The 144179-nt window shown below is 38.6% G+C and overlaps 5 protein-coding genes and 2 long non-coding RNA genes across 10 annotated transcripts in view; 4 read left to right on the top strand and 3 right to left on the bottom strand.

The window, feature by feature from the left end:
• The first annotated feature begins 61434 nt into the window (after window positions 1-61434).
• LOC117280825 (SAGA-associated factor 29 homolog A-like) lies at window positions 61435-68661 on the top strand. The gene is made up of 5 exons (XM_070195605.1): window positions 61435-61688; window positions 65804-65889; window positions 66223-66276; window positions 67698-67866; window positions 68259-68661. The coding sequence occupies exons 1-5, from the start codon at window positions 61572-61574 to the stop codon at window positions 68355-68357; spliced, it is 525 nt and encodes a 174-aa protein (XP_070051706.1). The 5' UTR covers window positions 61435-61571; the 3' UTR covers window positions 68358-68661.
• Window positions 68662-68866: 205 nt separating this feature from the next.
• Window positions 68867-71515, bottom strand: LOC104093945 (GDSL esterase/lipase At5g14450). Its single transcript, XM_070193595.1, is given in 6 exon segments — window positions 68867-69152; window positions 69425-69698; window positions 69871-70043; window positions 70136-70345; window positions 71139-71289; window positions 71291-71515. Coding segments are annotated over 6 exon segments (1290 nt in total). The 3' UTR covers window positions 68867-68895.
• A 663-nt stretch (window positions 71516-72178) lies between these two features.
• On the top strand, window positions 72179-85432 carry LOC138904854 (uncharacterized). Its single transcript, XR_011413481.1, has 2 exons — window positions 72179-72369; window positions 85033-85432. It is a non-coding gene; the product is annotated as an uncharacterized lncRNA (long non-coding RNA).
• A 14269-nt stretch (window positions 85433-99701) lies between these two features.
• Window positions 99702-116642, top strand: LOC104092469 (pre-rRNA-processing protein ESF2-like). 4 transcript variants are annotated; one of them, XM_070195602.1, is made up of 9 exons: window positions 99702-100011; window positions 112944-113086; window positions 114281-114546; window positions 114665-114728; window positions 114875-114942; window positions 115279-115368; window positions 115456-115586; window positions 116097-116249; window positions 116376-116642. In XM_070195602.1, exons 3-9 carry the CDS (start codon window positions 114300-114302, stop codon window positions 116391-116393), a joined length of 771 nt encoding a protein of 256 aa, XP_070051703.1. In that variant the 5' UTR covers window positions 99702-100011; window positions 112944-113086; window positions 114281-114299; the 3' UTR covers window positions 116394-116642. The 4 variants fall into 4 exon arrangements, with proteins under 4 accessions (XP_070051703.1, XP_070051704.1, XP_070051702.1 ...); XM_070195601.1 differs by having other exon boundaries at window positions 99709-100011; window positions 112936-113086; XM_070195603.1 differs by lacking the exon at window positions 112944-113086 and having other exon boundaries at window positions 99703-100011.
• Window positions 116643-118423: 1781 nt separating this feature from the next.
• LOC104092468 (E3 ubiquitin-protein ligase ATL31-like) lies at window positions 118424-120291 on the top strand. Its single transcript, XM_009598078.4, has one exon. The coding sequence runs from the start codon at window positions 118616-118618 to the stop codon at window positions 119852-119854; it is 1239 nt and encodes a 412-aa protein (XP_009596373.1). The 5' UTR covers window positions 118424-118615; the 3' UTR covers window positions 119855-120291.
• A 1684-nt stretch (window positions 120292-121975) lies between these two features.
• On the bottom strand, window positions 121976-123474 carry LOC108944472 (uncharacterized). The gene is made up of 3 exons (XR_011413997.1): window positions 123408-123474; window positions 122909-123091; window positions 121976-122805 (listed from the first exon to the last, which is right to left on the bottom strand). It is a non-coding gene; the product is annotated as an uncharacterized lncRNA (long non-coding RNA).
• A 15286-nt stretch (window positions 123475-138760) lies between these two features.
• LOC104092465 (uncharacterized) overlaps window positions 138761-144179 on the bottom strand; it is a 6210-nt gene continuing 791 nt past the window's right edge. Inside the window, exons 3-11 of the mRNA XM_009598076.4 lie at window positions 144109-144179; window positions 143924-144017; window positions 142855-142925; window positions 142660-142766; window positions 141641-141762; window positions 141315-141403; window positions 140550-140609; window positions 139455-139559; window positions 138761-139359 (exon numbers count right to left, since the gene is read on the bottom strand). The exon at window positions 144109-144179 is cut by the window's right edge and continues 84 nt beyond it. Coding sequence (XP_009596371.1) covers window positions 139240-139359; window positions 139455-139559; window positions 140550-140609; window positions 141315-141403; window positions 141641-141762; window positions 142660-142766; window positions 142855-142925; window positions 143924-144017; window positions 144109-144179 — 839 coding nt within the window. The 3' untranslated portion in view covers window positions 138761-139239. The remainder of the gene's footprint in view (window positions 139360-139454; window positions 139560-140549; window positions 140610-141314; window positions 141404-141640; window positions 141763-142659; window positions 142767-142854; window positions 142926-143923; window positions 144018-144108) is intronic.

Below are 144179 nucleotides of genomic sequence, written 5' to 3'. Positions count from 1 at the left end.
AGTGTCATCACACTCAAAACAAGCCCTCGGAGGACGCGATGGTTGAGACTGACTCAGACCTGGCCTGCTAGACTGGCCGGTAATAGCACCTCGAGTAGGAGGCATACTGGATACTGGCGGTGCATAATAGGTCTCCTGAGGTCCAGGAGGAGCTGGAACACCGCTGGCTGCTGGAAGAGCTGAATGAATAGGGCGACTCACAAAACCCCTACCATAGCGTGCTACTGGTGCACGAGCTCCTGAATAATTACCAGTCTCTCGAGACCTCTTGGCCTCTCTCTCCTCTCTGTCCCGGGCAAACATGCCCTCCACTCTCCTAGCAATGCTCACTGCTTGCTGATAAGTGATGTCCATCTCCAACTCCTTGGCCATACTGGTCCGAATACTGGGGTGGAGTCCCTCAATGAAGCGACGGACTCTCTCTCTCTGACTGTAGCAACCAGAGCCGGTGCATGGCAAGCTAACTCATTGAAATGGACTGCATACTCTGACACAGTCATAGCACCCTTACGCAACTGCTCAAACTCTGCGCGCCAACCATCCCTGAGGCTCTGAGGAACATACTCATGCAAGAACATCTCTGAAAACTGAGTCCAAGTGAGTGAGGTTGCCTCGTCCGGACTACTCAGCTCATAGGCACGCCACCACTGATATGCTGCTCCCTTTAGCTGAAAAGTAGTGAAAGAAACCCCACTCGTCTCTACAATGCCCATAGTACGGAGAATACGATACCAAGTTTGTCACGCCCCAAAACCGAGGAGTGCGACTAGCGCTCAACCGAGTAAACCCGACCGAGCAAGCCTGTTAGATTTCATTCTACCCAAACTCATCCACGAATGGAGATAATACATATTTTCATTAATTAGACAAAATTCGAAATTAAGGGTTAGGATGTAGAATCTTACCTCTTAGGAAGAAGACCTAGGTGCCCCTCTTGATAATCTTCAAGGTTTTAAGTGAGAGTTGAAGAGAAATTTTGATGAATATTCACTTCTCCCTCTAGGACTCTCTCTCTATCACTCTCAAAATATCAGAAATATGTTTAAAATGGTCCAAGGTAGGTGTTTTAACAGAATAGGGTCGGGTTTAAAACATATGAAAATGGATACTCCGAAATTCTGGACTGGGCTACAGACCTAGCCTCGCCAGGCTAAATCCTGGTCTTAGCACGCTACAGGCCTGGCCTCGCCAGGCAAAAGCCTGGTCTTACATCTGGCCTCGCCAGGCTAAAGCCTGATCTTACACCTGGCCTCGCGAGCTCTGTAGCGAGCTATAGGCCAGCCTTTGGGTATTTGATCATAACTTCTTGTAGGAATGTCTGAATGACGAACGGTTTGAAACGTTATAAACTAGACTCAAAGGGATTTAATTTGATAGGTAGATCACCTCATAAGTCATTATACTTTGGTAGCCGCATACGTTTGAAGTAGGATCTTGTGCGAATTGAGTCATCATTTCCACTTAATATGTCCTACTTGTTCCACACGAATTCTTTCCATTCACAAAACTCCTTAGTATGTTTCAACACACCTTAAACATATACTTTTCATTTCGAAATAATGTGGTTCTATCCCATGGGTCTCCTTTAATACTCTAACACGTTATTCCCAAATACCGTTGGCGTACTTTAAAATATTAAATCGTTAGAAAAATTTTCCAGGGCCTTACATTCTCCCTCACTTAAAGATAAATAGCATATTGTGAATAGCCAAGAGTAGTACCACTCGGCATATACAAAATAATTTTCCAAGACCCGAAATATCACTAAGTCACAAGCTGCTATAATCAATGTAGCTCTATACAAAAGTTTGAAGGTAATAAAGAAAGTCTCTAGGCGAGGGAGTAGAAGGGGACTCCGAAGATCTGTGGACGCATGCAGTAGTACCTTGAAGTCTCCTAGAATCAGCAGCATGCACTAACCCCGAGGCTGATAGCTCGCACCTGGATCTGCACACGAAAACATGTGCAGGGAAGGACATGAGTATACCATAATGGTACCTAGGAAGTGCCAAGCCTAACCTCAGTCGAGTAGTGACGAGGTCAGGTCAAGGCCCTACCAGAGTAAATATAATAAATTAAACAGTAAAAGATATAAGCAAAATTTACGGTAACACAATTAAAAATATTCTCAAAAATTTAATAGTTAAGGGAGCCCTCGGCTCAGAATAAGGTAAACACAGTGGGGAATCTCCCGGGATACCGTCCCGTAGTTCCAAATGAATATGCAATACAGGGGGATCTCCAGGAATACGTCTGTAGTCCCAAAGTAAATATACAGTGCTGGGGGATCTCCTGAAATACGTCCGTAGTCCCAAAGTAAATATGCAGTGCTGGGGGATCTCCCGGAATACGTCCGGAGTCCCAAAATAAATATGCAAGACAGGGGGATCTCGCGGAATACGTCCGTAGTCCCAATTTAAATATGCAATGCAAGATGAAATGGCAGGTATGGCATCTAGTTATACAGTTTATACTGAACACAGATAAGGAAAGTAGGGACTTAACTAAGCATGGCGCACAAAATGTGAAATAGGCAGTTAAAACATGTAAGCATGCTTCCCTAGTCTAAGTTTAACAATTAAACGTATTAGTGCAATTTAATAAGGAAAAAAAATAATTTATGATTTAGAAAGGAAAAACGGGATTTTTGCAATAATAGCCCGTGTACGTACTCGTCACCTCACGTACATGGCGCCCCCACATCAATTAATATCAAACATCCTAAGGGAAAGTCCCCAACACAACATTAGGCAAGCCACTTACCTCGAACCGTTCAAATCAACTCGATATCACGTTCTTGCCACGAGTATCCGACTCCAAATGGTCCGAATCTATTCAAATTAATTTCATAATGTAAATATAACTACAAGTAACTAATTTAGCTAATTAATTCGAAGCTAATGCGTGAAATTAGGAAAAATGCCCAAAACATCTCCCCGGGCCCACGTCTCGGAATCAGGTAAAATTTACAAATTTTGAACACCCATTCACTCACGAATTCACTCGAACAAAAATCATCAAAATCCGACGTCAAATTCCCATTCAAATCTCAGATTTTCAATTGGGGAACCTTTTCCCCCATTTCCAAACTTCTACCCTCAAATTCCTTAATTAGACGAGGAAAACAATAATATATTAATGTATTATGATCAAAATAGAGTTAGAATTAGTTACCCAATAGTTATCCTTCAAAATCCCTCGAGAAATCGTCTTCCACCGAGCTCTAAATCGAATTGGTGAAAAATGAGGAATGAACCCTCGAAGCTGCCTCTTCAACCCAGCGATTTCCGCACCTGCGCTCATGGGGCAGCACCTGCGGTCACGCACCTACGGAAAAAATCATTGCAGGTGCGAAGGTCACTTATCCGGGCTGTGGCTGCATCTGCGGGTAATTCCTCGCACCTGCGGATACCGCACCTGCCGTATAAATCGGCGCATCTGCGCATTTCAATAAGGCAGCAAGGCTCCGCACCTGTGCCCACGCTTCGCACCTACGGGCTCGCAGGTGCGGTCAAACTTGTGCACTTACACTCTATCACCAGCCCCACCAGTTCCACATCTACGCACTCCCTCCGCACCTGCAGCTCTCGCACATGCGGCCTCCCTTCCGCAGGTGCGAAACACCAGAACTAGCAAAGGCACCAGATTTTTCTTAAGTCCAAATTCATTCCGTTAAGCATTTGAAACACACCATAGGCCCCCGGGACCTCAACCAAACATACCAACCAATCCTAAAACATCATACGAACTTAGTCGAGCCTTCAAACCACATCGAACAATACCAAAATCATGAATTAAGCACGGATTCAAGCCTAAGAATTTAAAAATTACCAAATTCTACAAACGACGCCGAACCATATCAAATCTAGTCTGAATGACCTCAAAATTTACACACAGGTCACAAATGACACTACGAACCTACAGCCACTTTTGGAATTCCATTCCGAGCTCGATATCAAAATGTCCACTATCGGCCAAAATCACCGAAAAACTAACTTTCGTCAATTCAAGCCTAATTCTACTACAGACCTCCAAAACACATTTTGGATGCGCTCCTAACCCCAAACTCACTCAGCGGAGCTAACAGAGTCGATGAAATTCCATTCCGGATCTGTCTTCATACAATTCCGACTACGGTCCAAACTCTAAGGCTTAAACTCACAACTAGGGACTAAGTGTCCCAAAACCCTCTGAATTCCATAACCAATAACTCTGGCAAGTCTCAATAGCGGAAACAAATGTGGGGAAAATAGTTATTAGGGGATCGGGGCTCTAATTCTCAAAATGACCGGCCGGGTCATTACGGTATTTGTCAAAATAAAGTCTGTGTTCCTTACTTCTTTTTCTTGGTTAAAAACCAGTTATATCCTCCCATCATAATTGGAACACCTTTTATTAACGCTATTTATCTGTTTACTAGCATAGACTCGAAAGGTTGTACAGCTACTTATAAGGATAAAAAAATAAGTTATACTTTTGTTAAGATCCCGTAACTAGAGATATAAATGCTTTAATTGATATGAAGCAAAAACATATTGATTCTTTGCAACTAGAATTATTTAGTATGAATATATTTGATACTTTAAAATCCACTAAAGTATAGGAAAAGATTAATTTGATTTTTGAACAAATTGATATTTGTGCTGATCATCCTAGTGCTTTTTGGAATCGAAAAAAGCATATTGTCACTCTTCCATATGAAGATAATTTTTCTGAAGATGATATCCCTACTAAATCTCGTCCTTGTCAGATGAACGCTGAATTGGTAGAATTCTGCAAAAAAGAAATTGATAATTTTTTACAAAAAGGTTTGATAAAACCTTCAAAATCTCCTTGGTCTTGTACCGCTTTTTATGTTAATAATGCTGCAGAAAAAGAACGTGGCATTCCTAGATTGGTTATAAATTATAAACCTTTGAATAAATATTTAAAATGGATAAGGTATCCTAACCCCAACAAAAAGGATTTGTTATCAAGATTATATGATACCAATATATTTTCAAAGTTTGATTTAAAATCTGGTTATTGGCAGATTCAAATATTTAAAGAGCAAACTTATAGAACTGCTTTTAATGTTCCATAAATGGAATGTTATGCCTTTTGGTTTAAAAAATGCCCCTTCTGAATTTCAGAAAATCATGAATGATATATTTAATCCATATCTAGATTTCATCATTGTTTATATTGATGACATTTTGATATTCTTCAAAACATTTGAAATGCATATTAAGCATCTAGATATTTTTAAAAGAATTGTAATACAAAATGGTTTAGTTATTTCAAAACTAAAAATGAGTTTATTCCAAACTGATGTTCGAGTTTTAGGACATTATATATGTCAAGGAAAATTAACTCCAATACAAAGATCTATTGATTTTGCATCAAAATTTCCTGATAGTATTACTGATAGAACTCAGTTACAAAGGTTTTTGGGAAGTTTAAATTATATATCCCCTTTTTATAAAAATTTGTCTCGTGATTTGGCCCCATTATATGATAGGCTAAAAAAGGATCATAAAAAACCTTGGACTGATAGTCATACCATTTTGGATAAAAATATTAAGCAAAGGGTAAACGCATTACCTTGTTTAACCCTTGCTAATCCTGCATGGCAAAAGATTGTCGAGACGGATGCGTCTAATATTGGTTACGGTGGGATATTGAAACAAATAAATCCCAATGATAATTGTGAATACTTGATAAGATTTCACTCTAGAAAATGGACTGAAGCCCAGAAAAAATATGCTACTGTGGCTCATGAAATGTTAACTATTGTTAAATGTGTTTTAAAATTCCAAGATGATTTATACAATCAAAAGTTTTTGATAAAAACCGATGCTCAATCTGTTAAATATATGTTTAACAAAGATTTTAAACATGATGCCTCAAAATTAATATTTGCAAGATGGCAGACTCAATTAGCCCCTTTTGATTTTGAAATTCAGTATAAAAAGGGAATTGATAACTTTCTGCCAGATTTCTTATCTCAAGAATATTTGCAGGATGGATCCTCCATGGTCAGAGGTAGAGGTAGAGGAAGGGGAAGATCGTCCCCACATTCTCAAGGAAGATCATCTCTGCCATACTCTCAAGGATCATCATGTGGATCCTCATCAAACTCCCCAGTTATACAAATGGGAAATAAGAGTTTAGTAAATGAGAAAATATCTCTCAAAGGCGAATCTTCGGCAGGTCCATCTGTTCATCTTGAAGATATTCCAGAAGATAGTCCGTTATACGCACACTTGCAAGCATATTTGGCTGTTCAAAAGCAAAGTGATACTTTTACTTCAATTACCAAAGAGGACAATGATGATATTAAGTCCTATGAAAAATTACTTAAAAAAGAAATGATATTTCTTTTAGAAAATACTGATATTCAGAGGAAAGAAGAACCATGGAAGATATTCTAAAGGTATTTGATAAATGGATTATATTATCCGGATGAGTCATACAAAATCCGTTCTTACTATGAGACTATTCTCACCAGTACAGGCAGTGCAGAATTTCAGTATTTTTTCCGATTATAGCACGGAAGAAAATGTTTATAACTTCTCAAATATTATTATCAAACATATTATATCAGTTAAAGATTGGGGTATATCTACAATGAAAGAAAGGCATATAAGCCTTAACAAATCTCGTATGAATTTTACTTATTGGGATTATATCCAAGCTTTTGATAAAGTGCTCTATTATAATAATGATAGACATAACCACACTTGGTTCATAAAGGTATGTGCAAAAATATTTACCGAACCAATTCCTAATTGGTTTTTGAATTGGTGGTCATATCACGGTCCGATTATGTTATACAAAGAGTGGACAAAATATTCACCAGATTTAAATGAGTTATACCACACTGATTATATCTGTTATTTAGAAAATATTGACCAAATATATTTCTTTCTAGAATTCTCTATTCCATGGATTCATAAGTGGACTCCGGAGTTGGGATTCACCGAAGAACAAATTCCTTGTTTATAAAAGACTTTTTATAACAATTTCTGAGATAAATTGATGAAAAAGGATCACAAAACAAAGATGTTATATGGTCAAGAACTCTTGGATTCCATTAAAGCAAAAATCCAAGAATGTTCCAACAACCCCCAAAAGGAAAAAATTGATGATAGCTCAGTTCGGCACATTGCCAGAAAGATCTCTTTTCAAGAAGGAGATAAAGAAGAAATGATTAATGATTATCTGGAAGAAGTAAAAAAGAAATTTGCTTTGCTCCATCAACCAATATGAAAAATCTGACACTTCGATGCGGAGTGAGACTAGCAACGATGATATTGCAGATGATTCTCAACCTATTGAATCAGAAAAGATATTATCTGATAATGCAATACAAAATGCGGAAGAATTCCTCCAAAGGATGAAGGAGATAGAAAAATAACCTAGACAGTGATATTTGTGGTCAACTACAGTAATAGCCGCCCGGGACCTACAACACAGTGAAGCCGTCGGGGACCCCGCTCAATAGTAGATACGTTGTTTCAATAGTAGAAACACTATTTGTACAATAGAAATACTGTACAGGGACCCAGAATGTGGGACCCTCTTTTACTATTTTAAGATTCTTTTTCTTTCTTATTTATAGGCGCATTCATTTGAGAGAAGGCACCAGCCTTTAGACTCTCTCTCTCTCTCTCTCTCTCTCTCTCTCTCTCTCTCTCTCTCTCTCTCTCTCTCTTAAAGACTCTCTTGTATCTATTTTCCTGAAGTAAGTAAAATCCCCCGTTCATCGGACTCAGGCCTTGCATCTCGGCCTTACGAGGTATTTATTTTATTCTATTAAGTATTTCAAGTCTCTCCTCTCCAGCCGTAACTATGTCCAGCTAAGATATTTCATATTTATGTTGAATATCTAACTTCTCTCTTATATACACCATGAAAGATCTAGCCTCTATCAAAATATAAAGGAATTTTAATATGGCTTATTGACTTGGTTCCAGAGATGGTGATACAGTCGGATCTAGTACTAGTCTTACTGGCTTTGCCTTAGTGGATAACAGGATCTTGTAGGCGGGCGGTAATCCGCACGGCCATAACAGGATCTAGCTTATTTAGTACCCTTAATTTTAAGGGTTGGCGGTAATCCACACAGCCAGTAAAGATATAAGAACCGAAATATACAAGAATTTTTATAGGGTTGTATGACTGCATGGAAGGATGTATCCTTTTACGCAAGCAAGGGGCCTGTCTGGATATAATACATACTCTTATTGAGCCCATATAGTGATTCTAATCGTGAAAGAAGACGCCCTTTTCAATATCTTTAACGGGCTTAGGTCCACGACTTGCTAGACGGAGCCACTAAGGCAAAGACAGTAAGAGTAGTACTAGATCCGACTGTACCACCATCTCTGAAACCAAGTCAATAAGCCATATTAAAATTCCTTTATATTTTGATAGAGGCTAGATCTTTCATGGTGTATATAAGAGAGAAGTTAGATATTCAACATAGATATGAAATCTCTTAGCCGGACACAGTCACGGCTGGAAAGGAGAGACTTGAAATACTTAACATAATAAAATAAATACCTCGTAAGGCCGGGATGCAAGGCCTGAGTCCGATGAACCGAGGATTTTATTTACTTCAGGAAAATAGATACAAGAGAGTCTATACAAGAGAGAGAGAGAGAGAGAGAGAGAGAGAGAGTCTAAAGGCTAGTGCCTTCTCTCAAATGAATGCGCCTATAAATAAGAAAGAAAAAAATCTTAAAACAGTAAAAGAGGGTCCCACATTCTGGGTCCCTGTACAGTGTTTTCTAATGTACAAACAGTGTTTCTACTGTTAAAACAGTGTATCTATTGTTGAGCGGGGTCCCCGGCGGCTTCACTATGATGTAGGTCTCGGGTGGCTATTACTGTAGTTGACCACAAATAGCAATGTCTAGGTTATTTTTCTATCTTCTTCATCCTTTGGAGGAATTCTTCCGCATTTTGTATGGCATTATCAGATAATATCTTTTCTGAATCAATAGGCTGAGAATCATCTGCAATATCATCGTTGCTAGTCTCACTCCACATCGAAGTGTCATATTTTTCATATTGGTTGATGGAGCGAAGCAAATTTCTTTTTACTTCTTCCAGATAATCATTAATCATTTCTTCTTTATTTCCTTCTTGAAAAGAGATCTTTCTGCCAATATGGCGAACTGAGATATCATCAATTTTTTCCTTTTGGGATCCTTTTTCATCAATTTATCCCAGAAATTATTATAAAAAGTCCTGTATAAACAAGGAATTTGTTCTTCGGTGAATCCCAACTCCAGAGTCCACTTATGAACCCATGGAATAGAGAATTCTAGAAAGAAATATATTTGGTCAATTGTTTTCTAAATAACAGATATGATCTGTGTGGTATAACTCATTTAAATCTGGTGAATGTTTTGTCCATTCTTTGTATAACATAAGAAATGGATCAGGTAATATTTTGACTGTCGGACCGTGATATGACCACCAATTCAAAAACCAATTAGGAATTGGTTCGGTAAATATTTTTGCACATACCTTTATGAACCAAGTGTGATCATGTATATTATTATTATAATAGAGCACTTTATCAAAAGCTTGGATATAATCCCAATAAGTAAAATTCATACGAGATTTGTTAAGGCTTATCTGCCTTTCTTTCATTGTAGATATACCCCAATCTTCAACTGATTTAATCTGTTTGATAATAATTTTTGAGAAATTATAAACATTCTCTTCCGTGCTATTACCAAAAAAATGCTGAAATTCTGCATTGCCTGTACTGGTGAGAATAGTCTCATAGTAAGAACGGATTTTGTATGACTCACCCGGATAATATAATCCATTTATCAAATACCTTTGGAATATCTTCCATGGCTCTTCTTTCCTCTGAATCTCAGTATTTACTAAAAGAAATATCATTTTTTTTTTAAGTAATTTTTCATAGGACTTAATATCATCATTGTCCTCTTTGGTAATTGAAGCAAAAGTATCACTTTGCTTTTGAGCAGCCAAATATGCTTGCAAGTGTGCGTATAACGGACTATCTTCTGGAATATCTTCCAGATGAACAGATGGACCTGCCGAAGATTCGCCTTTGAGAGATATTTTCTTATTTACTAAACTCTTTTTTCCCATTTGTATAACTGGGGAGTTTGATGAGGATCCGTATGATGATCCTTGAGAGTATGGCGGAGATGATCTCCTTTGAGAATGTAGGGACGATCTTCCCCTTCCTCTACCTCTACCTCTGACCCATGGAGGATCCATCCTGCAGATATTCTCGAGATAAGAAATCTGGAAGAGAGTTATTAATTCCCTTTTTATACTGAATTTCAAAATCAAAAGTGGCTAATTGAGCCTGCCATCTTGCAAATATGAACTTTGAGGTATCATGTTTAAAATCTTTGTTAAATATATATTTAACAGATTGAGCGTCAGTTTTTATCAAAAACTTTGGTTGTATAAATCATCTTGGAATTTTAAAACACATTTAACAATAGTTAACATTTCATGAGTCACAGTAGCATATTGTTTCTGGGCTTCAGTCCATTTTCCAGAGTGAAATCTTATCAAGTATTCACAATTATCATTGGGATTTATTTGTTTCAATATCCCACCGTGACCAATATTAGACGCATCCGTCTCGACAATCTTTTGACATGCAGGATTAGCAAGGGTTAAACAAGGTAAAGCTTTTACCCTTTGCTTAATATTTTTAACCAAAATGGTATGCCTATCAGTCCAAGGTTTTTTACGATCCTTTTTTAGCCTATCATATAATGGGGCCAAATCACGAGACAATCTTTTATAAAAAGGGGATATATAATTTAAACTTCCCAAAAACCTTTGTAACTGAGTTCTATCAGTAATACTATCAGGAAATTTTAATGCAAAATCAATAGATCTTTGAATTGGAGTTAATTTTCCTTGACATATATAATGTCCTAAAAATCGAACATCAGTTTGGAATAAACTCATTTTTAGTTTTGAAATAACTAAACCATTTTGTATAATAATTCTTTTAAAAATATCTAGATGTTTAATATGCATTTTAAATGTTTTGGAGAATATCAAAATGTCATCAATATAAACAATGATGAAATCTAGATATGGATTAAATATATCATTCATGATTTTCTGAAATTCAGAAGGGGCATTTTTTAAACCAAAAGGCATAACATTCCCCCGAATGGAACATTAAAAGCAATTCTATAAGTATGCTCTTTAAATATTTGAATCTGCCAATAAACAGATTTTAAATCAAACTTTAAAAAAAATATTGGCATCATATAATCTTGATAACAAATCCTTTTTGTTGGAGATAGTATACCTTATCCACTTTAAATATACCTGTCACTAATACTGAATATTCTCATATTACTCAAAATCCGGATGGTAGGATTTGCATTCAATTTGATGATAATAGTTCCACTTATAATAGGCAGTCATTTTCTAATAATAGACTTTTGCCTGTTATTAATCCTAATTATAATAGGCATTCATTCTCTAATCATAGACTGTTGCCTGCTATTCAACATATTTCTCTTATTGAACCAGTCTATGGACCAGCTCGAAATCGTGCGGCATGTTGAAAGGGTTAAAATTAACCCCCAAACAAATATTGTTCAGGATAATGATAATATTTATGATAAGCATATTCCGAAAATGTGATGACCCAAAATATCATATTTAAATTTAATAATTAATTCTAGGTTCTAAGACCTCGAAAAGTACTATTTATCATTCCTCGACTTGCGTGCGCAGTCCGTAAAATTTTTCGAAAAGTTTTCAGGTGAAAAAAATGGATTAAAATGTGAATTAGAGCTTTAAAACTCAACTGAGTTGACTTTGGTCAACATTTGAGCAAACAGACTCGGATCAGTGTTTTTACAGTTCCGGTAGGTTTGTATTGTGAATTGGGACTTGGGCGTATGCCCGGAATCAAATTCCGAGCTCCCTAGAATTAAAAGTTTAAGTTCAAATAGTGACCAGATATTGAATTATGTGCAAACGACCCCGGAATAGAATTTTGATGATTCCAACAGCTCCGTATGATGATTTTGAACTTAGGAGGGTGATCGGAATTTTATTTGGAAGTCCGTAGTGGAATTAGACTTGAAATGCCGAAAGTTGAATTTTTGGGAAGTTTGACCGGGGGGTTGAATTTATATCAAGGTTGGAATCTGATTCTGTAAATTGGAATAGCTTCATTATATCATTTATGACTTGTGTGCAAAATTTGAAGTCATTCCGGATTGATTTGATGTATTTTGGCACAAGATATAGAATTTGAAAGTTCAAAGTTCATAGATTTTTGTTTGAGATGCGACTCGTCGTTTTGATGTTGTTTGATATGATTTGAGGCCTCGAGTAGGTCCGTGTTATGTTATGGAACTTGTTGGTATGTTCGGACGGGGTCCCGAGGGCCTCGGGTGAGTTTCGGATGCTTAACGGATCGTATTTGGATTTGGAGGAGGACCTGAACCAGCTGGGCTGCTGGTGCGAGCTCGCGGATGCGAGGAATGATTCGCAGAAGCGAAAATGTATGGGCTGTCCAGGCACCACGGGTGCGAAACAAATCATCTCGGGTGCGAAGACCGCGGGTGCGACAACAGTCATCGCGGGTGCAAAGACCGCCGGTGCGAAAACAGTCAACGCGGGTGCGAAAATAGTCATCGCGTGTGCGAAGACTGCAGGTGCGAAGAAATCACCACGGATGCGAAGACCACAGGTGCGAAGAAATCACCGTGGATGCGAAGACCGCAGGTGCGAAGAAATCACCGCGGATGCGAAAATCCTGGACAGAATGTTAAAAACAGAGGGGATTCCGAGTTTTGCCATTTTTGGACATTCAAGCACGGTTTTTGGGGCGATTTTGAGAGAGAATTCAAGGGAAACTTGAGGTAAGTCACATGTGATCATTGTTAGTCAATTATATTGGATTATCATTGAATATTTCGAATAGATTACATGTTTTTGAGGTGAAATTAAAGGATTTGGGCCGAGGAATTTCAAAATGAGAATTAGAGATTTGGAGGTCAAGTTGATGTCGGATATTTGTAAAAAATGGTATGGTTGGACTCGTAGTTGAATGGGCATTCATATTTCGTAACTTTCGCCGGATTCCGAGATGTGGGCCCCACGGGCCATTTTTGAGTTAATTTCGGATTTTGTTGAAAACAAATATAGTATTTTCTTACGGAATTGATTCTATAATTTTTGTTGACTGTATCGAATTAATTATGACTAGATACGAGTCGACCAGAATCGGAAAATCATGGAAAAAGCATACTAATTGGTTAAATTGGAGCAAGTCGAGGTAAGTGACTTGTCTAACTTTGTGTGGGGGGAATTTTCCATAGAATTGATATTAATGTGATTATTGAAATGTGTTGAAAGTCATGTACACGAGGTGACGAGTATGTACAAGGGCTAAATGCGAAAGATTATATTTTTAAATTGTGTAGATCATTGTTGCGCATTTATTAAATTATTTTATCTTGTTATATTCTTCATCATTGATTTTATTTGTATACTTTAAATTTGCTTGACCTTTTTCTGCTAATTGTTTTATCTGTTTGGTTGAAACTTGGTTTCTTTTATTCTGTGTATTATTTGAAATTAATTTTCTTTAAATTAAATATTATTAATATGAAGTATTTGACAGTTTAAATTTGGTATTGAAGCAACGTATTAAAGATTTAAAATATTATTTTACTAAATTATTTATTCCTGGATATTTTTGTAAGATTTTTGTACTCATTGTGATGGAGCCGTGGGCTCTTTATTGTGGAAAAAAAATATTATTGATGATTTATGTTGGCATGAGCCGTGAACTCTTTATTGTGGAAAATATTATTGATGATTTATTTTGGCATGAGCCGTGAGCTCTTTATTGTGAAAAAATATTGTTGTTGAATTATTTTGTCAAGTTAAATTATTTGAGCACTTGAGGTGCAAATATTGATATATTGTGATATTGATACGCATGCGGTGGTATAAGGTCTGGGTATTGAAATTCATGCGGTGAGATAAGGGTGGCTTGATATGCGTGGCTAGTAGGGGGAACTACTAGAAGTCATGCCATGTGATAAGGATGGTTAAAATGCGGGATGCTATTTCGGGAAAAAAATGTTTTCTTTCAAATAAATTGTGATGGCTCCCGCGGTGAGATAATGTCACGACCCGAAATTTCCCACCGACGGGACCGTGATGGCGCCTAACATTTCACTTTCCAGGCAAGCCAACGTTAGAGAATCATTTAACCAATTTCTTATTTCCATTCAGTAAATAACAAAAATTAACTAAAATGAAATATAATAAGTGCGGAATATCATAAAACTGTAATAATTACTACCACCCGGATCTGGAGTCACAATTCATGAGCATTCTAGAATTTACTACAAGTAATAGTCTAAAAGAAATACAACTGTCTGAATGAAAGAAAACAGTAGGACATAAAAAGATAGACGTGGACTTCAAGGTCTGTGAACACCGACAGATCTACCTTGAGTCTCGGGATAGCGGACCAGTAGCAAATCTCGATCAACCTGAGCCGGTAACAAAATCTGCACAGAAAGTGCAGAGTGCAGCATCAGTACAACCGACCCCATGTACTGGTAAGTGTCGAGCCTAACCTCGACGAAGTAGTGATGAGGCTAAGGCAAGGCACCTACAAATAAACCTGTACAATTTAACAGTGTATACGCAAATAACAGGAATGAAGAACTAAACAGGAAATGTCGGGAGGGGGAAACATACTGAGGGGAATACAAGATAAAGAACTACAACAGAATGATCACCAGAGCAGTCAATATACCATGAATCAACAAGAATAGTGAACACAGTAAGGAAAAAATGCACGACATCACCCTTCGTGCTTTTACTCTCAATCTCACCATAAAATTAATAGAAACGGCACGACATCACCCTTCGTGCTTTTACTCTCATATCATGGCACGGCATCACCCTTCGTGCATTAACACTCACAATATGGCACGGCATCACCCTTCATGCATTAACACTCACAATATGGCACGGCATCACCCTTCGTGCATTAACACTCTCCCTTACCATAATGCAATGCATAAATAACAACAGGGAGACAGAATAACAAGAACAACCTTACTTCAATATTTGATTCAATAATATCAATCTCAACTTTGAAATAAAAACTCAATTATCACTAGAAAATCCATAAACATGATAAGAACGATAATTTGAACAATACTAGCATAAGACGTAGCAATTTGACATAGGAAAAGACAATATAAGAAAAATAGAGAAACATGGAAAAACAGGTAAATTTGGCGGCGCATAAGTACTCGGCACCTCACATATAAGCCACTCACATGGATTTCACTTACCAAGTAATCTAAGGTTCCTAATTCCCTCAAGTCAGGGTTAGACACATCACTTACCTCGCTCCGAATGCCACTTAATTCTCACTCACAGCTTTTCCTTTGGAATTCACCTCCAAACCACTCGTATCTATTCAAAAATGACTCAATAATATCAAATATTGCTAAAGGAATCAATTATATTGCATAAATTAAATTTCCTAAATTTTCCTCCAAAAAGCCGAAAAATCGACCTCGGGTCCGCTTGGTCAAAACCCAAGGTTCGGACCAAAATACTTTTACCCATTCACCCCCGAGCCCGAATATATAATTAGTTTTGGAATTCGACCTCAAATTGAGGTCTAAATCCCCAAATTCCCGAAATCCCTATTTTCTACCCTAACCCCTAATTCTACCATGAAAACTCTAGATTTTAGGTTGAAAATTCAAGAAATGTAATGGGTAGCTGAAAGAAAATGGTTTAGAATCACTTACCAACAATTTGGGGAAGGAATGACTCTTGAAAAATCGTCCCTCACCGTTTGATTTTTGAGAAGAATGAGTTTTTTGGCAAAAATCCTGTTTTGAATTCTGTTAAGTGTTGGGCGACAGTGTTCATCGCGTTCGCGACGCGTTCGCGAAGTGTATGGGCTGCCAAGCCTTCGTGTTTGCGAGGCAGTGCTCGCATTCGCATAGGCTACCATTCCCTTATCTTCGCATTCGTGAGACATTGCTCGCGTTTGCGATGAAGGAAAGGCTGACTCCCCCTCCCCAGTGCCTAACGCTACGCGTTCGCGATGGGCTTGTCGCGTTCGCAAAGGGTAACGCCCCCATCGCTTCGCGTTCGCGAAGAAGAAATCCTCAGCTGCCCAATTTACTCTTCGCGTTCGCGAGAGTACCTTCGCGAACACGAAGAAGGACATGCCAGAACACAGATTCTGCAGAAAAAAGTCAGATTTCCAAAGTCCAAAACATCCCGTAGCCTATCCGAAACTCACCCGAGCCCTCGGTGCTCCAAACCAAACATGCACACAAGTCTAAAAATATCATACGAACTTGCTCGCGCGATCAAATTGCCAAAATAACACCTAGAACTCTAAATTTAGCATCAATTCAAATGAAATTATCAAGAACACTTTAAAACTTCTAATTTCTCAACTGGACGTCTGAATTACGTCAAATCAACTCCATTTCTCACCAAATTTCACAGACATGTCTTAAATATCATAATGAACCTATACCGGGCTCTAGAACCAAAATACGAACCCGATACTAACAATGCCAAATATCAATCAATTCTTAAAAACAAATAATTTCCAAACTTTTAATTTTCATCAAAAATTCATAACTTGAGCTAGGGACCTCCGAATTCGATTCCGAGCATACGACCAGGTCTCATAATTCGACACGGACCTACCGGGAATGTCAAAGCATAGATCCGGGCCCGTTTACCAAAAATATTGACCGAAGTCAACTAAAATTAACTTTTAAGGCAAAAATTCTTATTTTCATTAGTTTTCAACATAAAAGCTTTCCGGAAACCTGCCCGGACTGCGCACGCAAATCAAGGAGGGTAAAAATGAGATTTTTAAGGTTAAGAGCGTAGATTCGAGTTCTAAAACATAAGATGATCTTTTGGGTCATCACATTCTCCACCTCTAAAACAATCGTTCGTCCTCGAACGGGCATAGAAAAATACCTGGGCTGGTGAAAAGGTGGGGATATCTACTCCGCATATCGGACTCGGACTCCCAAGTAGCTGCCTCAATAGGCTGACCTCTCCACTGCACTCGAACTGAAGGGTAACACTTTGACCTCAACTGACGAACATGCCGGCCTAGAATAGCCACCGGCTCCTCCTCGTAAGTCAAATCCTTGTCCAACTGGACAGAGCTGAAATATAACACGTGGGACGGATCACCATGATATTTTCGGAGCATAGACACATGGAATACCGGATGAACTGAGGATAACCCTGGAGGCAACGCAAGTTTATAAGCTACCTCCCCCACTCTCTCGAAGATCTCAAATGGCCCGATATACCTAGGGCTCAACTTGCCCTTCTTCCCAAATCTCATAACACCCTTCATGGGCGATACCCGAAGCAATATTATCTCTCCAACCATGAATGCAATATCACGAACTTTACGGTCATCATAACTCTTTTGCCTGGACTGAGCTGTACGAAGTCAATCCTGTATAATCTTGACCTTGTCCAAGGCCTTCTGAACTAAATCTGTACCCAATGACTGAGCCTCCCCTGGCTCGAACCACCCAACTGGCGACCTACACCGTCTACCATATAATGCCTCATATGGAGCCATCTGAATGCTCGACTGGTAGCTGTTATTGTAGGCAAACTGCGCTAAAGGCAAATATTGATCCCAAGAACCTCCAAAGTCAATAACACAGGCTCGAAGCATATCCTCCAAGATCTGAATAGTACGCTCGGACTTCCCGTCAGTCTGAGGATGAAATAATGATGGCAAGATATCATTTACCTGCTGGCAATTTAGGCACCGAGCTACATAGGCAACTATGTCTTTCTTCATTCGCCTCCACCAATAATGCTGCCTCAAGTCCTGATACATCTTGGCGACGCCCGGATGAATAGAATACCGTGAACTGTGGGACTCCTCAAGGATCAACTCACGAAGTCCATCCACATTAGGCACACAAATACGACCCTGCATCCTCAAAACTCCGTCATCTCCAATAGTAACCTGCTTGGCACCACCGTGCCACACTGTGTCTCTAAGGACAAGTAAATGTGGATCGTCATCCTGCCGATATCTGATGTGCTCAAACAAGGAAGACCGAGCGACTGTACAAGCTAGAACACGGCTGGGCTCAGAAACATCTAACCTCATGAACTGGTTGTCCAAGGCCTGAACATCCAATGCAAGCGGTCTCTCACCAATTGGAATATATGCAAGGCTACCCATACTGACTGACTTTCTACTCAAAGCATCGGCCACCACATTGGCCTTCCCGGGATGATACAATATGGTTATATCGTAGTCTTTCAACAGCTTCCGCCACCTCTTCTACCTCAAATTGAGTTCCTTCTGCTTGAACAAATACTGCAAGCTTCGATGATCAGTGAATACCTCACATGGCATGCAGTAAAGATAGTGCCTCCAAATCTTCAGCGCGTGAACAATGGCTGCCAACTCTAGATCATGAACAGGGTAATTCTTCTCGTGAACCTTCAGCTGTTGTAAAGCATATGCAATAACCTTGCCACCCTGCATCAATACCGCACCCAGGATAATACGAGATGCATCACAATATATTGTATAAGATCCTAAACTTATGGGTAACACCAATACCGGTGCCGTAGTCAAAGCAGTTTTGAGCTTCTGAAAGCTCGCTTCACACTCGTCTGACCACCTAAACGGGGCACCCTTCTGGTTCAATCTGTTCAACGGGGCTGCTATGAATGAAAACCCCTCCACAAATTGACGATAATAGCCTGCCAAACCTAGGAAACTACGGATCTCTGTAGCTGATGTAGGTCTAGGCCAATTCTGGACTGCCTCAATCTTCTTAGGATCCACCTGAATACCCTCTGCTGATACAACGTGACCCAAGAAAGCAACTGAACTCAACCAAAACTCGCATTTTGAGAACTTAGCATATAACTGGCTGTCTTTCAGAGTCTGAAGAACGATCCGAAGGTGCTGCTCATGCTCCTCTCGACTGTGGGAGTAGATCAAGATATCCTTAATAAACACAACCACAAAGGAATCCATGTAGGGTTTGAACACCCGGTTCATCAAATCTATGAATGTTGCTGGGGCATTTGTCAGCCCAAATGACATCACTAGAAACTCATAATACCTATACCGAGTCCGAAAAGCTGTATTAGGAACATCGGATGCCCTAATCCTCAACTGATGGTAGCCAGATCTCAAATCAATCTTTGAAAACACCTTGGCACCCTGAAGCTGATCAAATAAATCACCAATCCTCGGCAATGGATATTTGTTCTTAATGGTGACTTTGTTCAACTATAGATAATCTATACACATCCTCATCAATCCATCTTTCTTCTTCGCAAACAACACAGATGCACCCCAGGGCGAGACACTAGGTCCAATGAAGCCATTATCCAGCAAATCTTGCAACTGCTCCTTCAATTCTTTCAACTCTGGCGGGGCCATGTGATATGGAGGAATGGAAATAGGCTGAGTGCCCAAAGCCAAATCAATGCAGAAATCAATATCCTTATCGGGTGGCATCCCCGATAGGTCTGCAGGAAACACCTCTGGAAACTCACGAACAACCGACACCAAATCTACGGAAGGAACCTTCGCACTAGAATCGCGGACATATGCCAAATAAGCTAGATACCCCTTCTCGACCATATGCCGAGCCTTCACATAAGAGATAAACCTGTTGGCAGAATGGCCAAGATTCCCTCTCCACTCTAATCGAGGCAACCCCTGCAAGGCTAAGGTCACCGTCTTGGCATGATAATCGAATATAGCATGATAAGGTGACAGCTAATCTATACCCAGTATGACATCAAAATCAACCATGTCGAGAAGTAGAAGATTTACACGAGTCTCAAGACTCCCAATGGTGACCACACACGAACGATAAACACGATCTACAACAATAGCATCTCCCACTGGTGTGGACACATACACAGGAGCACTCAAAGAATCACGGGGCACAACCAAATAGGAAGCAAAATAGGATGACACATAGGAGTAAGTAGATCCCGGATCAAATAGAACTAAAGCATCTCTACTGTAAAGCCTGGCTGGGAAAGCATAACACCGGGGCTAGGCCCCACCACCCTGAACTACATCCCTGGGACCGCCTCTAGCTGGCTGGTCTCCACCTCTAACGGCCTGACTTCTACCTCTAACTGTCTGGCCCCTACCTGTGGCTGCCTGAGCAGGTGGTGCAGCAATTGGTGCCAGAACATGGCACGAGAACTCTGATGCTGTGAGCTGCCCGTTGCCCGAGGGCAAAATCTAGCAATGTGCCTCGGATCACCACAAGTATAACATAACCTCGGCTGTTGTGACTGCTGACCCTGAAACTGACCCTGTCGACCTGAGTAACCACCCTGATAACTCTGGAGTGGAGGTGCACTAATAGGAACTGGTGGTGCACTGTAGGCTAGCTGGTCGGAATAATGCATCTGAGGGCCACGACCACCTGAGGCACCGTGGGATGCCTGAAGCGCTGAATGAAACGGCCTGGGAAGATGGCCTCTACCAAAAGTACTCCTATCTCTAGATGAGGCACCGCTGAACTCACCGGAATGACGAGGCCTCTTGTCAGACCCCTGACCTCCCTGAGTAAGAACCATATCGACTCGTCTGGCGACATTAGCAGCCGCATGAAAAGAAATCTCACTCGCAGTCTCCTTAGCCATCTGCAATCTGATAAGCTGGGCAATTCTATCAATAAATCTCCTCACCCTCTCTCTCTCTCGGTGGGAAGCAGAAGAATGGCATGACGGGCCAAATCCACAAAATGGGTCTCATACTGAGTAACAGTCATACTGCCCTGCTGGAGACGCTCAAACTGACGGTGATGCTCCTCTCTCAATGTGATAGGCAGAAACTTCTCTATAAAGAGCAGAGAGAACTGGTCCCAAGTAAGAGCAGGCGACCCAGACGGTCTGTTTAACAAGTAATCTCTCCACTATTTCTTGGCGGAACCACTGAAATGCAGTAAAATCGACCCCATTGGTCTCCACTATACCCATGTTCTGTAGAACCTCGTGACAGCTGTCAAGATACTCCTGGGGATCCTCTGAAGGAGCACCACTGAAGTGAACATGAAAGAACTTGGTAAACCTGTCCAATCTCCATAAAGCCTCAGAAGGCATAGTTGGCCCATCTCCGACCTATGCCGCAATAACCGGCTAAACTAATCCGATTGGCTAAGCTGCTGGAGCTTGATACTGGGGAGCGATCTAATCTAAAGTGGGAGTTGTAGGAGTCTGGGCTCCTCCTCCAGCCTGAGAGACTGCTGGTGCCATGGGAAATGCGCCAGTCTGGGCCACACTCTCCATAAGGCCCACCAAACGGACCAAAGCGTCTTGAAGTACTGGGGTGGCAATGAACCCCTCCGGAACCTAAGCTGGCCTGGCAGGAACAGTCTGGGCTGGAACCTCCTCGTCAAGCTCTATCTGAGGCTCCACAGCCGGGGTTGTTGCTAGGGCTCTGGGCTGAGCCCTGCCCCTACCTCGGCCTCCGGCACGGCCTCGGCCTCGACCTCTGCCCGCGTAGAAGCTGCCACAGGAGGCTCTGGCTGCTGCTCAACTGAGGAAGCGGTACGTGTTCTTGCCATCTGCGAGAGAATAAGAGTAGAAGAGTTCAATCAGTATTGAGAAAACAACATCGCACGACAGAGAAAAATAGAAGTGAAATTTGTTCCTAAACTTCATAGCCTCTATAAGATAAGCACAGACGTTTCCATACCAATCCTCCACACTCTACTAAGCTTGCTCATGAATCGTGAGACCTAGGCAACCTAGTGCTCTGATACCAACTTGTCACGACCCGAAATTTCCCACCGACGGGACCGTGATGGCGCCTAACATTTCACTTGCCAGGCAAGCCAACGTTAGAGAATCATTTAACCAATTCCTTATTTCCATTTAGTAAATAACAAAAATTAACTAAAAGGAAATATAATAAGTGCGTAATATCATAAAACTGTATTAATTACTACCACCCAGATCTGGAGTCACAATTCACGAGCATTCTAGAATTTACTACAAGTAATAGTCTGAAAGAAATACAACTGTCTGAATGAAAGAAAATAGTAGGACATAAAAATATAGACGGGGACTTCAAGGTCTGTGAACGCCGACAGATCTACCTTGAGTCTCCGCATATCGGACCAGTAGCAAATCTCGATCAACCTGAGCCGGTATCAAAATCCGCACAGAAAGTGCAAAGTGCAGCATCAGTACAACCGGCCCCATGTACTGGTAAGTGTCGAGTCTAACATCGACGAAGTAGTGATGAGGCTAAGGCAAGGCACCTACAAATCAACCTGTACAATTTAACAGTGTATACGCAAATAACAGGAATGAAGAACTAAACAGGAAATGTCGGGATGGGGAAACATACTGAGGGGAATACAAGATAAAGAACTACAACAGAATGATCACCGGAGCAGTCAATATATCATGAATCAACAGGAATAGTGAACACAATAAGGAAAAATGCACGGCATCACCCTTCGTGCTTTTACTCTCAGTCTCACCATAAAATTAATAGAAATGGCACGACATCACCCTTCGTGCTTTTACTCTCATATCATGGCACGACATCACCCTTCGTGCATTAACACTCACAATATGGCATGGCATCACCCTTCGTGCATTAACACTCTCCCTTACCCTAATGCAATGCATAAATAACAACAGGGAGACAGAATAACAAGTACAACCTTACTTCAATATTTGGTTCCATGAACCTAATTATCACTAGAAAATTCGTAAACATGATAAGAACGATTTAGTCGTGCAATGTGATAACACGTAGCAATTTGACATAGGAAAAGACAATATAAGAAAAACAGAGAAACAAGAAAAATAGGTAAATTTAGCGGTGCATAAGTACTTGTCACCTCACATATACGCCGCTCACATGGATTTCACTTAGCAAGTAATCTAAGGTTCCCAATTCCCTCAAGTCAGGGTTAGACACAACACTTACCTCGCTCCGGATGCCACTTAATTCTCAAATCACAGCTTTTTCTTTGAAATTCACCTCCAAACCACTCGTATCTATTCAAAAATGACTCAATAATATCAAATATTGCTAAAGGAATCAATTATATTGCATAAATTAAATTTCCTAAATTTTCCTCCAAAAAGCCAAAAAATCGACCTCGGGTCCGCTTGGTCAAAACCCGAGGTTCGGACCAAAATACTTTTACACATTCACCCCCGAGCCCGAATATATAATTAGTTTTGGAATTCGACCTCAAATTGAGGTCTAAATCCCCAAATTCCCGAAATCCCTATTTTCTACCCTAACCCCTAATTCTACCATGAAAACTCTAGATTTTAGGTTGAAAATTCAAGAAATGTAATGGGTAACTGAAAGAAAATGGTTTAGAATCACTTACCAACAATTTGGGGAAGGAATGACTCTTGAAAAATCGCCTCTCACCGTTTGGGTTTTGAGAAAAATGAGTTTTTTGGCAAAAATCCTGTTTTGGATTCTGTTAAGTGCTGGGCGATAGTGTTCATCGCGTTCGCGAGAGCACTGTCGCGTTCGCGAAGTGTATGGGCTGCCAAGCCTTCGCGTTTGCGAGGCAGTGCTCGCGTTCGTGTAGGCTACCATTCCCTTGTCTTCGCGTTCGCGAGACATTGCTCGCGTTTGCGATGAAGAAAAGGCTGACTCCCCCTCCCCAGTGCCTAATGCTACGCATTCGCGATGGGCTTGTTGCGTTCGCGAAGGGTAACGCCCCCATCGCTTTGCGTTCGCGATCAAGCCTTCGCGTTCGCGAAGAAGAAATCCTCAGATGCCCAGTTTACTCTTCGCGTTCGCGAGAGTACCTTCGCGAACGCGAAGAAGGACATGCCAGAACACAGATTCTACAGAAAAACCAGATTTCCAAAGTCCAAAACATCCCGTAACCTATCCGAAACTCACCCGAGCCCTCGGGGCTCCAAACCAAACATGCACACAAGTCTAAAAATATCATACGAATTTGCTCGCGCGATCAAGTTGCCAAAATAACACCTAGAACTCTAAATTTAGCATCAATTCAAATGAAATTCTCAAGAACACTTTAAAACTTCTAATATCTCAACTGGACGTCCGAATCACGTCAAATCAACTCCATTTCTCACCAAATTTCACAGACATGTCTTAAATATCATAATGAACCTGTACCGAGCTCCGAAACCAAAATACGGACCCAATACTAACAATGCCAAATATCAATCAATTCTTAAAAACAAATAATATCCAAACTTTTAATTTTCATCAAAAATTCATAACTTGAGCGAGGGACCTCTGAATTCGATTCCGGGCATACGCCCAGGTCCCATAATTTGACACGGACCTACCGAGACCGTCAAAGCACAGATCCGGGCATGTTTAGCAAAAATGTTGACCGAAGTCAACTAAAATCAACTTTTAAGGTAAAAAGTCTTATTTTCATTAGTTTTCAACATAAAAGCTTTCTGAAAACCTGCCCGTACTGCGCACGCAAATTGAGGAGGGTAAAAATGAGATTTGTAAGGTTAAGAGCGTAGATTCGAGTTCTAAAACATAAGATGACCTTTTGGGTCATCACAGATAAGGAAATGAGAATTTGTGAATTTGTTTATGATTTGGGACTACGAGGCGGTACCTCGGGAGTGCCCTTGTTAATATTGATTTATGGCCGCAGTTGCCTTTGATTATTGTTGTGATTTTCTTAAAGCTGAATATCATTAATATCACTCAACAATTAATAAGCACAATTACACCCAATTAAATCAAGCCCTTCAAATAAATGTCTTCCACACAGTTCTTCCAGATAACTCTCTTTCAAATATAATTTTCTCAAATAATTATTTTTCAAATATAATTCTTTCAATAAATCTTTTCAAATACAATTTCCTCAAATAAATATCTTTCAAAAATACAATCCTTTTATATAATACTTTCTAAGTAAAAATCCTCCCAAATAAATGTTTTGAATATATATCTTTCAATTAAAAAGTCATCATGTGACACCTCATTTCAAAATTATCAAAATACGGATCTCAGCCCATTTTCATATTTTCACGGCACCTCGTGCCCATAATTAAATCATCATATTTGCCCGGCACCTCGTGCCCTCATTTCATATCGCAACTGCACGGACAATTCACGTGCTAAATATCATTAACATTTCATCACAGCACCTCGTGCCCACATTTTATATCACAACTGCACGGATAATTCACGTGCCAAATATCATTAACATTTCATCACAGCACCTCGTGCCCACATTTTCACAACTGCACGGACAATTCACGTGCCAATATCCCCATTTCATATCACAATTCACGGCACCTCGTGCCCACATTTCATTTTATAAAACGCCTGGCAATAGCCACAGGCTCCCAATTTCAAAATAAATCAGATTATTATCAATTTACTAATAACAAGACAAGTTGCACAAGGTATAAAAATAAACACAATAAAATCACAACATCACATAAAAATTGTCAACACCACAACCCCGCATCATCACATATCGTCCCTGACAATAGCCACCCTTATCGCTCCTATTGCCACCCTTATCGCTCCTATAGCCACCATTATCGCTCCTATTGCCACCCTTATCGCTCCTTTAGCCACCCTTATCGCTCCGCCCAGACAATATCAATAGCCAACAAACACAACAGTGAAATGCCACCCTTATAACCACATAATATCAATGGTTAAATACCACCCTTATAACCACATAATATCAACAGTGAAATGACACCCTTATCTCCCCAAATAACAACTCACACAACACAACAAGTTACACGGGAAATTATCACAACAACATAACAAAAATCAATTCATATCACAATTTGCCCAATGGCCACACCCAAATTTCAAAGCTACAACCAAGTCAAATAATTTCACAACAAATAATCATAAACTCCACACAATGTGTACAACACCCAAAAACAATCAATAGAGATAGAAATTACTCAACATAAAGCAAAGACTTCGTTTAAATTCAATTTTTCAATAATTATATAAACACCTCTTCTTAAACTCATTTAATTAATTATTTGCAGAAGGAAAATCCATAATGAAATTTAATTACAATAATTATCAAACCCGAAAATTCACGAAATTTCATAAATAATCAAACAACGATCACATCACATTGTCATATAACAACAGAGTCGACAACAAGGATTTAGGCACGACAAGTAGATGATTAAATGTATGTCAACAATTATCCAATTTACTATACAATATGCTCAAGACTTTAACTCAATAAACTTTGCACATATAAACCAAGTACGTACTCGTCACCTCGCGTACATGATTTTCAATTACACAAATGACACATAAGACTCAATGCCTAAAGGGTAATTCCCCCACTCGAGGTTAAGCAAGATACTTACCTCTTTGAAGTTATGCCGATATTCCAGAATCGCCTTCTTGCTTGAATTGACCTCTGGGCCGTTCAAATCTATATAAATTAATTGTATAACTTCATTAAAATTTATCGGAAACAATTCCGGATAATAATACGTCGACTTAAAAATTTATTCCAAAAAGTCAACAAAAGTCAACGCGGGACCCGCCTCTCGGAACCCGACATACTTTTCATGAAATCCGAACACCCATTCCGATACGAGTTCAACCATATCAATTTTATCGACTTCCAAATCTTAAATTTTCGTTTTTGGAAGATTTTACAAAAATCTTGATTTTTCCTCCATTAAATCCGAATTATATGATGGATTCAAAGACATAATCATGGAAATTAATCAAAACTGGATAAGAATCACTTACCCCAAACACCCATGCAAGAATCTCTCCAAAAATTGCCTTCTACCGAGCTCCAAATTTGATTTTGAGTTATGAACTCAAACCCCCATTTTTGGAACTTTTAATTCTGCCCAGATAGGCCTTCTTCGCGTTCGCGACCATTGCTTTGTGTTCGTGAAGGCCGAAACCCAACTGCCTCAAATCCTTCATCACGTTCACGACCTCCTCGTCGCATTGGCGAAGGCCAATTTTTTCTGACCCTCCTCATTTCCTCTTCGCGTTCGCGATGACCAGCTGACCAACTCCTTCATGTTCGCGTTCACGTTCCACTCTATGCGTTCGTGAAGGCCAAATGACCCCAGGCCCCAATCTTGCTTTCTTCTTCGCGTTCGCGTTGCCTGGGCCGCATTCCCAAAGGCTTGCCCTGCTCCTTCTTCGCGTTCGCGTCCACAGCTTCGCGTTCGCGAAGGGTAAACCATCAGTCCCTCAAATTCCTCTATGCGAACGCAGGAATCCCTTCGCGATCGCGAAGAAGGAAACCAGATGACAGAAAACAACAGTTCAAAAATAGAAGAAAATGGCCCGTAGCCCATTCGAAACACACCTGAGGCCCCCCGAACCCCGTCAAAATATACCAACATGTTCCATAACCTATCACAGACTCGCTCGAGGTTTCAAATCACATCAAATAACGCCGAAAATACAAATCACACCATGAATCGAACTTATGAACTTCCAAAACATCCAAATTCTAAAACTCGTGCCGAAACCTATCAAACTAACCCGGAATGACGTCAAATTTTGCAGGCAAGTCTCAAATAACATAACGGAGCTGTTCCAACGCTCAGAATCACATTCCGACCCCGGTATCAAAACGTCAACCCCCCAGTCAAAATTTCCAAAAATTTGACTTTCGCCATTTCAAGCCTAAATTGGCTACAGACCTCAGATTCACAGTCCGGACACGCTCCTAAGTCCAAAATCACCCAACGGAGCTAACGAAACTGACAGAACTCTATTCCGTAGTCGTCTTCACACAGTTCCGACTACGGTAAAAATCCTAAGACTTAAGCTTCCATCACAGAGACTAAGTATCCCAAATCTCTCCGAATCATCCGTAAATCAAACTCGACCTTACAAGCGGGTCATAATACATATTGCGAGGCTTCTCGAGACCTTAAGTCACTGAAAGGGTCGTTAATTCTTAAAATGACAAGTCGGGTCGTTACATTGTCCAACGGAGCTAACGGAACCGACAGAACTCTATTCCGGTGTCGTCTTCACACAATTCCGACTACGATAAAAATCCTAAGACTTAAGCTTCCATCACAGGGACTAAGTGTCCCAAATCTCTCTGAATCATCCGTAAATCAAACTCGACCACACACGCGGCTCATAATACATATTGCGAGGCTTCTCGAGACCTTAAGTCACTGAACGGGGCGTTAATTCTTAAAACGACAAGTCGGGTCGCGTTCGCGAAGAAGGAAACCGGATGACAGAAAACAGTAGTTCAAAAATAGAAGGAAATGGCCCGTAGCCCATCCGAAACACACCCGAGGCCCCCGGGACCCCGTCTAAACATACCAACAAGTTCCATAACCTATCACGGACTCGCTCGAGGTTTCAAATCACATCAAATAACACCGAAAATACAAATCACACCACGATTCGAACTTATGAACTTCCAAAACTTCCAACTTCTAAAACTCATGCTGAAACCTATCAAACCAACCCGGAATGATGTCAAATTTTGCAGGCAAGTCCCAAATAACATAATGGAGATGTTCCAACTCTCAGAATCACATTCCGACCCCGATATCAAAAAGTTAACCCCCCCGTTCAAACTTCCCAAAAATTTGACTTTCGCTATTTCAAGCCTAAATTGGCTACAGACCTTAGATTCACAGTCTGGACACGCTCCTAAGTCCAAAATCACCCAACGGAGCTAACGGAACAGACATAACTCTATTCCGGAGTCGTCTTCACATAGTTTTGACTATGGTAAAAATCCTAAGACTTAAGCTTCAATCACAGGGACTAAGTGTCCCAAATATCTCCGAATCATCCGTAAATCAAACTCGACCACACACGCGGGTCATAATACATATTGCGAGGCTTCTCGAGACCTTAAGTCACTGAACGGGGCGTTAATTCTTAAAATGACAAGTTGGGTCGTTACATTCTCCAACGGAGCTAACGGAACCGACAGAACTCTATTCCAGAGTCGTCTTCACACAGTTCCGACTACGGTAAAAATCCTAAGACTTGAGCTTCCATCACAGGGACTAAGTGTCCCAAATCTCTCTGAATCATCCGTAAATCAAACTCGACCATACACGCGGGTCATAATACATATTGCGAGGCTTCTCGAGACCTTAAGTCACTGAACGGGGCATTAATTCTTAAAACGACAAGTCGGGTCGCGTTCGCAAAGAAGGAAACTAGATGACAGAAAATAGCAATTCAAAAATAGAAGGAAATGGCCCGTAGCCCATCCGAAACACACCCGAGGCCCCCGGGACCCCGTCTAAACATACCAACAAGGTCCATAACCTATCACGGACTCGCTCGAGGTTTCAAATCACATCAAATAACACCGAAAATACAAATCACACCACGAATCGAACTTATGAACTTCCAAAACTTCCAACTTCTAAAACTCGTGCCGAAACCTATCAAACCAACACGGAATGATGTTAAATTTTGCAGGCAAGTCCCAAATAACATAACGGAGATGTTCCAACTCTCAGAATCACATTCCGACCCTGATATCAAAAAGTCGACCCCCCGTTCAAACTTCCCAAAAATTCAACTTTCGCCATTTCAAGCCTAAATTGGTTATAGACCTCAGATTCACAGTCCGGACACGCTCCTAAGTCCAAAATCACCCAACGGAGCTAACGGAACCGACAGAACTCTATTCCGGGGTCATCTTCACACAGTTCTGACTACGGTAAAAATCCTAAGACTTAAGCTTCCATCATAGGGACTAAGTGTCCCAAATCTCTCTGAATTATCCGTAAATCAAACTCGACCACACACGCGGGTCATAATACATTTTGCGAAGCTTCTCGAGACCTTACGGCGCATTAATTCTTTAAACAACAAGTCGGGTCGTTACATTCTCCACCTCTTAAACAAACGTTCGCCCTCGAATGTTCTAAGAATTATGCTGAGGTTACCGAATTGATAATTTTATTTTTACACATAAACTCACAGTTGATTACACGTTGCCGCATTTGAGATAAGCCCGACAACATCATCTCACTTGAGATTATTTCTTTTATCCATACTTGAAAACTTTAAGTCCATTTTCTTACACTCCAATATTTTCAAAACGCATGATTTCTCACAACAACACACATTATTAGTCTCAACTGGCTATAGCAACTTGTGCCTATGCACACATCAATTTTGTCGATAGTGTTGAAATAATTCAAAACTTTCTCTGGGGTGCTGCATTATTCCATGCTTAGGATCATTCGCCCTTAAACACATAACATAATTTATCTCTTCTTTTGCAAATATCAATCCCCCAAATTTTACTAGCTCCCGAATTTTTCAGAAATTTCGGCAGAGTCTCCCCTGTAATTGGGCCTATCCACTTGCCAGAGTAACACCCAAACATCTCCTAATAACATATCCACAACCCAACAAAATACTACAGGGTATATATCAATAACATTAATCTTAACGTTGCTTTATCATAATGATATCAGGACATGAAGCACATCATATGTATGCTCATCACCACATCTCTTGTCTTAAAAGCTGTTCATAATAAATTCCAGCATCATCAATTAATCCCATATTAACCATCACCTCGTTTCGAATTTTCACAATACTGACAACAGAACGTGAGACATGAAGACCTCATGATTACTTACTCGGATTAATGAGTCATATTTAATGCCACCTGGGCATTCACCTCATAGGCTAAAACTCAATATTTACAGCACGAAAATGGCTGAATATGAACAGAAAATATACAAGCATTATCAAATAAGCCTAACAGGCATGAGTCCCTATTAATATTATTGCACAAATTAAATTTCACAAGGGAGAATTTTAAACTCATAAACATTTCACCACAAGGACCTCGTCCTTATATAACTTCCATTGTGGCTTGCAGCCCGGTTTAAATATTTCACATCATGTAAAAATGCGAGGATCTCGTCCTCAAATCCGAATCACAATTATGTTGCACATTATGCCAACTGAAATTTTCAATTTCCTTTATTTCTTCTTTTCAATACATTTCATAAACAATTTTCACAACATATAATGAACCCTCATACCGGTAGGGCGTATAATTCATAAAAATTGGAATCAATTATTTCAAAACACATTAAACCCACTGTAATGAATAATAAAAATTACTTTTTGACTTATAACCCTCAATGGTGTACAAAAATAAAATAACACACACAGGCTCACATCTTTAAATCTCCCAACAGGGATACACATATAAGTGGGTGGAAATTTTACGAAGCTCACCCATGAGTAGAGCATAATAGGAGGATTCACCTCAATATTCAGAACCGAATCAAATTAAGGAAAATATCCTTTTATAATAAAAATCAGGATCGTACCTGTAATGACACCATATGGTGTATTGGCCTCAGCCAAATCATAGGGATTAAATCAACGGGTCGGGCCTCCACCTCTTAGGCACCCACTACCCGCCTGTCCTCCACCTCTAGCTGACTGTGCACGTGGAGTATCGACTGGAATAAAGCTTGTAGCTGGAGTGTTCTGATGAAATCCACCCCTCCCAAGTCTGGGACAATCTCTCATGATATGCCTAGTATCACCACACTCATAACAATCCCTTTGAGGTCGCGGCTGCTCGTACTGAGTCGGTGCCAGATAACTGGAATAACCACTATAAGAATCTCGTGTCAGTGGTGCTCTATAAACTGGAGCACCCCGAATAATCTGATGTGCGAACTCAGCTGACCGGCTACTCGAGCCTCCGCTTTAATGGCTTCTAGCTGAAGAGTAAAATCCACTAAACCCTCCAGATCTTCGAGACCTTTTGGCCTCCTTAGACTCCCTTTCCTCGCCTAAAACACCCTCAATCTTCTTTGCAATCTCCACTACTTGTTGAAATGGAGCATCAATTTGCAACTCTTGAGCCATACATATTTTAATATCATAATCGAGCCCCTCAATGAATCTGCGGACTCGTTCTCTGATTGTAGGAACAAAGATAGGTGCCTGATGGGCTAACTCACTGAACCTAATAGCATATTCTGACACTGTCATAGTGCCCTGACACAACTGTTCAAACTCTGTGAGCCACGCATCTCTGAGAGTCAGGGGAACAAACTCTTTCAAGAACATTTTCGAAAATTGAGCCCAAGTTAGTGGTGTGGCATCGGCTGGTCTGCCTTCTTCATAGATTTTCCACCACCGATATGATGCGCCTGACAGTTGAAATATAGTATAGGAAACTTCGCTCACTTCCACAATACCCATGGTGCGGAGAATACGGTGACAATTTTCTAGAAATTCTTGGGCATCCTCTGTAGCAGTGCCACTAAAAGTTGGCAGATTGTAGTTCTTAAACCTTTCAAGTCTCCTTTGTTCTTCTTCTGATGCCTCGGGCCTGACCTCAGGCCGAACCGGAATAATAGGTTGTACCGGTACTACACCTAGAATCTTACCAACGTGAACCTGCTGCTCTGAAGTTATGATAAGAGTCTGAGCTACTTCTCTAATCTGCGAAATGTTTGGTGCAACAGAGATCAATCCCGCCTGAGTTAATGTACCAAACATACTCAGGAACTGTCTCCTGAAGTCCGGGGATAACAGCAGGTGCTTCTTGTACATGTCCCCCAACTGGAACTACTAGTGGCTCCTCAACTGTTGTTCTGACAGGTGCTCTAGTCGCAGCATGTGCCCTTCCTCGACCTCTACCTCGGCCATTATCTCGGCCCCGGCCTCTTGCAGCCCTAGCAGTATGTGCGGATGTTTGCTCAGCTAACCCAGTAGCACGTGTCCTCACCATCTGTGAGAGAATGGAGATACAAAGGTAAAAATTCCAAATCAACAAATTCTGCACGACAGGAATGAAAGAAATGGAAATTTCCTAACAGTTCTGTAGCCTCTCGAAGATAAGTACAGACATCTCTGTACCGATCCGCAAGACTCTACTAGACTCGTTCGTGACTCGTAGAACCTATGAACCTAGAGCTTTGATACCAACTTGTCACGACCCAAAATCCCACCACAGGCGTCGTGATGGCACAGGCTTTCGCGAAGAAGGAAACCAGATGACAGAAAACAGCAGTTCAAAAATAGAAGGAAATGGCCTATAGCATATCCAAAACACACCCGAGGCCCCTGGGACCCCATCTAAACATACCAACAAGTTCCATAACGTATCAAGGACTCGCTCTAGGTTTCAAATCACATCAAATAACGTCAAAAATACAAATCACACCACGAATCAAACTTATGAACTTCCAAAACTTCCAATTTCTAAAACTCATGCCGAAACCTATCAAACCAACCCGGAATGACGTCAAATTTTGCAGGCAAGTCCCAAATAACATAACGGAGCTGTTCCAACTCTCAGAATCACATTCTGACCCCAATACCAAAAAGTCAACCCCCCGGTCAAACTTCCCAAAAATTCGACTTTCGCCATTTCAAGCCTAAATTGGCTACAGACCTCAGATTCACAGTCCGGATACGCTCCTAAGTCCAAAATTACCCAACGGAGCTAACGAAACCAACAGAACTCTATTTCGAATTTGTCGTTACATAGTTTTGACTACAGTAAAAATCCTAAGACTTAAGCTTCCATCACAGGGACTAAGTGTCCCAAATCTCTCCGAATCATCTGTAAATCAAACTCAACCACACACGCGGGTCATAATGCATATTGCGAGGCTTCTCGATACCTTAAGTCACTAAACGGGGCATTAATTCTTAAAATGATAAGTCGGGTCGTTACAATATCTGCCAGCGTCCGCAGACTCCGGGGTCCCCTTCTACCTTACTATGTTGTCTTCCTTATTTGCTTTAGACTCTGATGTATAGAGACATAGAGAATAAATTCTTAGAAGCTTGTAACTTATTTCTACTGGGTTTTGGGAGTTGAAATTGTTTGAATTGTAGTTTATTTATTTCAGATATTTATTATTATTCCGCATTGATAGGCTTACCTAGTGTTAGAGACTATGTGTCATCACGACCTTCTACGGAGGGAATTTGGGATCGTGACAAGTTGGTATCAGAGCCCATAGGTTCATAGATGTTATGAGTCACAAGCAGGTTTAGTAGAGTCTTGCGGATCGGTACGGAGACGTCTGTACCTATCTTCGAGAGGCTATGGGACTGTTAGGAAATATTCACTTCTTTGATTCTTTATCGTGTGCCTTTGTTGATTTCAAAGTTCTAAACAATTGTCTTTCTATTCTCTCACAGATGGTGAGGACACGCACAACTGGATCGGATGATCAGACACCCGTGCCAGAGCTCGAGGAAGACCACGTGGTATAGCTAGAGTGCCTGCACAAGCTGCTGCACCAGAGCCACCAGTAGCTCCAGTTGGAGAGCAGGCACCTGAGACGCCTGTTACTACTCCTACACTCCAGGAGACTCTTGCCTAGTGTTTTAGCATGTTTGGCACTTTAGCTCAGGCAGGGTTAATTCCACTTGCTCTTGCCACGTAACAGGCCGAGGGAGGAGCACAGACTCCCACCGCCCGTACACCAAAGCCACGTGTCCAAGTTGATCATGCCCTAGAGGTTATACCAGTGCAGCCAGTTGTCCCAGTTCGGCCTGAGATTAGGACAACAGTTTCAGAGGGGGAGCAGCTCAGGATCGAGAGGTATAAGAAGTACCACACTCCCACTTTTAGCGGTTTAGCTTCAGAGGATGCTCAGGATTTTCTGGAGGAATGTCACTGTATCCTTCGTACTATGGGTATTGTGGATTCCAGTGGGGTTTCTTTCACGACATTCCAGTTTAGAGGAGCATCCTACTAGTGGTGGCGGGCATATGAGTTGGATAATCTCGTTGAGGCATCTTCACTCACTTGGACTCAATTTTCGGATATGTTCTTAAGGGAGTATGTTCCTCAGAGTCTTAGGGATGCTTGGAGCGCAGAGTGTGAGCAGTTGCGCCAGGGTTCTATGACCATGTCATAGTATGCGATCCGATTCAGTGATTTGGCTAGGCATGCACCAGCCTTAGTTGCTACTGTTCGAGAGAGGGTTTGTAGATTTATTGAAGGTCTTCACCCTAGTATCAGATACAGTATGGCCTGAGAGCTAGAGATGGACATCACATACCAACAAGTGGTGTTAATTGCTAGGAGATTGGAAGGTATGCGGACACGGGAGAGGGAAGCTAAGAGACCCCGAGATTCTGGCACATATAATACTTCTCGTGCCCCAGTTGCAGCCCGTCATGGTAAAGGTTATGTGAGCCGTCCTATTCATTCAGCGCTTCCAGTGGTATTCCGACTAATCCCAGACCTCGGGTTCCATATTATGCACCACCAGTGTCTTCTGTACCTCCTATACAGGGTACTTTCAGCGGACAGTCTAGTCGATCAGGCCCGAGCCAGTCCCAGCAGCCACGTCCTCCGAGGGCTTGTTTTGAGTATGGTGACACTCGTCATATCATGAGGGATTGCCCCATACTTATGAGGGGTGCACCTCCACGGATTTCTCAGGCCCCACATATTCTACAGGGTCCTCAGACTTCTCAGGCTATGATTACTGCACCAGTTGCCACTCCATATGCACATCCAGCTAGAGGTGGAGGTCGGGCAGGTAGAAGTCGCCCTAGAGGGGGAGGCCAGGCCAGATATTATGCCCTTCCTACTAGGACAGATGATGTTGCATCTGATTTTGTTATCACAGGTATTATTCTGGTCTGTCATAGAGAAGTGTCGTCTTATTTGATCCAGGATCCACTTATTCTTATGTGTCATCTTATTTTGCCCCATATTTGGGCGTATCACGTGATTCCTTGAGTTCTTTTGTTTATGTATCTGCACCCGTGGGTGAATCTATTATTGTGGATCGTATATATCAGTCGTGTTTAATTGTTATCAGTGGTTTTGAGACCAGAGCTGATTTATTATTGCTCAGTATGGTGGATTTCGATATTATTTTGGGCATGGACTGGTTGTCGCCCTATCACACTATTCTTGATTATTATGCCAAGACGGTGATGTTGTCTATGCCAGGTCTACCATGGCTAGGGTGGAGAGGTACCTCAGATCATGTTCCTAGCAGGGTTATTTCATTTCTTAAAGCTCAACGAATGGTTGAGAAGGGGTGTGATGCGTATCTAGCCTATGTGAGAGATGTTAGTATTGATACTCCTACTGTAGAGTCAGTTCCTGTAGTAAGGGATTTTCCCGATGTATTTCCAGCGGATCTTCCGGGTATGCCACCCGATAGGGATATTGATTTTGGCATTGATTTGTTACCGGGCACTCAGCCCATTTCTATTCCACCAAACCGTATGGCCCCAGCAGAGTTGAAAGAATTAAAAGAAAAGTTACAGGAATTACTTGATAAGGGTTTCATTCGGCCTAGTGTATCGCCTTAGGGTGTTCCTGTCTTATTTGTAAAGAAGAAGGATGGTTTTATGCGGATGTGTATTGATTACCATCGACTGAACAAGGTTACCGTGAAGAACAGGTATCCATTGCCACATATTGATGACCTATTTGATCAGCTTCAAGGTGTCAGAGTATTCTCTAAGAACGACTTACATTCAGGTTATCATCAATTGAAGATTCGGGAGCCAGATATCCCAAAGACTACTTTCAGGACTCGGTACAGTCATTACGAGTTCCTTGTGATTTCTTTTGGGCTGACCAACGCCCCAGCAGCATTTATGCACTTAATGAATAGTGTATTTTATCCCTATCTTGATTCCTTCACCATTGTATTTATTGACAACATTCTAGTGTATTCCTGGAGTCAGGAAGATCATGAACAACACCTGAGGACTGTGCTTCAGATTTTGAGAGAAAGGAAGTTATATGCAAAATTTTCAAAGTGTGAATTCTGGCTTGATTCAGTGGGATTTTTGTGTCATATAGTTTCGTGCAAGGGGATCAAGGTAGATCCAAAGAATATTGAAGCAGTGCAGAGTTGGTCCAGACCGTTCTCAGTTACGGAAATCCGGAGTTTCCTTGGTTTGGCAGGGTATTATCGCCGATTTGTGAAGGGTTTCTCTTCTATTGCTGCATCTATGACCAAATTGACCCAGAAGGGTGCTCCGTTCAGGTGGACCGAGGAATGTAAGGAGAGCTTCCAAAATCTCAAGACAGCTTTGACTACAGGCCCAGTATTGGTATTACCTATAGGTACAGGATCTTATATTGTGTATTGTGATGCGTCGCATATTGGTCTCGGTGCAGTGTTGATGCAAGACGGTAGGGTGATTGCCTACGCGTCCAGACAACTAAAGGTTCATGAGAAGAATTATCCTGTACATGACCTGGAGTTAGCAGCTATTGTTCATGCCTTAAACATTTGGCGGCATTATTTGTACGATGTCCATTGTGAGATCTACACCGATCACCGGAGTCTACAGCATCTGTTTAAACAGAAGGATCTTAATTTGCGGCAGCGGACATGGTTGGAGTTGCTTAAGGATTATGATATCACCATTCTCTATCATCCTGGGAAGGCCAATGTGGTGGCCGATGCCTTGAGTCATAAGGCGGAGAGTTTGGGCACCTTAGCATATTTACCGGTAGTAGAGAGGCCTTTAGCCTTGGATGTTCAGGCCTTGGCCAGCCAGTTTGTTAGACTGGATGTTTCTGAGCCGAGTTGAGTTTTGGCTTGCGTGGTTTCTTAGTCTTCTCTTTATGATCTTATCAGTGAACGTCAGTATGATGACCCTCACTTGCTGGTCCTTAAGGATACAATTCAGCACGGTGATGCCAAGGAAGTCATTATTGGAGATGACGGTGTACTACGGATGCAGGGCGGGTTATGTGGACCCAATATAGATGGCTTGCATGAGTTGATTCTCTAGGAGGCTCACAGTTCGCGGTACTCCATTCATCCAGGTGCTGCAAAGATGTATCAGGACTTGAGACAGCACTATTGGTGGAGGCGGATGAAGAAAGACATAGTGGAGTATGTATCTTAGTGTCTAAATTGTCAACAGGTGAAATATGAGCATCAGCAACCAGGTGGATTACTTCAGAAGTTGGAGATTCCAGAATAGAAATGAGAGCGGATCACTATGGACTTTGTTGTTAGGCTCCCACAGACTCATAGGAAGTTCGATGCAGCTTGGGTGATTGTGGATCAATTGACCAAGTAAGCTCATTTCATTCTATAGTTACTCCTTACTCTTCGGAGCAGCTGGCTCAGGTCTATATTCGCGAGATTGTCAAACTCCACGGCGTACCAGTATCTATCATCTCTGACCGGGGTACGCATTTTACATCACGGTTCTGGAGGGCAGTACAACATGAGTTGGGTACTCGGGTAGAGTTGAGTACAGCATTTCACCCTCAAATGGACGGGCAGTCTGAATGCACTATTCAGATACTGGAGGATATGCTTCGTGCATGTGTGATTGATTTTGGGGGTGCTTGGGATTAGTTCTTACCACTTGCGGAGTTTGCTTACAACAACAGTTACCAGTCAAGCATTCAAATAGCTCTGTATGAGGCCTTATATGGTAGGCGGTGCCGGTCTCCAGTGGGTTGGTTCGAACCGGGCGAGGCTAGACTATTGGGTACAGACTTGGTTTAGGACGCCTTGGAAAAGGTTAAGTTGATTTAGGATCGACTTCGTACAGCCCAATCCAAACAGAAGAGTTATGCAGATCGAAAGGTTCGTGATGTTGCATTCATGGTTGGAGCTGGTATTGCTCCGTGTTTTGCCTATGAAGGGCATGATGAGGTTCGGGAAGAAGGTCAAGTCGAGCCCTAGGTATATTGGGCCTTTTGAGATTCTTGAAAGAGTTGGAGAGGTGGCCTACAGACTTGCGCTACCACCTAGTCTCTCTGCAGTTCATCCGGTATTCCATGTTTCTATGCTTCGGAAATATCACGGCGATCCGTCTCATGTGTTAGACTTCAGTTCGGTTCAGTTGGACAAGGATCTATCTTATGTTGAGGAAACAATGGCTATTTTAGATAGGCAGGTTCGAAAGCTGAGGTCAAAGAACATTGCTTCCGTGAAGGTTCAGTAGAGGGGTCATCTGGTCGAGGAGGCGACTTGGGAGACCAAGCATGATATGTCCAGCCGTTATCCATACTTATTCACCAGCTCAGGTACTTTTTCTAACTCCGTTCGAGGACGAACATTTATTTTAGAGGTGGAGAATGTGATGACCCAAAATATCATCTTTAAATTTAATAATTAATTCTATGTTCTAAGACCTCGAAAAGCACTATTTATCATTCTTTGACTTGCGTGCGCAGTCCGTAAAATTTTTCGAAAAGTTTTCAGGTGAAAAAAATGGATTAAAATGTGAATTAGAGCTTTAAAACTCAATAGAGTTGACTTTGGTCAACATTTTGAGCAAACAGACTCGGATCAGTGTTTTAACAGTTCCGGTAGGTCCGTATTGTGAATTGGGACTTGGGCGTATGCCCGGAATCAAATTTCGAGGTCCCTAGCCCGATATATGAATTTTAATGAAAAATTAAAAGTTTAAGTTCAAATAGTGACCGGATATCGAATTATGTGCAAACGACCCCGGTATAGAATTTTGATGATTCCAATAGCTCTGTATGGTGATTTTGGACTTAGGAGCGTGATCGGAATTTTATTTGGAAGTCTGTAGTGGAATTAGACTTGAAATGCCGAAAGTTTAATTTTTGGGAAGTTTGACCGAGGGTTGACTTTTTGATATCGAGGTCGGAATCTGATTCTGTAAATTGGAATAGCTTTGTTATATCATTTATGACTTTTTTGCAAAATTTGAAGTCATTCCGGATTGATTTGATGTATTTCGGCACAAGATATAGAATTTGAAAGTTCAAAGTTCATAGATTTTTGTTTGAGGTGCAACTCATCGTTTTGATGTTGTTTGATATGATTTGAGGCCTCGCGTAGGTCTGTGTTATGTTATGTTACTTGTTGGTATACTCGGACGGGGTCCCGAGGACCTCGGGTGAGTTTCGGATGCTTAACGGATCGAATTTGGATTTGGAGGAGGAGCTGAAGCAGTTGGGCTGCTGGTGTGATCGCACCTGCGCGAAAAAGGGTCGCAGGTGCGAGCTCGCAGATTCAAGGAATGATTCGCAGAAGCGAAAATGCATGGGCTGTCCGGGCACCGCGGGTGCGAAAAAAATCACCGCGGGTGCGAAAACAGTCATCACGGGTGCGAAGACCGCGGGTGCGAAAACAGTCATCGCGGGTGCGAAGACCGCGGGTGAGAAAACAGTCATCGCGGGTGCGAAGACTGCAGGTGCGAAGAAATCACCATGGATGCGAAGACCGCAGGTGCGAAGAAATCACCGCGGATGCAAAAATCCTGGATAGAATGTTAAAAACAGAGGGGGTTCCGAGTTTTGCCATTTTTGGACCTTCAAGCACGGTTTTGGGGGCGATTTTGAGAGAGAATTCAAGGGAAACTTGAGGTAAGTCACATGTGATCATTGTTAGTCAATTATATTGGATTATCATTGAATATTTCGAATAGATTACATGTTTTTGAGGTGAAATTAGAGGATTTGGGCCTAGGGATTTCAAAGTGAGAATTTGAGATTTGGAGGTCAAGTTGATGTCGGATTTTTGTAAAAATAGTATGGTTGGACTCGTAGTTGAATGGGCGTTCATATTTCGTAATTTTCGCTGGATTCCGAGATGTGGACCCCACGGGCCATTTTTGAGTTAATTTCAGATTTTGTTGAAAAACAATATAGTATTTTCTTATGGAATTGATTCTATAATTTTTGTTGACTGTATCGAATTAATTATGACTAGATACGAGTCGACCGGAATCGGAAAATCGAGGAAAAAGCATACTAATTGGTTAAATTGGAGCAAGTCGAGGTATGTGACTTGTCTAACTTTGTGTGGGGGAAATTTCCCCTAGAATTGATATTAATGTGATTATTGAAATGTGTTGAAAGTTGTGTACACGAGGTGACGAGTATGTACACGGGCTAAATGCGAAAGATTATATTTTTAAATTGTGTAGATCATTGTTGCGCATTTATTAAATTATTTTATCTTGTTATATTCTTCATCATTGATTTGATTTGTATACTTTAAATTTGCTTGACGTTTTCCTGCTAATTGTTTTATCTATTTGGTTGAAACTTGATTTCTTTTATTCTGTGCATTATTTGAAATTGTTTTTCTTTAAATTAAATATTATTAATATGAAGTATTTGACATTTTAAATTTGGTATTGAAGCAACGTATTAAAGATTTGAAATATTATTTTGCTAAATTATTTATTCCTGAATATTTTTGTAAGATTTTTGTACTCATTGTGATGGAGCCGTGGGCACTTTATTGTGGAAAAAAAATATTATTGATGATTTATGTTGGCAAGAGCCGTGAGCTCTTTATTGTGGAAAAATATTATTGATGATTTATTTTGGCTTGAGCCGTGAGCTCTTTATTGTGGAAAAATATTATTGTTGAATTATTTTATCAAGTTAAATTATTTGAGCACTTGAGGTGCAAATTGTGATATATTGTGATATTGATACGCATGCGGTGGTATAAGGTCTGGGTATTGAAACGCATGCGGTGAGATAAGGGTGGCTTGATACGCGTGGCTAGTAGGGGGAACTACTAGAAGTCTTGCGGTGTGATAAGGATGGCTAAAATGCGGGATGCTATTTCGGGAAAAAAATATTTTCTTTCAAATAAATTGTGAAGGCTCCCGCGGTGAGATAAGAAAATGAGATATTGTGAATTTGTTTATGATTTGGGACTACGAGGCGGTACCTCGGGAGTTCCCTTGTTGATATTGATTTATGGCCACAGTTGCCTTTGATTATTGTTGTGATTTTCTTAAAGTTGAAAAGAATTCTGTTTTGTTTCCACGAGGTATTTATTTACCATTATTTGGTGTAATTAAATGTGACATACTACTTGATTCATTTCTATTATCATTTTATCTTATAATATTGTTTAAACATTTTACCATGCCATTATTTATTCTCCAGTAGGGCCTAACCTGACCTCGTCACTACTCTACCGAGGTTAGGCTTGGCACTTACTGGGTACCACTGTGGTGTACTCATACTACGCTTCTGCACATTATTTTGTGCAGATCCAGGTACATCTTATCAAATCAGGCATCAGTAAACTAGCTGTACGAGGAGACTTCGAGGTATATCTGCCAGCGTCCGCAGACTCCGGGGTCCCCTTCTATCTTACTATGTTGTTTTCCTTAAAATGTACAGAAGTGTAGTATGAGTACACCACGGTCGGTACCCAGTAAGTATCAAGACTAACCTCAATGGAGTAGAGACGAGGTCCAGTCAAGACACTCACTAGTCTAATAACTTGTGCAATATAATATACAAAATACTAGGAAACATATAGAAATACGGGCAGGATAAAACAGTCAGTGGTATGCGCAGCAAGACAACAAAAATACTATAAATATCACTCAACAATTAATAAATACATGTATGCCCAATTAATTCAAGTTTTTCAAATAAATATCCTTCACATATAATTCTTCCAATTAACTCTCTTTTAAATGTAGTTTTCTCAAATAATTATTTTTCAAATATAATTCTTTCAATAAATCTTTTAAAATATAATTTTCTCAAATAAATATCTTTCAAATACAATTCTTTCATATAATTCTTTTTGAATAAAAATCCTTCCAAATAAATATTTTGAATATAATTCTTTCAATTAAAAAGTCACTATGTGACACCTCATTTCATAATCATAAAAATACGGGTCTCAGCCCATTTTCATATTTCCACGGCACCTTGTGCCCTCATTTCATATCACAACTCCATGGACAATTCACGTGCCAATTATCATTATCATTTCATCACAGCACCTCGTGCCCATATTTTATATCAATACTGCACAGACAATTCACGTGCCAAATATCATTATTATTTACTCACGGCACCTCGTGCCCACATTTCATTTTATAATCCGCCTAGCAATAGCCACAGGCTCTCAATTTCAACATAAATCAGATTGTTATCAATTTACCAACAACAAGACAAATTGCACAAGGCATAGAAGTAAACACAAGAAACTCACAATATCACATGAAAATTATCAACACCACCACCCCACATCATCACATATCGTCCACGACAATAGCCACCCTTATCGCTCCTATTGCCACCTTTATCACTCCTATAGCCACCCTTATCGTTCCTATTGCCACCCTTATCGCTCCTATAGCCATCCTTATCGCTCCGCCCAGACAATATTCCAACAAACACAATAGTGCAATGCCACCCTTATAACCACATAATATCAATGGTGAAACGCCACCCTTATCGCCCCAAAATAACAACTCACACAACACAACAATTTACATGGAAAATCATCACAGCAACATAATAAAATCAATTCATATCACAATTTGCCCAATGGCCACAACCAAATTTTAAAGATATAACAAAATCAATTAATTTCACAACAAATAGCCCAAGGCTCCACACAATGTATATAACACCCAAAAACAATCAATAGAGATGAAAATTACTCAACATAAAGCAAAGTCTTCATTAAATTCAAATTTTCAATAATTATATAAACACCTCTTCTTAAGCTCATTTAATTAATTATTTGCAGAGGAAAATTCATATTGGAATTAATTTCCAAGAAATATTAAACCAACAATACTCACGAAATTTCATAAATATTTCAAGTAATAATCACATCAAATTATTATATAATAACAAATTCAACAATAAGGATTTAGGCATGGCAAACAGATGATTTAATAATTTTTCACAACTTCCCAATTTAGTACACAATAATGCCTAAGACTTTAATTCAATGAATATTTGCACGTATAATCTCGAGTACGTACTCGTCACCTCGCGTGCACGGCTTTTCACATTTCACAAATGTCATATAAGACTCAATGCCTAAGGGGTAATTCCTTCACTAGAGGTTAAGCAAGACACTTACCTTTTTGAAGTTAGGCCGATATTCCAAAATAACCTTCTTGCTTGAATTGACCTCCGGACAGCTCAAATCTATCAAAATTAATTGTATAACTTCATTATTGGTTCGAGTATTACAACTTTCTTTCCCCATTTACTTCTCAAATTGTACTTTACAGTTGTTGTGTGAATTGCCGGGGTAATTGGTTCGGGTCTAGTGAGATTTTGGAATGAATTGGAACACTTAGTTCCAAGGTTTAAAGCTTAAGTTAAAATAGTGACCGGATATCAACTTATGTGTAAACGACCCCGGAATAGAGTTTTGATGATTCTAATAGCTCCGTATGGTGATTTTGGACTTAGGAGCGTGTCCGAAAAGTTTTTTTGGAGGTTCGTAGTGGAATTTGACTTGAATTACCGAAAGTTAAATTTTTGGGAAGTTTGACCGGGGGTTTGACTTTTTGATATCGAGGTCGGAATCATATTTTGGAAATTGGAATAGCTTTGTTATGCCATTTATGACTTGTACGCAAAATTTGAGTTCATTCCGGATTGATTTGCTATGTTTCGGCATCGAACCAGAATGTTCGATATCGATTCTTCAAAAATATGTGGTATCACATTAAGAAAATGAGCTCCAAATTCAGTTTTGATTGAAGTATTAGATCCGTATTGAAATTATGGAGCCATAGCAAAAAGTATCATTAAATTCGGAAATCGTATGAGAGAGTAATGCCTATTTCCGTGTCGGGAACGATTTTCCGTCGCCGCGAGCGCCCAGGGTAGCGTGGGGCGCTAGCCCTGGCGCTGGGAATTTTGGGATGCTGGAAACTGCGCCACAGGCAGTGCCCCATGCTACCTGTGATGCCCAAAACAGCTGAGGGAGCCCTGGCGCTGGGAATTTTGGGATGCTGGAAACTGCGCCACAGGCAGTGCCCCATGCTACCTGTGACGCCCAAAACAGCTGAGGGTCTATAAAACGGGGTTCTTGCCATTTTTACTCATTTTTTAGCTTATGGAGCTCGGTGTAGGCGACTTTTGGGCGATTTTTACTGGAAAGCATTGGGGTAAGTGTTCCTTATCCTATATTGATTATATTTCATGATTCCATATTCATTTACATCATGAATCCGTGAATTTATGGAAGAAAAATCAGATTTTTATAAAATCTTCCAAAAATGTAAAATGAAGATTTTAAGGTCAATCCAATATCGGAATTTGATAATTTTTGTATGATTGGAGTCGTATCAATACGTGGGGCCCATGGGCAATATTTGAGCTAAATTTTGAATTTTTATGGAAAATTAGCATTTTTTATATGGAATTGATTCCTATACCTCGTGTTGATTGTATCGAATTATTTTGACTAAGATTCCAGGCGTTCGGAGGCCGAATCACGAGGAAAAGGTTTATTGGAATAAAGAATTTGCTTGGATTGAGGTAAGTAACTCTTCTAATCTTGGAGTTGAGGGTATGAACCCTGAATATATGTATTTTGTGAATTGTTGGGAGGTGACGCACATGCTAGGTGACGGGCGTGTGGGCGTGCACTATAGAAATTGTGACATAATTATTTCTGTGGAATTTTATAGTTAAATAATCTTGGCATTTTCCATGCGGTTTTATGTGTTAAAGAAATTGAGCTGAAAAGCATATTAAAAATCATGTTGAGACTATGTGCCAGTATTATTGGGACCTACAGAGGTCATATTGCTGTGAATTATTGAGTTAAATTAAAAATTCATACTCAGTCATATTCATTTCATTGCATATCATATATCAGTATCTGTTGTTATTTATTGATACATCATATCATCATTTTGGGCTATTTTTCATGACATTGTGAGCCCGAGAGACTGGAGAGATTGATGACTGAGTGAGGCCGAGGGCATGATTTGTGAGGATATTTATGGGATCGGGCTGCAAGTCGCAGCATGTTGCATATTTATGGGATCGGGCTGCACGCCGCAGCATATTTGATATCGGCCGAGGGCCTAATTGTGAGTATGAGTGTGGATCGGGGTTGCCCACCTGCAGCATACTTTATTATTAAAGCACGTGAGCTATCCGTGCAAATTATAGCGCTTAAGCTGAAGGAGCCCCTCCGGAGTCTGTACACACCCCCAGTGAGCGCAGGTACCTACTGAGTGTGAGTGCCGAGTGCCGAGTGTTGAGTGACTGGGAGGCATGAGTGATTGTGAGGTATGCCCGAGTGGCAAGAGTGATTGTGAGGTATGCCCGAGTGGCAAGAGTGATTGTGAGGTATGCCCAAGTGGCACGAGTGACTGTGAGGTTTGCCCGAGGAGCTGTATATGAGTGATGTTCTGCCCGAGGAGCTGTTTATGATTTTATCATTGAGTTGCATCGCATTGGCATGCACACATGACATACAGGCATAGAGATGTATTTCCTCGTGTTGTACTGCATCACATCATTCATGATTTTTCACACATTTTTGACAGATGGGCATAGTGATGCATTTGTTGTTTTTTTTACATGGGTTATCCGGAAAGAAAATGAAACATCTTATTTATTATTGACAAGTTTATTTAACTATAAAATTCCACAGAAACATTTATGTCACAATTTCTATAGTGCACGCCCACATGCCCGTCACCTAACATGTGCGTCACCTCCCAACAATTCACAAAATACATATATTCAGGGTTCATACCCTTAACTCCAAGATTAGAAGAGTTACTTACCTCAATCCAAGCAAATTCTTTATTCCAATGAACCTTTTCCTCGTGATTCGGCCTCCGAACACCTCGAATCTTAGTCAAAATAATTTGACACAATCAAAACGAGGTATAGGAATCAATTGCATATGAAAATGCTAATTTTTCATAAAAATCTGAAATTTAGCTCAAAAATTGCCCATGGGGCCCACGTATCAGAATCCGACAAAAATTATAAAATTCGAACACTCGTTCCAATACGAGTCCAACCACACAAAAATTATCAAATTCTGACATCGGATTGACCTTCAAATCTTCATTTTACATTTTTGGAAGATTTTATAAAAATCTAATTTTTCTTCCATAAATTCACGGATTCATGATGTAAATGAATATGGAATCATGAAATATAATCAATATAGGATAAGGAACACTTACCCTAATGCTTTCCCGTGAAAATTGCCCAAACTTCGCCTACACCGAGCTCCATAAACTCAAAAATGAGTAAAAATGGCAAGAAACCCGTTTTATAGACCCTCAGCTGTTTCGGGCGTCACAGGTAGCATGGGGCACTGCCTGTGTCGCAGTTTACAGCATCCCAAAATTCCCAGCGCCAGGGCTAGCGCCCCATGCTAGCGTGGGCGCTCGCGGCGACGGAAAATCGTTCCCGACACGGAAATAGGCATAACTCTCTCATACGATGTCTGAATTCAACGATTCTTTTTGCTATGGCTCCATAATTTCAATATAGATCTAATACTTCAATCAAAACTAAATTTGAAGCTCATTTGCTTAATGTGATACCATATATTCTTGAAGAATCGACATCTAACATTCTAGGTTCGATGCCGAAACATAGCAAATCAATCCGGAATGAACTCAAATTTTGCGTATAAGTCATAAATGGCATAACAAAGCTATTCCAATTTCCAAAATATGATTCCGACCTCGATATCAAAAAGTCAAACCCCCGGTCAAACTTTCCAAAAATTCAACTTTCGGCAATTCAAGCCAAATTCCACTACGAACCTCCAAAAAAACATTCCGGACACGCTCCTAAGTCCAAAATCACCATACGGAGCTATTGGAATCATCGAAACTCCATTCCGGAGTCGTTTACACATAAGTCGACATCCGGTCACTATTTTAACTTAAGCTTTAAACCTTGGAACTAAGTGTTCCAATTCATTCCAAAATCTCACTAGACCCAAACCAATTACCCCGGCAATTCACACAACAACTGTAAAGTACAATTTGAGAAGTAAATGGGAAAACGGGGTTGTAATACTCAAAACGACCGGCTGGGTCATTACATATATATACATCTTATATACTATATATAATATGTATATATAGTATAGTATAGTGTATATACTAAATGTATAATATATATATATATATATATAGAGAGAGAGAGAGAGAGAGTAACGACCCGGCCGGTCGTTTCGAGAGTTATAACCCTGTTTTCCCCATTCCTACTTCTTTTTGTATTATTCAGCTATATTATGTTATATCGGGTTAGTTGGTTCAAGTCCGGAAGGAACTCGGAGTGAAATGAGACACTTAGTCTCATAATTGAAAATTTTAAGTTAGAAAAGTGTATCGGATATAGACTAATGTGTAAACGACCTTGGATTTAAATTTTGATGATTCCAATAGCTCTGTATGGTGATTTTGGGCTTAGGAGTGTGTCCAGAATATTATTTGGAAGTCCGTAGATGAATCAGGCTTAAATGCCAAAAGTTTTATTTTTGAGAATTTTGACCGGGGGATTGACTTTTTGATATCAGGGTCGGAATCCGATTCTGAAAATTGAAATACCTCTATTATGTCATTTAGGACTTGTGTGCAAAATTTGAGGTCAATCGGACGTGATTTGATAGGTTCCGGAGTTGTTTCTAGAAATTAAAAATTTCAGAGTTCATTAGGCTTAAATTGGGGTGTAATTCATGGTTTTAGTGTTGTTTGAGGTGATTTGAGGGTTCGACTAAGTCCGTATGATGTTTTAGAACTTGTTGGTATATTTGGTTGAGGTCTCGAGGGGCCCGGGTGAGTTTCGGATGGTTAACGGGTTGGATTTTGGACTTGGAACTCTGCTAGAATTTTTCTGATACACCATCTGGTTTCCTTTATCGCGTTCGCGAGTGGAGCCTCGCGTTCGCGAAGAGGAACTAAGAGGCTGGCAATATTTTCTCTTCGCATTCGCAAAGAGAAGCTCGCGTTCGTGAAGGGTGGACTGGGTGTGCATAGCGGACGCGGGAGGTGTTATGCGTTCACGAAGAAGAGAGGAAGCAGCCAAAGACCCCAGGCAATTGGTCTATGCGTTCGCGTAGGGGGTGTCGTGTTCGCGTAGTGAAGGGGAAAGAAGCATCACGCTCGCGATGGATCGAACGCGTTTGCGTAGAAGGCATTGAGGCAGAGGCATTTTGTGCTTCGCGAACGCGAGGGTGATGTCACATTCGCAAAGGAGGAATTTGGACGGGAGCTATTTTGTGCTTCGCAAACGCGAGGCACTGACCGCGTTCGCGAAGAAGAAAAGTCTGGGCAGTGAGTTTAAGTTCTGAAAATGGGACTTCGTCCCATTTTTAGTTTTTGGCGATTTGGAGCTCGAAAGTGAGGTGATTTTGGGTGATTTTCAGAGGAAACAATGGGGTAAGTGTTCTTAACTCAATATTGGTTAAATTGCCTGAATCCATGGTTGTTTTTATCATTTAATTGGTGAATTGAGTTGGGAAAATTTTAAAACCCTCTTTGTTTAAATCGAAGATTTGAGGGTCGAGTTTGGGTCGGATTTTAGTAAAATTAGTATGGTTAGACTCATGGTTGAATGGGTTTCCGGATTTTGTAACTTTTGTCGAGTTCCGAGACATGGGCCCCACGGGCAATTTTTGAGCTAATTTTCAGATTTTTATGGAAAATCATTATTATCTTGTGGAATTAATTCCAATGAATTTTATTGACTGAAACAAATTATTTATGACCAGATTCGAGGCGTTTGGAGACCAATTCACGAGGAAAGGGCATTGCAGAATAAGAATTTCGCAGTTTGAGGTAAGTAACGATTGTAAATCTAGTACTGAGGGTATGATACCCCGGATTTCGTATCATTCTACTATTTTGAAGTGACGCACATTCTTAGGTGACGGGCGTGGCGTGCACTGTTGGGGTTTTGTGACTTGGTCCGCCCCGTAGCAACTGTAAAGTTGCATACTTTGTTGAAACCATATGATACTTATATGTTTTAGAAAGAATTTCTGTAAATTGGGCTGAATGCCATGTTTGGGCCTTGCGCCAAAGCTGTTTGGACCCTTAGGGGCTGTTTCTTACCATCCTCTCACTGTTTTTGATTAAAAATCTATACTCAGTCATGTTTATACTTGTTTACCGCATAACTCAGTTGTATGACTCTATTTTGATGCATATAAATGTTTTGGGCCGAATGCCCTATTTTACTGAAATGACCGAGTGGCTTGAAAGGTTTATGACTGAGTGAGGCCGAGGGCCTGATTTGTGAGGATGAGTGTGGATCGCGGCTGCCCGCCTGCAACATATTTATGACTGAGTGAGGCCGAGGGACTGATTTGTGAGGATGAGTGTGGATCGGGGCTGCACGCCTGCAGCATACTTTATTATTATAGCACGTGAGTTGTCCGTGCAGCACGTGAGTTGTCCGTGTAGATTATAGCGCTTGGGCTGAAGGGGCCCTCCGAAGTCTGTACACACCCCCAGTGAGCGCGCATGTACCTATTGAGTGCGAGTGCCGAGTGCTGAGTGACTGGGAGGCATGAGTGATTGTGAGGTATGCCCGAGTGGCAAGAGTGATTGTGAAGTATGCCCGAGTGGCAAGAGTGATTATGAGGTATGCCCGAGTGGCACGAGTGACTGTGAGGTTTGCCCGAGGGGCTGTTTATGATTTCATCATTTTTGCTCACCTTTGCATTGAGCCTTTGTTTGAAAAACAAACTGTTGGAAAAATATCTTTAAGTGATTTTTACTGGAACCTGGTTTAAACGAGATGATTTGATTCAAACACTGATTATAAAGCATGTTGTACTTTACTGAGATTTCATGATATGAATGTTATATGCTTTATTGCTCGTCACTACTGCTCAGTCTTTATTTATTGTTGTTACTTATTGAGTTGGCGTACTCACGTTACTCCCTGCACCTTGTGTGCAGATTCAGGTGTAGCTGGACACGGTAGCGATTATTGAGTGTTCTGGTGGCTGATTTTCTTGGAGATAGCAAGGTAGTTGTTTGGCGATCGCAGCCCCTGCTCTTCTCCCTCTTATCTTCCTTTAGTTATATTTAGCTATTTTCCAGGCTGAGTTAGCCTTGATATTGTTAGACAGATTGTAGTAGATTCTCATGACTAGTGACACCCCGATGTCGGGATTTTCTTTTCCGCACTTCTGTTTTTCTTTGATTTGAACTCTTTAAATGGAGGTTTTATGTTAAATAACCTTGGAATTATATTTAAAATGAAAATATCGGTTTGTTTTGGAAATTAGTCGGCTTGCCTAGTTCCACGAGAGGCGCAACAATGACAGGGGTTAGTTTTGGGTCGTAACAGATTGGTATCAGAGCCTAGGTTACATAGGTCTCACGAGTCATGAGCGAGTTTAGTAGAGTCTTGCGGATCGGTACGGAGACGTCTATACTTATCTTCGAGAGGCTACAGAACCTTTAGGAAACTTCACATTCTTGAATTCTTGTCGTGCGAATTTGTTGATTCGAGTAATTAAACATCTGTTGTTTCATTCTCTCACAGATGGTGAGGACTCGTACTATTGGCCAGGAGGGCCAGCCACCAGTACCACCAGCCAGGGCCGCGAGAGGCCGAGGCCATGGTAGGGGCAGAGGTGTAGCCCGTACAATAGTTGGGGCAGTACCTGCAGATCCACCGGTTATCCCAGATCAGGACCAGGTTCCAATTGTCGATGCACCAGCTCAGGCACCACCTATGCCTATTGTGATTCCATGCCTTCAGGAGGCCCTAGCTCAGATTTTGACAACGTGTACTGGCCTTGCTCAGGCAGTCTCTATTTCGACAGCCGCAGCCACTTCTCAGGCTAGGGGAGGCACTCAGACTCCTATCGCTCGCACACCCGAGCAGGTTATTCAGGGACTTCAGACACCGGAGGCACCACCAGCCCAGCTGTTTGTTGTTGCTCAGGATTATGTGGTTCCCGCTATGCCTGAGGATGATCAGTGTAGGTTGGAGAGGTTTGGGAGACTCCAGCCACCACCTTTCAGTGGCACAAAGAGAGAGGATGCTCAGGACTTTTTGGACAGGTATCAGAGGATACTCCGTACTGCTGGTATTTTGGAGAAAGGAAAAGAAACATGCAAATCAATTTTAAATCAATTTAAGAGAGAAAATCCAGTAAACTCTAATTTTTAGGGAAAGTAAAAATCAGCAAAATACAAACAAAATCGGACTCATACAGTATAGAATAGAATGCGTGTAGACAAAATATGGTCCAGATTCAAGAGATAGAAATCAATCGGACAGAATAGGAGAAGTAGTACTTGCCATGTTTAGGCAAGTACTAGGTGATACCATAGAGAATCAACCAGTAGCGGAAACACACAAATATGGTAAGTAAATGAGAGGAGAATCCCATTAGAAAAGGGATTAGGAGAGGGGTTTAGAGAGGAGGCGATTAGGGTTCTTCAGAGAGGGGGAGAGTTTTAGGGCGGCGGATTTAGAGGGAATAGGATTAGGGTTTGGGGTTGGGTGATTTAAAAGGGGGGATTAAATTTGGGCCGTCGATATTAGAGATCAACAGCCAGGATTTTAAAGAGGGGTTGGGTCGGGTTGTCTAGGCGGGTCGCGACCGATTTGGGCTGGGGTTATTGGGTTACTGTATTGGGCTGGTTTGGTCCGAAAATTTGACTCAAAATTGGGCCAGCTTTAAAAAATAGAAATTAAAAGATAAAGAATTTAAATAAATAGCTAAATAAATATATAAAAATGCTACTTATGCAAATTAATACTTTACAATAATAGAAGACTATAAAAAATGTAAGATATTATTTTGACCCTAAATGAAATATCAATTGCAATAAGAATGCAAAAGGTAGGTTATTATTGCAAATTTATGCAAATAGCCTAAAAATACCATTGTAATTATATAACAAATGGGGTAAAAATATTTCAAAAATGTATTAGGGATGCAAAGAATAATTATAGGTGATTAAGTCATCACAAATAATTTAAAAGAGTGATTACGGAATTTTTATGTAAATTAATGCAAGAAAAATTAATTTAAAAACTCTGAAATTATGAAAAATTATAGGAAATGCTTGTGTAAATCCTATAAATTAATAATAATGCAAAAATGATATTTTGAAACTATGCATATTATTTGAAAAATATATGAGGGCAAAATTGGGTATCAACAGCTGCCCCTCTCTACCTAGGAATGATGAAAGAGTTGTCAGGTAAAGAAAATGATGACCAATTTTGACCGAATGAGGTGATTGTTTTTTAAAAAAAATGGAGGCCGAACCCTGGTTCCTGAGTTGCCTACATATCCCTGGTGTTACGGGAATCAAGCCGTGTGTAGTTCTAGATCGAACGAAACCGATGGAGTTGTTATAGGAATGATCGTATGCTTTGGAAAGGGTTCTTTTGGGTAGGACGGTATCAGATAGTTTATACGTTACCTGAAACATTACGGATGTATCTCAGGACGAGTATCTGAACGGTTATCAAGTAGAAGTGGGTAACTGATAGTGATTGGGTTATGCTTGAAATAATTGCAGGATGTGAACGCTATGAACGGAAATCGGAGCGAAGATTACTCCCGTTAGGAGAACGGTTACTTCCTGGATTACCTGCAAAACTTAAAACACGATGCATGCAAGTATATATGGATTATTGCGAGAATTTAAACATGATGCAAATTCCCTTCGGACCATGAAGATTGTCTTTGGACGGTGAGGATGATGTCCTTAGACCATGACGTCCTAGGCCATGAATCATGTGATAAGGGATTCGCAGGCCATGAAATAATGTCCTCGGGCTATGAGAATGGTGCCTCTGAAAAATGACGCCTTTGAATAATGATGTACACTTTTGAGAGATCCTCGGGCCATGGAATGGTGTCTTCCGGCTATAAGGATGATGCCTTCAGACTATGACGCCTTTGGACAAAATGGCAATGTTTCAGCCTATGAAATGCAAAGACATCACGGTCAGGAGAGGGTTGAGAGGGAGGCCAAGAGGCCTCATGGGTAGCGTGGATTCAGCGGTGCTCCTATTAGGGGTCTGGAGACCCGAGTGGATCTATTTTTGCTCAATATTGTTGACTTTGATGTGACATTAGGTATGGATTGGTTATCTCCATGTCATGTTGTTCTAGATTGTCACGCTAAGACGGTGACGTTGGCTATGCCGGGAATTCCGAGGGTTGAGTGGAGCGGTTCTATAGATTATGTACCTAGTAGGGTGATTTCATATTTGAAGGCTCAACACATGGTTGAGAAGGGTTGCCTATCTTATTTGGCTTTTGTGAGGGATGTTAGTGCAGAGACCCCCGTCATTGATTATGTTCTGGTGGTACGTGATTTTTCGGATGTATTTCTTGCAGACCTACTGGGCATGCCGCCTGACAGGGATATTGACTTTGGTATTTATTTGGTGTCGGGCACTCAACCCATTTCTATTCCACCGTATCGTATGGCACCGGCGGATTTGAAGGAATTGAAAGAACATCTTTAGGAACTCCTTGATAAGGGGTTTATTCGGCCTAGTGTGTCACCTTGGGGTGCATCGGTTATATTTGTGAAGAAAAAGGATGGTTCCATGAGAATGTGTATTGATTACAGGCAGTTGAACAAGGTCACAGTCAAGAATAAGTATCCTTTGCCTCGCATTGATGATTTATTCGACCAGCTTCAGGGAGCGAGGGTGTTCTCCAAGATTGATTCTGGATTCAGATATTCTTAAAACAACTTTCAGAACCCGATATGGCCATTATGAGTTCTTGGTGATGTCCTTTGGGCTGACCAATGCCCCAGCAGCGTTCATGCATTTGATGAACAGTGTATTTCAGCCCTATTTGGACTCATTCATTGTTGTATTCATTGATGACATCTTGATGTACTCTCGTAGCCAGGAGGAGCACGCTCAACATTTGAAGATTGTATTACAGAGATTGAGGGAGGAGAAGCTTTATGTAAAGTTCTCCAAATGCGAGTTTTGGCTCAGTTCAGTAGCATTCTTGGGGCATGTGGTGTCCAGTGAGGGTATTCAGGTGGATCCGAAGAAGATAGAGGCAGTGCAGAGTTGGCCCAGACCGTCCTCAGCCACGGAGATTAGGAGCTTTCTTGGTTTGGCGGGTTACTACCATCGCTTTGTGGAGGGATTTTCATCTATTGCATCGCCCTTGACAAAATTGACCCAAAAGGGTGATCCATTCAGGTGGTCGGATGAGTGTGAGGAGAGCTTTCAGAAGCTCAAGACTGCTTTGACCACAGCTCCAGCGTTAGTTCTGCCATCAGCTTCAGGTTCTTACACTGTGTATTGTGATGCCTCGAGGATAGGCATTGGTTGTGTTTTGATGCAGGAGGGTAGGGTGATCGTCTATGCCTCGCGCCAGTTGAAGACCCATGAGAATAACTATCCTGTCCATGATCTTGAGTTAGCAGCCATTGTTCATGCCTTGAAGATTTGGTGTCATTATTTGTATGGGGTTCATTGTGAGATCTATACTGATCACCGGAGTCTGCAGTATCTGTTAAAGCAGAAGGATCTTAATTTATGTCAGCGGAGATGGTTGGAGCTTCTTAAGGACTATGATATCACTATTTTGTACCATCCGGGGAAGGCCAATATGGTGGTCGATGCTTTGAGTCGCCGGGCAGAGAGTTTAGGGAGTTTAGCATATCTTCCAGCAGCAGAGAGGCCTTTGGCATTGGATGTTCAGGCCTTAGCGGGCCAGCTTTTCAGATTGGATATTTTGGAGCCTAGTCGGGTATTGGCTTGTGTGGTCTCTAGGTCTTCTCTTTATGACCGTATCAGGGAGCGTCAGTATGCTGACCCTCACTTGCTCGTTCTTCAGGACAGGGTTCGGAGAGATGATGCTAGGGATGTGACTATTGGTGATGACGGGGTGCTGAGAATACAGGGCCGTACATGTGTGCCTAATGTAGATGGGCTTCGAGAGTTGATTCTTGAGGAGGCCCACAGCTCGCGGTATTCCATCCATCCGGGTGCCGCGAAGATGTACCTGGATTTGAGGTAGCACTATTGGTGGAGGCGGATGAAGAAGGATATAGTTGGGTTTGTGGCTCGGTGTCTAAACTGTCAGCAGGTTAAGTATGAGAATCAGAGACCGGGTGGCTTACTTCAGAGGTTAGAGATCCCAGAGTGAAAGTGGGAGCGGATCACTATGAACTTGTAGTTGGGCTCCCACGGACTTCGAGGAATTTTGACGCTATTTGGGTTATTGTGGATCGGCTGACCAAGTCTGCGCACTTCATTCCAGTTGGTACTACTTACTCTTCAGAGCGGTTGGCTGAGATTTACATCCGAGAGATCGTTCGCCTGCATGGTGTCCCAGTTTCCATCATTTCAGATAGGGGTACTCAATTCACATCGCAGTTTTGGAGGGTCATGCAGCGAGAGATGGGTACTCAAGTTGAGTTGAGCACAGCTTTTCACCCTCAGACGGACGGGCAGTCCGAGCGCACTATTCAGTTATTGGAGGACATGTTGCGTGCTTGTGTCATTAACTTTGGGGGTTCATGGGACCAGTTTCTGCCACTCGCGGAGTTTGCATATAACACAATTATCATTCGAGTATTCAAATGGCTCCGTACGAGGCTTTGTATGAAAGGAGGTGTAGATCTCTAGTTGGATGGTTTGAGCCGGGTGAGGCTAGGCTCTTAGGTACAGACTTGGTCCAGGACGCATTAGATAAGGTGAAATTGATTCAGGAGCGGTTTCGCACGGCACAGTCTAGGCAGAAGAGCTACGCGGATAGGAAGGTCCGTGATGTGTCTTTTATGGTTGGGGAGAAGGTTTTGCTGAAGGTATCACCCATGAAGGGCGTTATGAGGTTTGGGAAGAGAGGCAAGTTGAGCCCCCGGTTCATTGGGCCTTTTGAGGTGCTTCAGAGAATAGGGGAGGTGGCTTATAAGCTTGCCTTGCCACCCAGCTTGTCGAGTGTGCATCCAGTGTTTCATGTTTCCATGTTCCGGAAGTATATTGGAGATCTGTCCCATGTTTTGGATTTCAGCACGGTTCAGTTGGAGGGTGATATGACTTATGATGTGGAGCCGGTGGCTATTTTGGATCGGCAGGTTCGAAAGTTGAGGTCAAAGGATATAGCTTCAGTGAAGGTGCAATGGAGAGGTCAGCCTGTGGAGGAAGCCACCTGGGAGACCGAGCGGGAGATGTGGAGTAGATATCCACGCCTATTCGAGACTCCAGGTATGCTTCTAGACCCGTTCGAGGACGAACGGATGTTTAAGAGGGGGAGGATGTAACGACCCGACCGGTCGTTTCTAGAGTTATAACCTCGTTTACCCCATTCCTACTTCTTTTTATGTTATTCGGCTATATTATGTTATATCGGGTTAGTTGGTTCGAGTCCGGAAGGAACTCGGAGTGAAATGAGACACTTAGTCTCATAATTGAAAATTTTAAGTTAGAAAAGTGGACCGGATATGGACCTATGTGTAAACGACCTCGGATTTAAATTTTGATGATTCCAATAGCTCCGTATGGTGATTTTGGGCTTAGGAGCATATCCGGAATATTATTTGGAAGTCCGTAGATATCAGGCTTGAAATGCCGAAAGTTTTATTTTTGAGAAGTTTGACCGGGGGGTTGACTTTTTTATATCGGGGTCGGAATCCGATTCTGAAAATTGGAATACCTCTGTTATGTCATTTAGGACTTTTGTGCAAAATTTAAGGTCAATCGGACGTGATTTGATAGGTTCCGGAGTTGTTTGTAGAAATTAGAAATTTCAGAGTTCATTAGGCTTGAATTGGGGTGTAATTCATGATTTTTGTGTTGTTTGAGGTGATTTGAGGGTTCAACTAAGCCCTTATGATGTTGTAGGACTTGTTGGTATATGTGGTTAAGGTCCCGAGGGGCTCGGGTGAGTTTCGGATGGTTAACGGGTTGGATTTTGGACTTGGAACTTTGCTAGAATTTTTCTGATGCACCCTCTAGTTTCCTTCATTGCGTTTACGAGTGGAGCCTCGCGTTCGCGAAGAGGAACTGAGAGGCTGGCAATATTTTCTCTTCGCGTTCACAAAGAGAAGCTCGTGTTCGCGAAGAGTGGACTGGGTGTGCATCGCGGACGCGGGATATGTTATGCGTTCGCGAAGAAGAGAGGAAGCAACCAAAGACCACATGCAATTGGTCTACGCGTTCGCATAGGGGGTGTCGCGTTCGCGTAGTGAGGGGGAAAGAAGCATCTCGTCTGCGATGGCTCGAACGCATTCGCGTAGAAGGCATTGAGGCAGAGGCATTTTGTGCTTCGCAAACACGAGGGTGATGTCGCGTTCGTGAAGGAGGAATTTAGACGGGAGCTATTTTGTGCTTCGCGAACGCGAGGCACTGACCGCGTTCGCGAAGAAGAAAAGTCTGGGCAGTGAGTTTAAGTTCTGAAAATAGGACTTCGTCCCATTTTTAGTTTTTGGCGATTTGGTGCTCGGAAGTGAGGCGATTTTGGGTGATTTTCAGAGGAAACAACGGGGTAAGTGTTCTTAACTCAATATTGGTTAAATTACCTGAATCTATGGTTGTTTTATCATTTAATTGGTGAATTGAGTTGTGAAAATTTGAAAACCCTCTTGGTTTAAATCGAAGATTTGAGGGTCGAGTTGGGGTCAGATTTTTATAAAATTAGTATGGTTAGACTCCTGGTTGAATAGGTTTCCGGATTTTGTTACTTTTGTCGAGTTCCTATACATGGGCCCCACGGGCGATTTTGAGCTAATTTTTGGATTTTTATGGAAAATCATTATTATCTTGTGGAATTAATTCCAATGAATTTTATTGACTGAAACGAATTATTTATGACCAGATTCGAGGCGTTTGGAGACCAATTCACGAGGAAAGGGCATCACAGAATAAGAATTTCACAGTTTGAGGTAAGTAACGATTGTAAATCTAGTACTGAGGGTATGAAACCCCGGATTTCGTATCATTCTACTATTTTGAAGTGACGCACATGCTAGGTGACGGCCGTGTGGGCATGCACTGTCGGGGTTTTGTGACTTGGTCTGCCCCGTAGCAACTGTAAAGTTGCATACTTTGTTGAAACCATATGATACTTATATGTTTTAGAAAGAATTTCTGTAAATTTGGCTGAATGCCATGTTTGGGCCTTACGCCAAAGCTGTTTGGACCCTTAGGGGTTGTTTCTTACCATCCTCTCACTGTTTTTGATTGAAAATCTATACTCAGTCATGTTTATACTTGTTTACCACATAACTCAGTTGTATGACTCTATTTTGATGCATATAAATATTTTGGGCCGAATGCCATGTTTTACTGAAATGCCCGAGTGGCTTGAGAGGTTTATGACTGAGTGAGGCCGAGGGCCTGATTTGTGAGGATGAGTGTGTATCGGGGCTGCCCGCCTACAACATATTTATGACTAAGTGAGGCCGAGGGCCTGATTTGTGAGGATGGGTGTGGATCGGGGTTGCCCGCCTGCAGCATACTTTATTATTATAGCACGTGAGTTGTCCGTGCAGATTATAGCGCTTGGGCTGAAGGAGCCCTTCCGGAGTCTGTACACACCCCCAGTGAGCGCAGGTACCTACTGAGTGCGAGTGCCGAGTGCCGAGTGCTGAGTGACTGGGAGGCATGAGTGATTGTGAGGTATGCCCGAGTGGCAAGCATGATTGTGAGGTATGCCCTAGTGGCAAGAGTGATTGTGAGGTATGCCCGAGTGGCACGAGTGACTGTGAGGTTTGCCCGAGAGGCTGCTTATGATTTCATCATATTTGCTCACTTTTGCATTGAGCCTTTGCTTGAAAAAAAACTGTTGGAAAAATATCTTTAAATGATTTTTACTGGAACCGGGTTTAAACGAGATGATTTGATTCAAACACTGATTTTAAAGCATGTTGTACTTTACTGAGATTTCATGATATGAATGTTATATGCTTTATTGCTCGTAACTACTGCTCAGTCTTTATTTATTGTTGTTACTTACTGAGTTGGCGTACTCACGTTACTCCCTGCACCTTGTGTGCAGATTCAGGTGTAGCTGGACACGGTAGTGATTATTGAGTGTTCTGGTTGCAAATTCTTTTGGAGATAGCAAGGCAGCTGTTTGGCGATCGCAGCCCCTGCTCTTCTCCCTCTTATCTTCCTTTAGTTATATTTAGCTATTTTCCAGGCTGAGTTAGCCTTGATATTGTTAGACAGATTGTAGTAGATGCTCATGACTAGTGACACCCTGATGTCGGGCTTTTCTTTTCTGCACTTCTGTTTTTTTTTATTTGAATTCTTTAAATGGAGGTTTTATGTTAAATAACCTTGGAATTATCTTTAAAATAAAAATATCGGTTTGTTTTGGAAATGAGTCGGCTTGCCTAGTTCCACAATAGGCGCCATAAAAGAATTAATACTAAACATCTGTGACATATATATATATATATATATATATATATATATATATATATATATATATATATATATATATATATATATATATAAGTTATATTCGATATAAGATGTATAGATGACTTATATACTATGTATATATAGTATAGTGTGTGTGTATATATATATATATATATATATATATATATATATATATATATATATATATATATAAGTTATATTCGATATTAAATATTGAATATTAAAATTTAGGATGTTAAATAAAATTTAGGTCACAATTCTATAATAAAATTTACAAAGCATTGCCTTAGATATTTCTTTTAACATCCTTTTGTCTCTAATATCTATTTAATTTTTTTATTAAAAAAAAAATTCGTTCAGCCCATTTAGCCCGCGGGCCGAGACCGTTTAGTCCGGGACCATACGGTCCCGGGCCGGTCCTTACAAAAAGACCATTTGGCCTGATACCGTTTGACCCGTTTAATTTGAGACCGGACCGGGACCGTTTGGACCGGCCCACTTGCCGGCCTTAATCCAACCATTTGTTAGGCCAGCTGGATGCGTTAATCCCTGCTGGAGGTGCTGGGCAACAGAGAAGAAAGATAGGTGTGTGTACTATGATTGATAGAACATAGCAATCATTGAATCTCTAGCGTTACGCTCTTTAAAGTTAAGACTTGGCTTACAACATCTTCAATTTTTGGATGTTGATTGTTCTTGTGGGACACACACAATACCTCACCAAAGTTCTCTTTGAAGTATTTTTATCTTTGCCTGTCTCCTCTAAAGAACTTGAATGGCAATTATAGCCTAAACTTGAGATCCACGATAAATCAATCTTTAGTAGGACAATAGTGGCAGAATACTTAGGGATATTGAAGAAAATACGAGATTGGTCATAAATTAGCAGTCAAGATTTATTTATTTTTTCCTTATCAAGAAAATAAAATAAAATCTTGACTGCTAATTAGATGACAGTGTTTTTTTGTCTTGTGGTATTACTAATTTGTTTAGGATTTAGATTCGGGTATTCCGCAGAAGTACAAGGCAGCATAACATCCAGTGACGTTTCTGGAAAACTTATGGTTCCAAAATTCTCTAACTTCCCATATCTGCCTATATTAAGTTGATCAATTGGTAAAAAAATGAGATGTACCAAAAGGAGTGTAAAGCGAGTCGAATATCAACTTGGTGGATAGCGACACCGTTGACAAAATAATAAGCACACCCCCACATATAATGCTTTAGCTGTAGCCCTTATGCAAAGGAATACCTTAAAGCAAGTTATTATTGAGCCTAACGAATCAAACATCTATTTTATGAATTTAAAAAATATTTTCTTGTTTAAATCTAAATTAATAGACTCAACTCTATTTCTGATCATCAACTTCAATTGTTTTCACCTTGATTAATGCATTTGGATCTACATGGATGACAGAAGGCAACGAGCAGAAAAAGAAGAGGATGAAAGGTGACTCTGACATTCCCAGGCTCTCTCCTTCAATGCGAAATCAGCAGGAGTTCTTTGCTAGCCTGAAGGGTGAACAAGTATGGATTTATTTTCATGGAAGTGAATAAGTTCTTTCGATATTTTATAGGAAAAAGGTCCAAAATTACTCCTCTACTATGGTATATTGTTTACTTCTGTCACCCGTTATACTTTTTGTCTAATCTAGCCCCTACCGTTAATCAAGTTTTAAAAATTACCCCTAACCCTAACGTTTTGACATTGTGGCAGCTGACCCCCTCAATTTCATCCATGCCAGCTGCCATGTCATCGACCCCACCAAATTAAAACCCCACATACCCATTACATTTCCGTCTCCAAAGAATTAGGGTTCACACGACCCCAATCCTATTTTCCTCCGCCTTCAATGTCGCAAGGAAGTTGTTCTTCCCAAATTAGGTGTCGTTGTGGCATCATTGCAAACCACTTCACTTCAACAACTCCATTAAACTCTGGAAGGCGATTTTATAAATGTCTGAAGCCTAAGGTTAGTGATTCTCTAACAAAAGATCTAAATTATTATCAGTTTGCTCTAAATTATAGTCTAATAATAAAGATCTTAGTTTCTTCTCTGGTTTTTTTGTCTTCGACAGAATCGTTTTTGTGGTTATTTTGAATGGGAAGATGAAATCTCGTTGAACAATAATTTGGTTACAACTAAAGATCTAACATCGTCTTAGGAGGCGATTAAAAATGATAGGGATAAATTGAAAGAAGAATTAATTGCCATGGAGGCTCTACACTAAGCTGAAGCTGCAAAAGTAATGAAATTGGAAGATAAGGTTTTGAAGACGAGGATGATGCTTATGATTTTATGGGAACTTTTTGTTGGATTTGTTGCAGCGTCGATGATAAAGTGAATGTTGGTGAATCTTGTTGATGTCTATTGTTGTGATCTTTTTTTAGTGAATATGTTTTGTTTTCAGTTTTCTTCTCGTTTGAAATTGGAAGAGAAGGTGTTATGTATGTTGTTTTGAACCGTTTACATTAGTTAATGTAATTTTAGTTAATGTAATTCCAATATTTATGTATTTTGTGTATATATTCGAGCGCACCAATTGTGATGAACCTGATATATTATTAGTTGATGTTATGGGCTGATGAACATAGCAGTTACAAAAGCACACAAATTGTATGTGTTGAAGGCATTGTCTCTGTCAAAATCTGAACAATTTTTAATGGTGATGAACCTGCAGATTCCTAAATCTTGGACAATGAAGGGGTTGGACAACATCTATAACAATGAAACGAACACTTAAACCATTCATAAACTAATAGTTGGACAATGAATAGCAATGAAACGAACACTTAAATTCATAAATTAATAGTTGCTTCATCACAAGGGGATGTCACATTAACACCCCAAAACAATATCACAACCAAGTGACAACATGACATCCAAGTTTTTCCAACTAAACAGTCAAACAACATTAAACCCCAAACAAGGGGATGTCACATTATCACCCCAAAAACTTACGCAACCAAGTGAAAATATGACATCCGAGTGAACAGGTTACTAACTAAACAGTCACACACAACTGAAAATAACAATACAAAGAAACAGTACATACCTTCTGCATATCTGATATAAATGTGATCCCTTCACCCATTTTGAGGTCTAGTGAAGTCTACAGGTGACCTAAGAACCACTTCCAAGTAAGTTTTGTTTCTTTATCAATAATAGCCCAAGCCAATGGATAAAAATGATTGGCAGAATCTTGACCAACAGCCACCAAGAGCTGACCTTTAGTTTTCCCTTTCAAAAATGTTCCATCCAATTCAATGAAAGATCTCAAACCACTCTTAAACCCAGACTTCATTGCTTAAAAACAAATATACATCCTTAAAAACCTCCTTTTGCCTTCTTCAAGAGCATCTTTTGATAAGTTAATTATCACATCACTCCCAGGATTGCTAAGTTTCAGTTCATTGGCATAGTCAACAAGCTTATTATATTCATCTGAAAAACCACCTTCAAGTTTCTCCAAAATCATTTTCTTTGCTCTTTTGTACTTAGATTCACTAACATTTACATTAAATGCAGCTTTCAAGCTTGCCCTCATCTCTTTATCTTAATTTTGGGATTATCTTGCAAGCCTTTTAAGTAAGCAGCTATTGTATTTGCATCAACTCTTTGATTTTCAAATGCAGGTTCACATGTGTGCTCAGGCTCTAAAGTCTTGAATTTAACCCCACCCCCTGAAGAATTTTTAGATATATGACAAACAAAGGGGCAGTCACCAACACAGATGTACCTAAGCCTTGATGGGTCACTTTTAACTTGCTGCAAGTCATATCCATTTGCAAGAGAATACATGTTGATCATTTTCCTAGCTTCAGATATATCTTTAAATGTCATTGACCTATCTAACTCTTTATAGTAAGTTAACTTATTATTGATGTCCCTCTTCTTTTGTAAAAAAAGTTGCTCCAATCTATCATAACTTAATTCAGGAGAATCAGGAGAATCATAATCATTTTTCTCACTTTCATTATCTCTACAATCAGTAGCAGCTTCAACTTCTACTGTGTGTGACTCACTGTGAGTGACTATATTAGGTACATCAATTGTTGGTTCATACTCTTCTACAGCAAACAAATTAATAACATTACATTGTTCACTAACAAAGTCCAATAAAGTCCTAATCCCAATATCCTCATATATTTTATAGTATCTACCAGCAGGACCCTTTACTATTAGTTGATGCACCCCTATATACCTAAACTTGGTATCATATTCATCAGCTAAATCAGCATAAGAGAGCAAGTCAGAGTCATATCCTTTAGTGATATGCACATACTTCTCTTTATACAGCAGACGTGGCTCACTAGTCCATTCCTCAGTCAACTAGCACCATCTATAAAAGGTTGCATAGTAACCATGAATAAATTTATTACATCCTACCATAGTAAATGCATAAAGAAGTAACAAAGACAAAAGGTATAGAAATAATAAAAAAACATAGCCTGAATAAACAAAAGAGAGGATAAAGAAAGGGAATAAGGAAAAGGTACAGAGGTAGATGAATAAAGAAACAAAATTGAATGAGGTACTATGATAAAGAAATGGATACAAGCATGCATATGGGGGACCACATAATAAAGTATCAAACTTAGAGTCTCACCTCAATAAAATAAGCACAAAACATATATGTAAGAGACCCATATGAGCATCATCTTCAAAGTAAATATAGGTGAAACAGGGGACCAAATAACAACAAGTCAGCTATTAATAAATACTTCAAATCCTTTTTCAGTTAAAAAACTAACCATATGCGACCCTTCTTTAAAAAACAAAAGGGACCACACATACATGAAATCCTAAACCAAAGAAAGTTCTTCTAAAACAAAGTAATAATAAACCAAATATCATCAATTCCACCAATATACCCTAACCAACCAACAGAAACAGACAAATAATTAGGGTATAAAGTTGAAAGTCACATGCAAACACAGAAAAACAACGACAAAAACACAGACAAAGTAAAACCCTAAATGACAAATCATATATCTGAGCACATAACAGTGAAATCCCTAAACCACGAAGCATAATCTAAAAACCCTAACTTTAACAGAAAAGAAATGCGAACCCTAAGATAAAAATGTTTCATTTATAAACAACAAGCATATGAAACTAGCAGAAAAGTTCAGATTTTGGGGGAAAATCTTACCTTGGACAGCATTAAACACTGAAAATAGAGAATTTTCTTTTGAACCTTCCATACTCTTCTCTCTCGTTTCTATCGAACGTATGCAGACCAAATGATCCTCTTTGTCAATTTAAACGGGTCTAACTTATTTATTTAGTGGGCAAACGGGTCACAGATCACGGGTGGGTGACGAGGAATGTAATGGGTCTGTGGGGTTTTAATTTGGTGGGTTCGATGACATGGCAGCTGACATGGATGAAATTGAGGGGGTTAGCTGCCACAGTGTCAAAACGTTAGGGTAAGGGGAAATTTTTAAAACTTGATTAACGGTAGGGGCTAGATTGGACAAAAAATTATAACGGATAGCAGAAGTAAATAATATACCATAGTAGAGGGGTAATTTTGGACATTTTCCCTATTTTATAATATCATTCATGCACCTTTAATATGTGAATGAGCTTTTACTTTTGTGGTGGCAATAACATAGTTAAACCTTTTACCACCAGGTGACTGCTAGGGTCGCGCAAGAGGATGGTGAAAAGGATGAGTGGGTCATTGTTAAAGTTACTCATTATGACAAAGAAACAAAAGAGTAAGTTTTGCAATAAAGCTTTATAGTGAATGATTAATCTAGAGGACTTGATTTTAATGGATTAGAGGGAGCATACTTTTAATTATTTAATTATGTCTTCACCATGCTCCATCACGTGTGCGGCCTGATTTTTTATTTAATGGGTTAAGTACGTGAATATTCTTTTTTGACTATGGATGGCGGTGAGATTCTAACCCCAGACGTTTACCTGCTATTTACATCTCATTTGAAAGCTTAATTGTTAGAGAGAGCACATTTTTATTTATTTAATTATGTCTTCAACTGGATCGTTTACATCTATAATTTGAGTTAACCTTGTATCTCTCCGTGCAGATTTGAAGTTCTAGACGAGGAGCCAGGTGAAGATGAGGAAGGTGGTGCCCACAGGTAGCCTTACTATTGATCTTTGGATATTTGTTGATAGTTTTTGCCCATTTTCATTTGCTTGTGTGCTTCCTTTTGATTGTTTATGCGTATCTTGGTTGTAAGTCCCTACTAGTTTGCTCATTGTTCCCTCAACCGTCAATATCCATGGATGCAAGCCTGAAACTTGTCTCTCAAATTGGCACTTGGAGTTTAGGGTCTATGATGCCTGATATTATTCTCTAAACATAATATTGTCTGAATTTGACCATGTGTGGTTTAGGACTAGGACCAAAAAGGTGTTGCAGGATGACTACTTATCAAATTGATGCAGGGAGACCTCTATGAAAGTTTATCTTGGTAGTTTGTGGAGCATTTAGCAGCCAACAATTGGGGAAGGGTGTGTGTGTGTGTGTGGGGGGGGGGGGGGGGGGTATGCGTGTGAGTGTGTGTGCGTGGGATATATATATATGAAGTGACTTATCAGGTACATCCTAGGATCTAAGTGACAACTCCTACTTTATGTTATAGATGGAACTTCTCAAATTTACATAATGTAAGGCATTATCCCGTTACCTGATCTCAACTTCACAGACTCACTTTATTTATTAGATTTCCTACTTCTATCCAGCTATGGAATGATTAAATCTACTCCCTCCTTGATCGTTGTAGAAAGCATTGCATTCATGCGATGCTTAAGTGTCAAAAAACCCCTTTTTGTCCATTGGATTATTGAATGCTTTCTATACTAAGAATGCACAAGAAGCACAGAGACTGGGGAATAGTAGGTAGAAGAATGAGGGAGATTAAGAGATTTTCTGACTCCTTCTGGGACCTCGATACAAGTCAGTTTTAGTTGCCCACGAGACTAACAAATCACATTCATCAATTGGAGGAAAGAGCAAACTACAAAAGGAACAAAAAGGTATATTTTGTCCCATGGTGTGACCTCACGCAGAAAAAACTTACCTCACTTTTTGAGCTGCCAACTTCGAAGGAACAGCTCATTGAGGAATTTTAGTCACTTATATTTTCCCCCTTCTAGTACGTTGATGGATGATAGAGATCAATGAGATTTTGTCCTTTTCTGCTATTTGTTGGTGATTAGTTGCTGCCTGGTACACACTAGTAAGTAAGTCCGTAAGTTACTCCTAGCTGTCCGGCAAGTTGCTGAAACTGCTTCCTAAGAATCTGTCCACAACACCTTCTTGTAGGTATTTGTGATTAAGATTCTGCGACATCTCATATAGTCTAGACCTAATGCTACCGAAGAATTTGATGACTGATAACTATTACCGCATAACTGTGGCTTTTCACTCTTTGTACTTTGAAAGGCTGCTATTCAGCTAGTTATTTGATATCTAAGCGGCTTACAGCTTTTGCTTACTAAATGATTATTCGCCTTCTTACCGGAATTACTGGTTCTATTCTTTTGCCAATTACAGAAAGTACAAGCTACCCTGGTCACATATTATACCTTTCCCCAAGATAAGTGATCTTGCAACCACTCAAGAATTCCCTCCTGGAAAACAAGTTTTGGCAGTTTACCCAGGAACCACAGCCCTGTACAAAGCCACAGTAGTCCAGGCTGGCAAGGTACCACTATTTAGTTTTCTTTTGTCGTAATTTATCGGGATTTTCTTTATTGAGCTATTCAGAATATCATTACTCGGGAATTGATTGGGTTTTTACTTACATTTGCATGTGATGGTCCCAATGCTATATCAATTTCCAGAGGAAGACCGACGAGTAAGTGATGCTCTTACCTGGCTTCTTAGAAATCAGCGATGAACTTAAGATTCTTTAGTACTCAATAATTGAGCAATGACTTCTGATTAAACAGAAAGTGGAATCAATTATCCCAATCTGTTTTGCAGTCATCGAGCTCAATATTTCTTTTTTCTTCTTTCTTGAAATTGACTGTTGCATTACCAAAAACAAATTGACCAATGAATCATGATCCTGTTTCATGGGCTTACTGCATTATGTTTCCCTTTTGCAGTTACACATTGGAGTTTGATGATGATGAGGAAGATGGGTCTCTACCTCAACGCTTGGTGCCCTTTAACCAGGCTGTTGCTCTTCCAGATGGTCATCGCCAGTGAAATATAGTTATTTATGACTCTTTAACACGTCCAGAGTTGCTAGATTTGGACCATCTTGCTGTATGTATCTAGTCTTATAAGGGTGAGCTATGGACCTATTCGCTTTTAGTTCGTGGCATTGCTACTTATCCAAAAAAACAACTTTTATCTTTGTCGTACAATGTATTTATCCAAAAAAAATTGTTGTACGATTGTCTAATTGTAGTGTTCTTGCTGTACAGTAGTTGGACATGAAAATAAAATCCTAGTATTTTGAGCTGTAAATTTGTACTCTGTTTATTAAGGTCCCTGAGCTTATCTGGAATTGACTCTAAGGAGGAATGTCTGTCCCTTGTTACCCAATTCCTTAACAAGGGATCTTGTCATCGGCTTTATATTAGAAACTTGATAGTTTCTTCTTATGAATGATGCGAAAAATAAAGGAAAAAAACTTGTTCTTTTCTTTTTTAAACTAAAAAGAACAAGTGATTTCACTTGATAGAAGTTAAACATAGATATAAAAACCACTAATTAAGATGCAGATTATAATACGACAGTCCTAATAATGAAGACGTTTATGACAAGCATGGGTAATGGGAATGGGAGGATCAGAGAAACTGCCGTTTAGTATCTGATTTGCAGTCCATTGATTAGCAGCTTGAGAGTAATGTACTCCATCCCAGCTTATGTAAATTGAAGGGTTGGCACAAGCCCCTCCAAACACTTCTGCCCCTCTCACTATTGCTTTCTGTCCACACCATACATGCGTGTTCCCCTCATGCAATCCACAGCATATTTTGTGGGGTTCCATGAAACCTGTTCAAAATTTTAAAGCCTAAAGCCCTTGATCAAAAGATAAAGAAATGAATTGGGAATGTAATATGTACTAATAGCACCCCAAGGGTGTCAGCCGAGCTGTCAGATTAGGGTTCAAATCCCAACATGGACAAAAAGATGCTAGTTGATTTCTTCCCACCTGCCTAAGTCTTGGTAGGCAGAGTTATTCAGTACCAGTACCGGTGCTGATGAGAAATAGCAATTACTTAGTGTAGTAGTCTCGTTAAAAAATATATAGCTCTAACATATACCTTGGCTGTTGGCATTGCTGATCAATTCATACTTGGCAGCATAGACATCTACATATGTTATAGCAGCATGCCCGAGCTCTGCCCTCAGTGTTCTTATCCTGGTTTCCAGCTGTCTATTAAACTCTAAGGCCATCTTATTCTGGCTCTTTAAGCATCCATAATTATCAAGAACACCTGGTTTTGGATTCCTGAGGTATAATGTGGCTGTTGGCAAGCAGCCAATTGGACCTGTGTTATGTATCCAAAATGCCCTTGCCCCTTGTTGATACAGACGCTGTCAAAAATTATGAAACAAAGATAGCATTTTTCTTCATAATTAGTGCCTACAACACTACCTATGTTACAAGAATTTAACTTATGTACACTGACAGTGTAAATATTATTTACACTAACAATGTGGTTTTACACGATTAGTGTATAGATAAAATTGATAAAGTTGCATATACTGTAACTGCTGCAGAGAACTGGTTTATTATGTCTGGTATGGCTGCCCGAAGTTGTATATTACTCATCTGGCGGAAACCAACAGCTAGGTCAGTTTGGCCTATGTCAAGTGTGTAGAGAGCCTTCGAAAATTCGCGAGGACGAGGGAATTTGTTCTTCTCTGACAAGTCTGTCGCTGAGACATAGTTATAGTTGTATCAAATTAGCTTAAATGATGTAACTTGCTAGTAACAGGTCAATGATTGATTAGCATTAGTTTCCTTTTACCTTGTCTATAGAGCTCTTCAGTTCTGCCTTCGAAGCGATGGAACTGCATAATTTGAACGTCCAGTGAAAAGGGGCTAATACCACTTTGGAATATAGTCTGGTTTTGCCTACGAATGGTGGATCCTCCTGTTGCAAAATTGGCTCCGTGCCTGAAATTTGAGCCAATGGAATCTAGATAGACACTCAAGTAGGGTAGTCTCATGTGCTCAGCTGCATAAAAAAACATTTATAATCAATTAACTACCTTGATTTTGTAAGTTTCAATATGAAATAATGATATTAATCGAGAAATCATTCAATTAGAGATTCTTTGCTCTAGTATGTTTGTGTTACTCAAGTCGACATTTTTTGTACCCAGTTTGTCCACCACTCCTCGTGCGGAGACTTCTCTAAGGTTGCATGCTCCCTTACTGATGTATTTTACTTCCCACAGTTTCTGCATACATACTTAGGCCGTTCATCCCAACGCAAGAGTGTTCGATTAGTGAGCTATTATGCACTCTTTCATAGGTAGCTCCTAAGCAAACTTCCTACTTGTCTCTGCATCCCTACCTCCTTTATCGCTGAGCGGTCGTTTAGGAATTTGAGCTGTTGATCCAAGCTATTCGCTCTTGACGATGAAGCTTATCCCCTAATCTTGGGGCCGGTTATTTAAATTCTTTGTATCTGTGTTGCGTCTTTTAAAGAACATCCACGCTTACCAAATTCCTTGCACCTTCTAACTGCCTAGCTAGTAGAATATATAGCATTTTATGTCATTGCATCAAAAAGCATCACTAGCAGCTCAGGGGCAGAGCCAACTCTTCGGCTACGGGTTCGGCCGGACCAAGTAGCTCTGGTCCAAATCTTATATTTGTCTTAAGAAATTCATTGAATACGCACAAATTATTAAGTTAGAACCAAGTAACTTAAAAGAACTAGAATTATAAGCTTCAAATTCTGGTTCCGCCTCTATAGCAGCTAGTAGGGGGGGTTATTTTACATACTAAGAGAAGTCGATTACCAATAAAGTCAATGAGAAGACGACCATCTGAAAGCCTTCCAGCTGGTTTGTGGAAGAAGCTCTCACCATAAGGTGCTTGTATTGGTTGAAATGCTGCTGAGATACCGCCGGTGTCCGAATTCGAGTCCCCGAAATTGTATATTGCCCCGAAAATTACATGGCGGCAAATTAGAACTACTGATGTTCTTATCAGCTTCAGTTGCTACACTCTTCAAAGGGACAAGTAGTAGTGAAACTAACAGTATTCCTGCACATTCCATTGCTCTGCTCCTCATTTGTTCCAAGCACACTGAATTCCAACTGAAGGGAAAAGAAACAGAAAGAATACTGAATGTTAGAAGCTGGCAGAAACAACTGAAAATGGTCATGCCAACCATGTTTTAAATTTTAGAAGCATTTGAGGGGAATGAAAAAGTAAGCTGTGGCAATATTCTCGTTTCTTCTGCTTTTTTCTTTTTGTATTATCTTTTTTCTATTGCAGCTTTGCTCTAAACAGTTATTGAATATTCTGACTGTCGTCTTCTTAAGATTCTTGTAAATTGCAGTAACAAATATAAACTAGAAAGCCGTAATGAAATACTTTTCGAACTATATGTCAAGACAACCATTACTTTTCATATTACTCTTAAATTAGTAGAACGATATTTGCAAGTAATTTGTTCAATAACTTTCGTGAGAAGAAAAGGAAGTTCAACAGAAATGTTACTTGCAAACATTTACAATAAAGCTAATGTAAGAAACTACTACAAAAAGAATTGAGTTTCATCCGATAACATTAATAATTACTCCCTTCTTTTCATTTTACATGATTGTATTTTATTATGCATGAAATTTGAGAATGAAAGAAAATAGGTAGTAAGACTTTTGACACACAAGTACTCTCTATATTACTACATAACATACCAAATGTATCATTAAAATAATCTTATAATCTTAATTATTTTTATAAAACTATGTCTTTAAGGGTAAAATTGAGAAGTTATGAACTTAAATATGGCACGTCATTGCGGGTGAAAAGGTGGGAAAGCAGAAAAAGAAAAACTTTTAGCCCTTTCCTCTCTCCTACATTTCTCTTTTCTCATCACAGTATCACATATGTCGAGTTATTCAATTTCTTAACTGTTTGCAGACCGGTGGATATACTACTGCCAATCTGATATGGGACATGATGCAAGCTCGTAAAATTATACCAACATTTCCTGCTGTTCAAGCATATTACGACGGCTTGAAGGTGAGTTTTCGTGACTTGATGACAAATCCATTGGTTCTTCCGTCACGTTTAGATTGTTAGTGATATATTAGATATGCCCCAGATCCAATCTCATATTTGATGATTTGAACATATTTTTGTGAATGTTATTTGATATAAAAATATATGGCATTTGATATTCGTTTATCATAGTTATTATTAATTGCTTGATTAATTTAATAAGGTCATTGATTAAATTTTGAGACTTGTCATCATGATTGAGATCATGATAATGAGAGTAAAGTCTCTTACAATTTAATTTAAATTTTGTTCTTGATCGTAGGATTATTAATTTGGACATTAGTAATCCGGTTAGATCAATATTTATGTGATCGTCTTTATGGGATAGAGATTAGTTGATCTCATTAACTAAATAACATAAATAGATGATGCATATAGAGATATGATCATTAAACCGATTCATTGGATAATTCCTAATGGTTAGAATTACCATAAACTGTCAATAGAATATTCTCTTGAAGAATGTGATGTAAGAGTTTCCTTTGACCTGATATCATCATAGTAATTGATAAGTTATTTATTGTACTTTGATACTAGACACCTATGGCCCTAGGGCGATAGTTGAAAGGATATTGGGTACGATTAAATACTTGTATAATTAGTGATTGATCAATATGGAATCTGTGAACTCTTGGTAATGAGTTTAAGCTCCATGTTGTCATAAATTATAACCGACCAAATTAAGACCTTGGCCAGGGCGATTGAATGAAAGAAGAAAAGAGTTTCTTAGGTCATTCAATGGTCGATTATTTTTTATATGAACACATAGTCGGCTGCCTATAGGATTTGACATTTGAACCATATCCTAGGGTGACCTAGAGCTATAAGGACAGAAGGAATTAATACATTATTCTTCTACAGGTTCTTGAGAGTAAATTATATACTTCATGATATCCGGCCGTTAAGGAGTGTTGCTAGACGACACCCTTAATTAGTATATTGATGTGATCAATTTACTACCGGTTTAATATTGAACCTATGGGGTCGCACACTAACGAGTGTCCTGATCTTTGCTAAAGGATTAATTACTTTATTATTTGATAATTAAATTAAAAAATTTAATTAGTCAAATAAATTTAGTTATTAGTCCAAATAAAATATTATTATATTCTTTGCTAGCACAGAGGATATAATTAATATTGTGGACAAGTTGAAGTTTTCTATTTTAAATAAAAAAAATTAAATTACATCTCTTTCTCTCTCTCTCTCTCTCTCTCTCTCTCTCTCTCTCTCTCTCTCTCTCTCTCTCTCTCTCTCTCTCTCTCTCTCTATATATATATATATATATATATATATATATATATATATATATATATATATATATATATATATATATATATATATATATATATACTTGGTAATTATAATTAATATTTGTAGAATTCAATTTAGAATTAAATTCCATAAATGAGTAACATGTTTTTATTTTAAAAGTATGACTAAGTTGTAGAATTCAATTTAGAATTGAATTCCATAAATGAGTTACATGTTTTTATTTTAAAATATTGACTAATTTGTAGAATTCAATTTAGAATTGAATTCCATAAATGAGTTACATGTTTTTATTTTAAAAGTATGACTAAGTTGTAGAATTCAATTTAGAATTAAATTCCATAAATTAGTTACATTTTTTTTTAAATATTTACCATAAAGCATATGATTTTTATTTTCCAATGAAAATTATGTATGTATGTATATATATATATATATATATATATATATATATATATATATATATATATATATATATGTGTGTGTGTGTGTGTGTGTGTGTGTGTGTGTGTGTGTGTGTGTGCGCGCGCGCGCGTATGTGGATCAGGGTGTGTGTGAGTGTGTGTGTGTGTGTGTGTGTGTGTGAGTCCTAATTAAGAATTAGTGTGATATAGATCTTATACATATTGTAAAAACCAAGAGAGTTATTCTTGAGAAGAAAATTACTTTGAGAAAGTAATAGTGCAATACAAAGCCAAGATAGAAAATATTAGTACAAGAAAATTGTAACGACCTGACCTGTCGTTTTGAGTATTACAACCTTGCTTCCCCCTTTACTGCTCAAATTATACTTTACAGCTGTTGTGTGAATTGTCGGGGTAATTGGTTCGGGTCCGGTGAGGTTTTGGAATGAATTGGAACACTTAGTTCCAAGGTTTAAAGCTTAAGTTAAAATAGTGATCGGATGTAGACTTATGTGTAAACGACCTCAGAATTTAATTCTGATGATTCCAATAGCTCTGTATGGTGATTTTGGACTTAGGAGCGTGTCCGAAAAATTATTTGGAGGTCCGTAGTGGAATTTGGCGTGAATTGCCGAAAGTTAAATTTTTGGGAAATTTGACCGGGGAGTTGAGTTTTTGATATCGGGGTCGGAATCCGATTCTGGAAATTAAAATAGGTCCGTAATGTGAAATGTGACTTGTGTGTAAAATTTGAGGTCAATCGGACGTGATTTGATGTGTTTTGACGTAAGTTATAGAACTTGAAGTTTCAAGGTTCAATGATTTCGGATTGAGGTGTAATTCGTCGTTTCGATGTCTTTAGGTGTGATTTGAGGCATCGAGTAGGTCCGTGTTATGTTATGAGACTTATTGATACAATTAGTTGAGATCCCGGGGGCCTCGGGTGAATTTCGGACGGTTAACAGATCAAATTTGGACTTAAGGAAATGCTGGAACTGCTGCCTAATGGTGTGATCGCACCTGCGAAGATTTTGATCGCAGGTGCGAAGCCGCATGTGCGTGAAATAAGCCGCAGAAGCGGCCAAGAGTGGACTGGACAGTGCTCGCAGGTGCGAGGAATTTGCTGCATCTGCGAGGCCGCAGGTGCGAAGGGAAATGTGCATCTGCGAAGCCCGCAGAGGCGAGAATATCGCCGCAGATGCGAGTTTTTAGAGGGCCGGCTGTTTTCCGCAGGCACGCATTTTTGTCCACAAATGCGGATGCGCAGGTGCGAGCCTAGGTACCGCAGGTGCGGAAATGCCTGGGCAGTGTTTAAAAACGAGGGTTCCGAGAATTTTTCTCATTTTGGACATTTTGGAGCTTGGTTTGGGCGATTTTGGAGAGAAAATTTTTCACACAACTTGGGGTAAGTGTTCTTAACTCCCTTGTGATTATATTCCATGAATTCATCTTCATTTTGGGTATAAGATTATTGAATCTTCAAGAGAAATAGAAGAAAATTTCTATAATGTCACAAAACGAACTTTTCAAGTTTGAATACCGATTTGGAGTCGGATTTTGTGAAAATATTAGTATTTTGATATGGAATTAATTCCTATAAATTTTGTGGGCTGAATCAAATTAATTATGACTAGATTCGAGCCATTTGGAAGTTGATACGCACATAATGGGATTTCTAGAGCATTGTTTAGCTTGCTCGACATTGGATTCAGCTTGTTCGAGGTAAGTAACTCTTCTAATCTTGGAGTTGAGGGTATGAACCCTGAATATATGTATTTTGTGAATTGTTGGGAGGTGACGCACATGCTAGGTGACGGGCGTGTGGGCGTGCACTATAAAAATTGTGACATAATTGTTTCTACGGAATTTTATAGTTAAATAATCTTGGCATTTTCCATGCGGTTTTGTGTGTCAAAGAAATTGAGCTGAAAAGCATATTAAAAATCATGTTGAGACTATGTGCCAGTATTATTGGAACCCACAGATGTCATATTGCTGTGAATTATTGTGTTAGATTGAAAATTCATACTCAGTCATATTGATTTTATTGCATATCATAACTCAGTTTTATGACTTTATTTTGATGCATATAAATATTTTGGGCCGAATGCCATGTTTTACTGAAATGCCCGAGTGGCTTGATTTGTGAGGATGAGTGTGGATCGGGACTGCTCGCCTGCAGCATACTTTATGACTGAGTGAGACCGAGGGCTTGATTTGTGAGGATGAGTGTGGATCGGGGCTGCCCGCCTGCAGCATACTTTATTATTATCGCACGTGAGTTGTCCGTGCAGATTATAGCGCTTGGGCTGAAGGAGCCCCTCCGGAGTCTGTACACACCCCCAGTGAGCGCAGGTACCTACTGAGTGCGAGTGCCGAGTGCTGAGTGACTGGGAGGCATGAGTGATTGTGAGGTATGCCCGAGTGGCAAGAGTGATTGTGAGGTATGCTCGAGTGGCAAGAGTGATTGTGAGGTATGCCCGAGTGGCACGAGTGACTGTGAGGTTGCCCGAGGGGCTGTATATGAGTGATGTTCTGCCCGAGGGGCTGTTTATGATTTTATCACTGAATTGCATCGCATTGGCATGCACACATGACATACAGGCATAGAGATGTATTTTTTCTCATGTTGTACAACATCACATCATTCATGATTTCTCACATATTTTTGACACATGGGCATTGTGATGCATTTGTTTTACATGGGTTATCCGGAAGGAAAAATAAAACATCTTATTTATTATTGACAGGATTTTGGGAGAAATTTATTGTTTTCAAACTATTTATATTATTGGAAATTTCGGCAAACGATTTGGGTTTTTCACTGAGATATTTGAAAGGAAGAACTATAATTTTTGAAATTATTATTTGGCTGAATATTTTATCCCTGAGTTATTTCTGGTATTATTTGCTTTATGTTGTTATGGATTGTTGTGGACTATTGGTTTTGGACTCGACTTGGTGAAAACTCGTCACTACTTTCAACCTACGGCTAGGTTTGTTACTTACTCAGTACATGGGGTCGGTTGTACTGATACTACACTTCTGCACATTGCGTGCAGATGTTGGCTGTTGTTGTTGCTGTGCTCGATGGTTGTGGTACTTGAAGATGTACCTGCATTCCTGTTGTAGCTTCCTTTTGTTTAGGGTAGCCTTAGATTTATAAAAGCTCTGTTTATGTATTATTCAAACAGACTATGTATTTATTTCATTTCTGCTTTGTATACTCTATTCTTATAAGCTCATGATTTGTACTACCAGTTCTTGGGGGATGTATAAGATTAAGATATTTATTCACTTAAATTACTTTAAATAATTGTTATTGGAATTGGATAGTTGAAAGTTGGCTTACCTAGCGGGTTGAGTTAGGTGTCATCACGACTAGTTGGATTTTGGGTCGTGACAAGGTGGTATCAGAGCACTAGGTTCATAGGCTCTACAAATCATGAGCAAGTGTCTAGTAGAGTCTTGCAGATCGGTATGATGACGTCCATACTTATCTTCGAGAGGCTATAGGCATTTAGGATATATACTTCCCATCTTTCTTTCCTTATCGTACGAGATTGATTCAGCTTGAGACATAACTCTTTGAATTCCTTTCACGTATTCGTATGCGTATATGAGCGCTCGGTATCAGCTGTGCATCGACGGCTTGTGATTTTATGAACGAGGTTCAAGAGGTGTATTCTGTGTTTTGGTAATGGGCAAGTCTGGAGGACTTGAGGCCAAGTTTAGACCGCAACTTAGGCTCTGTAGCTTCAGTTGTAACCTGTACATTTGGACTCATATGTCCGGTAATATCCCTACGAGTGGAAGTTGTCGCTCGATGAGCGGCGGAATGGCTTTGTGATGAGTATGATCTAAATGCGGGATGTATTAAGACGATTTGAATATGACGAGAAGTGTTCCCTTGAAATGTAAAGAAATGGCCACTGTGTGCTTGATTTTCGTTTTAATGTAACGTACAGTCTTAAGTATGAATGTTTGAAGGATCTTTCATATTGTTAAACTTTTGGGGTAAATTAAATTCTCATGTTTGGGTAATGAGTTTGGACACAGATTGACTAAGTGATTGCATAGTAATTGTGACTGCGAAAAGATATAACAAGATACCAGATTGAGGCTAAGCAGGTGGATTATCCCCTGCGGGATAATCTATGTAGGAGTATTTCTTATGATGTGAGTGGAGGGTTTCTTTTCTGCCGACGGGGTGTATGGGTGGAGATTTGAATCTGAATCTGGTTGAGAAAGTTGACTTGTGTGTTAAGGGATGAATACGAGCTTAGCGGATGATTGAGGTATTTTTATGGTTGGCATTGTATGAACTTGGGAAGAAGTTTCGTTGGACTGACTGTGGCATTATGGCAGTAAGAGAGTATTGGTATTGTGAGTTATGGAATGTTTTAATCTATGGCTTTGAGCCAAGTTGGGGAGTCTGCTATTGACCATTTGATTTCATGGTTACGTGTTAAATTTTAATTTTGGTCGGAGGCATACTTATAGGTTAGCTATGACTTGCAGAAGTTGAGATAAAGGATGACTCGAATAAGGAAATTCCTGGTTAAGGATTATATTTCACGTATGAGTAAATGAAATTTGCAGGATGAGTGAGTTGTTATTGGTGAATAATGTAGTGCGCACGAAGTATGAATTTGATATGTGGTGTTAAAGTAGAGTTACTTCTTTGAGTGTTGTGGTGCTAATGGGGCACATGTGTTTTGGCCCATTTGGGCGGTGCAATTAGATTTGAGCAAAGTGGGTGACTCCCGAGAAAATTTCAGTGGGTTTGAGAATTATATATAGCAATTGAGAATGTTTCCGGACTTATGTAAATCCGAGATTTGCGTTTGATGGTGCCTGGACTTGCGGAAATTCTATATGACTATGGATTCTATATTTTTTTGTGTAAGGAAGGTAAGAAGAGAAATTTCAAATTCACATAATGCATTCTCAGAGTGAGTGTTATAGTTGTGGTATTTTTGGAGGTGCTTAAGAAGAATACAGTTGCTTATGGGCCGTAGGGCATTGTAGTTCTATGCTAAGGTTTGTAGGGTAAGTTATGGTTAAAGATCATGGTATTTTAGCAAGAAGAAGTATCAATCTGAAGACAAATTCGGAAGGGACTTGGAGAAATAGGACAACTGGGTAGTAGGTTGGATCAGTATGGTAATGGATAAGATCGGTTCTTTGGGTGCTTATGAGGTGGGGGTTTTCTATAGGTGCTTTGTGGCAATACACCTGAACTTGGCGACCTGCGTGGCTTGGTCGAGTTAGAGGAATTTAGTTTTAAGGACTTGATTATGTGCAAATGGATTCCAAAGTATTCTTGATGGTTTCTACCGGTGTGGAGAACGTTTGTGTATTGTGATTTTCTCCTGGAAAGAAGCAAGAGAAAGGTTTCTGACTAAAATGGTATGTAAATTATTGGTGACTCAAAGTTGATAATAAGATTCTTGTGCTCTTCACATGATGGAAATATAGATGTTATGTGTTGTACGAAAGCTAGATTTTCATGTACAAGGTGGCAGTACAATCTTGAAGAGAAGGTAACGAATGTTGGACAACATGGACGATTTCAAATAACTAGATGAATACTATTACTTCTTGGTGTTGTATGAGAAAGGGGCGGACTTCATAAGGCGCATTGTATTTTTACTGACGGATGTATAAATTAGTATTGCGGTACTCACATGGTTGATAGACTGTTGATATTCAAATTTTTGTCAAGTGACACGGAAGAACTTTTAAAGTATTTCTCGTGGGATGATCATGTATAAGAGAGGTGTTAGGCATTCGGGCGATGGAGATGGAATCAAATATGGTGATTCGCGTGTTCTACGGATTCGGAGATTGGGAGTTCCCAGGAGCAGATTGTTTCATGGTTGTGGACTGTGAAGTTGTGGCCGGAGCTAGCCATATGATAGAATATGTTATGATTCAGTCATTATGGATTTTCGAAAGAAGTTTTATCTATTTGTGGGTAACTCGATTTGATTTGGGGGTCCATAGGTAGGCCCAATTAAGATGTGTATTCTACACCGAGCCGGAACGGTTGGCTCCATACTACTATTATTGAGGGATGTGTCATTTGGTTGATGTTGAACTTATTCGTGTTCTCAAGTGATCTGTGAGTTATTACTTTATGCAACGAGGAGTTGTGATTCATTGGTTATGTGCACAGATAGTGCGGTTCTAATTGAGCTTTATAGCAGAATTTGAGTGTGATGAGTAATTGGGTATTGCATGATCAATAGCGTAATAGTTATGTCCTTTCAGGTTTTTGTGTGGTATTTTTGTCATTTGCCTCTCCGTCGTTATTAAATTGGAGCAGGGTGGCTCGGAGTATATAATATGAACCTTGTGTTAGAATCGGGTGATGGTTCTACGGTGTATGATGAATTTTCAGCGTTTCTTTGTGGAAGTACTTGTTAATCTGGCGGGGCAATTCTCTCATTTGAGTCATTTTCCATGACTGGGTACATTTGAATTGTTGCGTATTAGTGCACGGATGGCACGAGTTGTGGCTCCGAATTATATTGGTGCGGTATGTCTGTGGAGCAGTTATGTTTAGTAATATAAGGTCATTGGACCTGGAATGGGTACTATCAGGTTTAATTTTGGTATATTCAGGAGTATAATATTGAAAGTCAGCTCAGAAAGTGATTATGGTTCCGGTTGGGGCGAGAGACCTCCATGACTGTTGGTCTGATAAAGGGTTATGAGATTCTGCGTGTTTCTTTTATTATCAACAGTGTACGAAGGCTTTGGGATGAGGTTTGGTTCAATATGGGTTTGATACTAGTATGCAGTTGGTTTTGGAGTAGTCACTGCGATTAGGAATGGTGCTAAGAGCATGCGAGTTGTGTAATATGCTGGGTGATTATATCCGTGGTTATAATTATAGCACGATGCAGCTTATTCGAACTTATACAGTGTGTAAATGTAAGATTCATGTCTTGAAAGAAATTTTAAGGGTTGGAAATTAAACTCCAAGATTTATGGGCTAAGGTTAAATTAATGATTTTCAGTTGCATTGTGTAGTCAAGCCTATGTGGGATAGGGTGACGTGGGTTCACCCCCGAGTACGTGTGTGGTAAGATGGAACGGTGCTTTGATGGCTTGGAAACAACTCTTGGCACGTTCGAGGACGAACGTATATTTAAGTGGGGGAGAATGTAACGACCCGACCGGTCGTTTTGAGTATTACAACCTTGCTTCCCCCTTTACTGCTCAAATTATACTTTACAGTTATTGTGTGAATTGCCGGGGTAATTGATTCGGGTCCGGTGAGGTTTTGGAATGAATTGGAACACTTAATTCCAAGGTTTAAAGCTTAAGTTAAAATAGTGATCGGATGTCGACTTATGTACAAACGACCTCAGAATTTAATTCTGATGATTCCAATAGCTCCGTATGGTGATTTTGGACTTAGAAGCGTGTTCGGAAAATTATTTGGAGGTTCGTAGTGGAATTTGGCGTGAATTGCCGAAAGTTGAATTTTTGGGAAGTTTGACTGGGGAGTTGACTTTTTGATATCGGGGTCAGAATCCGATTCTGAAAATTGGAATAGGTCCTTAATGTGAAATGTGACTTGTGTGCAAAATTTGAGGTCAATCGGACGTGATTTGATGTGTTTTGACGTAAGTTATAGAACTTGAAGTTTCAAGGTTCAATGATTTCGGATTGATGTGTAATTCGTCGTTTCGATATCGTTAGGTGTGATTTGAGGCCTTGAGTAGGTCCGTGTTATATTATGGAACTTGTTGATACAATTGATTGAGGTCCTAGGGGCCTCGGGTGAGTTTCGGACGGTTAATGGATCAAATTTGGACTTAAGGAAATGCTGGAACTGCTGCCTACTAGTATGATCGAACCTGCGAAGATTTTGATCGCAGGTGCAAAGCCGCATGTGCGCGAAATAAGCCTCAGAAGCGGCCAAGAGTGGGACTGGACAGTGCTCGTAGGTGCGAGGAATTTGCCGCATCAACAAGACCATATATGCGAAGGGGAATGCGCATCTGCGAAGCCCGCAGAGGCGAGAATATCGCCGCATATGCGAGTTTTTAGAGGGCCGGCTGTTTTCCGCAGGCGCGCATTTTTGTCCGCAAATGCGGATGCGCAGGTGCGAGCCCAGGTACCGTAGGTGCGAAAATGCCTGGGCAGTGTTTAAAAACGAGGGTTCCGAGAATTTTTCTCATTTTGGACATTTTGGAGCTCGGTTTGGGCAATTTTGGAGAGAAAATTTCCACACAACTTGGGGTAAGTGTTCTTAACTCCCTTGTGATTATATTCCATGAATTCATCTTCATTTTGGGTGTAAGATTATTGAATCTTCAAGAGAAATAGAAGAAAATTTCTATAATGTCACAAAACAAACTTTTCAAGTTTGAATACCGATTTGGAGTCGGATTTTGTGAAAATATTAGTATTTTGATATGGAATTAATTCCTATAAATTTTGTGGGCTGAATCAAATTAATTGTGACTAGATTCGAGCCGTTTGGAAGTTGATACGCACATAATGGGATTTCTATAGCATTGTTTAGCTTGCTCGACATTGGATTCAGCTTGTTCGAGGTAAGTAACTCTTCTAATCTTGGAGTTGAGGGTATGAACCCTGAATATATGTATTTTGTGAATTGTTGGGAGGTGACGCACATGCTAGGTGACGGGCGTGTGGGCATGCACTATAGAAATTGTGACATAATTGTTTCTGCGGAATTTTATAGTTAAACAATCTTGGCATTTTTCATGCGGTTTTATGTGTCAAAGAAATTGAGCTGAAAAGCATATTAAAAATCATGTTGAGGCTATGTGCCAGTATTATTGGGACCCACAGAGGTCATATTGCTGTGAATTATTGTGCTAGATTGAAAATTCATACTCAGTCATATTGATTTTATTGCATATCATAACTCAGTTTTATGACTTTATTTTGATGCATATAAATATTTTGGGCCGAATGCCATGTTTTACTGAAATGCCCGAGTGGCTTGATTTGTGAGGATGAGTGTGGATCGGGGCTGCTCGCCTGCAGCATACTTTATGACTGAGTGAGGCTGAGGGCCTGATTTGTGAGGATGAGTGTGGATCGGGGCTGCCCGCCTGCAGCATACTTTATTATTATCGCACGTGAGTTGTCCGTGCAGATTATAGCGCTTGGGCTGAAGGAGCCCCTCCGGAGTCTGTACACACCCCCAGTGAGCGCAGGTACCTACTGAGTGCGAGTGCCGAGTGCTGAGTGACTGGGAGGCATGAGTGATTGTGAGGTATGCCCGAGTGGCAAGAGTGATTGTGAGGTATGCCCGAGTGGCAAGAGTGATTGCGAGGTATGCCCGAGTGGCAAGAGTGATTGTGAGGTATGCCTGAGTGGCACGAGTGATTGTGAGGTTGCCCGAGGGGCTGTATATGAGTGATGTTCTGCCCGAGGGGCTGTTTATGATTTTATCACTGAATTGCATCGCATTGGCATGCACACATGACATACAGGCATAGAGATGTATTTTTCCTCATGATGTACAACATCACATCATTCATGATTTCTCACATATTTTTGACATATGGGCATAGTGATGCATTTGTTTTACACGGGTTATCCGGAAGGAAAAATTAAACATCTTATTTATTATTGACAGGATTTTGGGAGAAATTAATTGTTTTCAAACTATTTATATTATTGGAAACTTCGGCAAACGATTTTGGGTTTTTCACTGAGATATTTGAAAGGAAGAACTATAATTTTTGAAATCATTATTTGGCTGAGTATTTTATCCCTGAGTTATTTTTGGTATTATTTACTTTATGTTGTTATGGATTGTTATGGACTATTGGTTTTGGACCCGACTTGGTGGAAACTCGTCACTACTTTCAACCTACGGCTAGGTTTGTTACTTACTCAGTACATGGGATCGGTTGTACTTATACTACACTTCTGCACATTGCGTGCAGATGTTGGCTGTTGTTGTTGCTGTGCTCGATGGTTGCGGGACTTGAAGATGTACCTGTGTTCCTGTTGTAGCCGCCTTTTGTTCAAGGTTGCCTTAGATTTATAAAAGCTTTGTTTATGTATTATTCAAACATACTATGTATTTATTTCATTTCCGCTTTGTATACTCTATTCTTAGAAGCTCATGATTTGTACTACCAGTTCTTGGGGGATGTATAAGATTAAGATGTTTATTCACTTAAATTACTTTAAATAATTGTTATTGGAATTGGATAGTTGAAAGTTGGCTTACCTAGCGTGTTGGGTTAGGTACCATCACGACTAGTTGGATTTTGGGTCGTGACAAAAATTATTTCTTGTTCTTCTTCCTTTGAGTTAAGATTTTTGAGAAAAATTTTAACACAATATTTTCATTCAATTTGTTCGCAGGATTTCATTGATCAAAGAGTTGATAGCAAAAATCAGTCTCGGTGTGGATACGCATAGAGTCTTCGCACTATTGAAGAAATTTAAAACGAGACTCTTTTCACCAGGTACGTCTTAGATCCGATCTTTGACATGCAAAATAATTTTTAAACACGAAAAGATCTGCCTAGGATTGTTATTGTCTTCCGCTGCGTGTTATGAACACTTCTATGCAATCCTACATAGATTGCAAGCAGCTCTTAGATGTTGTAGACAAAGTCCTTTGCTGCTCTTACTATTGACAACCAAAAATTCCAAGTATTTTTTTTTACAAGTCTACCAGATAACCGATTTTGGGATATATTCATATCCTATGGTTTGTCTGGATCAGTAGTAAACTGCATGTACTTGCATTCTTTCAATTTGCATTTTGTTGAAAGGTTGAAATAGAATGATGCAAAACCAGTGAGCTATAGTCCACCATTATTTTGTGATTATTCAAAATTAATAACTTCTCCAGCCGAGATGCATCTGGAAATAGGGCACTTCCATTCTGATATATGTGGTCATAATTTTTGGTAATTTCTGTGCATTTCAGGTTCGGGAGATACCAGCTGATAATTCAAGACTGCAACTAGTTTCTCGAACCTACAATAATCTGAGAAAGAGGTTTGGTAGGGGAGGTGGTGGGGGAGCTGGACGACCGTAGACAGAAGATTGAGGTCGTACAGCAGCTACCTTACCCTCAATCATTGGGTTCTTTTTGTACCCTAGAATGTCTGCCTTTTCCTGTTATTCCATAATTTAGGCCATTTGCTCATGTACCCGGCTCGACCAGATATATCGATTAATTGACATTGTTATGGAGGTAATGGTATTTATTTGCAACCTGCTAGTCATACTTTTTCTTGACTACGTAATGCTTAGAGAATGTATAAACACCAAGCTGTGGGATATGGTCTGTGTAGTGCCAATGTCTTAGGAGTGAGTTTGGTTTATTATACAAGAAAAATGAGTAGATAATATTGACTAAGAACAAGAAGAAAAGAAGAACAACTTATTAAAAATACTGTATCGTGGCAAGTCACTGCCTTGAAAGCGATTTCGACCTGACTAGGTGCAAATAGTTAAGACCGGTCGCTCCCCAAGGTTCCACAACACCTCCAAACACGTGCACTCGTGGCTGGAAGTTTAGAATTTGTACAAAATAGTTGCCCAGAAAGAAGAGAAGATGAAGGTATTTTCTGTGTTGGATAATTCACAAAGAAGACTGCCTTTTTATAGGCAAAGTTGTTGGACAGTTACAGATGAAGGAATTAATCTGTAGATGTTACAGAAATTAAAAATGTTATAGGAAGAAAGTAATGATTAGCAAGATGAATTCTTGGTTAAGAATTGAGTTAGTTATGATGGCTAATCCACAACCTATTTATAGGTAATTAGGGAGGTTGCATGTATGACAAGTGTGGAGACCCTTTTAACACTTGTCCAAATATATTAGTCCACTTGGCTTCAATATTAACAAGTGTACCTAGTCTTCCATGCATGAACACACATGGTAGATTTACATAGCCACTTGTCAAAGCCCCTCAACACTTAACTTTAAGGTTTCATGCAAGAAGCCACTTGAAAATTGAAAGGACACTTGTAAAATAAAAAGACCCATGGCTATTGGTGGTAAATAGATTTTTAAAAAGAAATCTTTGACTTTGCATTATAAATAATACCAACAATCCCCCACTAATGCAAAGACAAAAATAGAACAATTTTGGGCAAAAGAAGGAACATGTACTTAAGTGTCAATATCTTTCGATTTGAATTGACATGTAGTGAAATGAGGCAACAACTAACATCCACAAAGTGAAGTACTCTTGAACTAAATGGACATTAGTTGAGAACCCCACAATACATACTATATCCTTAATTTTATGCAAACTCCGCGATACTAACAAAGTGCTTTTATAGTCATGCACATACCTTGGGTCTCATGAGTGCTCTAGAAAGACATTCCAAGTCTTTCATAAAAGGCGACCGCACCTCTACACTCACGTAAGTGATTCCATCATGTCCATCTACACATAGACTACCTTAAGGCTATGGAATCATTAAGAGCAAAATAAGCTCAATCTTATAAAGCACTACCACACGCCATAGGGATAGGAAATGTAGTGCATATTGAGGTCTCATATGGCTTCGTTTGCCACAAACGAGTATCCACCATACTTCCTCAATCCATGGGCTTTAGCCCCATCCCCCTCGACGTTTCAAGGATAACTCTCCTTGCCAAACCCTTGGTTAAAGGATCCGCCAAATTTCTTTCGGATCTTACATATTCCAAGGAAATAACACCATGTTTCAATAATTATTTTTACCGCACCATGCCTAATGCGGATATGTCTCCTTTTTTCATTGTACACATTATTTTTGGCAATTCCAATTGCCGCCTGTGAGTCACAATGTAGAGAAACTGGCGAAGCTTGTCTTCCCTACAAAATCACGTCTGCCAATAAGTTTCTCAACCATTCGGCTTCTTGCCCTGCCAACTCAAGAGCAATGAATTCAGACTCCATAGTAGATCGTGCTATACAAGTCTATTTTGAAGACTTTCATGAAATAGCACCTGCACCCAAAGTAAACACATAGCCACTAATGGAGCTAACTTCATCATTGTCAGTAACCCAGTTTGCATCACAAAATCCTTCTAAAATAGCAGGAAATTTATTAAAATGCAAACACCAATCCATAGTACCTCTCAAATACCTTAGTAAACGATGAAGAGCATTCCAGTGTTCACCACTAGGGTTGTGAGTATATCTACTCAATCTACTAACAGCATAAGCAATATCATGTCATGTATAATTCATGAGAAACATTACACTACCGATTATCTTATCATACTCAGTTTGAGAAATACTAGATTCCTTATTCCTTTTCAAGTGTATGCTAGGATCATAAGGAGTTCTCACAGGTGCTACATCAAAACAATTAAACCTTTTCAATATTTTCTCAATATAATGAGACTGAGACAATGAAAAACCATTAGAAGTTCTTTTGATTTTAACCCCTAAAATCACATCTGCTTCTCCGAGATCTTTCATTTCAAATTTAGAAGACAAAAAATTCTTAGTCTCATTAACGACATTCACATTAGGGTCAAAGATTAACATGTCATCCACATACAAACATATAATAACACAATCTGATCCTATCATCTTGGAATAAACACAAGTGTCAGATGCATTAACAACAAAACTATTACCCACTAATGTGCTATTAAATTTTTCGTACCATTGCTTAGGTGCCTGGTTTAGACCATACAAAGACTTTCTCAATTTGCATGATTTATTCTCCTGTCCTTGGATCACAAATCCCTCAGGTTGAGACATATAGATCTCTTCCTTTAAATCACCATTTAGGAAAGCCGTTTTAACATCCATTTGATGTATCACTAAATTATGAATAGCCGCTAAAGCAATAAGAGTTCTAATAGTCGCTATCTTAGTCACAGGAGAATAAGTGTCAAAGCAATCAATGTCTTTCTTTTGGTTAAAACTCCTAATAACAAGTCTAGCCTTATATTTCTCAATTGTACTATCAGGTCTCAATTTCTTCTTAAATATCCACTTGCTACTTATGGGTTTACAACCTTTAGGCAAATCAGACAAGTCCCGAGTGTGATTAGAAACTATAGAGTCTAATTCACTTTTAATGGACTCTTTCCAAAAAATAGCATCTATTGACCTCATCGCTTCATTATAAGTCTTAAGGTCTTCTTCTATTAAATAGATAGACACTAATTCATCATTCAAAACATCAAGATTAACATTTTCAGTCAAGAAAGTAGTGATAAAGTCAACACCAAAGCTAGCTTCAATTCTACGCCTCTTACTTCTTCTAAGTTTATTTTCATGCTCATTAGCAGTAACGCTAGAAGAAGGCACAATATGAGAATTAACAGATATAGACATAGAAGCATTATTAGGCACATCACTAGGCACATTATTTTTCAATGGAAAAACATGCTCAAAAAATTCTACATCTCTAGATTCACAAATAGAACTATCATTCAAAGACATAAATCTATATGTAGCACTATTTTGAGCATAACCAATGAAAATAACATCAAAAGTCTTGGGTCCAACAGTTACTTGTTTAAAATCAGGTAGACCAACCTTAGCCAAACACCCCCACACTTTCAGAATTTTCAAGTTAGGGGCAAACCTTTTCCATAACTCATACAGGTTTTATCTAACTTCTTATGAGGGACTTTATTAAGAACATAACATGCAGATAAAACAGATCCCCCCCCCTCCCACATATTATTAAAAAAACCCAAACTCAAAAGCATAGAGTTCATCATTTCCTTAAGCGTTTTATTTTTTGTTCGGCTACATCATTTTGTTGGGGAGTGTAGGGAGAACTAACCTCATGTATAATACCATTTTCTCTCACAAAAGGCTTCTAGAGTATTAGTATTATATTCACCACCCCGGTCAGACCTAAGCCTCTTGATTTTTCTGTCTAATTTATTTTCTACTTCTGCCTTGTATTTCAAAAATATGCTTTCAATCTCATCTTTTGACTTAAGAAGATATACCTTAGTGTATCTAGAAAAGTCATCTACAAAGGTGATGTAGTATTTCTTTCCACCTTTACTAATAGTGTTCTTGAAATCTGCTAAGTCTGAATATACTAGTTCAAGCAATTATGTAGTTCTACTGATTACATTCTTAAAAGGCTTTTTAGTATGTTTTGCTTCTACACAAACATGACACTTAGAAAAATTATCAACATTAACTGCAAGAATTAATTCCATTTTTCTAAGTCTTTTAATAGAAGCAATATTAACATGACCTAGTCTACCATGACACAAATCAATAGACTCAGCAATATAAGCAGAATTGAAAGTGCTGGCACTATTAATAATCTCTTGAGCGATGTTGTAACGACCTGATCGGTCGTTTCGAGAGTTATAACCATGTTTTCCCCATTCCTACTTCTTTTTGTGTTATTCAGCTATATTATGTTATATCGGGTTAGTTGGTTCGAGTCCGGAAGGAACTCGGGGTGAAATGAGACACTTAGTCTCATAATTAAAAATTTTAAGTTAGAAAAGTGGACCGGATATGGACCTATATGTAAATGACCTCAGATTTGAATTTTGATGATTCCAATAGCTTCGTATGGTGATTTTGGGCTTAAGAGCGTGTCCGAAATATTATTTGGAAGTCCGTAGAGGAATTAGGCTTGAAATGCCGAAAGTTTTATTTTTGAGAAGTTTGACCGGGGGTTGACTTTTTGATATCGGGGTCGGAATCTGATTCTAAAAATTGGAATACCTCTGTTATGTCATTTAGGACTTGTGTGCAAAATTTGAGGTCAATCGGACGTGATTTGATAGGTTCCGGAGTTGTTTGTAGAAATTAGAAATTTCAAAGTTCATTAGGCTTGAATTGGGGTGTAATTCATGGTTTTAGCGCTGTTTGGGGTGATTTGAGGATTCGACTAAGTTCGTATGATGTTTTAGGACTTGTTGGTATATTTGGTTGAGGTCCCGAGGGCCTCGGGTGAGTTTCGGATGGTTAACGGATCAAAAATTGAACTAGAACAGCTGTTGCAATTTCCTTCTGTTGGAAATTGCTTCTGCCCAGAAATCGAGCCCAGATTGAGCTCAGGGTCGAGGTCCACGATCGAAGACCAGATCGAGCTCAAGGTCGAGGGCCACGATCGAAGCCTTGATCGAGCTCAAGGTCAAGGGCCACGATCGAAGCCATGATCGAGCACAGAGTCGAGGGCCACGATCGAATCCCAGATCGAACTCAAGGATCGAGAACAGAATCGAGGGGTAGGACCGAGGACCAGGATCGAGGACCTCGATCGAAGGCCAAGATCGAGGCAGAACCGAGGATGTCTGGGCAGAATTATTAAAAATAGGGACTTCATCCCATTTGCCATTTTTGACAAATTGGAGTTTGGGGAGAGGCGATTTTTGATATATTTTCAAGGAAAACTTGAGGTAAGTCCCTTGTGATCATTTCTACTCCATAATATTGAATTATCATCGAGTAATCCGACTAGATTACATGATTTTGAGGCGTAAATCAGAGATTGAAACTTAGAAATTTGGAAATTAGATTTGTAGATTTGAGGGTCGAGTTGAGGTCGGATTTTGGTAAAATTAGTATGGGTAGACTCGTGGTTGAATGGGATTTCGGATTTTGTAACTTTTATCGGGTTCCGAGACGTGGGCCCCACAGGCAAATTTTGAGCCAATTTCGGATTTTGGTCTAATTTTGAAGCTTTTCTTATGGAATTCATTCCATTAGCGTATATTGATGGTATTATACTGATTTTGAATAGATTTAGAGCATTTGGAGGCCGAGTCCAGAGGCAAGAGCATTGCGGGGTAGAGATTTGACCGGTTTGAGGTAATTAACGATTGTAAATCTAGTCCTGAGGGTATGAAACCCAGGATTTTGTATCATTCTACTATTTTTAGTGACGCACATGCTAGGTGACGGGCATGTGGGCGTGCACTATTGGGGATTTGTGACTTGGTCCGCCCCGTAGCAACTGTAAAGTTGCATACTTTGTTGAAACCATTGATACTTATATGATTTAGAAAGATTTTATGTAAATTGAGCTGAATGCCATGTTTGGGCCTTGCGCCAATGCTGTTTGGACCCTTAGGGGCTGTTTTGTATCATCCTCTCACTGTTTTCGATTGAAAAATCTATACTCAGTCATGTTTATACTTGTTTACTGCATAACTCAGTTTTATGACTCTATTTTGATGCATATAAATGTTTTGGGCCGAATGCCCTGTTTTACTGAAATGCCCGAGTGGCTTGATTTGTGAGGATGAGTGTAGATCGGGGCTGCCCGCCTACAACATACTTGTGACTGAGTGAGGCTGAGGGCCTGATTGGTGAGGATGAGTGTGGATCGGGGCTGCCCGCCTGCAGTATACTTTATTATTATCGCACGTGAGTTGTCCGTGCAGATTATAGCGCTTGGGCTGAAGGAGCCCCTCTGGAGTCTATACACACACCCAGTGAGTGCAGGTACCTACTGAGTGCGAGTGCCGAGTGCTGAGTGACTGGGAGACAAGAGTGATTGTGAGGTATGCCCGAGTGGCAAGAGTGATTGTGAGGTATGCCCGAGTGGCACGAGTGATTGTGAGGTCTGCCTGAGTGGTTGCTTATGATTTCACACCTTTGCATTGAGCCTTTGTTTGAAAAACTATTGGAAAATAAAAATAATTTTTATTGGAACTGGGTTTAAACGAGATGTTTGATTCAAATCCTAATTTTTAAGAGCATGTGATATTTTACTGAGATTTTCTGATATGAACGTTATATGCTTTATTGCTCGTCACTACTGCTCAGTCTTTATTTACTGTTGTTACTTACTGAATTGGCGTACTCACGTTACTCCCTGCACCCTGTGTGCAGATCCAGGTGTGGCTGGATACGGTAGCGGTTATTGAGTGTTCTGGTTGCAGATTTTCTTGGAGATAGCAAGGTAGTTGTTTGGCGATCGCAGCCCCTGCTCTTCTCCCTCTTATCTTCCTCTAGTAGTATTTAGCTATTTTTCCAGGCTGAGTTAGCCTTGATATTGTTAGACAGATTATAATAGATGATCATGACTAGTGATACCCCGATGTCGGACTTTTTTTTTCTGCACTTCTGTTTTTCTTTTATTTGAACTCTTTAAATGGAGGTTTTTATGTTAAATAACCTTGAAATTATCTTTGAAATGAAAATATCGTTTTGTTTTGGAAATGAATCGGCTTGCCTAGTTCCACGATAGGCGCCATCATGACAGGGGGTTAGTTTTGGGTCGTGACAGATGTTCAGTACAAATAAACCCCCCACTAAGGTAACCCTTCCCAACAAAGTCTCCCCCACGAGAAATAATAATTTTATCAGATTCAAAAATAAGTTTAAGACCTGCTTTGTTGAGAAACGCACCAGAAACTAAGTTTCTACGAAGGGAGGGTACATACAGAACATCGTTAAAGGCTAAGGTTTTTCCAGAAGTTAACTAAAGGAGAATTTTTCCTTTACCTATAACTCCAACTATGGTGGAGTTACCCATATAGACGCACTCGCCATTAGCAGATTCCTCAAAGTCATGAAACAACTCCTTGTTGGCGCAAAGGTGCCTTGAAATGCCTGTGTCCAGTATCTAGTCAGTCTTGTTAGCCACCATGTTTGCCTCAACAACCACAACAGCAATTAGGGTTATTCATTTGGATCGGATATCCGAAATCTGAACCGATCCGTTCAATTTCGGATTGGATCGGATTTCGTATTGTGTTTATTAAAAATTTCGGATTTCGGTTCGGATTCGGATTGGTATAATTTTAATACGATCCGATCCGATCCGATCCGAAATCTGAAATTATTAGGGCATGTATAAATTCTAAACTTTAATTCGGATAATTAGTACTTTCTTTACATTTTTCTCCAAGTTATTACCTTTACAATTGATGGATTTAGCTCTATTGGCACCATAGTACTCTTATAATTGTGTATAAATGTGAATTTTTCTTACTGTACTGCCTCTTTTACAAAGAAAATATACATATGAGTTTGCAACTTTGAGGCATAATAATCCGATCCGAAGTCCAAAAATTCGATCCGATCCAAACTTTAAAATCCGATCTGATCCAAACTTTAAAATTCGATCCGATCCAATATTAATTCGGATCGGATTCGGATTGTATTTTCTAGAATCCGAAATTCAAAAATTCGATCCGAAATGCGCTAAATCTGATCTGATCCATGCACAGCCCTATCAACAATGACATCACCACCCTCAGTAAGGTTAGCTTAGACTTGAGCTTTTCCTTCATTCTTTGAGCTTTGTCCTTGTCTCTAGTTGCACTGAAAAGCCTTGTGACCAATTTTGCCGCAGACATAGCAAGGTCCTTTAGACTTTTGAATATGTCCCTCCGGCTTACTGAAGTAATTCTGCTTCTTTACATGTCTTTTCTTCTGGCCTTTCTTCTGTTTTCCTTTAAATATGTCTTTCACAAAAGTACTAGAATATTCCACAAGGTTAGCTTTAGAAGAATTAAGAGAGAGAGAGAGAGAGAGAGATTTCATCTTATCCTTAAGCCGTTCAGACTCCTCATCTTTGAAACAGTTTGCTTCCTCAGTCCTCATGTGACTGATCAGTTCTTGAAGAGTTAAGTTTTTCTTCTTGTGTTTCAGTTGATTCCTGTAATCACTCCAGGAAGGTGGAAACTTTTCAAGCAGAACATTAGCCTGAAGAATCTCACACATTTTCATGCCTTCGTTCAAAACATCACCAGTCAAGTTCTCATACTCGTAAACCTACTCCATGACTGGCTTATCATTAACTATCTGAAACTTAATCCACTTTCCAACCACATACTTCTTTTTTCCCGCATCATTTGCTCCATATTTCTTCTCCAAACTGTCCCATATGACTTTAGCAGATTTATAATTTATAAACAAATCAAAGAGAGGGTTAGTCATATGGTTAAGCAGATGCCCTCTTACTGTTTTATTATCCTTTTTAAATTTCTTCTTAGCAGCAGCATCAACAACAACAATATTAGCAGTATTAGAACTTTCAGCAACAATATCAGCATGGGGATCGTTAAACAAAACATAATCAACTTCTAATTGTTCAAAGAAAATTAAAAAATTTTGGGACCAACGCTTATAATTGTTTCCATCTAAAGGCTCAAGCTTTGAGAGATCAGGAAGTGTTTTGTTCAAAGTGGTGGCCATTAGTCAATATTATATGCGAAATCACTTTCAAATTGTAAGAAAAATGAGTAGATAATATTGACTAAGAACAAGAAGGAAAGAAGAACAACTTATCAAAAATACTATGTCGTGGCAAGCCACTGCCTTGAAAGCGATTTCGGCCCGACTGGGTGCAAATCGTTAAGACCGGTCGCTCCCCAAGGTTCCATAACACCTCCAAACACATGCACTCGTGGCTGGAAGTTTAGAATTTGCACAAAATAGTTGCCCAAAAAAAAGAGAAGATGAAGGTATTTTCTGTGTTGGAAAATTCACAAAGAAGACTGCCTTTTTATAGGCAAAGTTGTTGGACAGTTATAGACGAAGGAATTATTCTGTAGCTGTTACAGAAATTAAAAATGTTGTAGGAAGAAAGTAATGATTAGCAAGATGAATTCTTGGTTAAGAATTGAGTTAGTTATGATGGCTAATCCACAACCTATTTATATGTAATTAGGGAGGTTGCATGTATGACAAGTGTGGAGACCCTTTTAATACTTGTCCAAATATATTAGTCCACTTGGCTTCAATATTAACAAGTGTACCTAGTCTTCCATGCATGAAGACACATGGTAGATTTGCATAGCCACTTGTCAAAACTCTTCAACACTTGGCTTTAAGGTTTCATGCAAGAAGCCACTTGAAAATTGATAGGACACTTGTAAAATAAAAAGACCCGTGGCTATTGATGGTAAATAGATTTTCAAAAAAAAATCTTTGATTTTACATTATAAATAATACCAACATATTATACGTCTAGTTTCGCATAAGGTTTGTAAATACGTACTGCAAGAGTATTTATATTAAGAAGATAAATAGTTTTTGTTCTTAATTGATTTGCAGAACTGTTAATCTCATTGACATCTATCAAAACTTACTTCTTAAAATGATTACATTAAATTCATTTAACTTTTCTCTTAAGTCCTTCAAGGTTCATGTTGCAACATAAAATCTATTTCTATGTACGTTCCCAATAAAAGGATAAATTAAAGAGAAGTTTCAACTGTTCGAGTTTCTCTTATAATAGAAGCAACAGTTGAGGTTCTTCAACTGTCTGTGTCATCAACATGCTTGCCTAGCATATAACATGGGTCATTTTAGTAAATTTAACTAAGCTGGTTATTTTGATTGGCCCATATTTATAATTACTGTAGCTACTTCAATGTTTTATGTTTGTCAAGACAGTTTTGCCCATGGATGATGCATTTTACACGTCATTCATAACAGTATGACGCATTTTCACTTTTCTTTTACAATCCCGCAAGTGGCGCTGAGTTGTAAGCTTTCAAAGCATTTCTTCATGGTTATATAGCCACGTGGCTTTTGTAGTCTTAAAAAGCTACTGGCTTCTCCGTATGACTACCATTATCTAGCTTACAAAAAAGTAAAATTCACAAAAGCAAAGAAAATTAAAATAAATAAAGAAGAAATTTTAGAAACAAAACTAAAAAATTGAAGATAAAGGAATACAAAGGAAAGCACTTGGACGCTCCATTAATACAGGTAATGCAAACTACAAATGTAAAATTAATTTTTTGCAAGCCTATCGTTAACTTCAAAATCTCACATTCTAACTTGAATTTTTTTAATGTTGCATCATAATTTTAGACGTAAAGCTTTACGAACTATATAAAGGTCAAATTGTAGATAAACTATTATTGGCATATATTTAGGTTAAATTGACTGGATAATCATACAAGTATTATGAAACTTTGTTTGGTTAAAAGTGGCCTTCAACAGCGTTTCTTTTATATAATTACATCACAAGTTTATGAATAAGTTGGATGTACCCTTTTGTCACCTTTTAGTGGCATATCAACTTTGCCATGACACGGAAGCAAAGGAAAGAGATATTTAGTTGGTAAACATTACATGTACTAGGTTTTTACTTAAATCATGCTAATTTACTATAGTTAAAAAATAAACTAAAGTAAAAATATGTATTATTTAATTATATTTTAATAATAATATTGTATGTTGAGACATGTATCACATATTCGTTGAATTAGTATTAAAAAAAACTCATGCCATAATTTTGTTAAAAATATAAACGAGGTGGAATCCGAGCAATAATGCCGCCACCATTTGCTACAATTATCCTAAAGATATTGATTGCAAATGCACATTCACAATATTAAGTTAAAATGGATATAGTAAAGAAAGAACTTCTCAATTTAACCGTAATTATCGGGAGACATGGGCCCACTCAAATTTTCCTTTCTCTCGAGAGTATCATAGCCCAATCCTAAAATTTCACACAACTCTTTAACTGCATTTGCAGCGTTTTACAAATGCATTATAGTTATGTTTTTCCTTCAATTTTATTGTGGCTATTGGCTTTAATAGCTTCTACCAAGTTTTTGACTTTGGAAGCAAAGACTTGCAATTTTGTTAGTAATAATTATTTTTCTTACGTGATTGATTATTTATTATTATCCATAAATAATAAACTTACAAGATCCCATATTTATTATCCGTCAATAACAAATTCAAAAGACCACAATAATTCGACGATGTCAAAACACAATATCATTATCTTCTTCTAAATAATTTTCATCTAATACTTGAACTAAAATTGGTTTTTATCTATACGCATTTTAATTTCCAGCATGAAGAAAGATGTTTAGCCAACTAAAGAGGAGAAGAACGGATGCCCCAGTCACGAAGTGTGAGAGGTTGGCCTTGGGGGGTAAGAGGAAGGGTAAAGGTAGGCCAAAGAAGTCTTGGGGAGAGGTAATCAGGAGGGACATGGCACAGCTTAAGCTAATCGAGGACATGACCCTGAATAGGAGGGTGTGGCGGTTAAGGATTAGGGTAGAAGGTTAGTAGGTAGTCGTGCGTTTCCCTTTTATCTTCAGTAGTTCATTAGTGTTAGTGTTAGTATGGTACCCTTTTATCCTGAGTTTGCTATTTTCGCATATCTTGTTATGTTATTACCTGTCACCAGTACTTCCTTAGTTTGCTATCGGTGCTCCTTTCATATTCTATATTGCTATCAGACCTCGGGTTTAATTTCTCTAAATAAATTGTCTTACTATTACTTGCTATAGGTACTTCTTTCATATTCTTTATTATTGCTATCTTCAATTTATTTTCCTAATATATTGTCTTGCTATGAATTGCTATCAACGCTTCTTCCATCTTCTTTAGCCGAGGGTCTACCGGAAATAGTCTCCCTACCCTCCCAGGATAGGGGTAAGGCTGCGTACATCATATCCTCCCCATGCATCACTTGTGAAATTTCACTGGGCGGTTGTTCTTCTTGTTGTTGTTGTAAAACAAAAGATGTACCAAATAGCCCGGGCCCAACATAGATCTTAGTTAAAATTGTGAAAGATAAGTTATTTTAATTATATTTCAAATATTTTTAAAAAGAAAAAATGGCATTGTATAGCCGCTCTCAAAATAATAGCTAAAAAAATATATTTTTTGTATATATATATTTTTTGTATGTTATATACAAAATTTATATACATTTTCGGCCAGCGAGTGTAAATAGTTTCTGGCGCTGGCTAAAAGTGAAAAAAGCCCTTTTAATAATTTATAAAACAAAAACTACTCTTCTTAGAATTGCAGAGAAACTACCTTACCAATAAAATTAATCTGCTTGAAAAGAAATTTGTGAGAATATTACACGTAAAACTGTGGTGTGTCAAAGGAATTTGCACACTAAATTTGCAAAAATTACTATGCTGTTATAAATAATATTAAGAGTGAATGTCCATTTATTATAAAATTACTTGGGAGCAAGTAAATAAACTAGTCTAGTTACTTGGTCATTAAGATTAGTTACTTGGTCACCAAGCAACTCTTTTATAAATAGGAGACTTCTCTCCTATTTATATTATCTCTCTCTAAATTCCTCTTATTTTACTTTATTTCATATTATTTCATAACACATTATCAATACGAAGTTCTAGCAAACTGAGTTGTTATGATGCTGTCAGTGCCAATAACGTCATTTAATGTTAATAATGTGGTAAGAACGATGACCTCGTACAAGGTGTCCAATGTCGGCATATATTCGGCCATCACAGTTAGCCTTTTCTAATCAAATTTCAAGTTTCTTTACACTTTGCTATCTATGTTATCGTACATGAACAAAATTGCTTTACGGAAAAGTTTTTCTTGAAACTTCACCCAAGTCATGTAAGCATTTTTGGCGTAAAGAACAATAAATATTTTTTCCTATAACAAGTATTATGTTCCTATGTATTAATATTAAGAAATATAAAGTGAAGATTTTTGAGAGAGCACGTATTTTTCCTTTCTATTTTTGTCACATATTTCTTCCATCTTAAAGTGGGTTAATTGTCGCAAAGGACACACAGTTTTAATTGATTATGTATTTTTCTATATTTGTTTGATACTTTTTATTTGATTGAGTTCAGTTAATGAAAATTTGTATATGTAAATTAAATTTAATCGCCACCAATAGTGAAAACCCGTCCCATAAGTCTAAAATAAGACATGATGTTATTGTGGATGTATGAATGGATGTGGACGTAGTAATTGACAAAATTATAATCGTCATCATTGTGGTAATGAGAACAATAATGGTTCTCAAAATAATTCTTCACTTTGTGAAAGTAATGTTTGCCATTGATTTGGCAGAGAGATTTTATAAAGCACGTATGAATTATTATGTTCCATTCCTGAAGTGAATGTGAAAACAATGTGATAATTATTATGAATAAATATTCATTCTTGGAAAAATATGAACGTGCTAGTGGTAGTGATTACACACACTCATCTCTAGAAAAAAGTTTGAGATAAAATAAGAATATAATGTTATTATTATGGCATTAATGATCATTGGTCACGTACGTATTATACGCAAAAATATTTTGGCAATGTTGTGAGCACGTAATTTTTGTCCTATGTTTAAAATACTCATAAAATAGTCCACATTAATTTTAACTGCTTTTATGGAATTTTAGGAGTCCGTTCTCTGATATATTTTAGTTTGTTTGGCATTAGGTTGCAATTTTCATAATTAAAAATCTCTTTAAATCATGAAAAAGTCAAAAAAAATAAATTATTATCTTGCATTCATAGCATTTTTAGACTTTAATTACATTATTAAAATACATAAAAATAATAAAAAAATGCATTTGTTAATTTGTCTTGTTTTTACATCGTTAGGTATAATTAATTGGCTAATTGGTTAATCAATAAAGTATTAGGTAAAATAGATTGATTGTTTGATTTTATAATATAGTTTTAATTAGGGTGATTAAATGAAAGTGTTTTAATTTAGAAATTTAAAGAAAGAAAGAAAGAAAGAAAGGGCTGCTTTTGTGTCTCAATTAAGCACCTGGGCCGATTTTTCTAGGCCCAATTTCAACACACACACGCCCCAATCCATTTTCTACCCGGTCCAAATGCCTTTAAGGCCTGAACAACAAAACGACGTAGTATGGTGGGAAAACGACTTCCTTCCCCATTTCCCTTAAACGCCCCTAATTCCCATTTTTCTCTAAGAGAGACAGAACCCTACCTCCCTACCTCCCCCTTTTAGAACCCTTGCAGCCGTTCCCTAGTTCCCCTCTCTCTGAAGAAGACCCAACCTTTAGCCGCCACCTCTGCTTCTTCACTCTTCTTTCCCCACTCACATTTTTAAACACACACACATTTAGAGAACGGAGAAGCACATTTCGCTAGCATTTGGTGTCGATTTTTCTGGTTTTGCTGAAGAAACCGTGTTGCTGTTGTCCTCTGCTGGAAGCTTGAATTTCGGCTTCTATTTCCAGACCTTGCTTGGTCGTTTAGTGCAGTTTTACCGCTTTTAGGTATGTAAATTCTCACCTATTTTTCTCTACTTGAGTCTATGGATTAAATTCTGGATTACTCATATTGAGTTTGTGATTGTTTACTCAGATTTTGGTTGTGTTGATTAGTTATGGACTGAACATATTTGAATATTTGATATTCCTATTCAATTTGTTACGGATTGTGTAGTTAGTAGGATAATACCTCCTATTTCACTGTTTTACATGTGTGATTTAAGTTTTGTGGGAACAATCATGTAATTAGATCAATTCTTCTTTGATTTATGTTCAAATAGTGTTGAAATACAGATATTGATGAGGTCTTTGGTCTGTAATTAATGCAAGCTTCTTTGAGTACTTTGGACATGAGTTTGAGAACTAAAAATTTGTGAGTAGGGATAAAGTGGCTATTTGATTAGGGAGTATGTAATTTTTCTCTGTTCTGTCATCATTGGCTATAAAATCAGGAAGTTGAAATAAGATTTGTGGTTGTAGTACTTCAAAATTTGAATTTCATTTGTGTGCTAATGGACCTCAGCTTTCATGGAAGGCCAGGACGTAGTGTTTGGTTCAACTAGGTATGAGTTTAGGCTAATAGATGATGAATGTTGAGCTGCCAGCACTTTTTCCAACCCAATACATGGCTCCATAACTCTCAACTTTAACACACGATCTTGAACTTAGAAAAGTAATCAATTGATGAATATCGTAGCTTGCTTTAGGCGCGATTAAATAAATCATCGTGACTATGAGTATGGTTCCCGTGGCATAGTAATGATACGTAAACCCCAGTTCGAGTGTGCGTTTCACTTCACTCGACCATAACATCAAATAATAATAAAATAAACATGTTGTAAATCGCGGGTGCGTTTCACATGACGCGATTCGCAACAATAAGTGCACGACATCGCGCCTTATTTAAATAAATTTCATAAATATTAAAAGCGGTTAAAAAGTTAAAAAATGCACAATAGATTTTTAAACATGTATTAAATCAGATAATTAGGCCAATTATTAATAGTTGAGCGACCGCGCTAAAATCACAGAATTCGGGAGAGCCTCAAACCTTCTCCCGGGTTAACAGAATTCCTTACCCGATCTTCTGTGTTCGCAGACCATAAATAAGAGTCAATTTTCTCGATTTGGGATTTTAAAATAAATTGGTGACTTGGAACACCATAATCATTATCCCAAGTGGCGACTCTAATTTAAATAAATAATTCCATTTCGAATAATGTCACTTTTTTTGAGCCGAGGGTCTTTCGGAAACAGCCTCTCTACTCCTTCGGGGTAGGGTTAAGGTCTGCGTACACACTACTCTTCCCAGACCCCATTAATGAGATTTTACTGGGTTGTTGTTGTTCTTGTTGTTGTCCTCGGGGAAAAAGAGGTGTGACAAATGTGATTATTAAAGGACAACAGTAATGCAAGAAACAGATCTTGCATATAATTTTGACCATGACCATAATGGTATAACTTTCTCTTTAAAAGAGATATTCACCATATAGATGTTGATGAATATATGGTATTACAAAATTAGTTGAGAGCTCTGGAAGAGCCAATTATTACTATTTTTGAGGAATAAAATTGATTATCAATAAGGCATTATGTTGCAGTAAGTCTCAAAGAGACTTATTGAGTCTCTAAAGTATTCGCGAAAGCGGTTGGTTATATTGAGACTATAAATAATGAGAAGATTTAATATCTTTTTATTACTACAACTGTAGCATGGTAATATGTATATGAAAATTACTTGCTTTATTGCTTGATTTATATTACATAAATAAAAATATGGTGAAATTACATGACACAGTAAAATGGATGTTTATTTATATAAAAACCCATGTCATAGTAAACTAAGAGTTTAATTAACAATTGCACATGTCATGATGTAAATCTGAAGTTTACTGGCACAGACAGTTTTATCAGGCATGGCCTATTGAGCAATCTTGATTAAGTGTGATGTGCAAAATAAATGAGTATTCACATGGATAAGTGTTAAAGAAGTTTCTTCATGAATTCTCTTGTGTTCCTTGTTCTCGCGATTATTATATCAACTAAAATTGGGATTGAATCCCTTGAATTCTGGAATTTATCAAAGTTGAATATGGGCCCATTCACTTGCCATGTAAACCTTATAAAGAATCATCTATGAGATGGTTACATGTGCGTTTTTTATCATCCAGCAACTTGAATGCCAAGTTTCTTGCTCAATAATTTAATTTAGAGCATAATTTTTAGATTTTCTATTCAAGACAGTTCATTTTGATAAGTTGGTTTACATCACAGTTGATTAAGCAAAATAATTTATTGAGTGACTCCACTTAGTAGCTAAATTATTGCTTATGAGAACATAGTTATCTATATCAGTGTGATATATGTTATATACGAAAGTATATTACATTCTCTCCTCACAAGTGGTTCAGGGTCAGGAAACAAATAATTCTATCTTATTATTATTGATGTGCGTTGTATATTTTGATTAAATTGTAACGCACAAAGGTTGGGATTGAGTCCCCTGCATTTTTGGAACATATATGTGGACCTATTCACCCACCTAATGGGTCGTTTAGATATTTTAGTCTTAATAAATGCATCTTCTAGATGGTTTCATGTGGCTATTGTCATCTCGCAACCTGGCATTTACAAAATTAATAGCACAAATAATCAGATTACAGGCACAATTTTCCGATAATCCAATTAAGTTTATTAGACTTGATAATGCCGCTGAGTTTTCATCCCAAGCATTTAATGATTATTGCTTATCAATTGGGATTAAAGTGAAACATACTATAGCTCATGTTCACACTCAAAATGGCCTTGCAGAGTCTTTGATTAAACGTCTGCAATCGAAAGCAAGACCGTTACTCATGAAGACGAGGCTACTCACTTTGGTTTGGGGTCATGCCATTTTGCATGCAGTAATGCTAGTTCGTCTCAGATCGATAAATTATCATAAATATTTCCTGTTGCAATTAGTTTCGGGTCATGAACCTAATACCATTTGAGAATTTTTGGGTGCACAGTATATGTGCCTGTAGCACAACCATATCGCACCAAGATGGGTCCCCAAAGAAGGTTAGGAATATGTACCAAGATGCCGTTGGGTTTGAATCGCCCTCCATCATTGTCTCATCTTGATCCACGTGCCTTTATTTGTGAAAAAGAGGTGCAAAAGATTATCCATTTGCAGAAAATGGCAAATCAAATGCCAAATGCATTTACGGATCTGAAAGGATAACAAAATCACATATACATGCAGAGAATGTTCCAATCCGTATTGATGTCCCTGTTGGACAATCTTTTAGTGTCATAACTAATGAGTTAAAACACGCCTAAAGCGTGGCAGACCATTGGGTTCTAAGGATCAAAATCCTAGAAAAAGAAAAACAAATGATCAAGATGACATTACGAAAGAGTCTCATGAAGAAATCCACGATTTAACCAATCCTGAGATTCATGAGGAAATCACTGGGCCTGAGACTCAAGAAAATAAGGAACTACCAATAAATCCAATCGATATTGAGACAAATTTGAATTGATTGGATATAGTGGTGGATTGTGTCTTTGCATATAATGTTGCATCTAGAATTATGCAAGATAGCGAGGATCTTGAACCTCAATCTGTTGGTGAATGTCGACAAAGACGCGATTGGTCAAAATGGCAAGAAGCAATCCAATCAGAGTTGGATTCACTTGCGAAACGTGAAGTTTTCTGACATGTAGTCCAAACACATAATGGTGTTAAGCTTGTTGGCTATAAATGAGTCTCTGTACGTAAGAGAAATGAGAAAAATGAGGTACAAAGATATAAGGCACGCTTTGTTGCACAAGGATTTTCACAAAGGTCTGGTGTCGATTATGAAGAGACATATTCACCCGTTATGGATGCAATAACATTTCGTTATATCATTAGTTTTGTTGTCCATGAAAAGTTTGACATGCATTTAATGGATGTGGTTACAACCTACCTTTATGGCTCACTTGATAATACATGAAAATTTCGGAAGGATTTAAAATGTCTGACGCACATAATTCAAAGTCCCGAAAAAATTTTTCAATCAAATTGCAAAGATCATTGTATGGTCTAAAGCAATCAGGACGAATGTGGTATAACTGCGTTAGTGGGTATTTATTAAAGGAATATTATATAAATGATGCCATTTGTCCATGTGTTTTTATAAAGAAAACAACATCGGAATTTGTTGTACTTGCCGTATATGTTGATGACATAAACCTTATAGGAACTTCTATAGAACTCCAAAAGGCAATTAATTATTTAAAAAAGAAATTCGAGATGAAAGATCTCGGAAAGACAAAATTATGTCTCGGTTTGCAAATTGAACATTTGGCAAACTGGATTTTTACTCATCAATTTGCCTACACAAAAAAGGTATTGAAATGGTTTTACATGGATGGAGCACATCCATTAAGTACTTCGATGGTTGTTCGATCACTTGATGTGAATAAGGATCCGTTCCGACCTCAAAAAAATAATGAAGAGCTTCTTGGTCCTGAAGTACCATATCTTAGTGCAATTGGTGCAGTAATGTATCTTGCTAACACTACAAGGCCTGGCATGACTTTTTCAGTTAATGTCTTAGCAAGATATAGCTCTGCTTCTACAAGGAGACATTGGAATGGAATAAAACACATTGCGGTATCTAAAAGGGACAATCGATATAGGCTTATTTTATGGCAATAATTGCAGTCCCAATCTTGTTGGTTATGCCGATGCTGGGTATTTATCTGACTCACATAAGACTCGATCTCAAATATGCTATGTACATGTGGAGGCACTGATCTCTTGGCCATCGACTAAGCAATCAATCGTGGCTACTTCATCTAATCATGCTGAGATAATTGCTATTCATGAAGTAAGTCGAGAATGTGTATGGTTGAGGTCTATAATACATCTTATTAGAGATAAATGTTGTTTGAAATGTCATGGGCGGCTTTCTAATCATGCCCCATGACCCTTTGGACGCGCCCCGTGGCGTCTGGCCAGCTTCCCAACGCTCGTCGCCACGATCGGCCCCGTGGTCTTGGCAACTCCAAGTGACAAGCGCGCATGTGCCTCTGTCGCCCCACCGATAGTCATTGCCAGCGCCCAGCCATAGGCAGATGCCAACAGCGCTGCACGTGTAGACAATGCCGCGCGTGCAGACCCTGATGCTAAAGACAAAGTTGCTGCCAACAGACTTGTTTCTGCTTTGTAGAAGACTAAGTCCTTTTCATTGTAAATATAGAGTAGTTTTGCTGCATTTTCTTTAAGTGTGATTTTCCGGCTTTCATAGGTTTTGTTATGTAATTTTGGTTTATTTTTTTTAAGCATTATTAAGGGGGACCAAGCAATCAAACTTTCAAGCAAGCAAACAATTCTCTGTACTGGTGTCTCTCCCCCCGACACCATGTTGTTTTTCTGTAATAGCTTTCATTCAATGCAATCAAGCTTTCTTTCATTCTCAATTCTCTTTTCTGCTCTCTTTCAATTGATCACGACATTGGTTTTCCCGTACGGCACTGATAATCTAGTCTAGCGTACGGAGGGGACCTCAGTTGGCGGACAACAATCGCATCGACATCGGTTGCTTAGCCTTACGTCGCCCTTCCAAGGAACTTCAGGAAGGCGCCGCGTAACAGTTGGTATCGGAGCTCTAGGCTCGATATCGGACGCAGAATTACATTGCAATTACCACCATTTCTGACCATGGTAAATTATGGGGATCGTATCGCGACCCTTGAGGGAACGGTTGACGCATTACTACCTATCGTGGAAATGGTGCATGACCTAAAGACCAGCCTAGTGCAAGGGTTTGACGACCTGGACCGCAGACTGATCCGGGCCGAAGTTGACATAGAAAACATCAGTGGCGACTCTGAAGGAGACCGGCAAACGGCAACCCCAGAGGCAGCCGAAATTTTTGGTAAATTTGAGGTCCTCCAACAGGAGCGCGCCGAGGATTTAGCCAACAGGGCACAAGAGGCAGACGGGGTGACTGTCATGCAACAAACTATAGACAACTTGACAGGCTAGCTCAACGTTGTCAATGTTGCTTTACAAGGCCTGCTTCGAGGAGGTGGAAACCAAATCGGGGGTATCGTGAACCTCCCCCTGTGACCCAAAAACTGAAAATTCCTGAGCCAAAGCCATACAGTGGTGCTCGGAATGCCAAAGAAGTGGAAAACTTCATCTTTGACATCGAACAATACTTCGATGTCGTGGGGGCCTAGAAGAAGCTAAGAAGGTAGCAACTGCTGCCATGTATCTTCAGGGTGATGCCAAACTCTGGTGGCGGGTGAAATACGAAGCCATCAAGGCCTCGAGACATGGGCAGAACTGAAGGCAGCTATACGCTTACAGTTCTTCCCCGAAAATGTTGAGTATAATGCTAGGAGAAAGCTACTGGAGCTCCGCCAGACCAAATCGGTGCAGGATTACGTGCGGGAATTCTCTGCGCTCATGCTGAACATCCGCGACATAGGGGACAAAGACAAACTCTTCACCTTATTAGAAGGGTTGAAACCTTATGCCCGCATGGAGTTGCAAAGACAAAGGGTAGACACGTTACCTAAGGCAATCCAAGCAACAAAGTGCCTTGGGGATTATCAAGTGGAAGCCCGGAAGGACATGCCTCAACAACCTGTCCGAGGAGGATACAAAGGAGGCCAGCCGAACACTGGTGGCCCTAGTAGAAGTGGAGGAGACCGGAGTGCACCCAAATCCAAGACTCCCTCTTCCGGCAGTACTAGTGCTGCATCTAACAACAATGATCGGGGGAGGAAGCCCCCCTCAGGATGTCGCCATTGCGGCGGACCACATTGGAATAATGAATGTCCACATGCACAGATGAATGCCCATCAAGCTTTTGAGGATGGGACGGATGACGACGCCGATGATGCGGACCAGACCGAGCCAGTAGGTGCATTCAATGCAATTGTTGGCTCCATTTCTGAGCCCTTAGCGGGTACCAGTGCCGGTATCCGCAAGAAGAAGGACCCCTGTCCAATTGCCAGGAAAGGAAATAAGAAGGCGAATTTGAGGACTCCTCCTCATCAAGAGAGGACCCTAATGTTCGTTGACATGAAGGTAAATGGCAAGCCCATTCGGGCAATGATAGACACAGGTGCCACCCACAACTACTTAGCCTCGACTCAGGTGGAGCGTCTTGGACTAGTCGTAGGAAAGGGCAAAGGTCGTGTGAAGGCTATCAACTCACCACCTCAACCAGTGGGTGGAATAGCCAAAGAAGTACCAGTGAAGCTTGGCCCTTATGAAGGAAAGTTCAACCTGCGCGTAGTGATCATAGATGACTTTGAGTTAATCGTGGGGTTGGAATTCCTGAGACAGACCAATACCATGCCCGCACCGTATGCAGACATGCTGCTGATGATGGGGGCAAATGGGGCCAAGCCCTGCATTATTCCGTGCATTCCCATGAAGATGGCAGCCGAGAACATCTCGGCCTTGCAGTTGAAGAAGGGGGTAAAAAGACATGAACCCACGTTCCTGGCTACCCTCTGCATGGAAGATATAGAACGCTCCTCGGGTCCCATTCCTGCACCCGTGAAGGAGTTACTTCTGGAATTTGAAGACATCATGCCACAAGACATGCCAAAGCGTCTTCCGCCTAGGCGAACTGTGGACCATGAGATTGAGTTGGTGCCGGGTGCGAAGCCACCTGCCCGGGCGCCATACAGAATGTCACAACCCGAACTCGCCGAGCTTCGGAGACAATTGACGGAAATGCTAGACACAGGGATCATTGTGCCCTCTAAGTCCCCATACGGGTCCCCTGTGCTATTCCAAAAGAAACATGATGGTAGTTTGCGACTCTGCGTGGATTACCGGGCTCTAAACAAAATCACCGTGAAAAACAAGTACCCTATTCCGCTAATGGCAGACTTGTTTGATAGACTGGGTGGTGCGACGGTATTCACCAAAATAGACCTGAGGACAGGTTATTGGCAAGTTCGGATTGCCGATGGTGATGAGCACAAGACGACCTGTGTGACAAGATATGGGTCGTACGACTTCCTGGTTATGCCCTTTGGCCTGACTAACGCGCCAGCCACATTTTGCACCTTGATGAACCAAGTCTTCCGAGAATACATTGACGAATTCGTCGTGGTTTATTTGGATGACATTGTGGTATATAGCCAGACACTAGAAGAACACCTGGAGCATTTGCGGAAGGTCCTAGCCCGATTGCGGGAGCACGAACTATATGCGAAGCTATCCAAGTGCTCCTTTGCTCAGAAACAAATTGACTTCCTCGGACATGTCATCGAGGAAGGGAGGATCAAGATGGACCAGCAGAAGATTCAGGCCATTACAGAATGGCCGCCTCCTAAGGATATACATGCCTTGAGGTCGTTCCTTGGCCTATGCAACTTCTATCGGCGGTTTGTGAAAAGTTACTCCCTCATTGCAGTGCCGCTGACAGAACTTCTCAAGAAGGCCACCCCGTGGGATTGGGGCCCCAAGCGGGCAAAGGCCTTCGACGCATTGAAGATGGCTATGTCCAGTAGCCCAGTCTTGGCCCTCCCTGACTTGGCCAAGCCATTCGAAGTGCAAACGGATGCCTCCGACTATGCACTTGGTGGAGTATTGCTACAAGAAGGGCATCCCGTAGCGTACGAGAGCCGGAAACTGAAGGATGCAGAGCGACGCTATGCCGCCCATGAGAAAGAATTATTGGCTGTCGTTCATTGCTTACGCCTTTGGAGGCATTATCTACTGGGAGCCCCATTCGTGGTCAAGACAGACAATACAGCCGTTAGCCATTTCATGACCCAGCCAAAGCTGAATGGACGACAGGCTAGGTGGCAGGAACTCCTAGCGGAATTTCACTTCAACCTGGAGTACCGAAGTGGAAAGACCAATCATGTTGCTGATGCACTCAGTCGGAGAGCTGATCTAGCATCGATGTGTGTTCTCGCCGCCCTAAAGGGAAGCGAAGTAACCACCACCATAAAAGACCAGATACAGGATCTACTCATCAAGGATCCTGCTGCACAGTATTTGGTTGATTTGGTAGGACAGGGCAAGACTCGCCAGTTCTACACCGAAGATGGGTTCCTGAAGGTGAAAGGGAACCGACTTTATGTTCCTAAAGGAGGAGATCTGCGACGGACTCTTCTTGCAGAATGCCACGATACTTTGTGGGCCGGTCATCCCGGCGAGGAACGCACCATGGCATTACTTCGCCGTGCATATTATTGGCCTCAAATGGTCGATGACGTCGCTCAGTATGTGAAGACTTGTCTAGTATGCCAAAAAGATAAGTCAGACCGCTTGACGCAGGCAGGGCTCTTGGAACCACTAGCTGTACCAAAAAGACCTTGGGAAAGCGTTTCCCTGGACTTCATCACCGGATTGCCCAAGGTCGGAGATCTCACAACTATCTTGGTTGTGGTGGATCGGTTTTCCAAGTATGCTACCTTTATAGCAGCCCCACAATATATATCAGCAGAAGATACAGCTCGACTATTCTTCTCTCATGTTGTCAAATATTGGGGCCTACCTAAAGACATTGTTAGTGATCGCGACTCACGCTTCACTAGCAATTTTTGGACCCAACTCTTTAAGTGTCTCGGGTCAAAATTGAGTCATAGCTCAAGTTTTCATCCGCAATCTGATGGCCAGACGAAGCGATTCAATGGCATGCTAGAGAAATATCTCCGGCACTTTGTGACTGGATCGCAGAAGAACTGGGTGAAGCTTCTGGATGCTGCTCAACTGTGTTTCAATTCACAAAAGAGCTCAAGTACCAACAAAAGCGCTTTTGAAATTGTTACCGGACAACAATCGCTACTCCCACACAGTGAACGCACCAAACGTCAAAATCTCCTCGGGCTGCTAGCTTCTCAAAAGAATGGAAGCAAAATTTGGAGATAGTGCGAAGCTATCTTGTCAAAGCCCAAAAGCGGATGAAGAGGCATGTTGATCAGAATCGCCGCTTTGTTGAATACCAAGTGGGAGACAAAGTGATGGTCAAAATCCCAAAGCGGTACTTGTTTGCAGGGGTCCATGACCCTCGCCTATTGCAAAAATATATTGGACCCTTGTCCATTGAAAGACGCATTTTGGAAAGTTGCATATCGGGTGGATACCCAAGCTTGGTGGAAAATCCATCTTGTTTTCCATGTCAGTCTCCTGAAACCTTTTCGGGAAGACATGAAGGATCCTTCACGAAGCCAACTCACAATACTAAGTATTCGAGGTCCCAATTCAACCGGGAAAAGGCGTGCTGAAGCTATTCTTGATGATTGAGTGATTCACGCCTCAAGAAAAGATCAACAAGAGTTCTTGGTGAAATGGCAGGGATGTGATGCAGAGGAGAATACTTGGGAGAGGGGAACAAACCTCAAAGCCTACAAGAGCCTGATTGATGATTACCTTATTAAGGGGGACCAAGCCCTTGGTGAAGAGCCTTATTAAGGGGGACCAAGCAATCAAACTTTCAAGCAAGCAAACAATTCTCTGTACTGGTGTCTCTCCCCCCGACACCGTGTTGTTTTTCTGTAATAGCTTTCATTCAATGCAATCAAGCTTTCTTTCATTCTCAATTCTCTTTTCTGCTCTCTCTTTCAATTGATCACGATATTGGTTTTCCCGTACGGCACTGACAATCTAGTCTAGCGTACGGAGGGGACCTCAGTTGGCGGACATCAATCGCACTGACATCGGTTGCTTAGCCTTACGTCGCCCTTCCAAGGAACTTCAGGAAGGCGCCGCGTAACACTTAGTGCAATTGGTGCAGTAATGTATCTTACTAACACTACAAGGCCTGACTTTACTTTTTCAGTTAATGTCTTAGCAAGATATAGCTCTGCTTCTACAAGGAGACATTGGAATGGAATAAAACACATATTGCAGTATCTAAAAGGGACAATCGATAGGCTTATTTTATGGCAATAATTGCAGTCCCAATCTTGTTGGTTATGCCGATGCTGGGTATTTATCTGACTCACACAAGGCTCGATCTCAAACATGCTATGTACATGTGGAGGCACTGATCTCTTGGCGATCGACTAAGCAATCAATCGTGGCTACTTCATTTAATCATGCTTAGATAATTGCTATTCATGAAGTAAGTCGAGAATGTGTATGGTTGAGGTCTATAATACATCTTATTAGAGATAAATGTTGTTTGAAGTGTGACAAAATATCTACGATTTTGTATGAAGCCAATGCATCATGCATAGCCCAATTGAAAGGAGGATTCATAAAATGAGATAGGACAAATCACATTTTACCAAAGTTATTTTTCACACATGATCTTCAAAAGAATGGTGATATCAATGTGCAACAGATTCGTTCAAGTGATAATATGGCTAATATGTTCACCAAATCCCTACTGGCGTCAACCTTTAAGAAACTAGTGTACAAAATTGGGATGCACAGGCTCAAGGATGTGAATTGATACTCTCATCAGGGGGAGTTAATACGTGTTGTACTCTTTTTCCCTTACAAGGTTTTGTCCCATTGGGTTTTCCTTGTAAGGTTTTTAACGAGGCAACCAAAAATCATATTATTAAACATGTGTACTCTTTTTCCTTCACTATAATTTTTTCCCATTGAATTTTTTCCTAGTAAGGTTTTAACGAGTCACATTATCTAATAATGGACATTCAAGGGGAGTGTTGTAAATAATATTAAGAGTGAATGTCCATGTATTATGAAATTACTTGGGAGCAAGTTAGTTAGTCATAAACCAGTCTAGTTACTTGGTCACTAAGATTAGATACTTGCTCACCAAGATTTGTTACTTGGCCACCAAAACTAGTTACTTGGTTACCAAGCAACTTTCTTATAAATAGGAGATTCTCTACTCGTTTGGATAACACCATCAAGAAAATATCTAGTATTATCTCTCTAAATTCCTCTTATTTTACTTTATTTCATATTACCATAACATATGCTTGGATTTAAGCGGTATTCTTCACTGTTTTTTTCGCGTTTTGTTTCTAACTGTCCTGAAATTTCATTCTTGTGTCCACTAAATAGAGATTTGTTAATGTGACATTTTCTTTTCCCTTTAAATGAGAATACACGACTCAAATTCAAATACCAAATTTCGTGTTTCTTTGTCACTTTAGTTGCTTGTTAGTTTATTATTAAGGGAAGCATATAATCAAGCTTATATGTTGATCGGTTTTGAGAGGAGATTTCTACAGGATTATCCAGGTCGGGTAAAAAAATTAGAAGAATTAACCCAAATAGCCGCTCATCCTACCACTTAAACTAAAAATAGCCGGTGAATGTATAATTTATGTATTATATATGTATAATTGTGTATAATCAATGTATAATTTATGTATATGGCTAGAAAAAGTAAACAATTAATCTGGCCTGCTATATGTGTAAAAATCCCAAAAAATTATCCGCCTCTACCCATTTACAAAATTCGTCTATTAAAAATTACACAACATAGTTTTGTACGCTATATATAATAATATGAATTGTATACCCCGAAAGACGAAAATATAATAGTTGAATCTTACTGTTATATAGTGGTGATGTATACAACATATGAATGGGAAAGTATACAACGTACATACCTAAATATATATGAATTGTTGTAACTTTTTCAAATAAGTATTTTTGGGTAATTATCTTTTGCCACATGAGTATTCCCGTTACGTTTCCTTTTAAGAAGTTAGAAGAAATAAAATGGGAAGAATTAATCCAAATAACCGCTCGCCCAATCACTTCAATTAAAATAGCCGATGAAAGTATAATATATGTATAATTTATGTATTATATATGTATAATTATGTATATTCAATGTATAATCCATGTTCATAGCTAGAAAAGTAAACAATGAATATGGCCAGCTATTTGTGTAAAGATCCCAAGAAATAGGGATTTAATATTGGACCTCTTAGACTTAAAGTCTTGTTCCTGATTTAAAACTCACAAGCCCAAATTACTGCTAGTCTTTCAGGTGAAATAAATATAAGGGATTGGCCCATGATATTCCAGAAACTTTCTCATCCCGCCAGTCTGAGTGTCGTCCCCGAAGGTGCGCCTCCATCATCTTCCTCTCCGATGGCGAAAGTTGCTCTTCCTCATCGGCGGAATCTACTTGTACGTTCCCGTTGTCTTAATCTTTCTATCTTTCCTGATTTTAATGCTTTTTGTGTAAAAAAGCACAGCTCGCTACAAGCTTCTTCACTACAGCTCTTTTGCTGTACAATTTCGGTTTCTCCATCTAGGTCTTTTCCAATATACCTTTTCGCTGTAAGCAGGCTTTAATTATTGGTTGCGAGTACGATCAGTTAATCTGCTCTTTTTTTTTTCTTTTCAATTTGCGTGTTCTCTATTATTTCTGAAATTAAGATTGAAATCCCAAGATGTCTCGATTTTCGGTTGAACTAAATAAAGCTTCTCGACATAGACCTATTGTAGATTGGCTTCAGTTAGGGGTGAGCATAAATCGGTGAAAACTGAAAACTCAATCGAACTGAAATTTTCGGTTTTTTGGTTCTCGTCTTGATATATTATTTTTTAAGTTAATCAGTTCGTTTTCAGTTTTTGGAATTAGAAATTTTTGGTTAACTGAAAACCGAAATTAAGAATTTACACAATGAACCTTAGCTTTAGCGCATTCATGACCTAATTACATGTTAACCCAATTATCCTTAGCCCGTTGGTCATAGTCACTGTTCAGCCTACAAAATCAAAAGTACCAAAATCCATAATAACAAGGCTAGGCTGTCTTCCACCATTTGCTGCTGAGTTGCTGACAGTTTGGATTTCGATTTTGGGCTTTTCAAATTGTGTTGCCGAGTGGAGTCTTCAGGGAAACCATGGATATTTCCCTACCATGAAAAAGAAAAGAACCCTTGCTTTCTCTTTGATTTCTATCTATCACATTTATAAGTTACAAATCCTGAACTGATATCATCCATTCACCCAATCACATTGCCACAGAAGAGGTAATAATCGCTGGTCTAACAATATACATGTTTATGTAAAAGTCTCACCTGGCTCATTCTAAAAAATATCTTATCTGCCCTTAGTTTCTTTTGCTAGAAAGATCACAAGGCCCGTTTCTTTGTTTGGGTCATTTTCCTTGTGTCACATTTTGGAACTTCATTGTCCAGCTCATTGGTTGTCAATCTCTTCTAGCTGTCCTTAAGGTAGAGAGAGAGGGGGGGGGGGGTAGGGTAATCTACTAACCTGCTGGTATGCCTCTTGAATACATTGGAATTATACTTGTAGCTTTGTCGATGTAGCAGAAGTTTATCTGTTACTCAAACCATATTTCCCCCCCTGCAGTGGTGTCATTTGTCAGTAAATGGGTGAAGAGGAATTGGAGGTTGAAAAGACAAGTCCAGCATGTGCAGACGATCAGAGGGAAGATGAAGCTAAAACAGAAGTACGAAAAGTTAAAAAGAAGAAAAAGTCACTTAAAGAAGCTGTGAAGGGTGAAAAGCGTGGAGTTTGTCACGTGCGTAGAGTACCGCCTCGTATGGACCACGTGAAACTTCGTCAGGTTCTTTCTCAGTTTGGAGAAATTCAGAGGATTTATCTTGTACCTGAAGGTTGGTTGAGTTCCTTGTTTATGCTCTAATATCTTCATTATTGGTTAAATGCTTCATTATGCAGCAGTTTTCCCCTTCCCTCTGCTTAGTTGTCCATATTAATTTACCTTGCTTCCAGCTGCTGCTGCTCAAATGAATCGGAAACGGGCAGGTGGATTCCGAGGGCAAGCATTTTCAGAAGGGTATGCTCCATATTGAGGTTTCTTTGATTAAGATATCAGCTTATCTCTTATTTATCCTTCATTAAAATGATGAATACTGCATCTTGCATCTGCAAGATTATGATATTTGTTACCGAAAGTCATTAAACTATCATCTATATATGTAGGTGGGTTGAATTTATGAAAAAGAGTGTTGCCAAGAGGGTTGCAAATATGTTAAATGGCCAACAAATAGGTACGATAACGCGATATCTTGATTCTTTTCGTTTGGTCCATAGGGTAACATCGTGAATGTTGGAGGAAGTTTGGCATTATTTCTTTCCGAGTATTGACTCGTTACATGAGCTTGTTTTTTACACATTTCTGAGGGGAAGCACCAATTAATCATACGTTGGCCAAAAGATTGCCTTCTATTACAAGTAAACTAATGTGGATTTGCTGCTTTTTCCATTTGTGTCTCAACATTATCCTTGTTTATGTTCTTCAGATCAGCTTTCAACTTATGCTTTTCTTGTATTTTCAGTGGCCATAAATGTTATTTTCTTTACTGCCAAATTTTCTGCTCCTATAGGTGGAAGGAAGAGATCAGCATTCTATTATGACATTTGGAATATCAAGTACTTGTCTAAAATCAAATGGGATGATATTACTGATGAAATTGGTATGATGCTGTTTTTAATTTATCTGGTAATGCTGCATCCTTTAATCTCTTTTCACAACTTAGCTGATGTTTCAAATATTTTTGCAGCAAAAAGGCATGCAGTTCATGAGCAGAAACTAGCTTTGGAGCATTCTGCTGCTACAAGGGAGCGTGATTTCTACCTTACACAAGTTGATAAGTCCCGTGCTCTAAGTTCTATTGAAGATCGAATAAAGAAGGTCAGTGAGTCATTTTAATGAATTCATTTGGAGTGGGGTTTTGAACTCCCTTGATTGAATTTCGTATTTATCATCTCAGTCTGCCTTCCTCTTGAGTTTCATTCTTAAGTTTTCATTGTATGTTTAACTTTAAAGTTAAAATAGTTGCTAGAATTTGAGGCAATCACGCTGTGGGCCCATTTTTCTAAACCTTTATCGGTCCTTTTGTTCTGTAAGGTTTTCATCAACAGCTTATAGTGTAGATTGCTAAGATATCAATAGGTCTTTAGAAGTTTCTTTTGTCAAAACAAAAGGTAGTAAGGATATGTATTAGTGGGCGGAAAAGAGAGGGAATGGAGAAGCAACTGTTACCATCTTCTCCACGCTCCGAATAGTATTCACTAATTTACTTATAGGCTTGTGCTCTGTTTTAGCATTGGTATTCGACCACTCAGTTTTATGTACCTTATGCTATTTGTCTTTCATGGTTGAGTAATATGATCCTATACTTTCAACTGTGCATCTTTTCAGAGGCAAAAGGTCCAACAAGAATCTGGGGAAATTTCTAATCTCCCAAGTGAACAGTTTGAGTCAAAGGTGATACGGCAATTTCCACAGAAAAAACCTGTGGCAAATGAAGCTGGGAAAATCAAGCCAAGGCTGTCTAAGGACATTTTGGCCGGAGTAAGTCCCCTTCCCACCTTTCTACCCCGATCACCTCTTGCTACCTTAACCTCAAAAAAAACCCGAATCACCTCTTGCTGAAAACTTGCTTACTTTTTGATGGAATTTGCTCTTCACCTTTTACAGGTATTTGGTGGTCAATGATTAGAGCGATTGTGCGTGCAAACAGATTCAGAAAGTTTCGCGTGTTAATTTTTTCGAGGGCACATTAATCTTCCAGGTTTTCTAAGAATTTCACCTAGGCTGTTATTAGATGTTGGAAGGATAGTTGAACCTTGAACAAAATTTTGTCTTTATGTGCGGTTAATTTTAGATGTCATATTAAATATATTTGTTGTTTATATATGTAGAACCACTCATCTAATTAAAATCAATTATTGTATTTCTCATGGATCATTACAGTTAGCTCTAACTGGTAACAACTGATTCGATGTGTTGTCAGAGAGAAGTTTTTGGTTCATCTATGCTTTTCTTTTACCTGGTCAACAACTATTGTTCTTATTCATGGTATTACATAGCAGCTGTTCGGAATCTTTCAGTAGTGGTGCATGCTCATAATCAAGACGTAGTAGATTATTCACTTGGCTGAGAAATGAACAATGATGTCAAAATTCGGTGGAAATCTATCCAAAAGTATTAAACAGCCATCATATTCTTCCTAATTCTATAGCAAAATGTTGCCCCTGGGACTTTGACTTTACCTAATTTGGTGCCTTGTGCCATTCCTCTTTTTTGGTCAGGAAGAATGCTAAAATTTCTTTTTCTACTTGTAAATCTCCTAATTTTCTCTGCATTATTGGTCCACTCATACAGTTTTATATTTTGACGTTATTCTAATTGTAAGTAATAGCAGAGTGATACATTTTTTTTACCCAGTAGTTTATCACAAGTGGGGTATGGGGAGGGTAAGATGTACGTAGCCTTACCCTTACTCCTGGAAGGATAGAGAGACTGTTCTCGATAACCCTCGGCTAGTTGATTGTATATATACAATCAAGTAATATTCTTGTGTTAAAAGGACTCATAAGTTGGAATTACATGCAACTATAATTTATACATATAAATTGAATTTTTTGATGTTAGTAACTATTAAGTATCTTGCAACTACTACTTTTTTGTAGGCATATATCATGAAATCGACATGATCTATTAGCCATCCTAGTGAAGGCATGTTGATATTCCTCATATTCAAATTGAAACTATATGTTTTTAAATATCAAACTGTTAAGTTGAATATTTGATATATTCAGTTTGAGCCTGTCCTTTCTCCTATGTAATTTTGTAGAACTCATCGCACACTTATTTTAAGATTATTTATATAATTTTAAGAAAGTTATAGTTATAGCATGGAATACACGTGTGACACACAGTAAAGAAAACTAACATCTCATAATTAATGTGGACAATGTTAAACATTGAGTCAATTAAGTTAATGTGGACAATGTTAAACATAGAGTCAATTAAAACTTAACGAAAAATATAGGGAACGTACATAAATCCTTTTCTTCTTCTGAAAATAAAATACTTATAAATAATCGAATCACACTTAGAATTAATACTGATCAAACAATTGGAATAATTTGGAAAAGATTAATTTTTCATTATATATCCCATGAATAATCAAAAATTAGTTTGGTACAACATTTTCGAAAAGTAAACTATCGAATAGAACCTCACCCCTAATGTTAAGTCACTATAAAGCAAATATATTTCTTCCAAACAATGAATTAAAAAATAAACTACTTTACTAACCTTATTAAAATTCTCCAAGTCCACGTGGAAGCCACCCATTATGACCAAAAGTGTGTAAGTTCTAGAACATCTTAATTCTCAGCAGCCAGTCTTCTCTTCTACCTATAGTTTAATTTATAGCGTGTTCGGCCAATTTTTTTCCGCAAGTATATTTTTTTGGCCAAAAATTGAATTGTTTTGTCAAGTTTTTAGAAGTAAAAAAAAAGTATTTTTGAGGAGAAATAAAAATATTTTTTGAGAAGCAGAGAAATGTAGCTTTCCAAAAATACTTTTCTGAAAAGTTTTTAAAAATTTAACTAAATACTAATTATTGTTAAAAAATATTTTTTAAATTAATTAATTAAACACAAACAAACGAAAAATTGTGATTAATTAAGATCAACCGAATAGAAGCTGCCTTGTAATCCCCTCCGTAAAAGTCAAACTTTCTTTTCCTTGTTCAAATAATACAACTGACTTTTCCACATCAATTAAAAGTCTTTATTCCATCTCTCTCTGTCGATTTATATATAAACCCAAAATAATTAACTCCCTAAAGTTCATTACATCGCCTTCTCCACCCGACTAAAAAACAGAGGGAACGAAATTTTACATTGAATTGCATTATATGAGCCATGTTTAGCTTTAAAAGTCAAGATGGGCTCGTCTCTCTTCCCAATATTCATCTCCTGATCCTCCTGTTCGTATTATCATGTCCAATGATTCCAAATGCGGCGGCGCAGCCATCAGATTCTTCTTCTGGACCGGACAATCGGTTCCGGTATCCAACTGTCAGCCCAGCAATGGCCGTTATTATAGTGGTTCTCATAGCTGCACTGTTTTTCATTGCATTTTTCTCAATTTACATCCGCAACCGCAGCGCCGCTAACGGTAACACCATCCGTCAAACACTTTCCATGCGCCGCCGTAGTGCTGCTGCTGCCACACGTGGACTCGATAATTTGGTCATAGAGACTTTCCCCACTTTTACCTACGCCGAAGTAAAGGATCATCATATCGGTAAAGGAGCTTTGGAATGTGCTGTGTGTTTGAACGAGTTTGAAGACGACGAAACGCTGCGTTTGATCCCAAAGTGTGATCACGTTTTCCACCCTGAATGTATCGATGCTTGGCTCAAGTCTCATGTTACTTGCCCGGTTTGCCGAGCTGACCTTAGTACTCCTCAACCTGATGAACCGCCGGTTCAAGCCGCTGAGGTACCAAACCCTGATCAAGTAGGGACAGAGAATTTGCAGCAAAATAACGAGGTTTCAATACAAGTAGAGAGTGATGAAAATTGTATGCTACAGCAAGAGGAGACCTCTACTGTAAAACCGAAAGCTAATCGAACTTTAAGTTTCAACGTGCCGAACCGGCCGCTGAGGTCTTTTTCTATAAAGAGCCCAAGGATGTTAAACAGGTTCAGGTCACATTCGACCGGCCACGCGTTAGTGGTACCGGGGGAGAATTTGGACCGGTACACTCTCAGATTACCGGAGAATGTTAGAAAAGAGGTGATGAGCAGGGCACTACTGAACCGGACAAAGAGTTGTGCAGTCACAATACCAAGATATGGTAGCACTAGAACAGGGAACAGAACCGGAGAGGGAAGCAATATTGGTGCGAGGTCTTTCAGGAGAATTGACCGGTTCGACCAGGAAGCAAAGTCGGACCGGTGGGTTTTCAAGATTGCACCACCGTTCTTTACTAGAGGTCCATCGATTAAGTCGCCAAAAGTAGGGCTTGATATTGAAGAGGGCTCCACATCACGCAGTGTGAAAATGGCAGTCAAAATGCCGTCGTTCAAATGCTTAGAGCCAAAAGGTGATGAACCCGGTTTGCTGACAGATGACTCGGCTCGGCCTCCGGTTTAAAGAATTCAAGCCTGTTTACTTTTCGAGTTAAAGAAATCCATATCTTAGATCCTTTAATCGGCACCTGTTTAATGCTTGACTTCAATAGCGTGGCGGAAAGGACAATCTTTTTGTGCGCTGGCTGCTGAGGAGAAAGAGTGCTTTGAAACTTTTGGCATAGACTTTATTGCAAAGTATAATGCCAAAAGTTGAAATTCAAGAATATCACTTTCTAGAAATTCATTGAAATGTTGATTAATTTATTATTTTATAAGCAACTAATGTTCAACTTGAGGGGGTTTTCAGGGTTAGAAGGGGCTCAGGTGTGTTTATCTAGTAGGTGGTTTTAGTAATTAAGACACCTTCATGATGTAATTATGTTTTGATTTCATTCTCCGATGCAGTTTTGAGAATAGAAAATCTGAAAGGAAATAAACTTGTTTTATTTCCTTGGTCAAGATGATGGTGCTGATTTTGATTTTCGCATTGTCTGCAAATGGTAAGGTCAGACTAGATAGGGTGATAGTACAAGGTTAGGCAACTGGTTCCTAAAATATTTGGCAACTGGGTTCGCTATCCTTTATCTTCTAAACAGTAGCGTCAACCTATCCCAAAGGTCATGTTCATGTACATGTGCTTTTTAAAATACAAAGTTTAGACATGGAAGAAGAATTCTGCAGCCTTGAAATAACACAAGGATGAAGTTAATTCCATTGCTCTTAGTTTGTAATTGGAAATCAACCCTTCTCAAGTTAACCAAGCTCTGCAAGACTGTAACCACCAGTTTTAAAGGCTCGGAAGAAGAGTATGTCTCCTCTCACAAGTGATAAACAGCAAGATTGTTAGATGGTAACATTAATTTAAGCACTACAAATAATAAATTCGTAGATGACGAGATGCTCTACTCAAAACCAAAGGAGCTGTATGTAACAGTATAACACAATTCAACACGCGTAAATTGAGTCATAGAGATGAGGAACTGAATTTGAGCTGTACAAGTGTTGTGAGGACAAAAGCAAGTTTATCAGTATCATTACAACTTAGACCGCAGCATCCACCTCTTTGAGCAACCCGTGGACCAGTTGTACGTCCATACCCAACCTTGATTCCAGATGACTGCAAGAGTAGGAAGTGAGATATGTTAGACAATGCACCAATGATAAAGTTCATCCCAGAGAAAGGAAAAAAAAAAAAAAAAGGATAACTGTGTCAAGATCGGAAACAACTGACACATGACTACCAAAACTTACCCTTCCATTTATAGGAAGTCATCATTTTAGCTGGCAATATCCAAGCTTGCAAAGTGCAAACAAAAGATGTTATCCTATTTTAATACTCGCAAAGAGATGCCCATGAAATCAGTAACCATGAAAATGACATCAAAAACACCTTCTTGGATCTTCTGAAGAATCAGCAGCAGTCTGTATAATTATAAAGGCCTGGCAATTCATTGCATTAGTTTATAAACAAGCTTCAATGGAATTTGAGCTTGTAGATCAGTCATCAGAGATGCCATAGGCTCTGGCTAATATGTATTATTCTGAGCTGTTCTAGCAGATGCCTCAAGAAACAAAAGCCCATTTTCTTTTGCAAATTGTTCTCCCTCTGACAGCTCTACGGTGTGACATATCACTCTTATTTCCTACTAGCATTATGGTCATATTTGGATTTATCTTCAAGCCAGCTGGCTAGATGATTAAAAGTCTCTCTCCTAGACAACAGAACGATTACTAGCTTTAACAAAATGCTAATGAAAAATCATACTCCTACTAGAAATGAATATCACAAGGAAATACTAGAACCATTGGAGACAATCATTGCGTAAATGTGATCATAAAGGAACTGATATATTGAGTGCTCTGAATCATCACATTGACGTTATCAATAAACCTCATTATTTGATTAGAATACATCATTTTAATTTGATGGAAAATTTCCCTGTCCAGTTATCCAACTTGTTAATTATACTCCAACAATCCAATATTGAGTATGAGGAAAATCTCAAACAAACTTCTCTTATTACAATCTGCTAAGTCTGCACAGAATACACCAATAACACACATCATGGTTTTCATGTACAACTCAAAAATTCTTAAGTTGCTTGTGTCACTTTCAGGTAAACAACAGCCAATTGGGGGATGATTTGCCTTAACAAGAACCAATGTTGCAACAGCAAATTATAAGATATTCCAGGTTTACTCCATGAGATGTACTAGAATACGATAAGCTTTTACATGTCATCTGATTTCTGCATATTTATTACTTGAAGGGAAGTGGAATCGTCAATTAGTAGTATTTAATATGATCACCCCTGCTTGACATGTCAGACTACGTTTGCCTCTACAATAAACTGAAGAGGACTTGACATAAAAAGGCAGAAAATCTTCTCTTACATCAAGTTTCTCCAAAGATAAATGACTAGATTGTTCAAAGAATGTGTGGTGATGTCATAAACCAGAAGCGCGCCAGCACCTCCCCTGTAATATGACCTGGTGATGGATCTGAAAGATTCCTGTCCAGCCTAGAGAAAGAAAGACGCGTGGAGGGAAAGAGAGTTTTAGATCACTCTAACTGAAGTACCAGACCATATCCCTAAATATAATGCTCAATGACGAAGAAATGAATTTGAAATGAAAAAGATACACATTTTTCCAATGTATTAATAGGCAATGGCTTTCGTAAGCGGTGTCACAATTAATCGGTAGACACTCATAGAAGTTAGGGGAGATGACAAGAGGGATGAAAAGTGTAGAGTAGCAGCAAGCCAACACATTCAAAAATTGCAAATCATAAAGGAACAACTCATGCAGAAGTTGCCATTGGATTTAATGTACTCAAAGGCTTGTGATGGGAGTCCCCCATTGCAGTCAAAGTTATTAAAAGCTCCAGCACAGTCCACAAGCTGCTGCTCAGATAGAGAGATTCCCTTCCCAAATGCTTGGCTATATGCTGCTTCTAGTGCACCAGTAGTGCTGTCAAATCGACATATTCCTTTTCCATTATTTCAGCTTAAGAGTGCAATTTCAGGACTTACAATTTTAAAAGTCCAATGATGTGATTCTAACTAATTCTCACCTGAATGTCCAGCAAGATCCACACTTGCCCTGATTCTTGACTGGGCTGACAACATTAGCAGGGCTTGGGATGATTTTAGGCGCGGCCTATTCCCTTTGGCTATATAATCGTGCGGTTTCTGGGAATTTAAAACCCGATTTCCTCCGTAAATTCTCCGATTATCCCAGCTTCCCTCCAGTCTTTCTATAATTATGAGATTGGAAATTTGGAGTTAGGAAAGAAAAACTTCTTTTTGCAACCAATTGTACATTAACTCAGTACATGCTCGCTAGTCTACTGGAGCTACAAATTTCGATCAATTAGCCAAGATTTTTACCAGACATGAAATTGCTTGTACTCGATCTTGTAGTATTTTTTATGAGGATTCTATTTATTGTTGTAGGACCCCTATTTATTAGTATTTCTATGTTTATAACATAATGAAACACAAAGTAGTTCTCTAATGATCAGTAACTCCAGAAATAGTTATAGAGGAGTTCTGAGTGCATATATGATATACCCTCTCCGGCAGAACGGCGTAAGTGAGCTTGAGATTGCCCTTTGTGGTGGCAGAACAGTTTTGAGCAATATATAGTAGAACTTACAAGCATAAAATGCATACTTATTTATTTACTTTTTGATGTTGAATCTATGCACAACTAGATTAAGTTGCAAAAACTTTTTCATTTGGGCAGTTCAATGCTTATATATTTTCCATGTACTCTGATTTTGGTTTTATGTCCATATATGAATGAATACAGAAGAAATAAGAATTCAATTTAGATTTCTTTTCAAGTCTTTAAGAAAGATTAGTTTTAATGAGAAAAGCTTTTGAATTGTGCTAAAAGAAAAGCCTTTTTGATTGGAAACCCACTAGCCACACATAGGGGTGTTCATAAAAACCCGAAAAATCGAACCAAATCGACCAAAAATACCAATACTTTTTAGGTTTGGTTTTGTTTTGGTTTTAATAAAAACATAACCGAACCAAACCGACTATAGAAGTAACTATTTAAATTATTATTACACCTATATATATGTATATTCTTATATAAAGTTTCTAAAATGTTATGGTACATATTAGTCGTTTATATTTTTAGTCTAGTTCTTTGCTATTACAATAATCTAATTTTTTGTCTTTACATTCTAGTTTGATTGGTAATTTTCTTTTGCTAAGTACAAGACTTTATTTCATGTTAAAAATAATTGATTTTTAATTGAGTACTTAAATTATTCATCACTATTTGATTCAATTATCATTAATATATCTTGGTAAATAATAGATTTCTCAAAGAGCAATTGGTTTGATAATGTTACGTGAAAAATGTAGTCGCCGGATTATATATTTAGTAGTGTATGTCTCATATTTAAGAAAAAAAATGATAAATTATACCATTGACACCGAGTTTGTATGATAGTCCTTTCTTATTATGCGATCGAATCATCTTCAAATTGTCCAAGAATACCTTGAACCTTTGCTTTATCTCCTCAACTGACTCGTACCTCTTCCCATACCTTAAATAACATCGCAAAAATAAAAGGATTTATGTTATATATATTACAGTATATATCTTTATTTACACTATGAGTACAACTAATCCTTATTAAGAGATTTATTTTGTAATTATTTGGCTAGGTAAAAACATTATGCTCACTGCATATATAGAACTCAAACTCAAAATAAAACAATTACTACTAATAAGCAAATTAAAAAATAAAAATAAAAATTCATTTCCATTCGGAGATCATTGTACCTGTGAGCAAAGCGAGCAAAGCAGAGAAAATGGCGAGTTTTGCATCAACACCAGCCCAATCTCACACAAGTAGCTATTGGGTTAACTAGAGTTATTGGGCCAAGAACAAGCAACAGGGCCAGGTTAATTTGGGATCCTGGTTGAGTAGTAGGTGTAAGAATAGTTCAATTTAGAGCTGTCAAAACGGGCCAGCCTAGCCCAGCCCAGCCCAAGTCTCATGGGCTTTTAAATTTGGTGGGCTAGGACAGGCCGACACGCCATATGAATGGGCCTTAAAATGGCTAGCCTTACCCAGCCCTAAGAGGGCCGCGGGCAGGGCGGGCCGGCCCTTCAATTTTTTTTTAGAAAAAAGAATTTTTTTTAAATCCTTAAATATTATTTCGTAACATAGTCGATTAATCATGTAAACAACTTCTGTTTGCTTAGGGCGTACAAAAAGCTTGATATTTGACGAGGTATAGAGAATTTGCATTTCAATTACGAGATTCCTCGTCAAATATCAAGCTTTTTGTACGCCCTAAGCAAATAGAAGTTGTTTACATGATTAATCGACTATGTCACGAAATAATATTTAAGGATTTAAAAAAAATTCTTTTTATAGAGAAATCGACATGATTAATATCTCTAGTTGGTCATTGACGAGGAACAGAGGGAGTAATAATATATTAAAGTAATCCAAACTGATCATTGGTCATTTGAAGTAATATTTTTTTTTTGAAAAAAGATTATTATTGGCCACTTAAAACTTTTCGAGTACGTTATTAATTAAGGAAAAGAAAAACTAATTTTGTCATATTACATGCATGTCAAAAATTATAATTCTAGTTGATATGAAAGGGCAAATGAGCAATCTAGGATTGAGGAATGAAGATTATAGTTAATAGTTTTTTTAGTTTTTACTTTTTTAAATATTAATTATTTAATAGATAATTAATTTGAATTTAATTAATTTTTGGCCCACCGGCCGGCCCAGGCCCAGCTTCGGTCAAGCCTCAAGGGCCAGCGGGTTGACTTGGGCCGGGCTTATAAGTCTAAGTTTTAAATGGGCTCAAAAAATACTAACTCAACCCTACCCAAGTAGCGGGCTGGGTTGGGTTGGCCTCACGGGCCAAGCCCATTTTAACGACTCTAGTTCTATTATAAGGGTCGATGGTCTGTGATTTGGGGTTATGCATATTGTTAGAGTAAAATGTCTGTTTCTCCTCATCTTCCTTCTCGAGTTTTCGAGTTTTCTCTATCCTCTCATACCCATTCTTAGTCTGAGCTTCTCATCCCTTCTTCTCTATTATTTGTATTTCTGTTTAGCATATCTAATTCCTGTAATAGTTTTGAGTTGAGTTGTAATCCCCTTTCGCGGTTGAAGTAATAGAAGTGTTGAATAACTGGTTTGTTACATTGATTCTTTCATCTACCGGACTCTAACGACGGCTATGTTTCTTCCTAGATTCAGTGGCAACAACAACCCGGGGAGCTGGATTTTTTGAGCCGAGTTATACTTCACATTCCTTGGCTTCTCCAAGAAAGATTGACTGCCTCTTCCTTCCTTCTACCTAGAAGGCGTTGCCCTCGCGTGGTTCAATTGGTTATTTTGCAATAACAAGTTCTATGATTGGAACCATTTCAAGGAGAAATTTCTTCTGCATTTTCAGACATCGACCTTTACTGATTCAGTGAGAAAGGCAGATATTTCACTAGCTTGTGTTAACTACATGAGCTGTGCTACAGTGGTTCCACCGGCGACTTATGTGTCTCCTTTCGCTGCTTAGAGTCGTATTCCCAACTTTTATGAGCCTTCATCTACTCATATTCCTGAAACTCATGAACCCAAGGCTCGTCTAGTTGATGGAGACAAGTATGTGACTGTCATAGACGAGATGTTTGATGAAAACCCCCAAGTAATGAAACTGCTATGCATTCTCAATTTTCAAATGATGAAACTCAATTAGTTCCTCATGTTGGACGAGATTCTTTAGTGTTGAGGTTTTTTGTTTTTAAGATGAAATAGTCTTAAAATGAGGGTGAATGGGAAATGGAAGGAAAATAAAATTTTTGAGTAAAATTTTAAGTTTTTCCCTTTTGACAATGAGACATTGTCCCATATTGGAAGAGGAAAAGATTTTTGGTGGGCATATATATAATTGCTCTTCTTGTAGCTCTTAAAGAGTTAAGAAGAAAGCAAGCCTCGCGCCGTCGTCGCCGTCGTCGCTCGGCTTCGGCTTCGGCTTCGGAAATGATTGATTGATTGATTTTTTATATTAACGTAAGATTATACGCATTTGTAACGGATATTTTCCAATTCGTGTATTGACCACCAGGCAGCCGCCTAATGCTCTTCCCACCATGAATGTGCTTGCTCCACAAACAAGCTAATGCTTGCTCCACCATGGAGGGTGGACGATTGTTCTTCTTCAACACTGGCTGTTATATATATGTGCAGCAGCTGTTGAAGAAAGACACACACAAGACACAAAACTGAAATCGCTTGCACTCCTTCCTCTCAGCATTTCCATACGATTTTCTGAGTTTCTACTCCTTCGTTCTGCATTGTTTTAACTTCAAACAAAGCAACTGTAAGTGTGATTTGCTACCGAACTTTGTGTTCGCTGAAACACTGGGGTTTGAAGTACCACTACACCAGTGTGTTATTCATTCTATCCTGGGAGGAAATAATCCATAACATTGGGTACTAGGATGGGATTAAATTCCTTAAGGAAACACTGTGAATTCAGTGGGCTCGAATTAATTACTGTTTCATTACGATAACTTTTATTTTGCAGAATTATTATTTACAAATACAGCAATATTGCCGGGAATAACATTTCGTGCCTAAAAAGATTGAACAAATTGAGACTTTGTCTATAGATTCTAAGGAAATTTTCGATGCAACGAAGATAAACTCTGATTCAGACGATGGAGAATCAGAGGAGGACCAGCGAGGCTGCACTAAGGTGGAGAAAAATTTAAGCAACAATGCAGATCAGGTGGTTGCTAAAAATCCTCAACAAAATACCAACGAACAACTCATTCGATTTGCACCTATGATTATGGATCCTTTTGCTAGCTTGGTCCCAGGTGATAAGTTTTCTTTTTGTCAAATACTCATCGTGCTTATTAGTGTCAATTTGAACCATGGCCATATGTGTGATATTTATTATTGTTGTCATATGAGAGCTTGCATGTATCTTTACTGTGCCTATGAAACGAGAATAAGGATTATCCCGTTTTGTAGTTGTGTGGACGATTGGTTCGACACAAGGCAAGATTTTAAGGCTGATTCATGTGTGCTTTTTATATATTGAATTTGAAGATTTATATCGAAATGAGGAGTTTTTAAAGACAAGGGTCATCACCTCTAACATGAACAATTTGGAGGATGGACAGTTTGAAGGAAGTTTTCTATCCTTAGGCTTTCACTGTAAACTAACTTTGAAGGAAGACTTTAAAAATATATTGTGGTTCCAACATGATTTCAAAATCCATTTAGACTATTGGTGTGACTAGGGGTGTTCATAAAAATCCGAAAAATCGAATCAAACCGACCAAAAAACCGATATATTTTAGGTTTGGTTTGGTTTTGGTTTTGAATTTTAAAAACCGATCAAATTTGGTTTGGTTTTGGTTTTAATAAAAAAATAACCGAAAAAAATCGAACCAAACCGACTATAGAAGTAGATATTTAAATTTATTATTACACCTATATATATGTATATGTTTATATAAAGTTTTTAAAATCTTATAGTACATATTAGTCGTTTGTATTTTTTGTCTAGTCATTTGCTATTATAATAATCTAATTCTTTGCCTTTACATTCTAGCTTGATTGGTAGTTTTCTTTTGCTATATAAAAGAATTTATTTCATGTTAAAAATAATCGATTTTAAATGAGTAGTTAAAGTATACATCACTATTTGATTCAATTATCATTAATATATCTTGGTAAATGATAGATTTCTCAAAGAGCAATTGATTTGATAGAGTTACGTTGAAAATGTAGTCGCCATAATATGTGTTTTCTAGTGTATGTCTCATATTTAAGAAAAAATCGATAAATAACCGAAAACCCGACAAAAACCGAATCGATAAAAAACCGATTTAATTGGTTTGGTTTGGTTCCAATATTTTAAAAATCGACTTACTTGGTTTGGTTTCTTTTTAGGGAAAAACCGATCCAAACCGAACCATGAACACCCCTAGGTGTGACAATGGGCGGGGACATAATCTTCCTGGATTTTTGTTGTGCAAATTGCGAGTGCCTGCTCGGGAGGAGAAAGTACAGGGGGTGCTCCAGTCAACTGCTCAAAGTTACTCCAAGCAGTCACCAAATATTCGGGTCAATAGAGTCGTTAGGCTCTTGTTTGCGATGTCTAGTCTAGTTCATAAAGCAAGATCTACTTCGCCATATATTATTTTTGATCCTGGTGGGGTTAATACTTCTCTTTGTGCGACGAGCGAGCAATTGCTCTTTAGATTAGTGAAATACCTCACCATAGAATATTATGATGCCACGCAACATCACATGAAGATGCAGCCCGCAGCAGCTGCACTTGCTGCCATGTTACATGAGTGGGAAGTACTAGAATTGAGGAGTGCGTATAAATTGAAGCTTCAGGCAGTGCAAGGTGTTGGTTACATATTTTCCGGTGTCACAAAAAATGGTGCAATCGAGAGATATGGTGGAGAGGAAGCTTCTAAAACTGTTTATCCGTATTTCAAGGTGGATAATTTTAGCGTCGACAGGTCTGAACATGTTAAGGGGTGTTGTCTGTATTATAGTGCTTTCAGAATTCCTTTTGATCCTAGTAGTGCTCTTGATGGAGTTCTCGGCATCCAATTATCCGAGGCAATTCCTTCATTGTGGCATATCATGTGAATATTGCTTTTGATAGAGAAGGAAATGACTTTACTGTGACCACAACGGATTCCACTGCGGACTCCTTTCCACTAGTGCAAGCTAACACAATGGCTCTTTCCTTTTCACCAGAAACTTAGGCCGAAGAAGAATGGACAGCTAGGGGCATTGTAGATACTATCACCATTTTGATAAGCTATATGAGGATTTCTATTTCTATATGCATTACATTGGGTGATAATCCATGCTTATCCTCTTCTTATAATTCATTACAGTTAAAGGCTTTGACTGATTGGGAAATTTACAATAACTTGGTGGGAGAGTTTCAAGTACAGCAAAAAGTCAGTTTCCATTTAACCAAGTTTATGATTTGGTTGAGGTTAGCTACTAGAATGTTTACCTGGGATCTCTCATTTAGCTTACGGCTAAATGCTTCTACAAGGTGGCAAGCAAAGACATATACATGGCAGATTACAATGGCAGTCCAGTTAACACATCTGGTGCTATCTATTAAGGGACACAATGACCAATGTTTTGATTGGTTCATAACAAATGTATTAGATCATATATTTTCCTCAAGGCGTAAAGCATGCCTTGGTTTTGAGATAATTGGTTGGGAGCTTGTGAGCATCAATATTCTTGACTTGAACCTTGAGGATAAGATTCTTATTGAGGACGGGAGTATTGTTATGAATCAATACCAGCCCAATCTCACACAAGTAGCTATTGGGCTGACTAGAGTTATTGGGCCGAGAACAAGCAGCAGGGCCAGATTAATTTATTATCCTGGTTGAGTAGTAGGTGTAAGAATGGTTCTATTATAAGGGCTGATGGTCTGTGATTTGGGGTTATGCATATTGTTAGAGTAAAATGTCTGTTTCACCTCATTTTCCTTCTCGAGTGTTCTGTATCCTCTCATCCCCATTCTTAGTCTGAGCTTCTCATCCCTTCTTCTCTATTATTTGTATTTCTGTTTCCATATTCATGAAGAAATTTATCATAAATAAAGTTGAATAATAACAAAAACATGAATTCAATACAAACTCGGGTGTTGACTTGAGGAAAGAATGATGAATCCTTGTGCTTTGAATCTCCAATGCTCTTTAAATCTTCCGTAGGTCAAAAGTTCTCTAAAAACTATGTTTTTGATGTATTTATACCATGTAGAAACAGGGCTGGATGAAACTATTCTTTCCAAGCTGAAGTAGGAGAAATACTCTGTGAAATTTGCACATGCGTGGTGCATGGCGCTCCGCCCTATGCGGTGTGCCTATAGAGAAGTTCAGAGAGTTGATTTTTATACTCTGCAGGAAATTTGCAGTAGCGCCCCACGCCCTGCGGTGCATGGCGCGGTGCGGTAGGCATGTTTTCCAAAGTAATCTTTTTTTTTTTCCTCACTTTTTGACATCCAGTCTTGGTCCTCAACCCCCGAACGTGATCCCGGCTTAAATTTTTGGGCTTTTACTCAGACTTCAAAACTCCAAATCATCCGTTTTAGCTCCAAACTTGGTTCTCCACTCGAAATCACATCCTACACAGTATAACACTCGTAATAAGTATAAAGTACTAATAGTTATGCTTACATACAACCAAAGTGTAATAATTAGAGTATAAAACGTAGCTAAAACACGAGTTCCTAGCCTACCATCAGTACCATACTTGTTTTGTTATATCTTCTTTTTCATTTTCATGTTGCAATAATAACCCTAACTTTGATATTCTTTCCCATATGCCAACTTTCTTGCTTCTGAAGGCCTACATAGATTGATCCTGGATAAGCAAGAACTCGCTTCCGAGCAAGATCAATTGTTGGCCTACAGGAACCAACTTGCTACGTACCTCTCGGTGTTGGAGGCAAAAGCTGCTGAGGCGGGCTAGCTTGAATCCCGATTGCAACTAAGCGAACAAGATGATATGGCTCACAGACAAGAAGCCACTCAATTATACGAATAACTTCAAGAGGCTAAGGCTAAGTGGTCTGATCTTCACAATGTTGTGCTCGGTTGCCGAGCGCAAGTCTGCTTTCAAGGAACAAATAAGTAATTTGAAGGCAAACTTAAGCTCCAAAACCGAGGAAATCAATGCTGCCGTGCATAAGAGGGCCCGAATGGAAGAGAGTCTAAAGAGGTCAATGGACCAAAACCGACTTCATTCGGGTACGAATAACTGGTTTGTTACATTGACCGACGACTTAGAGAATTCTGTTCTCCAGCTCATGCAAACCGTCGGAACGACTTGCCTAATCAGATTCTCATCGGTGACGGTCGCCGGTCCAGCTAGTACGGCGGCAAAAAGTCCACCGGCGACGACGAGAGCCAATATGAGTGTGAAACGAGACATTGGAATCTCCTCTCAGAGAATGTGGCGGATTGGGTGAGTGTGTATGGTAAAGGCTGGTAGAATAGTGGAGAATTTATTCAGGTGCGTTTTGTCTGCTATTTAAGTGGAGTCCATTTTCAGAAGTATGGCCCGGAAATGACATCATTATAATGAAATTTTTTTTGGTTAGATTTACAACTGGTAATTAAAAAATAGTCATTATTTCAAAAGTAATTGAAATATAACCACTTTTTCATGTAAAGATAATATTTGAACAAAAATATCCTTAAAAATACGAAAAAATCCAGCATAATATATCGGAGTTCGATTTTTTTACATATGAGATTCTGACATAATGTGCTGGAATTTTATAATGTGTTGGAGTTCCAATATAATATGCTAGAAGTTTATATACATGAGCTCCATTATCCAGCGTATTATGCTGGAACTTTCCGTGTGCTGGATTTCTAACATAATATGCTGGAAGTTTATACGCAGGAACTCCATAATCTAACATATTATGCTGGAACTTTTTGTGTTTCAGTAAAATAGTGATTATTTTTTAATAACTTTGCAAACGCTAGCTATTTTTTAATTACTAGTCCAAAAACTGGCTAGCCCGTGCTATTTTTACCTTTATAATGAGACAAATTTATTATTTACTTTTTTAGTCGGTATACATTGATTATACAATTATTATTTTTTTTAATCAATATCCGATCAAATTTTACAATATTCTCTATAATAACACTTCGCTATAATAGTCAAGTTCTTTTTGGAACCAAAATTTCTTGTTATATTATAATATATGTTATCTGTAACAGTATTTCCCCACTTGTGGGGAACTACTGGGTTTGTTATTGTTGTTGTTGCTATTTGTAACAACATGTTGATATAACAACCAAAAAATATCTGAAACAAACGAGGTTGTTATTGAGAGGTTTGACTGTATATTAATTATATACATTATATATATAATGTACATGAAATACACATATAATATACTTCATCCGATCCACAATAAGTAATTAATTTACCTTTGGCACACCCATTAAGAAAATACGAACTCCTAGATTAAAAAAAGATGTATTCACTAAATTAACATTAATTAATTATTATCTTGACACATTGAAATATGTAAATAAGGGCAAATTTTGGAAAAATAAAATTAATTTTTTCTTGATTATGTAAATGGACACTTATTTTGGACCAAAATAAAAGGTAAAATGGTTACTTATTATGAACCGGAGGGCATATATACGTTAGTTATATTTAGTTTAAACGATTGAATTAACGATTATTTAGGTTAATTATGATATTTACAACTTTATCCTTCAGAGATATTTTGAGTAAAAACTAGAAAGAATCTTATGGAAGAATCTTCAAGTGGGGCCTATTGTTTTTTGGTGGGAAATGTGCTGGCGTGCTCGCAAAGTTGAAAACAGATGGCGTAGGTGCTGACGTTAATTTCATATTCCCAACATTTCCGTTATGGAATCTGTTTGGGAGTTTGTACATTAGTTAATGGAATATGGGAGTATCTCATTATGATTTATATATATATATATATATATATATATATATTAAAAAAAATTTATTTTTTTTCAAAGTTGAAGTGTTTGGCCAAACTTTTGGAAGAAAAAAAAGTATTTTTGAGGAGAAGTAGAAGAAGTTTTGGATAAGGAGAAAAAAATAGCTTCTTTCCAAAAGCACTTTTTTGAAAAGCACTTTTGAGAAAAATACATGTATAGCCTATTTGGCCAAGCTTCTCTAAGCCAAAAGCACTTTTTTTTATTTAAAAAAAATATTTTTTTTTTCAAAGTTGAAGTGTTTGGCCAAGCTTTTAGAGAGAAAAAAATACTTTTGAATAGAAGCAGAAATAATTTTGGAGAAGTAGAAAAAAGTAATTTCTCTCCAAAAGCACTTTTCTGAAAAGCACTTTTGAGAAAAATATACTTAAAAATAGTTTTTAAAAACTTGGTCAAACACAAATTGCTGCTCAGAAGTACTTTTCAAATTAATTGGTCAAACGCTAACTATTTCTCACCAAAATGCACTTTAAAAAAAAAAGCATAAGCTGATTTTTGCAACTTGACCAAACATGCTATTAGAAGCGGTTTTTAAAAGCTTGGTCAAACAACAATTGTTGCTCAGAAGAATTTTTCAAATTAATTAGCCAAACACAAACTGTTTTTCACCAAAAGTATTTTTGAGAAAAAATACTTGTCAAAATAAGTTGATTTTTGCAGTTTGGCCAAACAAACTATCACTCACACAATTATTTTTTGAAAGCATAAATAAAGAAGGAGAATTGTGGTAGATCGAAAACCAATTTTTTTTGCATTCATATAAGTAAAGTTGAAGAAATTACCACAAAAAAGAAGAAGTTGAAGAAGCAACATGTGAACATTTTGGAAGAGAATAATGCAACATTATCTAAGTTTATCCGATGAACACTCAAGGATATGGAGTAGTTTTATCATTTTGTTTGAATTTTCTTGTAGAAAGAAAGGGACCATGACTTTGAAACAAAATGAATAAGAGAGGGTCTTGAAAAATAATAGAAAACAAATACGACTAAAGGTGCTCTTTCTATTGTTTGATTAATTCTCCCTTTTAGACGATTCTTAGGTCAGCCAAACCAAATGTAGGACCAAAGTAATTAACCAACTTTTTTTCGATTTCTCACATGTTGGGATCCTAATTATCCTGTATTCGCGCTGCATAAAACTATTTAGAGGGTGAAACCTCTCTATCCAAATTTTATCCATTCTCAGGTCTTGAACTCAAAATATATAATGGGATATTTATTCAAATAGCCGGTCATATTTATTGTTTCTTTTTCTAGCTATATAAATTGATTATACACGTATAATACATAAATTATACATATATTATATATCCACCGATTATTTTTTAGTTTAAGCGATTGAGTGAACGGCTATTTGTGTTAATTCTTCATATATAATTAAGGGGTATTATCACTTTTAGCTCGTGCTAGAAATTAATTATATTCGGTAGCCTTAAGTATATAAAAATTGTATAATTTTTGCATATAACATATAGAATGTATATATATTTATAAAAAATATATATTCTTTCGGCTATTATTTTGAGAGCGGCTGTACAATGTCATTTTTCCATTTGTATACAGGTCCACGTAAGACCATAACTATGAATAAACCAACCATGGATATAGACCTAAAAGGAACAAACTTATTATTAATAATTTCATATTATTATACTTTATGGTTGGAGTGCAAAAAAACAATAAAGAAAACTGCATGCATGGTTTTTTGCTAACGAAGAAACCGCACATTTAGGATTTTTTTTAATTAACTTTTTGACGATGAAAGACACTTAGTAGTGGGATTAAGTAACCAAAGTGACAGATCGAAACAACACTTCCTTTCTTCACGCAATATATATATATACGAGAGGATGGAATGGATGCATGGGCCCAACACTTAATTACAAAAATAATTTCCTTAATTGTATTATCATTAATGTTAATTTAAATAATATATTTAAAGATGAAAATTTTATATGCATCTTTATTCAATAAAAATATTGCATTTTCGAGCTAACCATCTGATTTTAAACTTATTTTGTTGGAATTAAACTTCAACGAATAAGATATAAAAAGGTTTCTAATATTTCATCATCTTGCTTTTTATTTTGTGTGTGTGTGTTGTGTCTTGTTTTTCCCTCATATTCTAATTTGATATTTATAATTTACAATACAGTTTTTTAGCAAAATAATAAGTAGGCTTGTTGGTAGCACAAAACTTCATTGGCAACACATGCTGATAAATTTTTAGTGAGTTAAATTTAATAAGAAGAAAAAAAACCCTAATTTACTTAAAACTCGTCAACTTGTGAATAACTAAAGAGATTGCACTTTTTTTCGTTGATAATTCATTTGCTAACAGTTTTAGATAAGATGAGATGTCTTCTTTTAGCATAATGAATACCATGTGTTACATTAGAAGTGGACCTCAAATTATAAAAACAAATATTTTTAAAGGATTACCGGTTCTACTCTTTCTTTATATAGACTTTTCTCATGAAGTGCTTGAATTAAAGTGAACTGTTTGAGCAATTGCACCTTCAAATATTTCCTTGACATTCAAAATAATCAAGAAGATGGTAATGTTATTATAGTTTGAACAGTAATATCGTGAGTTCTAATTTGAATCCGTGTTATTTCCTAATCATATAACTCTTTTCTTATTATATATACAAATTTTTTTTAACTATTACTAATATTTTAAACTAAGTCGGAACAAAGTTTTTTCTAAATAAGAATAGCTGGACTAATAATTAATAAAAGTAATTCAGTGCTTTGGTTTGAAATGACACAGTAATATTAAAGGATTAGCTAGCCTTTTGTAAATAATTTGCATTCTGCTTGGTTATAGTAATTAATATCATATTTGTTTTTATTTTTATATATAAAACATGGGCCCAACATGTAATTATAAAAATACTTTCTTTAAGTGTATTACTTCAATTATTTTATAAAGAGCATTTATGTTTATATCATTAACATATTTTAAGATTGAAATTCACATACATGTTTATTTAATAAGAATTAATTCTACTTCGAACTTAACCATTTAATAAGAATTAATTCTACTTCGAACTTAACCATTTGATTTCAAGTATTGCTATATGAACTCCAAACGGTTTAGCTAATTTTACTATCCAATAACATTTATTTCCTTTTCCCTCATATTTTAATAACACAGCGAAAATTGAAGTAAAATTGATTTTTTTCCAAAATTCATGCCTCCATTTATTTTATTTTTAAGAGTATAATATGTTGATTAAATTTTATTAAATAGAAAGTAATGCAATACTCACTCTAATAGTTTTTTAACCTTAGACTTTCTGTATAAGAGTAGAGACTAAGAAGAAAATATAAAAGTGGAGGAAGGTTTACCTTATGACATATCTTTCCTCGAAATTCATTAAGTAGTACTAATTAACAAAAATGATTAAGTCTGATACCTATTATATTATTTCTTTAAGATAATATTAGGAATATAAATAGCAAAAAAAATTAGTGAAAGGTGCATAAACAAACGATGACGCAAAATTGAAACTTTTGATCTAATTATCTGTATTAGTATTATTAGGATATTAGATTAGAATTTGAATGCCAAGAGTTTATGCACATAAAAGTCTAAATTGATAAAATTAAAAATTACAATTATGCTAAGCCATGATTGTTACTTTAATTTTATTGTATTGTATCATTATATCCGTCGTTACGCAACGACGAAAAGTGTCATTATGTAACGGCGGATTTGGTGTGATGGTGTCGTTATCTTACTTTTTCCTCTCATATTGCCCTTCCTTATTATTAATAAGTAATCGTATTTTATTCTTTACCCTACTTATTTATATAATAATTTTTGTTACAAATTTATTCTTCATACTGTCAGTGCATGACATCATCAAACTACGGCAAACGATATAATCTATCCAAACATTGTATTCATCAAACAAATCAGTACAATACAATATAATATATTATAAAACGACATGTAACAACCATCCAAATAAGCTACATTGAAGGTACATTTCACTTACTTTTTAGAGGATAAAGAGGAACGAGACAAGGCGAATTTGTTACTAAATAATAGAAAGACACGGAAGGGAAATAAATTTTACTATATTTCTTACAGTAAAAAAACCAATTTCATGTATATTGTAGTACTTTGTTAGTGATTTCATTTGTTTATTTCTTTTACTTTCCTTCTGTTATGAGAGCACTATACCTTAAAACAAATATCATCTCTAGTGTTATGGCATGCAAAAGGCATGGGATGAATGTTTTGACGTTAAAAATAGTGCATATGGCATAAGCAGGTTTGAATCTCGTGATATCAAATGATATAGGGCATACAAGTAACCGTGACTAATGTTTTGATTTGAATTCCGATTTTTCTTCGTTCTTTTTGGGAATCAACGACAACAAAGCCAGTGAAATCACATGTGGGGTCTGAGAAGGGTAATGTTTGAGCAGCCCTTACTCCTACCTAAAAAAAGTAGAGAGGTCATTTCCGGTAAACCCTCGTCTCAGAATTTTTGGGAATCAAACAGTATAAAGATATGTAAACAAAAGTCCTAATAATCCAAAATTAACACCATTTAGCCACCACTTAAAAGTACCACAATGAATTTCAAATATGATGCTGTATTCCATCTAAAAGCATGTTCGATATTCGTGTATGTTCAGTTTGCTAATTCTATTTAAACACAATAGTGATAGCATAGCTAGCCGCCTAACATACAAATCAGCAACTTCAAATTTATAGATAGGGGTGGCAAATAGGCATGCTGAGTCGGATATAGGCAGGTCAAAATGGATAATACAAAACAAATAAATTATTCGATCTGACCCATATTTAATACGGATAAAAAATTGATTAACCGGCGAATAATATGGATATTCATATTATACATGACTTCTTGAATATGATCTCTTGAAAAAATTTCTAATCTCCCAAACTTAAACAACCCCCAATTTGAGGCTTTACAAATATAAAAATTAAACCCATTAGTTATCTACTCCCTCCGTTTCAATTTATGTGAATCTATTTCCTTTTTAGTCTGTGCCAAAAAGAATGACCCATTTCATTATTTGGCAACAATTTACCTTTATACAATAATTTATAGCCACACAAAATATATGTACCTCATTATACACATGTTCAAAAATCTTCTCTTTTCTTAAACTCCGTGCCCAGTCAAAAGGGTTCACATAAATTGAAACGGAGGGAGCATTTTCTAAGCAGATAATATGATTTTTATTCATATTTGACCCGTTTTTAAAAAATTTATTATCCAACCCATTTTTTCTATGGATAATATGGATGGATAACTGTTTTCTTTTAACCATTTTGTCACCACTATTTATAGATAAAAGGTTTAGCCAACGACTGAAAAAGTAGCTTCTAGTTTTATTGCAGGGACAATCATGTTTTATAGAGCAAAATAGATCATTAACTATGTAAAGATAAAGAGATCTAGGATTTCAAACAAATACTTCTGACTGCTTCAGAGGTTACTCTCTCTTTCTGCAGTGCTAGCCCCATCTATATCAAAGAACACCTAAAATGGGGAAAAAGGACTCTGAACTAGCTGAAACCCCCATCAATATATGATTCAGCAGAAATTACAGACGTCAATTAATGAGAACGGTAATTCAATGTGTCGGATTCATAAGAATCCTCACTCAAGCTAGTAATGGTGAGTATTCTGAGACTACCTTCAAGCAACTAATGGTTGCATCACAGTTGCGAAGACTGAAACATGTGGAGATATTCCTGAAGGCAGTAAACTGAGATGGCTGCTTCTCCGTAATGCAAAATACACAGTGAAGGGACAACATGAAGTTCGATGTTTTATTCACCCAAATTTCAAGATAAGACACCTTCTTTTCTTGTCAGATCTTCCAAATTTATATCCAAGTTCAAGCCCATATTTGGCAATGCACTGAGCATTGCAGGAATATCATGTTGTAGCGTTGCAGCCAACTCCTTGGAAAGGTAACACCAAAGACGGCATTGAATAAGCATCACAACAAATACAGTGGCCCTATATGTGCTCAAAATAAAATGCATAAACCGCTTACCTTTCTCTTCTCATCCTTTTGACGCTTTATCACCTCCAAAGGCCAGTCCGCAACTAGCTTTTGAAGTTCAATCATGAAATTTTGCCTCCTCGAACCGGGTATTGTCTGCAATGAACATCAGTACTTTCAAGTGTGGTCAAGGATAAATATGCATGAAATGCAATGAGGGCCAAATATTGCAGGATATGTTAAGTGCAAGAACATGAGAATAATAGGTAAACAATAACAATCCACGTCATTTGTTCAGTACTATTACACAAAAGTCTTAATCACAATGACAAGCAGAAGGGATAAAGTAATTTCGTTTATCTTGTTCAGTTAAGAAACAAAAGAGGATAAGCAAAGATGGAAATGCATGTCAACCTTCTTCCTTAGTTTTTCAAGCGCCGTTTAATTGGATGGAATGCACCAAAATCTGGGACCTATAAACCCTCAACAAGGAGAACTAAAGCATTCAAACCCCTCTTTCTTCCCTTTCCCTCCCCTTCATTGAACCAAGCATTGTAAAAACAGCAGTCTATAATCACAGATCACAAGAACCCCCCCAACGTTTGGAAGACCAGAACAGTAAAAAAGATTGGATGAACTTTAAATAATTTAATATCTGACAAATCATATAGAATTGGATGATTTGCTCTCTGACATCAGGTGCATACCACACGATTAACGTATCAGTCGGTCAATTTATGAACATTCAAGAAATCAATATTTGAGTAGGAAAAAAAAAAGAAATCAACATCTGATGCTGCCGATAATTGAGATGGTCACCGATATTAAAAAGCCTATTCCAAGGGGGATACATGATCAATTATCCCAAAAGGAAAGGAGAAAAATTGGGGGGAGGGGGGTATACATGATAATGAATTTTCAGTAATTTATCAAATTGCTGAAGTCAGTAGCGCACATTATCCATTAATCGATATGATGAACAATCTTTTGAGCACATCCATTGTAGTTGTCTAAGAGCAGACTATTCACAAAGCTCCGGTTCCAACCTAATATCCTACCATTGCACAAGCTATGCCATGCTTGATGGCACCCTCTCCATAGAACAATAAAATAGAGACTTCAAAACAAGCAAAAACTGGCAGGCACCTGATTGAGTGATTGAATGATGGCAGCAGCATCTCCAGGTTTGTGATCAATTAGGAAAGCCTACAAACGAAATCAAAACTTGTTAATATCGACAAAAAAGAAGAAACAATTGTGAGACCACATCTGCCCCTCTTCAGTGCTTGGATATACATTTGCCGAAAGAAGATGTTAAATAGTAGGTGCACTTGCAACTTGTAAGCAACTGGAAAGATGAGGAGACATGAGTTTCATAATCATCATCAAGAAATAGAAACCAATCAGCTAGTCGATTTCACAACCAAAGTTAAAGGAGTTTCCAAATCAGCTTTCATAACAATGATGCTGCATTTTACCATTATCCAGACTGCTCTAAGGCTGTCAAAAACTACTGGGGCTATGTGGGAAAATACTTGCCTAGCACTATATATCAACCATGTGTTGAACTTGATAGCTTACCCTTATATCAATAAGACTCGTCACATAGCTATGGCTGCCTACTTCAGTTGAATATAATCTGATGGGAAAGAGGAGGTGTTACTATTCAGAGCAATCCAAATGCACGTTCTTTCGACAGGTAAGTTACAGTGGTGTTAAATGCAAGAAAGCACCAAAAGATGTGTCAACAAGTCTACTATCGAGAAATCAAACATTTTTTGGACACTTCTCCAATTGGATATATGATACAAATTGGGATCCCCTTTTAGGTCATTCATTTCTGTGCTGAAACAAGAAAGAGAGGGAGGTAAAGGAAATGTAAAATAAATCAAAACTAAGAAAACGAATTACCTTAGCACATGAAAGTCCACTTGCAAGAGTATGTTCCTTCATGGATTCTAATCGTATCTTCTCAATTTTCCACAAAGCATCCACGTCTCCTTCGGAGCAAAGATGCAGTAACAGCAGAGTGTCAAAGCCACAGCAGTAAGCTTTAGTGTTCATCAGGAAACTATAACCCCATAACTGAAGCCACTAAGAAATTCGCTCTATTACTTGGTGCACTTTTAAAAACTAACCACCAACCACCACCGTACTCGTGCATAAAATGAGAGGATTCTGATATAAAGTTCTAAATATTCTGAAGTTTTAAATAAGAGAAAAGGAAGAGCAAGTACCTATTTTTGAGGCAAACTCCATCCAAGTGTCCAAGGAAGTCTTTCGTAGCTTCACTCCTGCTTTGACAACCCTTTTACCATACTTGCACATCAAGTCCCAGTTATCAGTTTGGAAGCAAATGCTGCAGTAAATCAATCCAACAAGTAAAAGATCTTTTTAGAAAGAATGAGGTGTATAAGGAAGCAACAGATTATAGTTCAGCCAAGACATAATAATAATATAGATAATTGCTGTTGCTTGCATTAAGATACATATTATTATTTTTTGATAAAGATACATATTATTATTTTTTGATAAAGATATATATTATTATGTTAACACTAGCATAGCTAAGTGGCATTTTGCGTACATGCCTCTTCAAAATAAGTACAGTATCTATCATCCTATCGGCACAAACCTCTAGGATGTAAGCTAGGGCCCTAGTCTGAAGTATCCAAAAATTAAGGAAGGACTACACAACTTGATCTCAAAAAGCACATTACTACTCAATTGTGTTCTCATAATTTTTATTGAACTAGAGCAGGTCATTGTCTTTATCGCGACATGATGTGACAATGGGTGCAATCCAGCTGGAAAAAAAATGCAACGTAATGTGTAATTCTCGAAATTGGTCTTGACCTCAAAATAAAGGTCTTAATGTGTATAAAACTATGAAAGTCACAGCACAGTTAAGTTTAACAAATAGACCATTAGAATGGAGAAAGCAAGCTTGAAAAGCTCACCAACTCAAATAGTTATCAATCTTCTTATCCAAAGCAGTAGAAAATCCCTATTCGTCCTAAAGGTTCCTACTTCCCAGAAAGAGTGCTCAAAGCATGATTAATTATGTCTATTGTCAGTAAAAGAAATGAACATTGACGTTTTCATGGATATTATGATCCTCATATTACAGAAATATAGAAGTGTCATGCTGGTAAAGAACAATAGGATCGTCAGGGATTTAGTTAGACAACAGAAAATAAAAATAAAAAGCAAAGAGGGAAGAGATATTGGGTAACAGTTTATGCTGGATCAGTACCTGAAGACAATTTCTGCAGTTCCAGGCTGCAGGTTCAAATCATTCTTCTTCACCAGTTTCATAATTTCTACCAACAGTTTAACATCATTATGCTGTTTAGCAAACAACTGCAGTCATACAACACCAAAGTTTTACATGGCTTAGTCATCACACAAATATCATACATCATGAAGCCAAAGTAGAACTCCAAATTACCAGTAAATGGTGAGCAGATCCAATATTAGGAGTCAATCCGTACACATTATGCTTCCACAACACCTTCTTACCTGTATACAAGGTGAAGCTTTAACATTCTCAACAAGCTCTTAGTAAGCAGAAATACTTGAAGATTCAGTTTAACAATCCATCAATCCATTCAGATACCACTGAAAGAAATCAATTGCATATGATATTTGCAATTTTTCTTTCACCTCATTTATTGACTACTCAAGTTATTCGTCTTTTAGAAAGCTTTAACTTACACATTAGAAAATCCATAAAGACGACCAAAAGCATATCCGGCGTGTCATCCCAGCAAGAATTCCAATCCTAAGATTGTCAATCTTTCCCTCTTAAAAGTTTGTAACCACAAAAATTTCTTAAAAACTCAAATATTTCAAGTATATTCCTACTTAGGATTTTTCCCTCAGAAGAATAATGGAGATTTTAACTAGAATTTTTACAAAAATTAATTTTACTTAGCTTGGAAAAACAAGTGTACAGAGTCAAAGCAACGTGATGAGATGCACTTCCGCTTTCAGTCTAAAAGTCTAGCTTCCTTATTGATACTAACAAGTTTGCACTACAAATGATGGGAACAAGCAACTAAGCTTAAATACTGAAGAATAGCAACGAGAACTCAGAAATTTACCCAAGTCAAGTTATTCGTCTTTTAGAAAGCTTTAACTTACACATCAGAAAATCCAGAAGCATATCCTGTGTGTCATCCCAGCAGGAATCCCAATCCTAAGATGGTCAATCTTTCCCTTCTAAAAGTTTGTAACCACAAAATTTTCTTTAAAAACTCAAATGTTTCAAGTATATTCCTACTTGAGATTTTTCACTCAGGAGAACGATGGAGATTTTAACTAGAATTTACAAAAATTAATTTTACTTAGCTTGGATGAACAAGTGTACGGAGTCAAAGCAACGTGATGAGATGCACTTCCGCTTTCAGTCTAAAAGTCTAGCTTCCTTATTGATACTAACAATTGCACTACAAATGATGGGAACAAGCAACTAAGGTTAAATACTGAAGAATAGCAAAGAGAACTCAGAAACTTACCCAAGTCAATGGCGCCAACACGTACACAAGCCTTTGTAATGTCCTGGCAGAGGGCACAATTGAAGTTTTCATGGATACGGAGATTTGAAAGTCTCTGCACTCAAACATACACCACATGCTACTTACCATTAGACGAGCAAATTAACAAGGACCTCCTATTAATTCAACGAGATAAAGAGACTAACAAATATCCGAAGTCTCTGCAAAATGTCGTGTAAAAGATTAACATCTTCACGGTTCGCACAACTTTGTATTA

This window comes from Nicotiana tomentosiformis, chromosome 2, assembly GCF_000390325.3.
Source record: "Nicotiana tomentosiformis chromosome 2, ASM39032v3, whole genome shotgun sequence".
NCBI lineage: Eukaryota > Viridiplantae > Streptophyta > Magnoliopsida > Solanales > Solanaceae > Nicotiana > Nicotiana tomentosiformis.
The sequence above is the reverse complement of the archived record's forward strand: the minus strand, read 5'-3'. Positions and strand labels throughout refer to the sequence as shown.

What these genes read in the sequence shown, in the direction of transcription:
- LOC104092468 (XM_009598078.4), top strand. Translation starts at nt 118,616, where the DNA reads ATGTTTAGCTTTAAAAGTCAAGATGGGCTCGTCTCTCTTCCCAATATT.
- LOC104092469 (XM_070195602.1), top strand. Translation starts at nt 114,300, where the DNA reads ATGGGTGAAGAGGAATTGGAGGTTGAAAAGACAAGTCCAGCATGTGCA. An exon ending in GTTAAATGGCCAACAAATAG is followed by an intron (nt 114,943 to 115,278) that starts GTACGATAACGC and finishes CTGCTCCTATAG; the next exon opens with GTGGAAGGAAGAGATCAGCA. An exon ending in TTGAAGATCGAATAAAGAAG is followed by an intron (nt 115,587 to 116,096) that starts GTCAGTGAGTCA and finishes GCATCTTTTCAG; the next exon opens with AGGCAAAAGGTCCAACAAGA.
- LOC117280825 (XM_070195605.1), top strand. Translation starts at nt 61,572, where the DNA reads ATGACAGAAGGCAACGAGCAGAAAAAGAAGAGGATGAAAGGTGACTCT. An exon ending in TATGACAAAGAAACAAAAGA is followed by an intron (nt 65,890 to 66,222) that starts GTAAGTTTTGCA and finishes CTCTCCGTGCAG; the next exon opens with ATTTGAAGTTCTAGACGAGG. An exon ending in GAGGAAGGTGGTGCCCACAG is followed by an intron (nt 66,277 to 67,697) that starts GTAGCCTTACTA and finishes TGCCAATTACAG; the next exon opens with AAAGTACAAGCTACCCTGGT.